The following is a 117,500-nucleotide window of genomic DNA, read 5'->3' on the forward strand; positions in this document are numbered from 1 at the left end:
CTACGAAGTTGGAAATCACACAATCCTTCCAACCTTTCTGTGTATCTTCTATATTAGCATTGTGAGTAGATCATTGGAGTTTCTCAATTGTTGATATTTGACACAACCTTAGGTTAAGAAAACCACTTTCTCTTTAATGTTTCAGTTGTAGAGTTTGTGTGTGTGTGTGTGTGTGTGTGTGTGTGCAGATGCCAGAGAAGGAGAGAAGGAGGTGTGTCCTGCTGTATCATATAGTTTCTGTCTATAGTTCCCTTGGAGCTATACTAGCAGTTAGTGTGTCCAAACAAAAGTTTCTGTCTTCACCCCTCAGAGTGCTGGGGTGACAGGTGTATGTGTACAGGTCCAGTACTTTAAGTGGGTGCTAGAGATTGAAATTTTAAATCTCATGCTCGTATAAGCATCTTCTCTACTGTGCTATCTATCTCCCTAGCTTCCTCTTTTATCATACGCATTGCATTGTTTTAAATTTATGTTAATTTGTACATCTCCCTGTTTCGACTGTGAGTTCTTTAGCACTTACTTTTGTAGACCTTGTGATTAGAATGTAGTTGGGGCCAAATACTTGTTATTTGTTTTGATAGCTAAACTGTGGAATGTGAGGAATTTTATTATTTACTAAAGGTTAGATAGTCTATTAGAGTTCACATTTTTTCTTGAACATCAGTCAATGTGTGATGTTCTCATGAGGAATCTGGATGAACTTGCCTAGAAAGAAGGGGAGGAGCCTTGTGGATTCCAGTGCTACGAATGTGCAGTGCAGAGTGAGAGCCACTCAGAACATACAGTCCTTGCTAAACTGCGGGGCAGTCTCTGCATATGGTCGTGGGAGATTGTGGTTTCTAAACTAAGGAAGAAACAGACACTCTTACAGGGTAATTTGCTATTTTCCTGTTAAAGGTTTTTCTTTTTTCTGCCTGCTTTCTGAAGTAAATATTCTGAGGTGATGATCCAGCCAAGTTTGCAGAAGCATTTCTCCCTACTTTGTGAATGCTTTATTTTTTCCTGTCTTGGTCTGATCAGGCTACTATGAGAACTGAAGATCTTTTGATCTTTTTTCAAAGAGAGGAAGGAAGGGAAAAGGGAGAGAGAGAGAGAGAGAGAGAGAGAGAGAGAGAGAGAGAGAGAGAGAGAGAGAGAGAGAGAGCTTTGCTTCTGGAGAAATAAGCAGAAACACAGAAAATGTTAAGCGGAGATTTGCATTGCTGCTTTGTTTTGTAGATTAGCAAACTGGAAATAAGCTAGATGCTACAAAAATGCTGAATTCATCCCATTACCATATATTGGAAGTACTTTACATCTTTTGAAAATTAATTTATAGATAGATTAGCAAGTTTCTATACTTCTTTATCTCTAGCACCAGGAACTGGATTGGAGAACAAAGTGAGGAGTGTTGTAACTTACACATTGTAACTATTTTGTGGCAAAGGAAGCTATGGAGGCAAGTAGGAAGCTCCTAAGAATCCCGTGATTCTAGAATTGTAGTCAGTTCTAAATAACTAGATTTAAATGGTTTTCCTTTCTCAGTTTCTGTTCATGTGCATGTTAATCGGAATAATTACTGCTTCCACAAATGTTGCCTCACACAGTCAATTAAATGAAAGAGGTCGGGCAAGAGCTTCATAATCTGTTCTGCTACCTGTACATGTAAAGAAAGACAGAATATGTGACAGCCTACATAGCAATGTTACTATAAAGGGAAACAAAAAGGATTAATTTCATATTCAAAGTTAAAAAATAATGGTAACAATGTTAATAAAATTAAAAAACAAAAAACAGGCTTTCTTGGTCCAAATGTTATCCAAAGCAAAACATCTTCTGACTTTTTTTTTAAGCTATGGGAAAAAAAAAAACTGTTAAGATGTTTCTCAAGTTTAAAAGTAGAGCATACACTACCAAGGTGGTCTCTCAAGTAACCAAGTAACAGATGATGTTTATATTATAAAAGATAGACAATACTTTTTTTCCCCCAAAGTACACTGATGTCTGGTACAAGCTGGCAGCTGTTTATAATTTATGACTAGTGGAAATATTTGTGACTTGTAATAACACTGTTGTGGGTAGAACAGAAAAATAATAGGCTCCAAGATATTCAGGAGAAAAAAGAAAGACACGAAGGGAAACTATTTCTCATCTTGGAGATTCTAGCTAGTGTAAAGAAAGGCAAGCCACTTCATGCTGAGGTCCATGTCTCCCACGTACATGCATAGGATGAGTCTGAGGCGCACTGTCTAAGACAAACCACCCCCTCTTTTCCTGAAATGGTTTGTTGATAATGATTTTATCTCAATCAGGGAAGTAAACAAAACCAAAATGAAAACTAAGACAAATCAACGAGGAGCCAAATGTAAAAGGATGAAAATATTCTAAAAAAAATTAATAATAATAATAAATAAGTAAAAAACTTGTCAGAAATAATATAAGCACATTTAAAAATAACTAAAAGTGATTTGTCATTTAGAAATGTGCTTTCCACTCCCAAGTTCAGTTTTTACAATCCTCAGCTAGAGGAAATTATTTCTTAGTTTTAAACAAAAGGAGCCCTCCTGGCCCAATGTGGCTGTATTCCAAAGTTGGCTGAAGAGCAGAAAGGGATTAGCTTTGGAATGCTGGATTCACTGTGGTTTTCAACCCTGGGTGCTGAGCTTCAGCAGGTGACAGGAAAAACAGAAAGTGAGCATTCAGAACAGGAATCCACAGGAAAGCAAACATCTGGATTCAGCAGCTCGGCAGTACATGGGTAAGTGCTTCTGTGCTTCCCTCTGCATTTTCTTTTTGCATTCCAACATAATGGAACCCTGACCTAGAATACTAAACAAGAAGAGGTTCCCAGATGGTCAAAATACAGTAATAGTTTGTATATGTCTTTTAACTGGAAGACATGCCATTCTCATGTGTTTGAACCCTCAATCCTCAGCTGAAGGGGATGTTTTGTGAGGCTGTGGCATCTGTAGGGGCAGGAGGCATGGCTGCCTGGTGGAGATCAATCACTGATGGATGTCTATCACTCAGTCCTGATTCTGGTCCTCTCTCTTTCTCTTACCTCTCCAGATGTAAACGAGCCATGTGATATACTACTCTCCTGTCTTGTGCTGCCTGTACCATCCTGTTTTCTACACTAAAGGGAATTTTTGTCGGCCTTTTGATGTTGTAGGCCAAAGTAAGCCCCTTCTCTATGGAATTGCTTCTGTATTTTATTACATCAATGGAGATACTTTCTAAAGTTAAATATAGATCTGCTCTCCGATCTAGTCACTGTACTCAAAATATCTATCCAAGCGAAGGGAATGTATGTGTGCATATGAACCTACTCACGAATGTTAGTTGTTAGTAAGAGCTCTAAACTAGAGCTAATACAAAAGTCATAAAAAAGTGGGTAAAGCCATGTTCATAGTATTCATATTGTTTATGACATGGAACCATATCAGTGATACATTCCACCAGAGAATCCAGGAAATCAAGAGTATAATTCCACTTTAATTATAGACAGTGCAAAAACTACAGGATACTACAAAAGGAAAATATTAGGAATTATGGATGTCTTCATTATCTTGATGGTGACCATATACAGTTTATAGAATAAGACAATGTAAATGTATATAGGCTAAAAGATATTATTTTATACTTTAAACACTTACTTATTGTGTGACAACTAAATGTCAACAAAGCAGCTAAAAAGTTATCACTCTTAAAGCAGTATCATAATATACTTATTCAGTGATTGTTTTTATGTTGCTGATTTTTGTCTCACTCTCTAGGGTAGATTAACCTCAGTGTTCTTGTGGGAGTAAATGTGGGCAAAGGGCATGATATACATATATTAAAATATCATGATTAGACTCATCATATTATACTCATTGGAATTTGAAAAAGAAGACCAGGTTTCTACTCTACCCTATAAAAGCGATACTTTCTCTTTTATGGGCTAGAAATGAGCCATGAGAGAGGCAGTCATGAACTGAGTTGTAATGGCTCTTATTCAGTAAGGTCGATCACCTTGATAGGACAGTGTTAGTTTCCCACCACAATATTCCATATGGTAAAAGAAGCATTGGGTGCTGAGTGAGAATCAGACATAGCAAGGACATGAGAAACTAGATCCAGAATTAGACTGAACATATGTCCAAGGATAATCATTTACTTCTTATGTGCTATGCTGACATGGAAAATTCCAAGGTTCTTCAGCCTGCAGACACCATCAAATACAATACACCTTTATGTTATATGTACTACTTCCAGATCTTGGAAGCCCATAGTATTTCTTTAAGGTGCTTATCTATTTTTCTGGGGTTCATTCAGATAAAAAGAAAAGTCTCAAGAATTTTCTCCTTTTAGATTTGAATTTACCCTGAATCATTTTCTTCTCCCCCTGTAGGGCTCTGTTCCCAGAGCAAAAGGGGAGAGGCTTACTAATGTTCTATTTAGTTATTTTACTTTCCTTGAAATGTTCCTCCTGTTCTCTCTTCAGACTGTAGAAGGTCCACATATGCTCTCTGTTTTAGGAAACTCCGGCTGCCTAAATATTTCTGCAACACTATTGTTTATACCTGGGTCTGAGCGGATGGAAACTTCAAAGTCACAGACAAGTGTTTAATTTTTATGTCTGTTTCTCCCACCATACTTGTGTTCCTGCCTTTAAAAATCAGTTGCAGGTGGTGTGATCTACTTTTTCTTAGGAAGACTGGAACGATGTCTATCTGTCTCAGATTGGTCACTTACACAGATGAAGGAAACAATTCCACACAAATTTGGATTGGGTGAGCCAATGAGTTTAATGGAGTTGGGCAGCTGAAAGAGGCTGAAAACCACGTGCAGCAGTAAAAGCTGTGTCACTGAAGTGGTCTCCATAACTGGCAGGTTGCTCCAACAAAGAGCTTACTCTTAGCAGTAATCATTTGTTGTTTATGAAACTTCAGGCAGGAAGTCCTGTGAACATTGTGATTTTGTGTGTGTGTGTTTATGTGTGTGTGTGTGTGTGTGTGTGTGTGTGTGAACTTCATTAGATCCCCTCTCTTTTGCATTGTTGCAAAGAATAGTAAGTCAACTATTACATATTCATATACTCCTTTTTGTGTGCTCTGCTAGCTCATGTTACAGCTTTTGTTTCAATTTGGAGCCATAACATAACCTTCTTAAATACACTTAAGTTACCAGTTACACTCAGCTCACATAGTCACCACTATGCGCAAATATCCACTAAAGTGACAATATTATAAACAACTACAAGCACAGAGAACTCGTCTGCCCATGTTACTACCAGGGTCACAGTGATTATAAGTTCTCCTGTTGAAAATGCATCCTGATTTATGAAACATAACGACCGAAACAAACAGTGATTTGTTTACAAAGATTATGTCTTAACTGCAAAGCAATGTAATATTGAGTATTTCTGATTGCCTAAGACTTAGCGCTTAACCACTAAGTGCTTTACATATTTCCTTTACTCAAATCTTACAGCAGCACTAGGGAATTTGAATTATTGTTTTCAATTGCTACATTGTAGATGTCAAAACTGAGGACTGTGGAGGTGAATAAACTTGCCTAAGGACATATAGCTTGCCAGTTGAAGAATGGAAAATTTAACATGAGTCAACTTGATCCTCTGAGGTTGAGTGCAGTGAATGAAGCTAAAGCTTCTAGGACTTCGTGCTGCTACACTGACACTTGTTAATCTTTGTTCTCAACTACATTTGTTCTCAATGGATTTGCTAGTGTATGATCAATGTACACTCAAAGAAAAAATAAATTTTTGTTTTTGTCTGCTCTGAATGTGGCCAAAATAGTACTTTAGGAAAACACAGATTTTTGACGGACTCCAGCAATGGAATCCTGCTTTCATAAGAATATATGCAAAAGTCCTGACAATGGCCAGGCAAAGAACGTAGGTTGAACAAAGATAAAACACATGCATTTCTGGAGGCCAAAGGCACATGTGGTGTAAGAGCCTCATCCTTTACTTCTTTGAGCATTAAAGGCAGTGAAGTGTCAACTCCTTTCAAATCATGAATACTGGTGTTCAGAAGAACATGAGATAATACTCAAATAATAAACAAATGTTTATTCCAGTCAGTTGTCTAGTCTAGCCAAGCTTCCACCAATCACTTGAACCTAAGGATATGACTATAAATAAACGACTCCTTACAGGGATACTGTGCTTACTGTTTGACTTTATCTTCTATTTCCTAAGAATTAAACAATGTCTTTTCTCAGCATGTGCTTCTCAGATCGCTTCAGGAGGCATACAATGAGACATGTAGTTACCTGCTCATCTGTGAAAAACACACTAAAACACTCACTTGTATATATCAATCAATTTGGCTCTTCTTATATTCTCCTGTAGAACCAAGGAATCATAACACATGGCTAGTCAGCTTCTTAAACCTGTTCCAGTGCTCAGTGCGGAATAAGGATATTCCCAATCACATCACCAGCAAGTAACTACTGATATCAGTTTAAATTTCTGCAGTGAAGCGACAAACACAGATTATTTCATCACAGGTAATGCTAATGAGCTAACCTTTACATACTGTGAGTATCTGCTGACTTTGCTACTCCTGTCTGAAGAGGCAAGACTGTGTTACATCTGCTTATTGTGACGTATTCATACTGGACACAGCAGTAAACTTTTCCTTCTGTTTTAACTTACTCTACCTACTGTTCCCCAAGCCATGGAATGAACGAACCAACAGTAAATGTCAGAATCAGGACATAATCTCTCTTGAAAACTTGAATTGCAAATTTAACTGGAATGTGACAAGTATGATGACCAGAAAAAAATTTTCAACTCACCCTTCTAAAACTTAGAACAAATTGTTGAGAGAAAACACAAAGCAGAAAAATTGATTGTCTTGAACCATTAGAAGAAATTGTTGATATAGTAAAAAGAGGTCTAACAGGATAAAATTGATTTTGTTGGTTGCTTTCAAGAGTTTTGCTTCAGTTATGATTTAATTAGGATATTAGCAAACTATGATATATTTGATAAAAGAAATTTGATGAACAACAAATAAATAATAATATACACATTCTTTTTTGGTTTTTGAATATATGTCCTTTCTTTTTTTGTTTTTTTATTGGATAATTTATTTACATTTCAGATGTTATCCTCTTTCCCCATTCCCCCACCCCCCACCCCACCCAGGAACCCCCTATCTCATACCTCCTCTTCCTGCTTCTTTGAGGATGTGTCCCCACCCACCTTACCACTCCCACCTCCCCACTCTCGAATTCTCCCACAATGGGGCATCCAGCCTTCATGGGACCAAGGACCTCCTCTCCCACCTATGCCCAGAAAGGCATTCCTCCTCTACATAAACAGCTGGAGCTATGGGGGCCCTCTCTATGTGCTTCCAGGCTGGTGGTTTAAACCCTGGGGAGATCTGGTTGATTGGTATTGTTGCTCTCCCCATGGGGCTGCAAACCCCCTTCAGCTCCTGTCTTCTCTCTCACTCCACCACTGGGAACCCCATGGTCAGTTCAATGGTTAGCTGTGAGCATCTGCCTTTGTATATGTCAGGCTCTGGCAGACCTCTAAAGAGAGAGCTAAATCAGGCTCCTGTCAGCATGTACTTCCTGACATCCACATCAGCTTCTGCCTTTGGTGACTGCACATGGGATGAATACCCAGGTGAAATGGTCTCCAGACGGCCCTTCCTTCAGTTTCTGTCCCACACTTTGTCTCCATATTTGCACTCATGAGTATTTTGTTACTCCTTCTAAGAAGGACAGAGGCATCCAAACTTTGATCTTCCTTCTTCATGAGCTTCATGTGGTCTGTGAGTTGTATCTTGGGTATTGTGAGCTTTAGGGCTAATATCCACTTATCAGTGAGTCATACCATGTGTGTTCTTTTGTGATTGGGTTACCTCACTCCGGATAATATTTTCTAGTTCCATCCATTTGCCTAAGAATTTCATGAATTCATTGTTGTTAATAGTTGAGTTTGTTTATGTAGTGGATTACATTGATGGATTTCCGAATATTGAACCATTCCTGCATTCCTGGGATAAAGCCTACTTGATCATGATGGATGATTGTTTTGATGTATTCTTGGATTCAGTTTGCGAGAATTTTATTGAGTATTTTTGCATCAATATTCATAAGGGAGATTGGTCTGAAGTTGGGTCTCTTTGTTGGGTCTTTGTGTGGCTTAGGTATGAGTGTAATTGTAGCTTCATATAACAAATTGGGTAGTGTTCCTTCTGTTTCTATTTTGTGGAATAGTTTGAAGAGAATTGGTAGTAGTGTAGAGTGAAAAATTATAAAGACCATTTTATGAAATATGTAGACTTTTTCTTTGCCCTTAGACCTGGGCAGAAAAATGCAAGTTCCAGAAAGCAGAACTGAATGTAAGATTTTCACTACCCCAGGACACATTCCAGGTGAAGGACATTGCCCCTGAATCAGAGGACACTTGCTGGATTATATTCCTCAAGCCTCAGGCAGCAGGCCCATCTGTGGGTGTGGGGGGGCCCCGAAGCAGGAAGACACATTCCTGACTATAAAAAATACAAGCCATCTAGGTAGGGCTGTGACTGGAGGAAGTGAGAAATATTTTGTAATGACGGTATAGGGGACAGTGACTTGGTAAGACAACATTTTTGAGAAAAATTATTGTACTGAGTAATTTCCATGGCTATTAACCTTTCAGGGTGGGTTTCTCTGGAATGTTTCGCTATTCTTATGTTATGTATCCTTGGCAACCCCTCACCCCCTCCCCACTCCCCTGGTTTGTGGTTTTGCTCTTTAAAAGACCCCTTACCCATCACTCTGGGCCAAACCTTGCTCTTCAGAGAGAGAGCTTGTGGTTTGACTGCCAGCCAATTTCCCTAATAAAGCCTCTGCTGATTGCATCCAGGTATGGTTTCTTGTGATCTTTGGGTGGTCATGATCTCCTGAGACTTGAGGAAGGGTCTCCCGAGTATGGGGGTCTTCAGTAGGTCTTCCTTGAAGGTATAGAATTCTGCACTAAAAATAAACCCATCTTGTCTTAGACTTTTTTTTTTTTTTTTTTGGTGGTAAGAGTTTTAATGACTGCTGCTATTTCTGTAGGGGTTATGGGACTGTTTAGATGGTTTATCTGCTCCTGATTTAACTTTGGTACCTGGTACCTGTCTAGAAAATTGTCCATTTCATTCAGATTTTCCAGTTTTGTTGAATATAGGTTTTTGTAGTAGGATCTGATGATTTTTTTTAAATTTCTTCAGTTTCTGTTGTTATGTCTCCCTTTTCAGTTCTGATTTTACTAATTTGGATACTGTCTCTGCGCCCTCTGGTTAGTCTGGCTAAGGGTTTAGGTATCTTGCTGATTTTCTCAAAGAATCAGCTCCTGGTTTTGTTGATTCTTTGTATAGTTCTTTCTGTTTCTACTTGGTTAATTCCAGCCCTGAGTTTGATTATTTCCTCAGTCTACTCCTCTTGGGTATATTTGCTTCTTTTTGTTCTAGAGCTTTCAGGTGTGTTGTCAAATTGCTAGTGTATGCTCTCTCCAGTTTCTTTTTTGTAGGTATTTAGAGTTATGAGTGTTCCTCTTAGCATTGCAGTCATTGTGTCCCATACATTTTGGTATGACAAGCCTTCATTTCCATTAAATTCTAAAAAGTCTTTCATTTCTTTATTTCTTCCTTGATCAAGTCATCATTGAGTGGAACATTGTTCAGTTTCCAAGTGTATGTGGGCTTTCCATTGTTTTTGTTATTATTGAAGATCAACCTTATTCTGTGGTGATCTGATAGGATGCAGGGGATTATTTCAATCTTTTTGTATTTGTTGACCAATTATATGGTCTATTTTAAAGACGGTACCATGAGGTGCTGAGAAAAAGGTATATTCTTTTGTTTTAGGATGAAATGTTCTATACATATATGTTAAATCCATTTGGTTCATAACTTCTGTCAGTTTCACTGTGTCTCAGTTTAGTTTCTGTTTTCATGATTTGTCTATTGCTGAGAGTGGGGTGTTGAAGTCCCCCACTATTATTTTGTGAGATGCAATGTATGCTTTGAGCTTTAGTAAAGTTTCTTTTATATATGTGGGTGCCCTTTCATTTGGGGCATAGATGTTCAGAATTGAGAGTTCATCTTGGTACATTTTTCCTTTGATAAGTATGAAGTTATCGTCTTTATTTTTTTTTATTACTTTTGGTTGAAAATCGATTTTATTTGATATTAGAATGGCTACTCCAGCTTGTTTTGGGGGACCATTTGCTTGGAAAACTGTTTTCCAGCCTTTTACTATGAGTAGTGTCTGTCTTTTTCACAGAGGTGCATTTCCTGTATGCAGCAAAATTCTGGGTCCTTTTTCTAGATCCAGTCTGTTAGTCTACCTCTTTTGGGGGGTGGGGGATTGAGTCCACTGATGTTAGGAGATATTGAGGAAAAATGATTGTTGCTTCCTGTTACTTTTGTTATTAGAGGTTGAATTATATTTGTGTGGCTATCTTCTTTTGGTTTTGTTGGAAGATTACTTTCTTGCTCTTTCTAGGTTGTAGTTCCCCTCCTTGTGTTGGAGTTTTCCATCTATTATCCTTTATAGGACTGGATTTGTTTAAAGATATTGTGCAAACTTGGTTTTTATCACGGAATATCTTGGTTTCTCCATCTACAGTTTTTGAAAGTTTTGCTGGGTATAGTAGTCTGGCCTGGCACTTGTGTTCTCTTAGGGTCTGTATGATATCAGTCTAGGATCTTCTGGCTTTTATAGTCTCTGGTGAGAAGTCTGGTGTAATTCTTATAGGTCTGTCTTTGTTACTTTACCTTTTTCCCTTACTGCTTTTAGTATTTTTTCTTTGTTTTGTGCATTAGATGTTTTGATTATTATGTGATGGGAGGAATTTCTTTTCTGTTCTAGTCTATTTGGAGTTCTGAAGGCTTCTTGTATGTTCACGGGCATCTCTTGCTTTAGGTTTGGGAAGTTTTACTCTATAATTTTGTTGAAGATATTTACTGGCCCTTTAAGTTGGGAATCTTCACTGTCATCTATACCTATTATCCCTGGTTTGGTCTTTTCATTGTATCCTTAATTTTCTGGATGTTTTGGGTTAGGAGCTTTTTGCATTTTGCATTTTCTCTGACAATGTTTTTTGTCAATGTTTTCCATGGTTCTCTCTGCACATGAGATTCTTCTATCTCTTGTATTCTCTTGGTGATGCTTGCATCTATGACTTCTGATTTCTTTCCTAGGTTTTCAATCTCCAGGGTAATCTTCTTTTGGAATTTTAAAAAATTGTTTCTACTTCCATTTTTAGATCCTGGATGGTTTTGTTTAATTCCTTCACCTGTTTGGTTGTGTTTTCTTGCAATTCTTTAAGTGATTTTTGTGTTTCCTCTTTAAGAGCTTCTACCTGTTTATCCGTGTTCTCCTGTTTTTCTTTAAGGGAGTTATTTGTGTCTTAAAGTCCTCTATCATCATCATGAGAAGTGATTTTAAATCAGAATCCTGCTTTTCTGTTGTGATGGAGTGTCCAAGGCTTGCTATGGTGGGAGAACTGGGTTCTGATGATGCCAGGTAACCTTGGTTTCTGTTGCTTATGTTCTTGTGCTTGCCTTTCACCATCTGGTTATCTTTAGTGCTACCTGCACTCACTGTCTCTGACTGGAGCCTGTTTTTCCAGTTATCTTGCTTGTGTCAGAAATCCTCAGGGTCCAGTTGTCTCTGTGGTCCTCTGATCCTGAGCTCCTGGGCGAAAGAGTTCCTGGGACTCAGGCTTTCTCAGAAATGGAGATCCTAAAATCCTATGATCCTGGGTATGCTAGAGCTCCTGAGAATCCAGCTTTCTAAACTGCTCTGAGTGCAGTGGATTGTCTGCTGCTTTGAGTGTAATGGTTCCTCTACTGCTCTGAGTGCAGTGGTTCTTCTGGGATGGGTCAGGATATGGTGTCTTCAGGGGAGCAGACCAGCTAGGAGTCTGCCCCATCAGAAAAGCAATATATACATTTTTTATCCCATCCTTTCAGTGTATGAAATGCTGAAGTAGCATAGTCACTAGTATTATCTATAGGTTTTGCATCACAGAGCACTGACTCCTGAAGAACTTCAGTACTGTTTTTTCGAGTGAGCGAATTCCTAGTGAACTCTGAAAAGTTAATATAAAGATCATCATTTCATCTACTGAAGTGACTATTGGGAAGGTGTATTGGGAAAATAAAGCCTCCATTTTCCTGACATTTTTTGCATTTTCCTTAGATTCAAGGCATGTGTCATGAGGCCAGACTGCATCTTTGCATTGTTATGTTGAGTATAAATCTATTGTCAAGCCTCTTGGACACAACATGAGACTTGTGAATTGTGAACATCCCTTATACTAGTCTCTCCTGACTTGCATACATATGATGACTCATATCAGCCAGTCCATCTTTATCCAAGGAAGCATAGGAGCATATTAAATTATATTAACTCTTGGAGGTCATACTCTTGGGAACTTGAGATAATCTATTTTACATATAACCTTAGTTAGTTTCAATATTTTGCATATTTAAGTCTACTAAGCTAACCTGAGCTGATGCATTCACTTCTACACACAGATTTACCTACCATAAGAATACTGGAGAATGATACTCTTTACCCTCAACATGGTGTTCACCAAACTGCATGTGGCTAGTATTGTTGCTCTGACTCTCATGCGGTGTGTGTGTCTCTGTGTGTGTGTGTGTGTGTGTGTGTGTGTGTGTACCAACTTTCAATTGTATAATATCTAATTCTAGACTGATGGGCACATTCAGGTTAATGCCTAGGAAGTTAGTTTCTATGTCTAATTTATCTGTGAGCCATATCTGTCATATTTCAATATCTAGTGTCCTGCTATGCCTTTAAGATTAAACTCTCAGAAGCCAGTCTATTATGTCAATTCCTTTGTTTTAACTGAATATTCTTCTATATTATATGCATAGGAATAAGTCAGAATATTTAAGAATAAATGAATCATTAAGACATATGCTCCAGCATAAGGATATCCAGAATATGACATGTACATATTATAGTTACAGCATATGTCAGAATTTTTTTTCTTTCTTTTTCAATAAAAGATCCAGGCACTTGCTCCCAATGAATGTATCCATCAATTCACCTAACCATACATCCATTCATGTATATATATTTTTTCAAGTACATATAAAATTCTTTCCTGTGTCAGCATTAATTTAAGCATTGGATAAAGAGGTACTGAATTTGAGTTTCAAAAATGAAACAAGACAGTCAGTGTATATAATTCATTGTTGTCTGTAAGTCTCTAATCAAAAAAAAAAAAAAAAAAAAGAAAAAGAAAAGAAAATGTCTTCCTTCATCTTTAATTTCAAATTTTCCCTGTTAGTAGCATTACATTGGTAAAAGTATTGTACCTAAAGTAGAACAAATTAATTGACATTCCTATACATCATTCATCTTTTTGAGTATTATAAAATTGCTATAACATTTGACTTTCATAGTTAGTGTCTGGAAAAATAAAAAATGCTCAAACATAAAAAGAGTAATAGAATCTGGAAGGAGCTGTTAAATTTTTATGCATACGACTCAGAGTTGAATTGCAATTATGTAGTAAGTACATGTGTACTACAGCAGACTATTCAGCAAACCTAGCAGTTATGCAAGGTCATAACATAGGAAATGAGCTTCACATTAAAGGAAATGACAAATGTCTAAAAGAGCACAGGGTCAAAAGGTAGAATAGCTGAGTTTGAATGGAGGCTTGTTTCTGACTGAGTTATAAGATTCGCTTTCCAGTTCACCAGTGTGTCATTACCTTAGTTGCGTGCCCTTTTTGCTCTGCAAGTAATTAATCAGAGAACTAAGTTTTCCTCCTGCTTACAGACTGGAAATGCCCAGCTCCATCTGTCTTCAACTATTTACCATGCTATATTACTGACTCCCTGTTTTTTTTTTTTTTTTTTTTATTGAGTCTTAAAATGCTACATATTTTGCAACTGCGAATGATGGCGCCAACATATGGTTTTAATTGAACGATTCTAGTATATCCATATGAACAAAGAAGAAAAATAAAATCTTAAACAACTTCTTTACTTTTGTAAATGTTTTTAAATAAAAAAAATTTATGGTGTGAAATGTCGATGTTAAATCAAGAAAAATTTATAGTTGTTTATTTTTACCTTTACTGTTGACTATGCCTAAAAGCCAGAAATAATCAGACACAGCTTCCATTCAGATGCATTTATGAGTTCTGAAGTTTGAGGGACTATTACAGAAGTCAGACTATAGCTTACCTTGTCTGTCTATGGCCTTATGGTGGCTCAGGAGCTGCCAGCTTGATTTAGCTCTTTATTCTAGAAAGACTGTAAGGATTTAACACACTACTTCTTGTTTTCACCGATTTTTATGTCTGTGAAATCTTGCCTATGAAATCCTTTTCTTGGGAGTGAAGGAATTTCAATTAGTTTGTGGTTCTCCTCACCCAAACCAGTTTGGTAAAACCTGGTGTGGTATGTCAGAAGTAATGACTGAGGTAGGTTGTGGGAGAATTCTAACTCTTCAAGAAAGTTTGGCTCAGAGTAAAGGAGCCTCTGCTATAACATTTGCTGTTAAATAAAGCATTCATAATTCTTTTGTATATACTTATTGTGTTGGTGTTCTCATAGTGGATTGTTTGAGTTGGACACTATTGGCAGCTTTCAATATACAGGTGTGGAATTCTTAGTCCTAATAGTTAATGTAGACAGAACAGTTAAGTGTCCTCTGTTTGAGATTGGCTTCTATGGCATCAGTCTTTTAGTTTTTTTTTTTTTTTCTGTCACTCTCAACAGCATGTTTATAGCCATTTTTCCCTCTTTTTGGCAAGGAATTTATATATTAAGAAAAACTATTATTAAGCAAGTGGGTTTTCTTTTGACCTATATGTTTTATAGATTATCTTGGTCTCACATTATTTAGTATCATGAATGCTGAATTCATTATGCCACATTTGATCTTTCACCTTTATTCCAATGAAAATAAGACAATTCTGAATTGTGCATTTTCTCACTTTCTTGTGTACAAGTTTGAAAACAAGATAGAAGTTCAAGATTATGGAGCTGCAAGAGGAAGAACCTGGGAAACTAATGAACCACTGGAGGAAAGCAAGGAGGAAAAACCAGATCCTCTTGAGACTAAGCCATAAATAGTATGAAAATTTGTCAGTGTCAAGATATTGAGGTATCAGGGCTTACTGTTACTATTTTTATGGCTTGTAATATTGAAAAAATTATTATAGTAGATTAATGGTACATGATAAGCATCATTATGATATTTTTATATGTGTGTATATTATAGTTTGATCATTGACAAAATTTTTTGTGAAGAGTCAAATAGACTTTTGGAGAGTCAAGAGATAAAACTAATGGTATTATAGGTAGTTTTGACAACAGGGAAGATGAACGTTCCTAAATCTTAGGGATTAAAATAAATATGTATTAATGATATGTAATTATATAAAACTTATCAGTACAAAGAGTAATAATGTACACTTTATAATATAGATCTACTAAAGAGAAAAATGAAATGAGGAGATTAATACTTTTTAATTTTAACTTAAAAGTAGGGTTCTCAGTCAACAAAATTAGTTATAAAGTTTCTCCTGTCAGTGTTTGTCTGGATAAATTTTGATGTTATGTATAAAAATATTTCACCATTTACAGTGTCTTCTCATATAGATTTTTGCTGAATGCTGGTATTAATCCAAGTCTACATGATTTTATGGGATATGTCTACTGCTTAGAAGGAGTTGTAGAATTTGATTAGATTCATCTCTTTTAACTTAAATAAAAAACACAATTCTTTCTCTCTCTCTGTATCTCTGTATCTCTCTGTATCTTTCTCTGTATCTCTCTCTCTCTTGCTTTCTCTCCCTCTCTCTCTATCTCTCTCTATCTCTCTCTTTCTCTGAACTTCTGTCAGAGGACAACCTATGGTTGGTTCTTTCTTTCTGTTGTATTATTGTATTGGTCCCACAATTTATTGTGTGTTGACAGGCATGGTGGTAAGTGTCTACCCACCAAACCATCTGGTTATCACTCCCAGAATTGCGAGAGCCAAACCCAGGAAATTACCTGCTGTTCTAAGAGAACCTCAGGAAATGACCTGCTGTTCTAGAAAGCCTGGTCAGTACAAGATTATGAAAGAACTTTTGAGGATTTCAGGTCCCAGGAACTTACAGAATGCCTGGCATTTCCTGGGAGCTGGATATGACAGTGGGATGGTCTTAGACAATGATGATTTAATAGTGGGATAGCCCTAAGCAAAGACCCTTGCCTAAACTTCCCGTTTTACTGTGTCTTTATAACCTGCCCCCAAAACTAAAGTTTCAGAGCTTGATCAGAACTCCAGACTAGCTCTCATTCTTTGTCTCTTTTCCCTTCATTCTTTCACCCCCTTCCCTAAGGTCTCATCGAATCCCTGCGGGGCGGGGCACAGAATTACCCCCAAATTACCACTTTTTAATATACTATTACTTTGAATTGGATATTACATAGACTTTATTACCACAGTTAAATAGATTTTGAAAATGTGTATCTTTTTATATGCTTATATTGCAGGTAAACAAAATGCCTGGAAGTTCAGTGAATTCAATCTTCTGTGTGAATGAAGATCTGAAACTGTATTTTAATGGTACCAAAATGTATAAAATAGCTTAATGTTATTCTAATTCAAATGTTGTCATTGGAAAGCCTTAATTTTACTATAAAATTTCCACGTGGACATTTTTGCCTTTATAATTTTAGCTAAATTCATTAATAGTCATTACCACCAGTTTTGTGGCTGTAGAGTGAAAAATTATAAAGACTATTTTATAAAATATATACAAGCTTTTTCTTTACCCCTAGACCTGAGCAAAAGAATACAGGTTCCAGAAATCGGAACTGAATGTAAGATTTTAGGCCTTCACTGCCCCGGAATACACTCCCGGAAGAGTACATTATCCTTGAGTCAGAGGACACTTGCTAGATTAACATTCCTCAAGCCTCAGGGAAGAAAACCCACCTGTGGGTGGGGAAGGCCCAAAGCAAGAAGACACATTCCTGACCACAAAGAGAAATGCAAGTCATCTAGGTGAGACTGAGAAATAGTTGAGCTAGTGACAGGGCAAGACTACATTTTGAGAATAGAGTGCTTTCCACATAACCCTGATTCACTTAGGTTGTTCCTCTGGAATGCTCCGCTATTTTTATATAATGTTTCCTTGGTTACCCCTTCCCCCCACTTGAGGTCTTCCCAGTGTTCCAGAAGGCTGTAATTTAAGTCTAACTAGATGCTCTGCTATCCTAGATAAGCTTCTGCCTACAGGAACTGCCACCCCCCACCCCCACAATCTGGTACAGACTGCTGATGTTTAAAATTTGTAAAGCAACCAATCATGTGTAACCACGCGAAAATTCCTCCCTTTCCCTACCCCATGCTATAAAAAGCCCCTCAGCTTTCTGGTCTTGTGTCAAAATTCTGCTCCTGTGTGGGCAAGCAGTTTGACCTTGGCCCGCCAACTATCCTAGTACACCTCTGCTGATTGCATCCAGGTATGGTATCCTTCGATTTTTGAGTGGCCGTGATTTCCCAAGACTTGAGTAAGGGTCTCCCGAGTTTGGGGATCTTCAGTGGCAAGTGCTAATTCTCAAAGCCATATTTTGTTATTACTGATTAGGGTTAATTCTTTTCATTCAAAAAAGATTCCAAAATAGGCTGTATGCTCCAAGAAAAAGAAAAAAAAAAATCAAGTAGCTTACTGCCACCACCAGTTAAGATACTTAGGGCAAATTCACAGATTCAATTTGTTAACATTATAAAATTGGCAATGATTAAGTCCACAGGAAGAAATAAACTCTATTGATTCTACTGGGACAGTGGCACATTTGGATTATAGATAGTCTGCAAAGTGTCTCCTGATGAATAATGCTATAAATAATGACAAGGTAGAAAGCAGATCTTGTACTGTAGAATCAACCCTATGCATTTGTTCAGCTGACTCTTTTTTCTGATCCATCTGGCATATATTGAGCTATTTAACCTCAACTTTGGACCTATTGCTGCCTTACACACAAACACTCAAAGGCTAGTCTTCAGTCACTTCACACCCCCTCAAGAAAGACAGACAATCTTTTGACTGGTGGCTCACTAGGAACTTAAGGAAATACTTACCTGATTGTAAGTTGGTCATTAATATTATTCTCAATGTCTTCAGTGATCTGAGCAGTGTTGGAGGGACTCATGCATTCAGCACATAATTAACTCATCATTGACAATTTTGTTTGTTTGCTCAGGTAACTAAAGAAGAACCACTCTGAAATTTATTTTATCTTGAAATTTACCATTTTGAAGTTAATTTTAGCTTGATCTCTGTTTTTCAATAATTTTGTGAAGAAATTAACATATAACGAGAAATATAGTTTTATGCTTAATTTCTGAACGTTTCACTGTGAGTTTGGAGTATTGTCATACATGCTTAATTGGGCACTTTTATTACAAATTGTATTTCACACCTCCGGTGTCACTATACAGCAAACATAATACTTTGCTGTGTAATTTGATAACATGATATATATCCTGGTATACTTTAAAATAGAAAATTGAAAATATATTTTTATTTTGTCGTTATAGTGGTTAAATAGTGGTGGTAAAGAGTCACTAAATGACAAGATGAGTGATACCTAAAGTGCTTTTAAACTACATTACATTTATTTTTAAATTAAAAATATAAAAAATTGAGAATTTCATACATGACTACAATACTTATATGATTTCTCCCACATTTAGTACTGGCTAATCTTCCAGGAAAGTCATCCTTGACGCATGATAGTGAGTTAACCAGTACTATTGCAGTTTTTACTTTAAGATGATTTTTCAAAATAATTTTCTAAGTTCTCTTCCAATAACATATTCCTTGCTTCAGTCAAACCTCTAACCATGTGTATTCAATCTAGAGAGAGTTTATTTCTATAACTTTACCTGTTGTTTGAGATTCTCTAAATGGTAGTGAGCTGACACTTATAATGTGGACTGAATATTTGTGCTCCCCCAAATTCATATGCTCAAAGTTTATTATTTGTATGATAGTTCTAGGCTCTTTGGGGGTCGAGTAGCTAAATTTCTAAAGCAGATTCCTCACAGATGACTTTTAGTGTCTCATTAAAGAGGCTTTACGAGGAAGATTTTGTGTCTCTTACCATTTAAGGACTTATGCAGATGGCTGTTGAGAGAGATATTTAAATCAGTGCCACCCAATCTTTTTTGTTCTTAATCAGTTGCCATCTTCCCAAATAGACAAGGCCTGGCCAAGAGCAGCAGCTGTGTATTCTCCTGCTGCTCGGCTCAGGCTCCCACCCACAAGTGTGGGAGATGGCTCTGCCAATCTTTCACACTGTCTCCACAAGGTTGGGCTGAGCCCAGACCATCCCACCATCCACCAGGTAGAAATGAGACTCTAATGTTTAAAGATTATCCAATAGCTTTATATATTTGGTAATGCTCAAATAACAAGATGCCCACATAATTAGAAGTGTTAACCAATTAACTAACCTAGATATAAGTTGTTCTCCATCATTCCTACATCTCTCCTCTTTAGCTCCTCCTTCTCCTCTTCCTCTCCTTACTCCTCCTACCTTAGCTCCTCCCAACTTGAGGGGAAAATTTCCTGCTACAGATGATATCATCTATGATCACAAAGCAGCTCCCACTAAATATCAAATTTTATTACCTTACTCTTGGAATTCTCAGTTTCTAGTCCCAAGGCCTATAAAAAACAATTTTACATTTTTTATAAGCTACTTAGTTTATAACATTTAACTATGGCATTCCCAACAGCCAAAATCCTAACATCTGAAATTTTTGAATTTAATAAATCAATATGATGAAATAGAAATTTTAGCTTCATGCCATTCCCATCTATACTTTAACTTAAAAAAAAAAAACAAAAAACAACAAAAAAAAAACAACAACAACAAAAAAACCTTTGATCTTGACCAAGGTCTAGAAAACTAAAAGAACAAAAGATTGTTACAATCAATATATTGCTGTAGATGGTGCAGAATATAGAAGCACTTTTTAAAATATAGTTGTGCATTAAGAAAAAAAAAAAAAAACCTCAATATTCAACAGGGGAGAGAGAGAAAGGTACAGGTACTTTTTTCCTCATAGTTATTTACTGCTATTGCTTTTGAATATCAGACTACAAACAGTAAGTAAGTTGTTTTCATAGATCATCCTGTGCTCTATGATGGTAAAACTGTTTAGTGTTGCTGTGGTGTGCATGTGGTTAAGGTTGATCATGTGAGATTGAACAGCCTATCAAAAGGCTCATTTCTGGAAGTGAATAATTCTGCTGCCATTAATTGCCTGTAGCTCTTCACCTATGGATGAGCCTTGTGAGATTTCCCACACTGCATTTATAGATCAACTAACACTGTCATTATGAAGATCTTGTTTAGGTGATGATGTTCTGGGGATTTCATGAGTGCAGCTTCCCTGTTACATATAGAAGAGAATATCTTCTAATAAATGTTCTCATCCTCTGGCTTTTGCAATCTTACTGGTCTCTCTTCTAGAATATTCTCTGGTCCTTAGGTGCAGTGATTTTCTTGTAGATGCGTTAACTGTGATTGTTGTTCTCTGCTTTGACTAGTTGTTGATTGCTGTAATTATCTCCATCGGATGCAGGAAGAAACTTCTTTGATGAGTTAGGGTTAGGGTTTGGGTTAGCATTAGGGAGGGGTGAAAATAACATTTATCTGTGGGTATAAGCATTTGGTTTTAGAATGGAATTAGATTCATACTAATTTAGGAAGGTGGTATTTGTAGTTTCTCCTGTAGAGTTCCTGGTAACACCAGCCATGGATTGTTGGTTTGTAGCACCAGGCATGAGTAACTTCCTAGTGAGTGAACCTTACTTAAGTCCAAAAAGACAGCTGTTGACTACTCCTAAAGTAGAAATGTTACTACTGCAGCATTTACTGAGGTGATTATTGTTGTGATCCAAAGTTTTACAGTGGAATAGAGCTATTGATTGCTTTTATCTCTATGCAGCTTACATAGAACCTTTGGATATTATGATGAAAGAAAGTCATTCCAGCTCAAATTTTTAAGTTCACTTTTTTAAAGTGTGTGTTATCCTCAGGAATAGGGCCTTACTTTCTAGTTTTGAGAGAAAAACAAGAACAATGGTAATAAACTCAAATATTGTCTAGTTCCAATTTTTCCTCTGAATATATACATATGCATACACATAGACATTTAGGGTCTATATACATATATCCATATAAATACATTTTTAATTTATGATTTTTGTGCATGACCCAAATATTGGCTTATGTTTTAATTATTTTTGTTATTGTGATAAAATAACCTGACAGAAGGAAATTCAGAAAGAACAAGTTTACTGTAGCTTATAGTTCTAGAGAAATACAGTTTGTTATGATAGGAGAAGACAGGGCAGGAGTATAGAAGCCATGATATCAAGAGGAAGAGGCAGTATGATCATATTACATCCACACCCAGGAGGCACAGAATGACAAATTCATGGTGCTGCTCAGCCCCTTTTTTCCAATTATAGTCCAGGAGCCCAGCTAAGGAATGGTGTTGCCCAGAGTGGACAGATACCACCTCAATTCTTGCAACACAGTCATGCCAAAAGTCAGATCTCTCAGGTCATTCTGGATTCTGTCAAGTGCCAATTAATATTAGCTTGCATAGCATATGTTTGGAAAAGCTCCATTTATCCAAAGAATGAGTTGAGGAGAATCTAAGGCTTATTAAAATCTGAATTCAAAACTTATCCCCATCCCTTCAGTGCAAAGCTAATTTTAAATCTTGGGCCGATTGATGTAGCACTTTCCTGGCTTGAGCTCAGGTCTGGGATGACCTCTTTGATATGTTTTCACTAGCCATTGAATCTTTCCCAGGGAGAGCAGGATGTCTGGCACTATTTTTGATGACACACAAAATGATGTGATGTCTGGTTTCTACTAAAAGTAAAAAAGCAAAGGATGCAATGCCAGAATAAAAATATAGACAGTACTATATATAAACATCAAACCATTGCTAAGTATTTGAAGCAAGTATCCCTGAGGGCTGCAGTGGTCTTTTTCACAGTGGACAGTCCTACAATGCTTAAGCAAGTGTGGTGTAGAAACTGGAGAAGTTGTAGGCTTTTCCCATCATAATTCTTTTGATTTTCTGTTAAACAATCCCAGAAATGTACTGAATTACACAGTAATTTATTATCAGGTATAGGGCATTTCTTGAGTTCAGAGTTTTGAAGTGAAGGCTATCCAACTTCTTAAATAGTGGAAATGTCTTCAAATTTGTCACACATTGGAATGTGGCACATTACTATATAAACTTAAGAGATCAGTGTCTTTGTCTTGTCATTTGAATGAAGTTTCAGGGGGCTTCTTTGTTTAAAAAGTATATTTACCTATTTATGCTATATATAAATAGTTAAGCACTCTATGTTAGCTTTTGTAAGACATTTTGGAGAACCAAAAAGTTCTGATTTGTGTGTGTGTGTGTGTGTGTGTGTGTGTGTGCTAAGTGAGTACACAGTCTAAATGTGGCTGCATGGTTCACAAAAATGATCCGTTGTGAAAAGCTATGGTAATAGACACACAGCATTGGATTACCTGCAGACACATATGATGCTTGGTAGATTCCAATTACATTCTTTCTTTTGTTTCCCAAACAGTGGTTATAGTTCAAATGATATATTCTATATGGGCAGGACACAGAGAATGGAAGGGATTATCAGGATACACAGATTTATATTAATTTTATGTCAAGAGGAAAAGAGCAATATCAATATTTATGCATCAATTTAGGACATATGTCCATTCCACCAGCCAACTTCTAACAATTTTTTATGTATCATCTCATTTACTTTCAGACAGTCCTACCAGTTTGGTGTTATCCTGACACTGAGAACCTTCTGTAGAAACAAGAAAAACCTTGTAGACTGAGGGAAAGTATTCTTTTGTGGAGAGAAGTAGTCGGTGTTGGATGAAAGATCGGGAAAGCATCTAAGGCATGCCCTACTAAGGAGTGTGTTTCTAGAATCTGAGGCAGCAAGGGGTAGTAAACATTTTATAAGAAGTAGCAGGAAGAGAGGATGGCATGTGGGTAGAAAAGCTAGATAAATTTTACTGAAGATGACTAGCATGACTTTATTTTAAAATGTGCCCCACAGAGTTTTGATAAGTACCCTATTCTAGATTATTTTTAATAAGAAAATTCTTCCACAAGAAAAGTGCAATGATAGCAAATATTAATTTTAGAATGCTTGCTAAATGCTGGAAACTATTTTAAGTCCTTAGCATTCATTATTTTACTTTACCTGTCCAAAAACTATAATGCTGTATAAATGCTATAATTCATAGATTAGAAAGCTGATGCATAGAGGCTTTGGGTTATGTTTTTTGCCCTTACCATTTCTAAAGCAGTTGTCTGAGCCAAAGATTTGAGAAAAAGCAAAAGTAGTTAGAGTTTTGAGCCTACAACCCTAACCACATACTGAGGAAAGTGTTAGATTCTAAGTCAAAACAAATAATTTCAGTTATAGAGAAAAAAGTCAGAGAAGAAAATTGTAGCAAGATGTGCCCTTTCAAAAATTAAAATATGGCTTAAGTATTTAAAGATTTTTCTCTCCCTTTACTGTAAGGCCTTGCTGACAACTGATAAATGTGTGGTGTCTCAGACACAAATTGGAAGCCATGAGGTGGAAGCTTTTAGCTGTTGCTCTATGATTTTCTGCAGCTGTGGTTTTCCATTGATGGAGTTTGGGGCTATCTTGTCTTTTAGCTTTTTGGTGCCAGAGCCCATTGAACATTAAATTTGTGAGTTAAAATTTTTATTTCATGTACACTTGACTATGCCTGAATCATCTAAAATCATTACCAGTTCTGAGCCTTTCCTGGCACTAAAATCTTGCTCCTAAGATACTTTCTGGTTTTTTTTTTATTCCAATTGCTTCATTCTCCAGTGTCATTTTTATATCAAGAAAGAAATTACAGACCTGTATTTTGATAATTTTGTTGAGTGTTCATTGGAAGAGACTTTCAGGAATGTTATTCAAAACTTTTAAAATGCTATCAAACAGTTGTAAAGGTATGTAAATGCAACAGACCAATAAGGGGTCTTTGCAGAAAGGATCTTCAGGAAACTTGGACAGAAAAGTGTTAAAGCCATTAAAATGTATCTTTGACTGTTGAGTGACCCTATATCTGTCTTAATGTATGACACCGCTTCTTTAGTAGCTCAGGCTTCTGTCATTTTGGCAATAGACAAATACAAAATAATTGAGGTAAAGAATAAGGCAGGCAGGGCCACTGAACTTAGCAGCTAGACATCCCTCACCTCTAACACTCTCAGTCTTCCCTTCTGAGCATGGGGAATAGTGATCATAACCCACAGTGGTTAGAAAGATAAAATATTTCTATAAAGCTGTTTGTAAAGTAGCTGAAACATTTTACACATTAAACACTGGTGAATTATTCTATAAACATTTTTCTTCCACATCGTATTAAAACAAAAAACTGAATCATCCACGTGTTAGATATTGTTTTTCTTGACTAAAATGCACCTTACTTGGAAAATGGAAGGAAGCTATGGGGAGAAGATCCATGGTTGGAGACAAGATAGAGGGAGGGAGGGGAAGAAGGAAGGAAGGGAAAAAAGGAGAGAAAGAGAAGTAAATATGATCAAAATAGATTTTATCATATATTAAAATGTATAATTAAACTCATTTTTAAAAATATTTTACACCAGTGAAGAAGATTAGAAAATAAAAACCTCAAGTTAGAAACAGAAAGGAATTCTGGCAAATGTTAGCCTTCATTTACTGGAGTTTTCATCAGACCTAAGCTCCCACTCTCAGAGAATCATTGACTACTATAAGAGAAACATACTAACTTCCCAGTACAGATGTTGGTGAACACCTCACTGTCTCAATCAGAGATTATAGTATCCTGGGAAAACTAACTTTGATTCATAGAAAGTCCCTTTTCTGAACACTTATTTTTCCTCTATAAATTTCTACCTATTGGTCTCAGTTCAATTCCTTTGGGCCACCCAAGAGGACCCACTTTGTTTTCCATACACACCAAATATGTGGAGATATTATGGGCAAGTTACCTGGCCACTCATTCTGGGCTATTTCTGATCATAAACAGGATGGGAATTAGTGGTCTGTCCTTATGGCAGTTTCCTTAGGATTAAAAACTGGTGGCATTTGACTGGAAAGAGTTACAGACAGGGTCTCACTAAGCCACAGTGTACCAGACATGACATAAGTGCCTCTGCAGATTTTGCAGATTCCTAAATCTGCTCCTCTTTACTGTGATTCAGTGTCACCTGCTTTCCTGTAGGCTGCAAAGGGGAAGCTTGATCTTTAATGAGAATGGCAGCCCTTTCTGGTGGGGGCATTTCTTTATGGTATTATCTTACTTTTTAACCAGGCCCATTTTCAGGGCTTCCCAGTCCATTGCCACAAGCATTTATCATCCAGCAGTGCCTTGCTTCACTTGTTTTGAAATCTCCTAGGGCTTCCATCTTACCTCTAGACTCAGAAGGCACTGAGAGGTATCTCCACTTGTCCTTGTTTTGCCCATCCAGGTCAAAAGGGCACAGCAGATACAGATCACAGTTACAGCCCTGCTCTCCCCTTTGCCATTGCTTGTGACACAAATATTCCAACAGTGTACAAGTCAAGGCTTTCTCTGTTGGTATCACATAATTCTGAGCTGAGGTGGAGTTAGTACTGTGGTGATCACTGTGACTAACAAGATTTTAGTTGTCCTTTTACTCTCTGCTGGACAGTTTTTAAAAAGCACTAGCTTCAGGAAGCTCTCTGAAGGTGGCCTATGAGTCTGGGTCCTTGGGAGCATTTTTGACACATAGCCTCTATTTTTCTTTCACCCCTCTTTTCTAGAACTGCATCTGAATATTCTGGGGAGCTGGTTTGTATGGTTTTGTTTCAGACTCTACTATTATGCACATTAGTGAAGACTATAGGAGTAGTCTTAAGCCCCTGGTGTGTAGCTGGTATCACCGGTAGTCTTTTCTTGCTCAGATTTCACTTTTCCAGGTTTGCTAACATCATATACATGGTTAAGTAGTTAGGAATTTTTCTGGGTATGCCTAGACTACCAAACTCTGTAAATGTGGTGTGAGAGAAGATATAAAAATGTGTAAGGGACAGAATTAGTGTTAAATATATATAACATATATATATATATATATATATATATATATATATAACACTAATATATATATATGATATATGATATATGATATATATATATATATTATATATATAATATTTTGGCTCATGGGCTTTAGTTGGAGATAGTTACTCTAACTAAAATAATGGTGCCATTCACCAACTGGGACCTGGTTCTTTGCTTATTCACAGGAAACTAAACATTGAAAGGAATGCTTGTAGTATGACTTCAGGGAAGACATTAGCATGAACACTGACAGTGATCTTTAAAATAGATTTTAGCAGTGTTTATTGATGCTTAATACCTACCCAGTATCCCAAGGAACAGTGAATACTTTTCAACATTCTCATTGAGATTATAAGTAAATAAGTAATATATTTTTGGAAAATGTGGATTAATTAGTTTTTTCAATCTCATTTTCTTTATTTTAAGTTTATCTTACCTTAATCAAAGCATACAAGATTTTTTTTTTTTAAAGGGAGAATTCTTCTTTAAGAATTTAGTGAATTTTCCTGATGAGTCAGACTCTGGGCTAAATTTTATTTTTCTTAGTAATACTAAAAACTAAGATTCTCAATCTTGGCTGAATTTCATTGATGCTATACAAAAAAAGTAAAAACAAAATAGGGTTGACAGTCTGTCTCATTCAAGCAAACTGCTAGGTTGCAGCAAGACCTCTCTTAATTGCCTGTTCTTGTTGTGTTAATTGATTTAAAGATCTTATAGTCCTTGTGAAGCATGAACTCTTTTACCTTTTGATATAGCCAACTTTTTTTTTCATAATTACAAATGAACTTGATAAAGTAGTCAATGAAGGAGGCAATGCCAACTCCAGAGTCAAAGGTACAATGAAATATTTGGTCTTCAGTATAGCTCAGGATGGCTTTTAGGGGCTTCTCTAAGGCTTGCTTTACCACCTTCTCAATGCCATATTTGGCTGCTTTTTTAGGTGGTGGGTCAGATCCATGATGAACACACAGGTGTAGAAACTTAGAAGACCATACCAATAAGATAACCATTAAGCTCTGCCATGAAATTTCTAACAACTTTGGCAATGCCAGTTGATACAGAGATGCTGTCAGCCCAGTGGTCATCATGCTGCAGTTTCCCAAAGGTGTCTTCCATGATATTTTGGGTGGGAATGATGTCATGCATTGTGGTCATGTATCTCTTTGTAGTACTGATGTTGTCATGGATGACGTTGGCCAGAGGCAGTGCAGGGAGCACTTATGACAGTATCAAGTGAGTTGCCATTCTTCTCATTCATACCCATAAAAAACACTGGACATGAAGAGATGAGGTAGAGGGGATGATTCTTTCAGCTTCACACCATTTCAGTGGCTTCCAGTTTTCTTCTTGGTAGTTTAAACACTACTATAGTCCACAGAATACTTAGACACAAGCTTCACCTTGTTTGATGTTGGTGAGATCTAACTACTGCAAGGTCTTGACTGTATTGTTGAAGTTGAGGTTGATGGATATAGCACTGATAGCAACAGTATCACTGTGAATGAGTTGAAGGCAACCCTGCTGACCATGGGTAATACTAAGTCTGTTTATTTTGACTTTCATCATCTTGTCTCAGTTATATATTTGTCACTGTACAAGACAGGGATTATCTTTTTACTTATTATGCAGCAATACTTTTGGAACTCAATTATTTCCAACTTGAAATGAGTTTCATTTAGGCCCAGGAAGCTCCAAAGGAGACAGTTCATCTCAGAAAGAAACTGTTGAAGACTCAGGAAGTCAACAACTCACAAGTCTCAGGAAGCCTCCTAAAACTTTTTCACAGAGTCTCCCTGTAAGATTATACAAGTAATAGAGACTTTTGGGTAAAGAGGTAATTCTCTGCCCTCTCTAGCTATTTTGATCACTCAGGTTGTTCAATGCCTTTCAGTGAGGCAGCTGCTTTTGAGTTAACTATCTTCTGTATATCAGTCATCACTCATATTTTGTCAGTTGCTCCAATAAACTCATTGATCCACCAAGGTGGATTTTGGTAGAATCATTACTTTGACCTGTTGTTGGATTACTGCGTGTGGTGAGCAGGTATTTGTTCACGTGTCTCTAGGAAAAGCCACAGAATTATTTGTCCAAAGGTTTTATTAAGCTTTTTGCTGTAGCAAAACCAAAAGCAAGCAAAACACCAGGTTAGCCTAGTTCAGGATTTGATATGCCATTTATTAAATGATGCCATTTTAATTGAATCTTTTCTTGAAAGTGTATCCACTGAGTACTGAATATGAAGAAGTAGAAGTATACTACATTATAAACAAGGATCAGCACTGGAGCTAATGAGCTAGAACCTAAAAGGGTACTGCAAGAAGGGCATGGAGAAAACTGTTATCTAATGTTATCTAAGTTGATGGTGTTAAGAATAAATAGACAGTTGTGGGGAGCCGACAGAAGGTGGCTATCATCCTTGCAGCCATCTTGAGCCATATACCCTGACAAGAGACTTGTTTACAATAGCCTACAACAGCTGAGCACACTCTGATAACATGTTGTTTTAGATACCCAAGGTTTTCCCTTGGGTGTGTGAGACTTAACTGTGTGATTTAGAGCCGAGACTTAAAGGTGTGACTTAAAGGTGTAATTTAGAGATAAGACTTAAAGGCGTGACTTAAAGACGTGGCTTAGAAGTGAGACATATAAAGACAGAAGAAATTATTAGACACTTGTACTTGGAAGAGTACTTGAGACTTGAGACTTGAGGCAGGTAACTTGGAACTGGGAAAGAGACTAGCAACTTAGAACTAGGATTAGGACTTGAGAATTGGTGCTGAAGCCCAGGACCTGAGACTTGGTACTAGGAACTAGGGACTTGGAGAGAAGAGAGACTGAAGAATAAACTGGATTGAATCACACTCTGTCTGGTCTCCATTCCTCGTGTCTGTCGTCCTTACTCTATCTTTTGCTAAGGGCAGTGCAGGCTCTAACAATTTAGCCCCCAAGGCTTTTGGCAATGTGGGTTCCAACATTGATAGTGTGTTCCAAAACAGACAGTTCAAAGCTCATTGATACAGATACAGATGCTGTATTAATCAGACTTGACTAACACTATTGTACAGAGCAGTCAAAGGTGGTAAAAATTGTGAACTCTCAGAATTTGTTTCATAGTTGACTTTTGCAAGATATTTATAGTTTAAATAATTAGTTCAGTAATTCTTTTTAACACTTTTAATCTTCCATGGATTATAAAGATAATAAGGGTATAAAATCATGTATATTCATTTCCTTGTATTTAGTACCTGGCCTTGAATGTAGTATATACTCAGTAAGTATATTGATTGATTTACTTGAATAAATGAATTAATTCATCCAGGTGTATTTTCCTGGCACATAGCCAGAGCTCAATTCTTGTAATAACTCTCCCAACTTTCTCCGTAAAACAACCTCATCCAAGGAAGGATTCCTGTAATATACTTGTGTTTTTCTTATACTCCTCCTGGTCTGTGGCCATTGCCAGCAAGATGTGCTCAAAACACCTATTATGACTGACAATCTTGCATCATTCCCCGGGAGGAGAGTTTTCAAGCTGTGGAGAGATGAGGTTCAAACTCCAAGAGGTCATCAGTGCTCTTACACTGCCTTTGTGTTGTTTTCATATAAATATTTTTACTGGAACAATTTTTGGCAGATGAAGCCCACTCCCAGGACTGTGGAAAGAGGAGAGTTTTGTTCACCACATGCCAATGGTATGCACTTGAGTCAACTTGGGGCCAATGTGATTTCAATTCATGTTCTTTTCACTTCTGTCTTGATGCTTTCCCACTGAGTCAGTGTCTATGCTTTATCCTTTCTTCAAATGGAAAACAGCTGGGCTAAAGTGAAGTTCATGCCCAAATCCCCCACTTTACTCTCTTATCAAGGAAGCAGCTGCTTTTTCTGACACATTGATCCCAGTACAGATGTTTTGCTAATTACCACAATGTAATATTTGGCAGCTTATTAGTAAATCAGCCAAAACAGATTCACACATGTAAGCACTGTCTGCCACTCAGTTATGGTGATTTCCTTTAAGGGCTCTCATGTTCTTTACTACTAGAAAGTGCAAGAAGATGTCTTTGTCATGAGGTAAGAAAGTTTCTTTAAGAAATCACAAGAAGTGACTGGCCAGAGGTGAGATGGAAGTGAGGATGGAGCTATGTGGTTTTCCCAGAGCTTTTAAGGAGGGGAATGGAACTCTTTAGGTTGCCCTGACTACCGAGAGTCAGAGGAGAGAGAGAGAGAGAGAGAGAGAGAGAGAGAGAGAGAGAGAGAGAGAGAGAGAACAGACTTCAGGGATGAAGCATTTGTGACACACAGGCCCAGAGAGATGGAGTATAACATGTGGCAGTAAGACCAAAGTGGAAAACTGAGAGTGTGAGAACAGGCAATTAGAAGCAAGTCTCCAAGGGTACCAACAGATGTGATAGAGGTTTGATCAAAAGGATTCCTAGTACATTAAAAATCTCTGTGAACTGCATACTCAGAAACTCAAGTGAGCTTGGGTAGCATATGAGGAGATAGTACTCCTGTTTTTCTGTTTCTATATCTCATAGTTGATACAAGTGTTTTGCATAGTGTCATCTACTGAAATCATCAATTTTTCTTCAAAGCCATCATGATTATTGTGGAAGTTAAATTTTCTCTAATCAGAAATCCAAGAGAAGACAACCTTGAGTAGAAGAACTCACAAAAAACAAAATCATGTGTTAAAAGGACAAAAACTCAGAAGATATCTACACTTTTGCAGATGTGTAAAACACAACAAAGAACAACAACAGCAACAACAACAACAACAACAACAACAACAACAACAACAACAACAACGGAGCTTGTGTTCTACCATGGCAACTTCATAACGAGTAAACAGAAAATAAAGATGATCAGTTAGTGGACATGGCATAAAAGGACTTCAAAACCTAGTCATTTCTTTCTTTTTTTTTTTTATGTATGGGAATGTTTTCTCTGAATGCATGTATGTCTGATCGCCTGGAACTGTTGTTATAAGACACCAAGTGGGTGTTGGGAACTGAACCCAGTTCTCTGCAAGAATAACAGACTCTTAATGGCCAAACTATCTTTCAAGACCCGGAATACTGTTTTTGTTTGTGTGGTTTGAGTTTTTGAGATAGGGTCTTTCTGTGTAACAGTCCTAGCTGGTCTGGAATTTGATTTGTAGACCATGCTGGCCTTAAACTCACAGAGATATGCCTGGCTCTGCCAGATGAGTGCTGGGATTAAAAACATGTGCCACTATGTCTGCCTGGAATACTATTCTTAACATCTGCAAAGAGCAAGCAAAGGACTCAGGTAGACAAAGTATTGAGTCCAAGGTATGGGAAAAGCTTACAAATTCAATTCAAGAAATAGACAAGAAGATTAATAAAATTCATGAAATAACTAGAACTAAAGAGAAAAAACTTTAATGGGTGAAAAGTTGAGAAAGGAACGAGATATAAAAAAGGTTCTGAAGAGAAATTTTTGAATGAGAGAATCTATCAAGTGCATCATACAGTAAAAACATCAATGGAAAAAACTGTTTTAGAAGTTTTATTGCTCAGGACAGCCAGGGTTACAAAGAGAAACCCTGTCTTGAAAAACCAAAAAAAAGAAGAAGAAGAAGTTTTATTGCTGTGAAAAGACACCTTGACCAAGGCAATTTGCATAAAGGTAAATATTCGATTGGGGATGGCTTAAAGTTTCAGAGGTTTAGTCCATTATTATCATGGCAGGAAGCATGGTAGCATACAGGTAGACATGGCGTTGGAGAAGCTGAGAGACCTACATCGTGATCCATAGGCAACTGAAGGGGACAATCTTACCTATGCAGCCAGGATGAGGGTCTCTTCCCCAGGTAGCCAGGAGGGGAGGAAACTCTCTTTCCACACTGGGTAGAGCTTGAGCATAGAAACCTGAAAGTCTACTCCACAGTGGGCTTCCTCTAAAAAGGCTACACCTCCTCCTAATAATGTCAAACCTCCTAATAATGCCACATCTAGTGGTCTTATGGGCCAATCATGTTCACATAAGACCAAGGAGAAAATTGAATGTCATGAATATCGAATAAGATTGAATTAATAACACACACACACACACACACACACACACACACACACTCACGCACTCACTCACACATCAATGAAAGTGACAAGTACCTCCAAGAAATATGGGATATATTCAAGAAACGAAACCTAAGAATTCATTGTATATGAGAAGAAGCTGAGATTAAAACTAATGCCCTAGACAAGATTATCACTGAAAATATAGTTGAGAAATTTGGAAACCTGTAGGAAAAAATGGACACCCAAACACAAGAAACTTTTAGAGGTCCAACTAGGCTACAAGAGAAATGGATTCATGACATGGCATAGTCAAGATGTCAAAATTTCAAAGAAAAAGACAGTATGAAAAGCTATACAGGGAAACTAGAACCTAGGAAAGAATGGAATAATATAGATCCCAAGAGTTTAAGTTAAGTAATTGTCATTCAAGATTTTTTGTTTTTGTTATTGTTGCTGTTTTTTTTTGTTTTGTTTTTTTTTGTTGTTGTTGTTGTTGTTTTTGAGACAGGGTTTTGAAGTGGAAACTTAAGGGTTCTTTGGAAAGTTAGTTGTGTTGGATGGTGCTTTGCTGGGGCAAACACATGAAAAAACATTTCACTGAAGCAGACAAAGTGAAAGGATAGTCTTCTAAAGCAAGTACATGAAAGGATACATATGTGGTAGAAATTTCCCTGCCCAATCTGTTTGCAGCGGGAGGCCTATGATTAGACAGGAAAAAGAGAGGCAAAGCTAAGGGTGGCAGAGAGAAAGAGAAGAAGAGAGATGCAGAGAGAGTGAGGTAGGTGAAATGGCTGCAGATGTGGACCTGTGTGGCATCAAGTAACTAGGTAGATATGAAATGTAAAGGTTAGGGTAATTGGGATAACCTTCTAAATCGTGTAGACATCTTGTGTATTGAGATTTTATTGATATATATCAATCCATTGGTTAACTTTAAGCATCAAGAGTATTGATTTACTGGGTGACTAGAAGATTGGGTCTGCTGACAAGTGGGTGGTTATGGCTGTGAAGGAACTAGTGACTCCAGGGATGAACAAACCAGAGCTGGAAGCACAGTGACTGGTTGTAGTAATGGAGGCTAGAGAAAGTAGACTGGAGGACACCCAGCTGGGATCAGGTGGCCCACCAGTAGCCAGCATTATCAGGAACATGGTGGCTGAGATATCTAGACACTTCCTTTCTAATACCTCCCACAACACATATGATGAAGGATCCTTTACTAACGACAAGCATGACCCATGGAGGACACGTGATGTTTAGAAGGAGGATAAGTAGGACTCAGTGGACTGGGAGAAAACTGGATTTGGCTTTTTGGTAGAGATAGCTTTGCAATGCTTGTTGGTCTTACATCATTGCTGACCTTCAAATTTCTGAGAAAGGGACAGTGGGAAACTTCTGCTGACATTTCTGTTGGCCCTGGTTCCTCCTGCTGACTCATGCTGACTCTGCTGATGTCTGACCGTTCCTGCTAGGTTGTGTGACTGTTACTGCTATCCTGATACTTCTAAACTGGACTGCTGGTGTATCTGTGTTTGTGAGTGGATTGAGCTGCTACTACTGACCTGTGTACTGAACTGCTGGTTTCCTGACAGCACTGATGGGAGCTGCTCCAAAGAACCATTTCTAAACATGTCCACTCCTCTGTATCATTGCTTTTCCACTACCTCTGGTGAGTAGTGGGCTAGAAGGGAGGCTGAAGCACTTAAGAGACTTTAAAAGTAGGCTTTGAAAAAATTAAAGTTACAGGGTTTCTCTGTCTAACAAGCCCTGGTTGTCCTGGACTCACTTTATAGAACAGGCTGGCCTCAATTTCTATACCCAATTTTGTAGTTAAAAATAAGATGACAAACACAAGTATTTAAAAACAAATACAACTTAAGGCAATTCACAACTTGTACAGAATTCTTAAAGCAATAATGTATGTAGAGGAAGAAGAATGTTTACACAAGAACACGTGGCAGAATACAGTCCATGAAAGCAACAAAAGAACATAATGGAACAGGAAAGATAATAATCATCTCCAACATAAGCCATCAGCATCCAAGAATATCAGGAAAAAGACAATAACTAAATTAATCAACTAACAAGAACAGTAAATATTGAAACTATAAATAATTTACACAAACACTTCTCATTTATAACCTTAAATGCAAATTACCTTGACTTATCAATTAAAAGACACAGACCAATGAACTATCTTTCATCTTCACAAAATACTCATAGGTAGGAAAGGTATCTATAACCTGAGAGTCAAAGGTTGGGCTTCAACCAAAACTAATCAGAAGAAATGCAAATGGTCACTACATGTTTATAAAAGAAATTCATGAAGGTGATATAGTAACTGTAGTAGGTAGTTATTCACCAAATCTTGGCAGTTTAAATGCATAAAATAAACACCAACTGACATAAAAGACCACATTCGTACATAGGGGAATAATAATGATACTTCAGTAAACAACTCTCGCACCTAGATAAATCTGCCAAATAAAAAACTCTATAGTAAAGAACTATTTTATTTACAAATTACAAATTTATAAACAACAAATTTGTAACCTAACAAATATATATAGAACAGTCTTATCTATTGGCTAATAGATAAGAAATACACATTCTTCTAACTAGGGAATGAATCTTCTATAAAATTGATCACATTGTAAGTCACAAAGAAAGCCATAATAAATAAAAATTGAAGTAATTACTTGTACCAGACCATAGTGGTATTTGACTAGAAAACAAGAATAGAGTCTGATGACACAGTGAATCTACTCAGAATAATTACAGTAGAAATGTCTCCAAATTTACAGAGCAAATAGAGATCCAGACCCATCATAAATTTATTTAAAACTACAAGTAGGCATGACCAGAGAAGAGTAACTCCATGGCATAGAGTCAAAATACCAGACATTCAAAGCAAAAAACAGAAATTGTAGCAGAAACACACACATCTTCAAAGTCAAAATACACCAGAATTATGAGATCAGTCGTTAGCAACTCTGAAAGCCAGAACAGAATGGAAGACATATTTCAAAACCTGAAATTAAATGACTACCAGTAAAGATGGCTAAGTTCAACAATGCCATCTTTTAAAATTGACTAAGGAATAAGGAATAAGAAATAGGGAATAAGGAAGGAACTTTTGAGACAAATAAATGAAGGCAATTCATGGCCATCAAGTCAGCACTGCAGAATTCTGCAGATACGATTACTAAACACATATTAGTTCATTGCCACCACCAAGAGTAAGAAACATAATTATGTTTATTTCTTGAATTTTCCTCAATGTGTATGGATAATACAATGTTTCTTGTTCTGTAATTGTCCCTGATTTACTCCCTAGTACTCTATAGTGCTATCAGTTTAACCCAGCCAGCTGTCTATCTCCTACAAGTCCTCCAAGCTGTCTTCTGTCTGCCCTCCCGCATCTGTAATTATTGTATTTCCATTAGTTTAATTATCACCCCAAAACTGGGAGCTAATCTTGTGCCTTGACTCCTCAATGGATTTGTTATGTCTTGGAAAGACAGCTGCCCACTCTCCTCTCTTTCTTAGAAGTCAACATAACCTTTTTTTGGGTGCTCAGCCAACAAAGCAGTTCCTCTATTGAGCCACTGACTTTTCTTCATATCTACTGCCTACAACCCAATGCTTGTCATATAACGGGCACTAAGAAAATGTTTATTTTATAAGTGATTATGACAACAAATATTATTTCTTACATATTATTTATTTACATAATTTGATTTTTAGAAAGATTTGTTATTTTTACCTATGTGTATATGTGTGTATATATGTGTGTACAGGGGACAGTGTCAGTATATTTTCATAAATGTAGGTACCCTCAGAGGCCAGAAGAGAGTATTGGTTCCTAGAGGGAACTAGTTACAGATGCTTGTGAACTGCTCAGTGTGGGTACAGACGTCATATGAAGTCCGCTACAATAGCAGCATATATTTTTACATGCTGATCTGATATGTCTTTCTGCCTGCTAATAAAAAGACTTTATAAATGAGGAATGTCACTGTTGGGAATAACAGGAAACAGAATAAATACAGGAGACAACTTAAGTCTAGCTCCTGTATTTATTCATTGAAACCTTTCCCTAGACCTGTTTTCTCACCAATGGAATGAATGTATTTGATGGAGCTGCTGTATGTTAGTTCATATTTTCTAGTTAACAAAGCCAGACTCAAACCAAAGAGTTCCTGACTTGGAGTCTAGGTATACTTAAGATGCTTAAATTTGCCAAGGCTGACATTAAATATAAAGAGAAACAGCAATTGAACGGGCATCATGTATTATAAAGTCAGCTCACGTTAAACCACTTATGTGACCTTTAGTTCAGCCTGTAATCTCTGGCTCCAGTATTTCCATTTGATTTGTACATGGAGAATTTCAGCCTAGTTTGTGAACCCACAGCACTCCTCTAAGTGCTACTTGCCCCTTCTGTGCAGAAAGCAGGCATTTCTAATCAGTTACTGAACAAATCCATCAATTTGTCCAACAAATCCATCAATAAGATTACAGGTATCTTGCTGTCCTACAACAAGCTACTTCTAGTCTATTGGAGTCTTTTAAATGCCAAGAATATACCTGGGATTTTAAAGTAAATATAACTTTTGTCCTTCTGTGCACTAGATATTTTCTGGTGTCTAAGTTTTGTTATACTTTAACAGAGCCACAGTGAACTTCAGGTTATTTGGATTTATAGTTCCAGTCTTTGAGGGTAGTGATGAAGCAAGGATACTAATGGATCCTTCATCATGAGCCAATGCATAATAGCCAGCCTGTAAGCAGCTTATAGTTTTTTATTTTTGTTCCAGCCTAATGCCAATGACTCAGTTGTATAAGCCAACAAGGGTATCTATGTTCAATGCATCCCAGCAGAGTGGAAATCAATGATAATTGGCAACAGATGTGGATACACGGCTCTTGTGTGTCCTTTCTCTTCCCAGTGGACTTCTACAAAGGAAGTGTTAACTGACCTTGGCATCTTCTCTGCTTTCTGAATGTCTGTCTGTTTAGCAAAGCATTTGAGCAGTTGGGAAATCCCTGATGCTTTTGGAGGCTAGGTTACATCAGAGGAGTCTTTTAATTAAATTCATGTTATTCCATTTGATTCTGGCATGCTATAAGTGTAAAAATAAATATTTGCAGGGCAAATGAAGTTTTCTTAGAAGACAATTCAAATCAAAAGTGCCATAATCCTTTATCATCTTAGCACACATAGAACCTCCCTGTTGGTTGCCTTAGTGCCTTTGAGTTTGGACACAGCTGATGTGGTATAATTAAATAATTCTTGATACTGAAGACTAGCTTTCAAGTCTCTCAGGAGAGAGAGCACCAAGTCTTCTGTATACTTAGTCTTCAATAAAACTTAACAATATATTGTTAGTTGCAGTGCTAAAAATATAGCTTTTATAATAAGTATGAAGGCAACAAAGGTGCTTTTTTATTATATAAAAAAGGACAGGCTTAAGCCATGTAATTAGAATTACAGTATCAAGACCTTAGTATGGGCTGGTCTCATGGGTCTCATGGTTGGTGAAGACAGTCTTTCTATTCTTCCTCTGCAGCTTACTTGAGGCAAATTGACATAACTGAAATACATTAAAGGGGGAAGTGGTTGGCAGCAGTGGTAGTCAGTTTGAGGATACTACAAAGCAATATTATTAAATTGATGACTTAAATCACAAAGTTAATTTCTCAGAGGCACAGAAACAAGAAGAACAAAGTCAGGGTTCCAATGTAACTGGGTTTTTGACTGGGAGTTTTGGCTAAGTCCTCATTCAGGCTTTCATAGATGTAAGCACACAGAACACAAGCTCTGGTTTCTTTATTATGAAGGGCAATAATCTCATCATAGAGATTGTATCTTCATGACTGAATCTGAACTTGAATACCTACTAAATGGTTTATCTCAGAATAGTACTATTAAGGGGACTTGGGATTCATCATATGGATTCTGGAAAAACAGAAACTAAATTCATAGCAATGAATGACTTGGAAAGCCTGTTCTGCGAATCTGTTATTAATGTCCGAAAGATACTTATTTACAGATAAGAAGGCTTTAGTACAGACATAAATGCTATCTCTATCATCTGAGGGCCTATTGTGGCAGTGAGATTCTCATGTATATTTTCTTAGGTTAGAATGGAAGTCAGCAAGTAGGAAATATTGGAGAGAAGTAATGGAAACTCATAAATGCATTCTGCAGCACAACTCACAGTCACCTTCTGTATTTCTGAAGCCATAAATCTCCAAACTATAATATGGTGATCAGGTTTATGGCTTTGTATTTAATCACATAATTTTTTTTTTTTTTTTGGATAAGGTATGTGGGAATAAGTATTTGGCATCTATCTTTTACTTGGAAATACTCAGGCATAAAAAGTAACATTGACAAAACAAGCTTGTCATATGGCAAACAAACCTAAATAGTTATTTAAATCTAGTTAGTACTTAAAATGTAAACCCAAACCATGACATAGATTATAAATTTTGAGATCTGGGCTATAAAAGCCAGCGGATCCTTGGCACGCTATAATAATTTTTGAAATATTTTAATAATTAGAGCTTCAAAACTATGTCATGTTTGATGGCAACTTTGGGGATCTTGAATCTCACTCAATTCTACAGAGGCAGAAGGTTCTTCAGATCCCAGAAAAAGTTTCTCTGATTGCTGGTAGACATACGGTTGATGGTAGCTCCCAGAAGGCAGATTTCAGCTTAGTAAAAGAGATGAATTTTTATGAGCTGGAGTTGTCCAAAGATAAATATACTACCTTGGCACATGATAAGCCCTCCAGTGCACTTCAAGAATGAAATATAGAAGTAGTCTTCTGGCACGCACTAGAATAGGATAGCAAAGCCTTTCCTTTAGAGATGGTCCCCACACAATCCCCATTAGACACTCCATGGTTTACTGTGTTGGTGAGGCATGTCGTTTGGTAAATTAGATATTTAAAATGCATTTGAGAATTAAAATACTTCTAGCTTAAAATGGGCTTACTGGCATGTATCCTTGCCATAAGTTCAAGCTTATCTGTATTTCAATTTTGCCAGTGTAACTCAACCACTTCTAAGTCTTACATACAGTCACAAGGGAAGCCACAACACACAGTTTTGCCATTTTCCATCTTTGGTTTGGATGCATGTTCTTTCCATGTCATATTATTCATCTGGCTTTTCTATCTGCAGCATCAAATTTTATGGTTAATCCTCCTAATAATATCCCCTTTCTCCTCTAGCTCCCATGTATTGATCCTTGGTCCTATGGTTGTCACTCATTGCTGTGCTATTTTTAAGTGCCACACAAAAGCACAGCCATTTGTTCCCAGATCCTGTATGGTAGTTTGAATTAGAATGGCCTCCATAGGCCCATATATTTGAATACTTGGTTCTCAGTTGATGGACCTGTTTGGGAAGGATTAGAAGGTGTGACCTTGTTGGAAGAGGTGTGCTACTGGAGGTGGGCTTTGAACTTTCAAAAGCCCATGCTATTTCCAGTTAGTTTTCTCTGCCTCATGGTTGTGTCTCAAGATGTGAGAGCTCTTCTACTGCTCCAGAACCATGCCTGCCTGCTGCTACCATGTTCCCTTCCATGAGGCTCATAAACTCCAACCTTCAAAAACTGTAGTCCACAAACAAATGCTTTCTTTTGCATGCTGCCTTAATCACTGTATCCTGTTCTAGCAATAGAAAAGTAACTAAGACAGCCAGGGAGGCTTCTATCCTGATATGGTCCACTTCTTCCTCCAACTCTCATAAACAAACAAGGGTATCAGTGACCTAAACATTCCTTGGTCTGACTTGACTATCTCTTTTGCAAAGTTCATTGGTTCTCAAGGTGTAGGCATGCAAACACCCAAGAAGGAGACATCCTCTTTTCTTACCCAACAACTTGAGATCCTGAGTTCTTACAACTGTGCCCAATTCTAGGCTTTTAAAATGTATAACAGAGCAACTGCTAAAAGTGAAATAGAACCATGTGCCCTGCTCTACCTTGACAGATATTTCTCTAAAAAAATCATACTTTGTATGATATAGCCTAGTTAAATGATACTTATCATGGTGGTTATTTTGCTTTTACATTGTAACAAGCACAAAATAAACTAAAGAACTAAAGAGAAAATGAATCACGTCTAGTTATTTTGTAACTATTCTATTTAGGTTTCTTTCTTAGTAAAACAGTATATTCTTAAATTTTCTGCACTAATTTGCCTTTTAAGCCTATGTTAATTGCATAGAGTAACAACAAATAAAAAAATACTGCCTGTTTACTTTATATAACATGACTGATTTCATTTTCATCTTCTAAAGTTTTTTTTAACTTTTATTGATTCTTTGTGAGTTTCACATCATGCACCCCAGTCACACTCATCTTCCCATTCCCTGTATCATCAGTCCTCCACCCTTGCAACTCCCCTCATAGTAATCACACACACACACACACACACACACACACACACACACACACACCCCAAAACAAAGCATAGAAAACATCTCATTGCAGAAGCTGTAATGTGTCACAGTGTGTCCAACAATATGCACCTGTGTCCATATACCTTTACTTGCTAATGTTCATTGCAATGAGTCATAGATCTGGACCAGTGTTTCTGGCTTCTGTGACACCATCAGTACTGGAGCTTCAGTGGGATTCCTTCCAGTTATTCTATTGTTGCCCTGTGTGAGGGAGCTTCTGCAGTTTTGGATTTGCAGGACTGGCCCTTTCACACACCCCAACAGTTCACAGATAATGTAGGTTTGGGGTGGGCTAACTCAAATCCCTAAATCTGGGCCTAGGTGACAATGAGATAGTCATCTTGGTGGCTCTCCCTTATCCTCACAGTTAGGGCAAGCTCTCTAACACTGCTCTGACTAGGCCACCCAATGGTGTCATCAGCAGGACACAGAGCCAGCTCTCCTGTTCTCACACCTTCAGTGCTGGCTCACTTGAAGGCCTTCACCATTAGGCCCAGCTCAACTGTGCTGCCCAGGGAAGTTGCAGGGCCTGTTCTCTTGAGTGCTGCAGCCACTGAGAGGAATAGCCATCTTCTCTGCTTTCATGATACTGGGGGTTAGCTCTCTTGACTGCCTCAGATGGTGAGGCGCAAGGGTGCATAGCTTTTATTTTCATTGTTAAATTTCTTCTTCTTCTTCTTCTTCTTCTTCTTCTTCTTCTTCTTCTTCTTCTACTTCTTCTTCTTCTTCTTCTTCTTCTTCTGTATATGTGTACATTCAGGTACATGTCTGCTATAGCATACAAGAAGAGGTCAAAAAGCAAATGAATCAGTGTTTTCTTTCACTATAGACTCTTGGGATCTAAGGATTGAACTGACCTCATCAGGATTTCACCTGCTGAACCATCTCACCAGCAAGACATACTAAACTTAGTACACATTTATTCTCCAGAAAACCTAGACTTAGTTATGTTTATGCAATTAACAGACATGTCTCATTGAAACTCTTTTGAGGATAATTTTTTGTCATTGAATATGAACTAGAAGAACATTTTAAAAATGTGTTTTACTTTGGATGGGAATCATAACAACCATGGCCAAATATTCTGGAACCAGCATCAGAACACTGACTCTGAAATGGAAAGATGGAACTGGAAAATGATTCAGGCATCAAGGATGGGATCAAACCTGTCTCTGAATTCGTTTGAGCTGTTCTTGGATAGAAGGATGAGAAGTTAAAAAGAAACCTCTGGTTCCTTTCCTTCAACTGACATTGCTCAGAGCAGTGGTTCTTAACCTATTTTGAGGTCAAAGACTTTTTGAGAATTTGAAGGAAGTTTCAGATAATTGTCCAGAATAAGACTCTTTCTCAGATGAGCAATTATAACAATATACAGATCAAACAAACACTTCAGGCGAGGTTATAAAGGGTTAGGTACATTGTATACAAATGGCTCCAAAATTTGAATGTTATATTTAATACTTGCTAAATGTGCTTACAGAATAGATATTTGTACTTACTATCAGTAATAAGAATTTATTTTACTCAGTGCCTCAAGCTGCAAATTGGAGTCATTTGGACTGTTTCTGCAGTACCCCAGGAATTAGTAAAACCTTTTTCAGTCATTGAGGCCCCTTCGCCTGTCTTTACTGGTTCACTCTTATTCTTCCTTGAGGATCTCTGCCCTGACCAGCCCCTCATTAATTCTAATGGGATATGCTTGTAGTTTTCTAGATGGTTTTCTCATTTACACCAATATTACACAACTACAGCACTGTATCATCGACTCAGTGCCTCTTAAATTTCTCCACTAGTCTCAGAGGTTGTATCTAAAACTTTTAACACAATAATCAAGATATGCCACCCAAAACTTATATTTCTGTGCTTTGGAAAAATTGCTTCCCTTTACTTGGTGACTTCATGTTTACTTCCAGAAATCAAATTCTTTCTTAACAATCTCTTGACTCCTTTCTTATCTGCCTATGTTTGTCTTGTCCTTTTCTTTTTGTAAGGAACATTACCTTTTTCTTTCTAAACTTTTATAACATTATAATCTACATCTGATTTCAAGCCTCTGTTGAGGTATAACCAATACATTATGAATCAATGTATCTAAATGTACAGTTTAATGATTTCTTAATAAAATTACATAATCACACAACAATCTTTCACAATCCAGTTCTACACCAATTTTTAACTTTTTTTTTTTAATCTACAGTGTGTGACTGATGTGATTCAGTGGTAGCGGCCTTTCCTAGCATGTGAAACATTCAGTGCCAGACAGCATGTTAACTTTCATAATTATAACCAGTCTAAAGGCATCAGCTCCTTTATCAAGTATAAACTAAAGTCTTAAAGATATTAAGTAACCACCCAGGTTCCATAAATAACTGTTATGAGGCTAAGTCAGATTTGAAGTATAAATTATCCTCATTGCAGAGGACATATTTTGAGGCAAGATGAGATAATGATTCTTTAAAAATAATCCCTCTCTAAAATTTTAATCCACTAAAGAAGATTAATTTTATGCAATGCTTTATTTGAAATTCCAGCACATACAAAATGGTTAGTAAACATCTGTTTAGTGATTTCATGAGTGCATATCCATGTTACACAATTGGTTTATTTTAGAACTATCCCACCATTGTTAATTTTCTCCAAATGAAGCACAATAGTTGTCTTAGCTATGGCATAATTTATGTAATTTATCTTGGTGTGGGGTGGAGATGAAAAAGTTTCTTAATCTCATTGCCACAGAAAGAAAATGATTAAAGTCACTAACTTATACCACCCTTGAGTGATCAATTATCTCTCCATTACATTTCTGAATCTGTTACATAAGGCAGTGTTCTGTGTATGTGGTTAAAGATTGGTTGATTAGAGTGTGAAATGAGACTAAGAAGAGGAGAAAATAAAAGAGACAGGAAAGAAGAAAGTGAAGAAGGACAAAAGACAGGGAAAATTAAGAAGACACGGAAAGAGAAAGCAGTACTTATTTTAGAGTCTGGTTGAACACTCTCTCCAGATGAACAAAAAGAACTTCAGCAGTCAAAATAAATTCTTTAAAGGCTGCCTGTGTTGTGATATCCCTTATGTAGAGGTATTTGTAATAAAAACCATGCTGAAGGTTTAACTGCCATATGACCTTTTAAAATGGCAATTTTATTTTCCCAGGTATAAACCTGGAATTTTCTGGATATCCCCCCAAACTCTCTTTATATCAAAAGATGTGTCTTAACCCCTTTGAAGGTAATTCTTAGTTGTCAATTTGATCACACCTAGAATTAGCTAAAGGCCAAGAGGCCAGGAACATCCGAGAGGGATTTTTTCTTGATTAAATCATTTGAAGTGGGAAGGCCCACTTTTAATCTGGACCCTTTGAGTTGGGAAGATATACTTTTAATCTAGTTCTTCTGATGCAGGTATATCCTCCTTTAATCTGGGCCACACCTGCTGTCAGCCTATAGAAAAAATATGGAAGAAGGGTGATCTCTCTCTTTGCCTGCTTGCTCTTATACTGCTGGTAAGTCCATTTCATCATTAGGATTACTGCTTGGTTCTTTGATGTTATATGATTATATGATTCCAGTATATACTAAAGACCAGCTAAGACAGCCAGCCTCATGGATTGAACAACCATTGCATTCTTGGACTTTTTATTGGTTGACATTCATTGTTGTACTACCTAGATCATACCCTGAAAACCATTGTAATAAATTCATTTTATATATCAATTCAGTCTATTAGTTCTGTTCCTCTAGAGAACCCCTGACTAATACAATCCAGTTGTGTGACCTTTCAGATCTGTGGTTTTCTTTTATCAGTAATCCTGCCTGACATACCTGAAAAAGCATGCTATGATTTCATTTATTGTTAGTTCCCCAGATTTGAGGTGAAAAACCACTGATCCAAATTATCATAGATATGTAGCGTAAATTTCCCCTAATTTATTAAATAATAAAGACGGCAAGAAGCCAAATACTGGGCAAGAAGGAGGCAGGCAGGCCTTCCAGGTCTGAGAGAGGAAGAGGGAAGGCACAAGGAGGGGAATTTTTTTTTTTTTTTTTTTTTTTTTTTTGGATAGTGGGAGCAAGGCAACCATGATGTAGTCCTGAGGCTGTTAATTTGGGTGGCAAAATACACCATCGGAAGATTTCTAACATAGAATAGTTGGTGAATTTAGGATGCTAGATTTCGCACCTAGAGAGTGTGTTATCTGTTGATTCTAAACTAAGATTGTCTGGTGTTTTTCATTTCATGGTGATTCAACTGGGCTCCAGGGAAAGGTAACTGCAGCCGAGAGTGGGTTTGCAAGAGTGAGCCCCAGATAGCTGTGGAAATTGGGGAGTGCTGAGCGCATTTGGCAGCAGCCAGCTGAGGGAAGAGAGAGCTATCTTGGAGATCTGGAGAGGCCTTGGCAAGGGAAAACATTCGGTCTCAGACTTGGTACCAGGCTGGGAATAGACCGAGACCGCTGGCCGATGCCTAGCCAGCGATAGTATGATTTTTTTTTTTTTTTAAATATTACACACTACATAGACAGATGAATTAAAGAAAGCAATTAAACAAGCTTTTAAAAAATTCATGTACACAGGCTACTTCCTTTAGGGTAGGGTTCAAGAGGTTAGCATTTGGACACGAGAAAGATAAAGGCTCTTATATTTAAGAGTAGGTAGTTTCCAAATGGGGTATTTTGCAGGCAAATAGGCAAAGTTACAGAAGCAGAACATAAGCATACCAAGTTGGCCATGACAACCTGAAGCAGACATGCTTGCAAGGTGTCATAACAAGGTGATCATAACAGCAGATGAATTAGAAGTCACCAAATTGGACTGAGGATGAGACTTGCTGAACCACCAATGCGTGTGTATGAACTACCTTCCCACGGAGCCTCTCTCTTGTAATAGCCCCATGTTTAAATCCATGTCCATATATTCTTAGTAAAACTCTGCTTCATGCTAGTCCATCCTGAGATTGGTTTTTGTGGCATTGTTTTTTTTGTTTTGTTGTTGTTGTTGTTGTTTTTAATCAGAATGAGAGTCTCTGAAAGGGTTATCTAGCCTGCTGTACGTGGTAGTATGGTGGCATTTTTGGTTCATGCACACTGCTGCCACCACAGAGAATGTATCACATTTCTTCTTACAAGTGTTGAGAAGTGAATACTATGTAAGAACACTGTTGCTGAGCTACGTTCCCCTCCTCTTTTATTGTTTTGAAATTGTAGAATATTTTACATTGAGCGAACTTAGAAAACTATAAGTAAATGATAGTTTTTTTTTTTTTTTATTGTTGGTGATGGATGGTAAGGTTGTCTGTTTGTTTGTTTGCTTCTTGTTGTTTGCTTTTTTGACAATTAAACTTTCCAAATATGATGAACACAATAAATTCATGAAAGAGAAAGAAGAAAGGAATGAAAAACACAGAGGTTGGAACACAACAATGAAGAGAATAAAAGGAGGGGAAGAAAAATGAAAAAAATAAGGGAGACCAGATGGAGAAATTTAGAGAGCAGGAAAAATAGAAAAAGAATGTCATGTAGGAAAATTTTGGAGGGAAAAAAGAAAAACAGTTTCATTTCAGCCAAGCCTGTGTATTGTATACGAAAAGAAAGCTTTTTTTTTTTTTTTTTTGAGTTCATGCTTTAACCACAGGCTTTGAACCACAGTTTGAGCTGGAATGTATTTTATTGCTGAAAAGCTCGCCTTTTGCATAGGATCTTCTGAGTCTCACGGCAATGCCCAAAGGTGAATCTGAAAGCCCTGGTTTCCATTTCCATAGGGAAAGGACTCTTGCCTTATGTGAGCCAGACATAGAAGAGCTGAGTTCACAAATGCTCGGTGCCAAGTGTATGTGAGTCCTGCATTGCTGTTGGGAGTCCAGCTTGTTTATGTCTTTCTTGATCTTAGTCCAATGTGATCTCACTCATTGTGACAGGGATTCTATACTGGGCAGTTAAAAGCAGTCCTTGTTAAATGAACCTTAGACCACTCTGCAAGGCAGGATGAAGGAGGCTGTGGTCTAGGCTGGGGAGTCTGGAAAGGGAAAGAATGTTGGATTCTCTTAGCCAAAGTTTAAGTCAAGCTCTCAGGATAATTCATGGATTATGCAAGCCTTCTTTGAATTTTGTTTGCACATGGACAATAGGTTTTGTGTATCTGGAAAAATTTGCCTAGCCATTTTCCCTCAACTCTTTCATTCTTCAAGATGACTTACTATCTGTTTTATATTAACCCCCTGTAGATAGTAGTGGACACCGTTCATTCTGTTATATTTGATACTATTTGGTAAGATGGTTTAGCAGACAAAAGTACTTTTCGTGAAAGCCTTGTGACCTGAGTTCTATCCCTGGAAGTCAGCCCCAAAGAGTTCTCTGATAGACACATACATACATGACACACTCTCCCCAACATTATGAAAACACACATACATAGTACTGGTGAATACAAATGAAATAAACAAGTGCTTTAAGTGTCTTTTTTATATAAAAGGTGGCACAGATAATAGTCACTTTTTATATTATTTGAGATTTTTTGAAATTGGCTTCTGTAGGATGTTTCTAAGTGCTCATATCTTTCGGCAGCTAGTGAGCGGTCCCTGCCCCTCACTAGCAGGACACTGAGGAGAGCAGGCCCTACACCTCACCTGGGAAGCACAGCAGGGCTGGCCCTGGTTGAGGGGTCATGAGTGAGCCTGCCCCCAAGAGTAAGAGTCCAACAGAGCTAGCCTCATGAGTTCAGGAGAGTTAGCCTTACCACTTGCCTGTCATGAGGTGGCATGGGGTATAGGCGTGATGCCTTTCTACCTGTGCCTGTAGAGAGAACTGCCCCTGGGGTCATGAGAGGGGGTGACCTCTCTCTGTCCCTTACAGGCTGCAGCACTTGGGAGAGTGGGCCCTGCACCTTGTGAGGACAACACAGTGGAGCCCCTGATGAGGAAGGCACAGATGATCCTAGGACATGAGAGCAGGAGAACTGATGCTGCCTCCTGACAATGGTGGCATTGGGTCGTCTAGTCTTAGCAGTGTTGGAGAGTTTTTCCTGGTGGTGTGGATAAAGGAGGGCCAGGAGGCTAACTGTGTCATCTAGCACCCAGGCCCAGATCCAGGGCAGAGTTGGCACACACCAAAATCTATATTGTCTGTGAGTAGTAGGGACTAGTGAAAGGGCCAGCCCTGCTGATACGAAGCTACAGGATCTCCGTGATGCCAGGCAACAACAGAATAACTGGGAGGAGTCCCAGTGAGGATCCAATATTGATGGTTTCACAGAGCCAGAGATCTTGAACCAATGCCTCCCTGCAATGAGCATTTGCTAGTGAAGATGTGTGGGCAGAGGGATATACTGACACACTGTGACACACTACAGCTTCCACCTGGAGATATTTTCTATGCTTTGTTTTGTTTATTTTGTTTGTGTGTGTTTTTATTTGGGGGAGTTTGCAAGGGCAAAGGGCTGATATGAAGGGATGGGGAGATGAATGGGGAGTGGGGCTGGAGTACATGATCTGAAACTCACAAAGAATCAACAAAAAGTTAAAAGTGCATCTTTAAAAGGACAGATGCAGTTGGGACTGACATGGAAAGGTAATTCACCTGGAGGAAGAAAGCAGTTCTATGGCATCAGATAGGAAGAACCTGCCATTTTCACTCCTAGGATGGCAGCAGAGAACCTCAAGTTCCTAGAGATAATGGGTGGCGTGATGACTAGATGGAGCTGCAAAGTCTCCCTGGACATAGGTATTCTCTTGTTTTATCCCCAAATACTGGCTCCACTCCAGAAGTAAAGAAGGTTGCCCTACATGCCACAGGAAACTGAATGGCACAATCACTGGCTTACCTGTGAGGTTCTGCTGGGAAACCAGCACTCAAACCACAGCATCACAGAAATATTTTTGGCTTCAGTACTAATTGCTTGTTTTATTTTGAATACAATGATACCATTTTGTGGTTTCTTGCTAATGATATTTTTCTGTGTAGCTTATTAACCTGTAATCAAAATTAAAATGCTTTCTTTCTCGTGGAGAGAGAGGGAAGGCAGACTCCCCCATGTTTCAAGTTACTGAGAAGTCTGTTTCTACCTTGGTACTAGCTTCCGTGATGTGTTCAGTTTTCATTTCCATGTCCCATCTTCCACTTTGTAATACCTATCTCATCTTCTTCTCCGTTTTTTATTTCCTTTGTTTTTCCTTTCTCTAATTAATATAGACCCACAGACACATTCTCTCACATGCATTAAGCATTCACATGAATACTATGCATTGAATATGTAGTTGTACAAATATCACCAAAGTGAGGTTTTAACCTCATGGAATTAAAAAAAAAAAAACCTGGATCATCAAGGTGATACCAAAAATTTCAACCTTGAAACAGTCCACATCTTTCAAAAGAATGTTTCCACATTGGAAGCCAAGTTCCCAAATGCTGAAGGAATTGGTCTCTAAAATCATCTTCTGTTTGGATCATCTGAGAGGGAATCAAATCCATCACATGGCTCCATGCCAGACATACGAATACTGCTGAATGATTTTCCTTGTCTTTTGCTAATCACCATCATGTTGTTGCTGATGAGATGAATTCCCTAAGCAAGATGAGGCAATATTTTCCAAGAGAAAGTGAGTTTTGTTTTGTATTTTCTTCTCACCATTGCAAACCGTGCTCATATCCCAGGCTCGGTCTGCCCACAGAAACCATCTGGCCCACAGCTGCTGTGTTCAAGTGGAAACTCCAGCAGGAACAGTCCAAGGGCTCTTTTTGCTTCTTGTAAATATCAATGTCTGTGTTATAGGTTGCTCCTACCCTAGTACTGGAAAGTCAACAAGTGTCCTTTTCTTTTATCCTTCTTTCTATAAATGGTTGTTTATACCAGAGATGCTGATATCTGGCATATGGCAATACAAGTAGGCTTAAACTATGAGCATGGCCAGTTGACTTTCATCAACTTTGAGAGTACAGCTCTTGAGGAAAAACAGACAATGAAGCATCAACATCAGAACTGTAGAATATAGCCACATGCATATTCACATGGCCAGGAGAGTCTCCTGAATGACTGCAGTTTCAATCATGAAAAATAACCTGCTCCTTCATTTTCTAGTCTCTTGCTCTGACCAAGCCTGGTGACACTTGGTCTCATATTCTTCATAAATAGAATGTCCCTCTTTTCTCTTTATGTTTTTATTATGACAATTCAAATTATGACTGTTTTATAGTAGACAGATCACACAGAGTTTTATAGTAGAAGGATTTCTATTGAGATGTTTACTAGTATAGATATCTAAGTGAGACAGGTACTTTAACTATATCATATGAGACTTAGAATCAAAGAGAAGGCCCAGCCTGAACAGAAACTACACTAATGTGTTCAATTGAGATTTTAGGGGGCTCATGCAAGTCTTATGTGGGCTTTCTTCTGGAATTTGCTTTCTCTGTCTTTTGCTGATTCCTACAGTTCTACTCATGGAATTTCATTTTATCTTAGCTGGTCTTAAACACAGCCAAACATTTATGGCTTTGATGACCATAATATTTGGTCTTGAAGAGCTTTCCCTCAAGCATTTCCAAAGACTCTTGCCATCAGACTGGCTGTGATGCTTTCTTACTTTATGCTTGTGTTTCAGAACTACTGTCAGAATAACCTCATAGCTGATATTTGACCTGATATCCATGGTCCACACAGTATGTCCATTGGCTTTCTCCTAAGACTTGCACTTTCCTACCAAGGATAAAAAGACTTACAGCCTTACTTTGCACATGAAGAAAACAAGACATAGTAGCCAAACTTTTGGCCCCAAATCACATTGCTAGATATTGCTAGATATATCACATTGATAGAGACCTGATGTGCTCTTAAGTGCATAGCTTTCCCATCATACATTTCCCATTCTTAACATTCTCTCTGACAGTATGACTTACATTAGAATTATCTAGGATGCTCATAGCAAAGGCTAGTGCCAAAGCATTCCCCATGAGATCTTAATTTCAGTAGTATGAGAAGGCCATTAGAATTTGCATGTGTTCCTCAATTTTAATGTGGGAACCATTGATCTGTAGTGTTTATTTCCGTGGCACTTGGTGAGCCACGAAGAACTCTATAAAGCAAAAGCAGTATAAATATCAGTGATTTCTTCTTTGCAGCACTTGTTGAAAGCCAGGCTATTAAACTAATGAATCTCTGGAAAAGTAAAATTTCTGTGGCTACAGAGGCTTTAGCATCCAACTCTTTTGTCATTGCAGCAGATGGTTTTCTACTCAAGACTGCATGCTGCCCCAAGCAAAACACCAAGAGAAGGTAATCATTTCAGCTGTAAAGATCTTGGTACTTATTGTGTTGTTCATGCTGCTGTGGATATAATATTTACAGGCCTTAAAACTCTCAATTTTATATATGTCCATCTGTCTAGAAAAAAATTAGCTAGCCTGACTTTCTTAGAAAATTCTATGATGAAAACATATTTTCTAATGAATAAATTTTTGTTTCTTGGTTTGAAGCAATAACACTTTAGATATGATCAGTGGCTCAGACCCAAAAGCAGAGTCTGGTAACTTCTATCCAGTAAGGCCAGTTTGTCAAGCACTAGCAGAAAAATGGCAGGCACCTTAAGGGGCCAGTCCTCTAAAGTCACCTGTACTCAAAGCAATTTGTGTGATGATGTGATGCATTCTCCTTTCTGGTTCCCTGGTGGACCATAGGTTTTATATATGCTAGAGAAGCTATGGGGCAAATACTTTTTTCTGAATAATGAAAGTATGATTCATCAGAAGGTTCAAATGCCAATCTGTTTTGACCAAAAGATATGAGTCCTAATTAGCTGAATCATAAAGGCAATTTGAAATATAAGAGAAAAAACCCCTCCCTGTTATGACCCAGATTTTATGAGATGATGAGAACAGAAAGTTAGAGATGCTTTGTATCCATCATTCTCAGCTAATATGTTCATGCCACAATTTGGCAGATAAACTCACCTTGCCCTACAAATAGTTTATTGAGGAACTATGTACACAGTGTACTATAATTATATTTTCCTAGAATTGAATGAAAATAAAAACACACCATACTAAGATTCATGGGTCTCAAATTAGGCAATTCCAAGTAGAAAGTGAATAGTGTTAAGTGTCTGCCTCAAAATACATATAACACAGGGAAGCCACTCACATGAAATTACAATAATATGGTTACCTAAATAAAAACAGAACAATGACAATGCCAGTTGCCATGCCAACAGAGATGGGGTAGTTTTATAAGGCCCTAACCTTAGATGATATAGACAGTTAATAACTTCTGGGAAAGTTATTAAAGTAAAGACTGAAAAACCAGTCTTTCCCAGGGTAGGCCTCCTAATTGGTTATCTAACACCAAATTGTCAGCCCTAAAAGCATATACATATGAGTAAGCCTAAATGTACTTAGGCTTGTATGCATGCTACTTATATATTTATATACACACACATATATGAATATGTAGTAGCATTAAGTAAAGATTGATCAGGACTTTGTGAATCAGAGGTAGTTGGATATAGAAGGAATTAAATGAATGAGAGGGAGAAACTATGTAAATACAGAACACATATATGAAATTTTAAAAATAAACAAGGAAAAGATTGAGAAGTCACAGATTAATACTTTAATAGTGTACCTTAAGGCCTTGGACAAACAAGCATGAACCATAGTCAAAAAGAGTAAACAAGAGATAGTCAAAATCAGGGGTGAAATTAAAGAAATAAAAACAAAGAAAAAGGGACTGCTAGCTGGTCTGCTCCCATGAAGACACCATATCCTGAGAAATCCTAGAGAATCCACTTCATTCAATTGTTAATAACCCTCCCCCCCTCCCCCCAAGTCCCAGGGCTGCCTCTGGGAGCTCAGGACCTATCATCCACCAAAACCCCTGCTCCCCCCACTCCTCGCTCCCCGAATACCACTCCCCTTCCACCTGGCTTTTCTGCTAGGGCAGACTACTACCCCATCTGTTCCCCTGAAGACACCATATTCTGAGCCACCTCAGAAGATCTGCTGCACTCAGAGCATTCTGATACCACAGCCTCAGGCATCTCAGGAGATCGGCTGCACACAGGGCAACTGAGCAACTGATTACCAGCTTGTTTGCTTCCCTGAAGACACCACAGCTTGAAGAAATCCTAGGAGCTCCTTTGTACACAGGGAAACTGGGCAACAGATACCACAGTATGAAGACCTCCTGGGGGCTCTGTAGCTTGCAGGCAAGTGACCCAACAGACTGAAAGCTTCCCTGGAGTTCTGCTGCACACAGAGAAACAGAAGCTACAGTCATAGGTCCCCCTGGAGAACATATTCATGCAGGACAATAGCTTGACTGCTCCACTGAAGACCCAACTGTCCGAAGGCCTCCTAGGAGATGTACTGTAGCCATGGCAACAGACCAGCAGCTTCTCTGTCCTTCTGTAGAGGCCCCAGCTGGAAGGCCTCACAGGTGGTCTGCTATAGCCAGGGCCTCAGGCCTACCAGGAGACCTAAAGCAACCCTGGGACAAAAAAGGCAGACTCCAGACAGGGTCACCCAGACTAACAAACACCATTGATATCTAGATGGCAAGAGGCAAGTGCAAGATGATAAGTAACAGAGCCAATATACATGGTCATCATTACAACCTAGTTCTCCTATCATAGCAAGCCCTGAATACACCAACACTCCTGAAAATCAGGAATCTCCCCTAAAATCCTATCTCATGAAGATAACAAAGTTCTTTATTGAGGATATCAGTAACTCAGTGAAAGAAATACAGAAAACACAGACTGGATATGCAAACAAGATCCAGCATTTTGCTGCATATATGAAACATACCTCAATAACAAAAGACAAACACTATCTCAGAGTAAAAGGATGAAAAAGCTCTTCCAAACAAATGGTCTCAGAAACAAGCTAGTGTTGCCATTCTAATATCCAATAAAATAGACTTTCAACCCAAAGTTATCAAAGACAAAGGAAAAAAAAAACAATTCAAAAATTAAATGAATAAAGAAGTGGTTCTTTGCAAACATTAACTTAAAAATCCTTACCTAAATTAGCTAAAAGAAATAGAGAGATCTAAATTAATAAAATTATAAAAGAGAAAGAGGACATTACAGTTGACATCAATAATTGAAAAATTATAAGGGCATATTTTAAAAACTTCTGGTCCACTAAACTTGGAAGCCTAGCTGACATGGAAGTGTCCCTAGATAGAAAGTAGGAAAATAAAAGTAAGGTTAAATAACTTAAACAGATCTATTAAATAGCAATGAGTTTAAAATAGTAATAAAACCTTTCCCAATAACAACAAAGTCAGGAACAAATGGGTTCCTTGCATAGTTCTATCAGAACTTGTAAGAAGAACTAATATCAATGCTGCATAAACTGTTCCATAAAACAAAGAAGATGAGCTCTTAAACTCTTCCTAATGAAATCATATGATCCAGACATCCAAACCAGATAAAGATGTAAGAATGACAATATCAAGATTATAGAATCATATCCCTGTGTCTCAGTAAGATAATAGCCAACACAATCCAAATCCTCTTTTTCTTTTCTTTTTTTTTATTGGATATTTTATTTATTTACATTTCAGATGTCATATCCTTTCCCCATTTCCCCTCCCTAGAACTCCCTATCCTATCCCCCCTCCTCCTTTTTGCTTTTATACCATTTTAATTATACTCATGTATTAAGGTCAGTTCTAGGTTGAGGATCTAGCAATACAATAGATGCAAACAGTCAAGGAACAAGCAAGACAATAAACACAAATAGCCAAAGAACAAGGAAGGCATTAAACACGCTTCCATGAATACTCCCTGATTACTGTTTCTAAGGGCTTATCAGGATGACCAAAATATCTGAGCCAGCTTTCCAGTCCTAGCCCAAAGTCATTTTCATGTCTGAAGCCTACTTCCTTGTTCTAGCCTAAAATTTAGATTCCTGCCTAAAATTACTTCTTTGTTCTAGCCTAATGTCAGATTCCTGCCTGAAGCCTACTTGCTTGTCCTTGGCCAATATCATATTCCTGCCAAGCAGCCCATTTTCTTGTCCTTGGCCCATGTTAGATTCTTGCCAAGCAGCCCCAAAGGCTCTCTGCCTCTTCCCCACCCCACCCCCCTTTTTTTATTTCATTAATAAGACTAGTCTGTCTTAGGTTGTTCTGGCAAAAATGCTTTTCTTACCTGTCATGGAATATGCATTATCCAAAGCAATGCACTTATGTCTTAAGTTGATAAGGCTCTGTGTAGAATCTTACCTGTCCTTGACTTGCCAGCCTATTAATTTAATAACTCTGTCTGGGGGTCCACTTTCAGTTTCAAGCCATGTACTTTGGCTGCCAACATGTTGGTGTTGTTAAAGACAAGCTTTCACACGATGGGCAGGAATAAAATATTCCCAGGACAAAATGGGCTAGCATGATCAAACTATGTATGCCATTCTTGAAGCTTGACCAAGATAGAAATATTGACCTCAGGCCATGAATAAATTTATCATCATTATCCATCACATCAGAGCTCAGCAGAGCAGCATTCTTGAAATTCATAAGCTCACTATTCAAAGTTAAAATATCCAGAGAGGTGTTAGAATTATGCCAAATACACTTCAAGTGTCTTTAAACTTTTTCCTAATTATAATGACTATCTCTGTAAATTTTAGAGCTAACATGAATTCAATAGTATTTGGCACAACACTGGAGATGGCTCCTTACCCTTAAATTCTGAACCTTTTCCCCATAATTTGAATAGGATAAAGAACATCAATCTGTTGTTCCAAATGCCTATCTAAATCCTCTGGTATATTCAATATATTAGTAACATTTTTTTTTTTTTTTTTTTTTTTTTTTTTTTTGCTAAATGATTAACGAAAGTAGCTGTCTTAACTTCTTGTGTCAAAGCAATTACAGAAGTACTGGTGCTAGCAATTAATATAATTAAACTGTTATATCAGCAATAATCAAGCCCACTACCCTCTTGCTTCTGCTTAAAGCCTGACTCATTTCTTCCAGTACTTGCAAGCTATTTTTAGATTACCAAGTTTCTGTGATACTCAGGGCACTAAAACAAAAGCTGGTTGATAGACCTCTGTAACTTACATGCTGGATTTTAAAACACAAACACAATTAGAAGGTATACAATCAATGCAACTTACATTAAATACTGTAGAAGAAACAAAAGTAATTTTAGCTTGACAATTAAAAGAGCCTTAACACATGTGCTAACACCTATTTGAAATTCAACTTTATCTCTCGCTAACCTAACATCATATAGAACTGCAGCTAACTTCCATATATGTCTCTGAAAATGTCCAGAACCAGGCTTCCAAATGAAGACTGTTATTTCCAATATTGGATTGATTTCTAGACCAGTGCATGATTGAGTCTGAATAACTGGTCACATTTAAGAACAATACAAGAGTCATTATAACTTCTCTTTTTGATTCTCTGTTCCACAAGGTCTAAAAACTTGAGGCAAGGAGGCTTGTCCTATCAGGGGTATAGGTAAGCAATGGTGGGTTGGGAACATATGTCCAATACAGCTTCCAGGTCACCATTGTCAGGGCACTCAGCAAGCTCACAGGTCAGCATCATTCTTTGTCCTGGCATCAGCATGTCTCACTGGTTCCTCTGGCAGCCACCATGCTCCTTCAGCATCCTACACTCCAGGGTGTGTTGGAGCTCCTGGGAGTCCAGCCTCCTCTCTCCAAATCCTCTTTAAAAGATTATTCATCGTGGCCAAGTTGGCTTCATTTCAGAGACACAGAGATGGTTTGGTGTATGTAAGTCAATAAGTAAATAAATCTCATTAGATAAAGAAATGGCCTTTGATAAAATCTGACATCTCTTTATAATAAATGGAGAGGCTAGGGATGGAGGGAGCATACCTCCACATAATGGTCATATACAACCAACCTGTAGCCAGCATCATGATAACTAAAAAGCAACTCAAAGTGTTTTCACTAAGACCAGGAATAAGACAAAGGTGTTCACTCTCTTTACTCCTAATCAATATAATGCTTGGAGTTTTAGCTAAAGTAATAAGAAAAAAGAGGAAGTAGGAGTGAAAGTATAAATAGGGAAAGAAAAAGTCAAAATATTCCTATTTACAGATGATCTGATATACACACATATATACACATATATACACATATATATACATACACACATACACACACACACATATATATATATGTATATATGTATATATGTATATATACATATATGTATATATACATATATACATATATACATATATACATATATACATATATACATATATATATATATATATATATATATCCTACCACAACACTCTTGGGGCTGATATATACTATCAGCAAAGAGGCAGGATTCAAAACCAACATGCAAATCAGTAGCCTTCATAGAAATCAATGACAACTTACTGACGCAGATTAGTTTTTGGTGTTGCTGTTGGAAAAGATAACTTTAATTCATATTGTTTTTCTTTTTTGAGAGTGGACTATGTTTTTTCTGTCCTCAGACAGTATTGTGCCCTAGTGTAGCTTATTAGTTGTCTTTCCAGTGCACCAGACAATGGCTTGGCATTCTGCTAGTACACACAAATGCAATATAGAAGTCGATTTTCATTCTGATCAGGTTGTGCTTGCAATAGATATTATAATCCAGACTCCCCTTCATCAAAAACAAAAACAATAAAGGCCAAACCAAATCGAATTAAAATAACTTTGATTCATCCAGCTTCAGGTAGGAAGTCCAGTGACGTTCTTAGCTGAGGTCCTTATTGTTTTGGCTTGAGATAACTGTTCATTTGTCAGTATGCCCCCTTTAGAAGAAGCCTGCTAACAACGACTAGAGGAAAGACATAAAGGCCAAGTTTTCTTCTTCAGTACTACTCCCAAAGTGTTGGTCATTGAGGCTTTATAGCAAATAAACATGACCACCTCACTGCTACCTGCCTACTTTCTATTGCACAGATACCAGTTGAGGAACCCTTCCTAATGAACACCCTGCATGATGACATTCTTTATACAGTAGCTTCCCTGCCACAACTTACAATGGACCTGGGCTATTCAGACATTCAATGTTTTCAGTAGCAGGCTTGGCTGAGTGCTCTTGAGCCCTAGTTTTTATCAGAATGGGATCACATGGGCTGCAGTTTGTGGATAGTTCCTTAAAGAATTTTCATTGTAATTTCCTTCCTCTTGCTTCCTTTGCTCTTCTGGATATCTTTAGTAAAGAGTTAGACTTTATTTGTTGACCTTTGTATTTATCACATTTTTACATCTTGTACTTATTTCTTAATGACCTTCTTGACTTTTCTGGAATGTTTAATTAATTAGATTATCATAAGTTCATTTCAAAATGGCCTTTATTATTTTTTCTTTCTCAGTCTTTCATGCTTCTCCACATTTCTCTTTCTCCCATTTCCTTCTTTCAATTCCATGGATTTAGTATTTCCTATTAAGAGCATTATAATAGGTAAAACATAATATTGAAAATAAAGCCTGTTTCATTAGTTTTTAGACTTAGAAGAATTTTTACTAAGCAGGTTTTAGTGACAGAATTCTATCTATCTATCTATCTATCTATCTATCTATCTATCTATCTAAAATTGGACTGATAAATTCTTCACAAACTTACGTGTTGTATGTTCTCTGTCTCTGCTCTATCCTCCTTTCATTCTCCTTGAGTAGGAACCCTTGGCAGGAAAGCATGCCATTTTTGTATTTCATTTGTGTATATTTCATTTGTGTATATTTCTCTGATGTTCCATTCTTTAGCTTAAGACCCTTCTCCTTGCCAAGAACATTATTCATGTCATTGTAGAAAGATCATAAAATTATATAAATGATTATTTTAAACAAACAAAACATGTCCCTGGAGAAAGCCAGAGAATGTGCCTTGGGAATTCAAACAGAATATTTCAAAAAGTAACAGGGTGGTACAAAAATCAACAAATTTGATGAAATGAAATAAGATTAAAGAATCTGTTCTATCTGAGTATAGTGAAGAAATAACTACCCCTCTCTGAGCTTGTGCCTTGCTTAGAGAAAAATACATGTAGTAGCTTTTTATATTCAATGGAAAATAGCAGAAAAAAAAAAACAAAAAAAAAAAAACCCTGGATACCATGTGAGTGAGCAGTCTGAAATACAGGGAAATCAAGAGTGACAAACTTAAGACAAGTTGTTGGCATTTTATTCTAAAATTTGGAATTTAAAATAGTAGCCTAAATAACATTGTTAGAAGTTTAAGGGAGTAACATACTTCATTGTGAGTTATTTTAATTGTAGGAACCTAAAGACATGTAATTATCTGTTTAGTAGAGCAGTAAACATGGGATCAGTTAGCCTTTTATTTTAGGGAGTGTTTTGATTTTATTAGTCAGGGCTTTGATGTTACAAGTCAGGGCTGGCAAAGCTAAGACAGAGCTCCAGACTTTGAGTGACCCGACACTTCATATTATCTCTAATGCAAAATCTTGTGGATGAGCAAGTGACTGTTTAGGGCAATTCCCAGAGCAGTGACACAGCAAGGCTACTCCCTGGGTAAGTCTTGTGGCTCTACCACCTCAGCAGGGGACTTTTACCAACCATTACAGGGAAGGAAGGAAGGAAGGAAGGAAGGAAGGAAGGAAGGAAGGGAGGGAGGGAGGGAGGGAGGAAGGAAGGAAGGAAGGAAGGAAGGGCAGATTAGAGGATCCTATGAATTTCTTCTAATCTCAGCAGGTTATTTTGTTCCATTATTCATGAGCCACAGAGTTTAAGAATGAGACCCATCTTGCCCCTCCCCACTTCACTTACTTCAGAAATTCTGGGAAGGACCCAGAAGGTAAAGGAGAACTGGAGAGTTAGGGGAGGGTGTGGAATAATAATGCCTACATGTAAGCACTGTTGAAGCATACTTCCACTTTCATGGATCATACACTAATAGAAATGACTGGAAACGCAGTGCTAGTGTCTTCTTCGAGAAAAGAAAGCTCTGGCTTTGCATCCAGGAGTTGTGGTGCTGAGACAAGAGACTTTAACTCTTGAATTTCCAAATTGAACTCCAAAATTTTAACTCTTGAATTTCCCAAAGTGCAAACAGTTAGCACTTATACACAGTTCACTAGAGACAGAGCTAAACCTTGGGGTCAACAAGCTAAATGGTTATTTGTAGAATAATTTTATTTATTTATTTATTTATTTATTCAGTATTATTTTACGTTTCTTCCTGGTCTCCCTCCATGAATTCCTTATCATATCCCCCTCCCCTCTACCTCTAAGATGGTACTCCCCCATCCACCCATCTACTCCCACCTCACCCCTTTAGCATCCCTCTTCTCTGGGGCATCAAGCCCCAACAAGACCAGGCACATCAACTCCTACAGAGGCCAGACAAGGCAGTCCTCTGCTATATATGTAGCAGGGTCCATGGACCAATCCATGTATGTTCTTTGGTTGGTAGCTTAGTCCCTGGTAGCTCTGTGAGGGGTCTGGTTAGTTGATATCATTGTTCCTCCTATGGGGTTGCAATTCCCTTCAGCTCCTTTAGTCACTTCTCTTGCCCTTCCAAATGGGTCACCAACCTCAATCCAATTGTTGTCTGTAACTATCTGTATCTATCTCAGTCAGGTGCTGGCAGAGCCTCTCAGAAGATAGCCATGCCAGGCTACTGTCTGCATGTACATCTTGGCATCAACAATAGTGTCAGAGTTTGGTGTCTGCGCATGGGATGGATCCCAAGGTGGGGTGGTCTCTGGATGGCTTTTCTTCAGTCTCTGCTGCATTTTTTTGTCCCTGCATTTCCTTTAGAAAGGAACAATTCTGGGTTAAAAATTCTCACCTAGGGGCCATGTCTGTCTACTGGATTTAATCTCTTCAGGTTGCATCTCCTCACTGTTGGGTATTTTGGGTAATGTCATCCCATTAGGAGGCTCCCACATCCCTGGTGTCTGAGAGGTTTTGTTAGTGGTTACCTTTGTTCTCCACCCCACACTGCTGCATCTTTCATTATTATTATTATAATTAATTATTTTTTAATTTTTTTACAGCCCAGTTGTTATTCTCCTTCCGGTCCACCTTGGGACAGTCTCTCATCCCATTTCTCCTCCCCTGTCCCCAAGAGGATCCTCATCCAATCAGACCTCCCCACTCCTTGAAGCCTCAACTCTCTCAAGGGTTAGGTACATCTCTCAGTGAGGCCAGATCAGGCAATCCTTTGCTGTATATGTGTGTGGTCCTCATATCAGCTACTGTAAGCTTCATGGTTGGTGGCTCAGTGTCTGAGAGATCTCCAGTTTAGTTGAGACTACTGGTCTTCCTATGGGGTTGCCCTCCTCCTCATTCTCTTCCATCTTTCCCTAATTCAACCACAGGGGTCCCCAGCTTCTGTCCATTGGTTGGGTGTAAGTATCTGCATTTGACTCTTTCAGCTGCTTGTTGAGCCTCTCACAGGACAACCATGCTAGGCTCCTGTCTGTAAGCACACCATAAGTTCTAGCTAGAGCATTAAGACAACAAAAGGAGATCAAGAAGATTCAAATTGGCAAAGAAGTCAATGTATCACTATTTGCAGATGATATGATAGTATACAGAAGTAACCCCCAAAATTCTACCACAGAACTATAGCTAATAAACAATTTCAGCAAAGTGGCTGGATATAAAATTAACTCAAACAAATCAGTAGCCTTCCTTTATACAAATGATAAATGGGCTGTGAAAGAAATTAGGAAAAAACACCATTTACAATAGTCACAAATAATACAAAATATCTTGTGGGTATCTCTAACCAAACATGCCTAATTTTAACATAATTTAACACACCAAAGCTTAATGTTCTTAAAGCTTAAGAAATTACAAAGGAATTTGAACATAAGAATACCTTTTATCTGCAATATCTTTTTTTTGTCAGTATCTGGCAATTGAGAATCACACTTACAGAAGTGCTATATTATCATAAGTACTTGCAAACTTATGAGGCAGGCTCAGTTAATATTGGGAAGTCAAGCTCAGTGCTACAATTTTTAAAGGCATCCATATCTTGTGTGCATCTATGTGGGGTGCACAACACACATGTGTGTAGTGGCCAGAGGACAACATTGGGCACTGGCTCTCAGAAGTGCTGTCTGCCTTATTTAGAGACAAGGCAACCAGCCTACAACTTGTTAAGGAGGCTATAGTTACTGGCCATTTAGCCCCAGAGACTTATTCTGTAAGTTTTGTTACCATTGTTTTGTTTGTTTTCTTTTCTTTTCTTTCATTTCATTTCATTTCTTTTTTTTTCTTCAGTTTTTTTTTGTCAGATTCTCCTAGATAGATTCTTCAACAAGCTAGGCACTGGAGCCTGAACTTTGAGAGAGATTCTGTGTTGTCCAGGTTAGCATTGATTCGAAGTTCTTTATCAGTTTCTTAGACAGATGAACTCATATGTATGCCCCACTGCTCCTGGCACAATTTGATTTTTATAACATGTGAAAACTAAAGTAGAGATAGATTCTATACAAATAATGTAGCAAGGTGTCACAAGAGGTATTATAGATACAGCACTGATGTGGGGACACAGAATAGATATTAAAAAGTTTGTTCATGTGAATTGAAATGATTAAGTCTCTCACATCCTTTGCTTGAAAGTAATAGTATCCTGGAGCTTACTGCTAGCTCTTTCTCATTCCAGTAAGGCTGGAACTGATCCCCTTGTGCCTGTGTTACACAATGCTTTCATAATCTTATTAAAGAAATCATGCAGTAGCTCTCACTCTCCACTCTTGTCATTTGCAGATTTGATCCACCTCCCTTGTATGTTTCCATCCAAGTCTGTAATAACAATTTTGCTCAATCCAGTGCCATTGACCTACACATTGAACTACTCCAGTATGAAAAAAAGCCTTAAACCACTAGAGAGTCACTTTGTTCTCAAACTGATTCCAGCCATGAAAGCTCTGAAAGAAACAAAACTTTTCATTTCTCCAGGGGAATAGCTGCCTTCCAAAAATCCTTCAGTAAAACTTGCTTCAGACAAGAAAGCATTGTAATGGATGCAGAGCTCTATTTTCTACAGCTCCTTCTTCAAATGCTAATTATCATACTCCAGTGCTAGACAGGGTGACAGGTACGCCTGGACATTCAGTTTAATCCCTACAGAATCTGCCATATAAATTGACTTTTCTTGCTTAGACTTTATAGATGTAGACAGTGAGATAATAAGAATTTATATAGTTTATACACTAACGTAAGACAATAACTAGATAAACTGAAATAGAAAATGTTCATCTCTCCCAGTTTCATTGGCAACAGTAAACAGTTTCATTGGCAACCTGTTGTGCCTTGTCCCTGAATGCAAAAACATTATTTTATTGACATGTGAATCTTCTTGCTTTTTTGCCTGACAGTTTCCTAAGGATTATCTCTATACATTTTGCCAATAAACTATTAGAATGGGAGATTTTTTTAAAGTAGATTTTTAGATTCAACCTTTAGAGAATTCTGATGTGTGAGAGTTTGAATAGGGACTTATACTCTAAGTCCCTCTTAGCCTCTGTTTCTCTATGCAAGTGGTTTTCAATCAGTGGGTCATGACCTATCTGGAAGTTGAATAAATTTTTCACAGGTGTTGAATATCAGACATTCTTTATATCAGATATTTACATTTTAATTCAAAACAGTATCAAAATTACAGTTGTAAAATAGTAACAAAATAATTTTATGCTTGGGGGTCACCACAGCATGAAGAACTGTATTAAAGGGTTGTAGTAGTGGGAAGGTTGAGAATCACTGCTCTAGGTGATCTGATGACCAAGAAGGTTTTTGGAACAACGGGTTATCACTTAGTGTTAACTGTAAATAATTGAAGACATAGTTGATAATTTTCCCTTTCTAGAAATAGGAGAGTCAGTTCTTTCATCTCCTAGGAAATTTATCTTTCTTCTCTATACATAATTGATTTTCCTATTTCTGAAGCAAAAGTCCAAACAATTGTCTTGTTTACATTTGGCTCTTCATGTTCATCATGCATACCATCATGAACTTTTACCAAATTGAATTTTCGAGGATGTTTGTGTGTGACATTGGCTATCTCCAGACTAATGCACAAAACATAGGCAGGAACTGGTTTACATCTGCTTAGTAAATGCACTATGAAAAAAGGAGAACATATAGGTTTTTATTTGGATAGAAATTACCAATAGTTTCTTGTAGGAGAAATATATAACTCTTTTACATATTTATAATTTTTATATATTTCATATGTCAGAGTTCTAGAGTCTTAGTCTGTTTTGTTAGAGAGATGCGACTGTGCTGTTTTAAGGTCTATTTTCAAAAGTCACTCTTCTATATTAATGAATTTTTCTCATAATTGATGCAATGTCTTTTAAGACTAAGGCTGGAAAATGTCAGCAGGTGTTAGAGCCTAACAGTATTCTCCACACATTTACATTATGAAAAATAGAATATTGAACATGCATAACCACTGTTTTCTGAAAGATCAGTACCAATTTTAAGGACTTCTATAGTTGTACTGACAATAAGGCAAGTTTGTGTTGATTTACAATTAGACAGTAGACTGTGAATTTCAGATCTCTTCCATCTCCTCTCACTTTAGCCCGTCTATCAATGCGTTGAGGTCTGACATTGAGTTTCTGTTGTAATAGTTGATGAAGTTTTATTTTTTTTTAATTTGACAGCATATTAGAAAGCTTCACTTGCACAAATATCCAGTGTTGTTTTATCTAAATTCAGACATCATTTCTTAACCTCTGCAAGGAATCCTCTCAATAGTAATTTTCAGTTATTATTTTTAATCACAGTGGATTTTAAGAAATAGTTCAAACCACATATTAGATGATTTTTTTCTACTCTTCTATTAAACATGTGCCAGTGTTGAAAATGGAAAGTCTGTTCCTAAACCTAGAGGACACTGGTTTGATTTCAAGAACCTATATGGTGGCTCAAAACTATTTGTAACTGTAGTTCTAGGGGGATCTGACATCTTCTTGTGGCCTCCACTGCCATCTGGTGTGAATGTAACAACAGACAGACACGTATGCAAAAATATGTTCATATAAAAATTTTGTACATAAAAATAAAACTAAACAAATCTTTAAATAAAAAATGTCTAATGCAATCAAGTTTGTCCTTGTATTAGGAAAGTCATGAACTGTGGGTACACACTCACTACAGACATTCATGTAGCACTATTCATGAGTAGTCCCAGAGGCTAAGATTACATATTTAGCAAGGAGATTGCTGTATCATCATTAAATTCACATTTGGTTGTGTCTTGAAGATACATGTAATCATTATACAGTTCACAGGGTTATCATATTAAACGTCTCTTAGTGTCAGCTTTTCCTGAGTGTTGACTGCAACTAAGTAGTAGTTTTAAAAATGTACCTTCTTTTATGCCAAATGTCTCAGATAATTTTCCTCCACTTCACCATGTTGCGGCATAACATGATACTAGCTGCTGTGAGCATCCAGGATAAGGCCCTTGTACCTTGGCTCCAACTTGTCCCAATTCAGCTTCTTCCAAAACAACACTATACTAAACTGTAGAGGGTACATAATCAGCAGAGGATTTTTGTGGCTTGAAAATATACCCCAAATTGCCAATAATGAATATTCCATAAGCAAGAAAGCTTTTTTAGTGCCAAATGCTATTAGGGAAGCATAAATGTTGTCAAAAATACTTATTTTGCTAAATACTTTTGAACTGAGCAAATGACTTTAGAGATTCTGCAGGAAGAATCCAAGTTTAAGTTCCATTTACATCCAAAGTGGGATTTTGCTGTGTGGGCCGACTTCAGGTGAAAAGTCTCCACAAGCAGTCTCATAGTCCAAAGGAGAGGAGAGATTTGTTCAAATTTTCCAAGAGCTCATTCTCTAGGTTCAATCAATTTTGCTTGTATTCCTGGAATAATTCTATTTATAAAAGATTGGAAGTATTCCTGCCAATTATTAGGGAATAATTTGGTCAGAGTTTGGAAGACAATTGACTTTCTCATGTAGCCAAAGGACACTGCATGTTTTGGGACTTGCTTAAACTGTAGGACTGCATTAATATAACTTGATTCCATACAGATATTTTTGGAATGTCCCTAAAGATCTTTGAGAGAATTTAGTTAATTTATATGGCTTTAAAACAAAGGCTTGAGAGCCTAAAAGCATCTCCAAATGTCTGCAGTATGATCGGTTAGATTCTTCTATATTCATTTCTTCAGGCATTCCATCACATTAATATGCAGTTATTTTCCATCCCTCAACAGTTAGTTATTTATAGCACACTGTATGCCAATCATTGTGATCGATTCTACAAATACACAGCTATATGAGTTTCTATACTCAAGAATCTAAGTAAAGCAAAGGAGGAGAACATGAGCAGCAAGATCAGAAGCACACATTAAACAATGCTATATTTTAGGGTTGGAGAGATTGTCCAAGCAGTTGAGAGCTTTTTATTAATCTTGCAGAGGACCTGACTCAGTTCCCAGAATCCACAGGGGTCATCTTACAACCACCTGCAACTATAGCTCTAGAAGATCCAAATCTGTCTTCTGAACTTGGAGGGCACCTGCAGTTTTGTGCACTCACACTACTCTTCTACACACATAATTAAAACAAAAACAAATCTTTAAAAAGTTGCTATATTTGGAACAATGTTTTCCAAACATTGCCTGCACAGCAAGTAAAACAAAAGCACAGGCATGACTTACAAAATGAGGTAGGGTATTTATAAGTTGGATAAGGGTTGACATCCAGAGTAGTTTTTAGAATACTGAAAACTCAATGGGAAAACAGCAACTTGATCTGTAGAACAGGCAGTAGACAGGGACTCACATTTTTCATAAGAAGACACACAAATGGTAAACAAATACATTTAAAACAGTGTTCAACATCACAAACTAACAGGAAAATTAAAATAATCCAAAATTAGCTGTCACATCTAACTAATGAGAGTGGATTGAGTGAAAAAAGAAAAAGAAAGAAAAAGAAAACAAGAAGGAAAGAAAGTAAGAAAGGGGGAAATGTTAAGTTAACAAGTGCTGTGAGATTCTGGAAAGAAAAGAGCACAGTTGTGTCAAAATTATAAATTAGAACATTAATTTTGGAAAATAACACAAGGATGTTTGAACATGTGAAGTTAGAACTACATAAAAGTCTGGAAAGTCAGCTACTGGGTATAGATTAAAAAAAGAAATAAAATAAACAAGTTGAAGATAACACCTGAGGTTTCTATGCTTGTTATAGGCATATTCACAATAATGGTCAAGAAATGGAAGCAACCTAGTTGTCCATTGACTTTTAAAAGTATTTTTGACAGAATATCATTAAGCCATATCAAAGTAATACAATTCTGTTACTTATGAAAGTATAAGCCAGTATATCTGTGTGCTTTCATGTGAATTTTAAGATTTCTTTTTCAATTTCTATGAAAAGTGATGCTGGTATTTTTTTCTTTTTTGGATTGCATTGAATCTGTAGTATGCTTTTGGTACAATGACCATTTTTACAATATTGATTCTTTTGATTAATGACTTGGTATGTCCCTCTATTTCTAATATTTTCTTCAATATCTCTCTTTAGTGCTATAGAGTTTCTATTCTAGAAGTTTTTTTTAATTCTTTGATTAAATTAATTCTGACATGGGTTTTCTGTTTGTTTTATCTTATTTGTTGTTTTGATAAGGTGCATGGGATTATTTTCCTAATTTATATTTTGTGTTTGTCATTGATGTACAAGAATGATACTGACTTTTGTATATTTTTTTTATTAGATATTTTATTTACACTTCAGATGCCATCCCCTTTCTCCATTCCCCCCCTTAGAAAACCCCTATCCCATGCCCCCTTTTCCTTTTTGCATTTATACATTTTTTTTAAATAATGTTAATCATAAGCGTTATAAGTTTGGAATTGTTCAATCAGAGGTGTAACCCACTGACCGACCTAGATATAACAACTATCTTTGACTGGTGGAGATACATGAATATCTACCTCCCTGTCTCCCCCCTCTTTCTCTCTTTCATCACCTAGCTTCTCCTATCCTTCTCCTCCTCTTCTTACTCCTTTTCTTCCTCTCAGTACTCCTCCTACCTTAGCTCCTCCTACACATCACCCTTCCTGTTAAAATAAAACGTTTCTCTCAAAATACAATTAGAGCATAATTATGCCAATTTGTACCAGTGAGGTACAAGATAGTCTTAATACCCAGTCCATCATTTTGTTGACTAACCAGCACCTCTGTCATCTATCCTAACTAAAACATTTAGTTCTGAACCTGGCTTTAGGATGAATGTCAGCTGCCGACCATCCACTCAAATCTTTTCTCTTACAGTAAATAGCTACAAGTTTTCAACCCCGTCAGAAATCCAGAATGACTGAGTTAACTATAATTGTGGGAAGCACAAATCATAGCTTCTAAAACTTAGCCAATTTATAGAGACCTCTGAACACCTGAAAAGCCCCTATACTACCGAACGTTGGAGCATCAAATCTTCAGCCTTCTGGCCCAGAATCATCTGACAGACCTTGGTGATGCAGGGTTATTAAGGACTGATTACTCTGTCTAGGCAGATATAATCAGTCGACTATTCTGCATGTGTGTCCTTTTCTGGACAGTAATTTGTCTGTAGATGGAGAGAGGCAATTCTTGCCTAGTGGCTGTTACCACACAACTGGAGTAACTCCAAGGATGCTTAATTTCTTCTTAGAATCCACGACAGGAAGCTGTCAGGAGCAGACAGGTCTCTAATCAATATGAACATTAATATATAAATATTTGTAGCATCAGTTCTATGGACTTCTGATGTTTTGAAAACCAACTATCCATGTAAGGTAACCTGGACTGTTTTCTGTTAACTCCTCTCAGCTATTTCTAAGTAAAATATGGAAAGCACCCTAACAATAAACTCAAAAATATGAATTTGCTATAGTCCCTTAACTCATAGGTTAACCGTCCCAAATAAGTTAAAAAAGTTAAAAAAGGGCTGGGTCTAGGCCCTGTATTCCTAAAGGTGTTATACAGGCACAATGCCCATGAGCATATCAATATTCATCTCACTTTTATATTAATAAGGAGCTCGTACCAATGAAAACCTTAAATTTGAGATCAAAGTAAATTTTGTACCATTTAAGAATTTATAACTTCATCTTGATAATAATTATACAGATTTCTACCAGTAGGTCATGGCTATGCAGTAAGTCCTAGCTAATCCCCCCTGTTCCAACAAAACCACTACTTGTCCCTAGAAAGACAGACCATTATTAACCACGTTAGTCCCCAAGCTCAGGGAATAGGGGCGCTGACTCTTCTTTAACTTCTTCAAGCTGATTAAGGGTGTTGATATTTTAGAAGAGGGGTGGGGGGGGAGAGTAAGTTGATAAGCCTCTGATGCTGTGTCTTCACTGAATCCAGATGGAATTCCAGGACATCAGAGGTTTGGGCAGGTCTGCTCAGTATGCTTGATGAGTAGATACACCAAGGCTGTGTATTCTGCAATATACAATTCTCAGAAAAGTTTTAGTATCAAGAAAAAAAAAAATTTCCCACCCCCAGGGGCCTGACATTTTTTTTAAAAGATGTTGGTTCTGAAGACTTTTTTTTTCCCTGCTTCTTAAAATTGGTTGTAGTATTTACATTTCAGATTTTATCCCCTTAGCCTACTTCCTCCCACCACCCAGAAACCTATCCCATCCCCCTCCTCATGCTTCTATGAGGCAGTGACCACACCTACCCCCCTCACTATCCCCTCCCCGCCCTCACATCCCCCCCCCCACTGTGTGTTCATTCATTCATTTTTCATTCATTTTTTTATAGGACCAAGAAACTCCTCTCCCACCTATGTCCGACGGGGCCATCCTCCCCTACATATACCTCTGGAGTCTTGGGTCCCTCCCTATGTGTTCCCAGGCTGGTGGTTTAGACCCTGGGGGGGGGGGGGCTCTGGTTGTTTGGTATTGTTGCTTTCCACCTGGGGTCAATAACCCTTTCTGCTCCTTCAGTCCTCTCACTAAGTTCTCCATTGGGAAACCCCTGATCATATCAGTGGTTAATTGTGAACATTGTCCTCTGAGTGTTTTAGTCTTTGGCTGACCTCTAAGGAGACAGCTATATCATGTTCCTCACATTATGCACTTCCAGCCATCCACAACAGTGTTTAGATTAGGTGGCTGTACATGGGGTGAATACCCAGGTGGAAAGGTCTCCTGATGGCCCCTCCTTCAGTTTCTGTTCCATGTTTTGTTTCCCTATTTACTCCCTTGAGCATTTTTATTTCTCATTCTAAGTAGAACTGAGGCATCCCCTCTTGGTCATCCTTCTTCATGAGCTTCATGTGGTCTGTGGGTTGAGTCTTCGCTAATCCAAGCTTTTGGACTAACATCCGTGGAGATATGTTTGTGTAACTATCTTCTTTTGGGGTTTTTGGAAGATTACTTTCTTGCTTTTTCTAGGTTGTAGTTTCCCTCCTTGTGTTGGAGTTTTCCACCAATTATTCTTTGAAGTGCTGGATTTGTGTTGAGATACTGTGTAAATTTGGATTTGTCATGGAATATTTTGGTTTCTCCATCAATAATGATTGACAGTTTTGCTGGGTATAGTAGTCTGGGCTGGCATTTGTGTTCTCTTAGGGTCTGTATGATATCGGTCCAGGATCTTCTGGCTTTTATGGTCTCTGGTGAGAAGTCTGGTGTAATTCTTATAGGTCTGCCTTTATATGTTACTTTGCCTTTTTCCCTTACTGCTTTTAGTATTTTTTCTTTGTTTTGTACATTTGATGTTTTGACTATTATATGGCGGGAAGTATTTCTTTTCTGGTCTAAACTATTTGGAGTTCTGTAAGCTTCTTGTATATTTATGTATATCTCTTTCTTTAGGTTAGGGAAGTTTTCCTCTATAATTTTGTTGAGGGTATTTACTGGTCCTTTTAGTTGGGAGTCTTCCCCCTCATCTATACCTATTATCCTTAGGTTTGGCCTTCTCATTGTGTCTTGGATTTCTTGTATATTTTGGGTTAGTAGCTTTTTGTATTTTGCATTTTCTTTGACAGTTGTGTCAATGTTTTCCATGGTATCTTCTGCACATGAGATTCTCTCTTCCATCTCTTGTATTCTGTTGGTGATACTTGTGTCTATGACTCCTGATCTTTTTTTTAGGTTTTCTATCTCCAGGATATTGTCCCTTTGTGATTTCTTTATTGTTTCTACTTCCATTTTTAGATCCTGCATGGTTCTGTTTAATTCCTTTTCCCGTTTGGTTGCACTTTCTTGAAATTCCTTAAGGGATTTTTGTGTTTCCTCTTTAAGGGTTTCTATCTGTCTACCAGTGCTCTCCTTAAGTTCTTTGAGAGTGTTATTTATGTCTTTCTTAAAGCCCTCTATCATCATCATGAGAAGTGATTTTAATTCTGATTCCTGCTTCTCTGGTGTGATGGGGTGTTCAGGGCTTGCTCTGATGGGGGAGCTGGGTTCTGATGATGCCATGTAACTTTGGTTTCTGTTGCTTACATTCTTGTTCTTGCCTTTTGCCATCTGGTTAACTCTAGTGCTGCCTGTACTTGCTGTCTCTGACTGAAGCCTGTCTTTCCAGTTATCTAGCTTGTGTCTGATCTCCTAGGGGTCCAGATGTCTCTGTGATCTTTTCCAGCTGCACTGATTACAGTGGTACCTCTAGGATGCCTCAGGATATGGTGCCTCCAAGGTAGTAGTCCAGCTAGGTGTCTGTTGTTCTGGGTGCAGTGTCTCCTCTAGAATATCTCAGGATATGTTGTCTGAAGCTCTGAGTTCATTTGTTCCTCTGTGGATCTGGATTGAGTGGACCTTCCAGTATGTCTCAGGTGGAATCCGGGGTCCACACAACAGCAGACCTGGCAGAGGTCTGATCTAGGCCTCAGATGTGAGAACTAGTTTCTAAGACACTGTCCAAGTTAGAGCACCTGGGATCCCTGCTTCCTCTGGGTTCTTGGAGGTTGGGGACAGAGCTGCCACACAAGATCTGCTTAGTGCTCTGGCCCAGATTGGAAGGAACCAGTGTTCCCGGCCAGGAGTAACTTCCTGGGTCCTATTGGTTCCCAGTTACTCCCTGTTTAGGGCGGGCCCTGCTGTCTGCTTACCTAGGACACTGCCTGAGTTCGAGTGCCTGGGATCCCTGCTTCCTCTGGGTTCTTGGATGTTGGGGGCAGAGCTGCCACCCAAGATCTGCTCAGTGCTCTGGCCCAGACCGGAGGGAACCCCTGACTTTTGTATATTAAGTTGTATCTTTTCACTTTTTTTTTTTTTTTTTGAAACAGGGTTTCTTGGTGTATGTCTAGCTCTCCTTGAACTCACTCTGTAGACCAGGCTGATCTTGAACTCAGAGATCCACTTGCCTCTGCCTCCCTGGGATAAAAAGCATGTGCTACCACCTCTGGGCAATGCAGCCTGTATTCTTCCACTTCGTTGTAAGTGTTTATCCACTCTAAGATTTTTTTCCTGGTGGAGTCTTTAGTGTATTTTATAATGTATGGAATAATATTATTTGCAAATTACTGTTGAGTCCTCATCCCTAAATGAGACAACCATACCATCCTTTCTAAGCCCCAGGGAACATCACCAAAAAAGGAGGTGAACAGATTGAAAGAGCTGTAGGATGGAAAGGCATCCTAAGGACACTGTCTTCTGAATATTTCATTGCCAATGTAACCCTAAACACATTGTACCTATGGCTTCCTATACAAAAGTATGAGTCATGAAAGTCTGAAGACTAATTTCAAAGAAAGTGGTCTGTGGGAGTGGGAGAGAGGTAAGAGCAAGTAATGGGGCAATTGTGTTTAGAATACATTGCATACATATGTAATATTTTGAAAGATTAAGTAAAAATAACAATAGTTGCTAAATTCAGTGGACTATGAAAGCACAAAATTTCACAATAACCAGAGGCTGGAATCATATTTGCCAACTAGGTCAAACTCCACTCTAAAAACTAGGTCAAACTCCACTGTAGTGACTAGACTACACTCTGCTGCATCAAATATCTTTAAGTTGAAGATGAAATTGTCCCTATCCTAAGGAATGTCCTTGGCTTCAGAACTCATAGATCTACTGAACTGAGGATACACATAATGTCTCAAACTCAACTTGTTAGAACTTCTACTACAAATTTGTTTTATTTTCCGACAACCCATTTTGATAAAAGATTCTAATCTATCAAGAGTCTGAGAAATAAATGTTGTAAATATGAAACTCTTTCTCCTTCAGTCTTCATATATAACTATGAACACTGTCAAATCTTCCCTTCTGTTTCTCTCCTAGTTGGCAAATATGATTCCAGCCTCTGGTTATTGTGAAATTTTCTTGAGTCTTCTCTTTCCATTTTCATATTTCCCTTATTTTTTATCTTTCCCTTTAATAATTAGGTTATGACTAGAGCTTTAAACTTCCATTTGAGCAAAATCTCTTTGATATATATTTTACTTTCATAATTTTGTCAAATTAAAAAAATACTTCCTATCTGTAAATTACCAATGATTTCTTACAATGCATATATTCTAAAATGCACAAATGAGTGTGAACAAGTTTTGATACAAAACATAGATATAAAATGTACTGTATTTTGTTAATAGTGATACAAAATGACTGTTGCTACTTTAATACACAGAAAATTGATAAAAAAATATGGTGGAGATGAAACAAACTTTCTATCTTCTCTGATGAGGAGTCAGATGTCCTTTCAGTGAGCAGTTACCTTAAGAAACAAGTCCCTCAATAATGGAAAAGAGACTGAAGGAAAGGTGGTCCAGTGATCAGCCCAACTTTGGATCTTTCTCATGGCAGGGTACCAAGGCCTGACACTATTACTGATGCTTACGATGTGCCTACAGACAGGAGTCTAGCAAGGCTGTCCTCTGAGCGGCCCAACAAGCAGCTGACTGAAACAGATGCAGATACTTATATCCAACCATTAGACTGAGGTCTCCTATGGAGAAATTAAGGGAAGATTGAAGGAGCTGAAGGCGTTGATAACCCATAGGAAGATCCACAGTCCCAACTAACCCGGACTCCTGGGAGCTTCCAGAGACTGAGCTACAAAACAGGGGTCATACACAGGCTGGTCTGGAGGATCCCTGAATATATATAACAAGGACTGCCTGGTCTGGCCTCAGTGGGAAAAAATTTACCTAATCTTGTAAAGACTTGAGGCACCAGGGAAGGGACATGCTCAGAATGTGTGTGTGTGTGTGTGTGTGTGTGTGTGTGTGTGTAGCACCCTCTTAGAGGACAGGGGGAAGAGGAATGGGATGAAAAACTGTGGAAGGCAGGACTGGGAGGGATGGCAATGTCTGGAATGTAAGTAAATAAAATAATTAATTAAAATAAAAGAGGAATAAGTCGTTGAAAACATACATACATACAGTTTTATAAAACTGGTCATGTTATATTTAGGAATATGTATGTATATACATATGAATGTATTAATGAAAAAATTAGTGAAAAAAGAAGTAATGGATTTGACAAAGAGTAGAAAGAGGGATAAGGGAGTATTTAGTGGGAAGAAAGGGAAGGAAGAAGTGTTGTAATTATATAATCTCAAAAAGAAATAAAAGGAGGAAACGCAAAGCATGAAGAAATAAAACAAATGGCAAGTAACACCTCTGCATAAGTTTAATTAGTTATGATCTTCAATATGGAACACAAAATCCTTACTGTGGCTTACAGTACTTAGTCTGATCCGTCCTTTGACTTCAACCTTAGTCATTCTCCATTTTTCGTTGTTGCAGGTTTTTCTGCATCCTTACCAAATGGTAATTTAATTTCCTTAGAATACCATACCACCATATCTTTGTTGGGTTTTGTGTTTAGAATTCACTTTCTTTGGCTTCATTCTCTCCCTGATCTTTCTTTTCTAAAATTGACCTTTAATTTGGTAGCAATATTCAGTAAGGTATTATCTGTGTCATCACCTCCTGAGGACACACCTCTCTGAAAGTTTCAATTGCCTATAACATCTACTGTTACTGCATAGTATACATTTGTTGCAAATTGCAATTGTACATCTTTTGTGATCCGTGTAATTTCCCAGAGGGAAAGGGCTGTATATTTCCTGAGCTATGTACCTTTTGTGTACAATAAACAGGCTCAAGAATGCACTCACACAGTGGATTCTCACTACATACATCTTCAATTAATTGTGTATGTGTTCAGCTCTATCTAAGGTGAATATTGTGAATGTTATTTATTTTTAGAAACCAATACTTTCCCATATAGTATGAAGCTTTATAATTACTAAGCCATAACCTGAGGTTTTTTTCTGACTTTTTGAAATAAAAATATGAAGGAGTAGCTTATTTCATTTTTGACATCTAATTCTGTCTATCAATGTCCACATGCAATATTTCACTCTCTATGTACAGGAGAAAATAAATTTACAAATTAAAGTTGAATGTTTGGCAAACTATGTAATAGAGATGATCTACTGTGACTATAAAAATAAATACTTGTAGTCTGATTTTGAATGACTCCAGATGTTTCAGTGTGGCATGTTGCAGTGAAAGTTTCTTCCACATTACCACTGTCACAAGTAATTTGCTGTATGTACAGCTTTAGGTTGCATTATACCTGAAACTTACAAAAGAAAATGGCATGGGCTTACAATGGCAAGGATGTAAGTCAAATAAAACATATGGATTGAGGAAATGAAAGAGTTTTAATCCAAATCTAAACATAATGGTAAAAGCCACATCTTTTCTTGAAGCATGTAAAAATGCCACAGTTTTTTGATCATTTTTATTATTTTATGGAATTTAAATATGTGAATATTTCTGTTCCATAACTATTTTACTTCAAATAACCTAACATCTGTTTGTAGTCTCTTCTTTGACTCGTTACGGGCTCATAAATTGAAATGGAACAAACCGAAGTAGTGTGATGCTATGCTGTATGATTCTTCAGGCCTTTTGTGTGAACAAACACAGAAGATTTTTTCAATCAGACTACGGTCTAAAAGTAAACCCTAGAGATTTGGTTGTCTTAATGATTGGCATTGCCTCTTCCAGATCCCCTCTTCTCACCACAGATGGAAAGCTGCTGGAAACTTATTTGTCTCATTAGTTGCCTTGAGATTTTGTTTAAATGTTGATTATGATTCAGTAGGCTTTTGGGGTAGCTAAACATCATGTCCTACGTTTCTAAAAAGGTCCAGAGAACTCTTTAGGTTTCTAGTCTGGGAATCTCATTTTGAGCACAATAAGCATAATAGCATTAAAAACTTAGGACTTCAGAATATGGGGGCAATGCATTTTCACTAGAGTATTAGCTGTTGAATAGACTAATCATCCTTAAAGTTGTGCATAGGAGAGGTGAGGTCACATTCTCTCATAGTCTCTGAAGGTGTTTTCTTTTCCCTTTCAAATATAAATTGCACTTGTTAATATCCCTGATTCTATAATATTTGAAAACATTAGGTTATCTTTGATTGCTTATTCTACTTATTCTGCTATTCTCAATGTTCAGTCATCAATATAACATATTGCAAATATATCCCTTTGCCTACTACTTTTGTCTTTGTAACTTCCTCATCATTAATGAACATCACTAACATTTATTAATTTATAATATGTTTAGATTTACAGTCACTATCTCATTTAAACTTTAAGTACACCAGAGCTGGAGAGATGACTTAGTGAACAACGATGCATGGGAACCTGAGTTCCCATTATTAAAACCTATAGAAAGCTAGACATAGCTACACATCTAGCTACAATTTCTATACTATGGGAAGCAGAAGGTCCATGGGACTTGTTGGTTGCTAGGCAGCTCCAGATTCAGTGAAAGATTGAGTCCAGGACACTGGGTTGGTATATTCAAATGTTATTTGAAAACTGTGAAATGAATTGACATAAATTTTATTTTATTTTATTTTATTTTATTTTATTTTGGTTTTTCGAGACAGGGTTTCTCTGTGTAGTCCTGGCTGTCCTGGAACTCACTCTGTAGACCAGGCTGGCTTCGAACTCAGAAATCCGCCTGTCTCTGCCTCCCAAGTGCTGGGATGAAAGGTGTGCACCACTACCGCCTGGCTAACATAAATTTTATATAAGTCATTTGTTGCCCTTTATGATAATGAAACAAGTCACAAGGGCATAGAAAAAGGACTTCTTTAAATTATGGAGACTTCTAATATAGTGCTAATGACAAACATTGGATTTTGTCAACTTGATGTAATGTTATCACTATGGTTACAAATTTATTGAACATGTAAGGAAGAATATGAACTCTGGTAAGTTCTATAGATTTTTCTTGTTAGGAGCCGCGTGAGCGTGACAACATTCACCATTACAAGATGGTGAGGGCATCCTGTGCTCCCACAAGTAAACAACTAACTACGCAGGTGCAAAAGGCAAAAAGCGCGCCAAAGTCACTGCCCATCCCGGGGCGTATTATGGGTAATGAGTGAACAGCCAATCAGAAGTGAACACGCCACTCTAGGGTACATATAGCAGTGCCTTTTCCGGGCTTGGGGTCTTTCCACTTCTGCTGATACAAGAATAAAGCATCGCTGTGGTAACCACCCGAACACTGCCTCACATGTCTCTTTCGCGGGCGAAGGGGACACGGAGGGGCTCGGAACATTTTCTAGTTCCAATATTTTTGGAAAATACAGGAAATGCCTTCATCTTGAATAACAGACTCTTGAATCAGGGACACATGTCTAGATCATGGTGTCAGGAATTAAAGGAGAGGTAGAGAGAAGTAGGTTATAAAATGAATGTTTTTCGTGGAATATGTTTCTGTATGACAAAATATGAAGACATTTTGTGACTAGTGAGGGTGAAACACCATGGTCTTCATGATCTTTTTACTTCTCATTAACCTATTAATGTTATGCCATCTGTCCATGAATGATTATAAGCAACCAGAGAACCATGGACCAATATTTGATGTGATGCTAGAGATACAAGGAAGGCTTTGTGGTGTCCTGGTATTTAAGAGGATAAAAGTATGCTAGAACATGATGCTCTATGATTTAACTGGGAAGTTAATGCAAGTTGAGATGTATCAAGGTGGAGTTGTAGCTCAGATGTACAACAAGGACAACAACAAGAACAACAAATCATCATGAATTTTTTGGCTGACAGAGCATAACAATACATTGTCCAATCTCATATCACAGAATGGACAAAGAAGTATTAGGATATTCATATACACCAACTTCATGAAAGATAACAAAGAAATCAGTTTCAGTATGAAGAATTTTTTGGCACTGTTTAGTTACTACTTAATGATGACTTGTACATAGTTTTTAATTTTGAGCTGTGTACTCACCTTAACAATCACAATTACATAACAAATAACTGTGGCATAGGCTGAAGAAGATGAGAATAATGAAGAAGAAAAGGAGGAAGAGGAAAAAGAAGAGGAAGAGGAAGGAAAAGGAAAAGGAGAAGAGGGATAATAATAATAATAATAATAATAATAATAATAATAATTAATAGTAATAATGAAGGCCTGTCTATTGGCTTTGACACTTGCCATTGAGTGGCACACATTTTTCATGAATACAAATAACTCCAGACAAGTTCTTATTAGACCTGACATCATATTGTAAAAAACAGCTTATATATAGTGCAATTAAGTATATTCCATCTTGATATCTCTCATCTGTTATAAGTTTTTACTGAATTTTTACATGTCAAAACTCCAATTTTATTTTATAAAAATAAATGTTTATAATTATATAATAAAAAGCAGAATAACAAAGAACCAATGGATGGGGATACTCATTTACTAAGCTGAATAAAAGGGTCTTTTTGAAAGTCTTGTAGATTTTTGGTTGAGATTGGAACTTTGACTCTTCAGTGGTGAGTTTCTCAGTTCAAGCAAAACTCTGTAAAACACATAAATGACTTGAAGGTTATACACTGTATTTTTGAAGACAAGAATTAATTGATTCTGAGCTCAATTTAAGTGTTTTCTAAATAATGACAAAAAGTACAAGTTGGCATCTCAAAAAATCTGTTCATTAAAAAATCAGTTCTAACTCATAAATTTTAGGATATTACAATTTGGAAGGTATTACTCTAAATTTTGAATCCTCAATCATCCGTGGAATATAGCAGTTCTATCATTTGAGGTTTCTGAAGCATACTGAAATTACTATGTTGTTTAACTAATTGTCATTTCTACCAAACAAAGCTAAAGTAATGCAATGTACCAAGACTGTGTTTATAGTCTAAGGCACAATACAACATATAGACCAGGAATCAATCTAATTTGATTGGCCCAAGTTTTCAAGCAAGTTGGGCATCACAGACATCCATCAATCTGTTTAGGACTTAACATTTTCATGTTAAATCACTGTTGCTAGTTCAAGACAATTCTTTGGATAGATAGTGATGTATATAGTCTTTGAACAGGTGATCTCACTTTCCCATCCTTCTGAAAGGGAAGAATCTAAATTCAAGTCTTGACAGAGAGTGGTAGAGTACAGACTTTTTTTCTTCCTTCCTTCCTTCCTTCCTTCCTTTCTTTCTTTCTTTCTTTCTTTCTTTCTTTCTTTCTTTCTTTCTTTCTTTCTTTCTTTCCCTATGCTCATGCCATAATGTGAAGGTCAAAGAACACCATGTTTGAGTCAATGTTCTCTTTCCATTATGCAAACACTTGGGACTGAACTCAGGTCATTTTTATTCACAGGAAAGCACCTTTAGTCAATAAGCAATTCTTTGAGACATAGACCTTGTTCTCTCTCTCTCTCTCTCTCTCTCTCTCTCTCTCTCTCTCTCTCCCTCCCTCTCTCTCTCTCCCTTCCTTTCTCTCTCTCTCTCTTTCTTCCCTCCCTCCCTCACTCCCTCCTTTCCTTCTTTTTTTCTTTCTTTCTTTTTATTTGTAGTATGTCTGGTAATCTCACTTTATCATTTTTCTACTTAGGGTATTTGTATATGAGTTCAAAGATATTTGAGAATTAAATCCATTAATCTCTCATGATGAAAATTTTTAAAAATTCTGATTTTATCATATTCTTCATTTTTCTCAATTTTAAGATAAATTTATACTTGCAAATACAAATAAAACTAGAGAAGCTACTTTGAAGACTGTCTTTATACACAAATTCCCATGGTGATGATGTTCACACCTTATGTAATTACAAAGCAATGGCAAAAAGTAAAGAGCTAAATTTTATTAAACAAGCATAAGAAATTATTTAAATTTTTGTACATTTAGATTATTCAAAACCAACTTTAATAAGGGTTCTTACATGCTTCAACCTTCCTTCTAGCCCACTGACTAAAGATAAGGGAGAAGAAAGGTTGATAGGAAACAAGGGATATGGACCTATTTAGAAGTCATTCTTGGTGTGATTCTAAACTTGAATCAGTAGGGACATTCCAGTCTAATTGGCAAACACCACACAAAAAAACAGTAGCAGCCGCTGGATCCAGAAGAAACTGTAAGGCTCTACCAAATTAACATTAGTCTAAAGAAGTGTCAAGAAGCAGCTGGAAAAACTTGAGTTTTTCTTTGGTGCATTTTTTCTGTACAAAGTCACAATGAGCAAAGATCATCGCAGACCAACAAAGTGTTGCAAGGCAAATCAATGCAAGAATGTCATTAACTATCTTTTGAGTTACAGTTATCCTTTTTTCAAACACCACACATACTTTTAAGTATCTGCCTCAGCAAAAATAGCCTCTTATAAGACAGCACCCAGAAAAACATCACATGACACATCTGAGTCTCCAAAGAAACCAGAAATTTACACTTTAATATTTCATTAATTTTCTTTTTTGTTTGTTTGGGGTTTTTTTTGTTTTTTGTTTTTTGTTTTGTTTTGTTTTGTTTTTTCGAGACAGGGTTTCTCTGTGTAGCCCTGGCTGTCCTGGAACTCACTCTGTAGACCAGGCTGGCCTCGAACTCAGAAATCCGCCTGCCTTTGCCTCCCAAGTGCTGGGATTAAAAGCATGCACCACCACTGCCCGGCCCATTAATTTTCTGTTAGTGTCTTTTTTTTTCTCCAGAACTTCATACTTCATTTAGAATCTTACCTGGCACTTGTGTTTCTTAGTTCCTCAGTCCTTGTCTTTCTTGACTTTTAATATTTGATGATATTCTTCACTTTTATATGTGTCTTTTAGAGATACTTAAGTCTTTCAATGTTTTGTGTCAAACACATCAAAATATTCCATTATGTTTTCTCTATTTGGTGTTTAGATACCTAATATTTAGAAAGTAATGCCCTGTTGCTGATAATAGTAATATTGGGTGTTATCTTATAGTGGCTTTTCTGTTTGTGGGACATAAGATCTCATGGAATGAATCTGACGTACCTTGAATTATTTTATTACACTATGTTTGCCTTGAATTTGCTATTATCTTCCTACCTCTGATTTCTGAATACTGGGATTACAGATTTATTTCATGCTTGGGTTACTTCATTTTCTGACACTGAATTTTACTTTTTCTGGAATTTACCTTGGCATGAGCCATAAGATAAAAATAAATTTATTAGTTTGTCTCCAAACATACAAAAAAAATTTGCCACTACCATTTGTTGAAAGCTCTGCTCTATAAAAATGTTTAACTGCATTTGTGACTAACTTTTACCATTCTTGCATACCTTTTGATAAATATTCTTGAGAAAGTCCAGAAGTTTAGAGATAATTTAATAAGCACAGTGATTTCCAAGACTGAACTACTTCTTTTTTCAAAGAACGAACCAAAGGAACCTCTCACATAAAATTCATTTTAAAAGAATTTTAATCTTCTGCAGTCGTCTGAACCATTGCACAACTCCTTTGTTAATTCTGAATTTTCCACTGTTCACTTGGAGGGAGGAAAGCACAAGTTGTTTTATAGTCAAATCCAAATTCCAAATTTAAAATATTTTGAGTTAATTAATTCTGAAATGATACAAAATTACATTGTTTTCAAAAGAATGATATAAATTTTAACATCAAATTCATAACCGAGCTATGGACTGAGAAGAAAATGTGAACATAATACACATACATATATTCACACACACACATTCACACACTAATAACACAAATATAAAAATGTTAAAGTTCAATGTGTGCTTTAAGCTTTAGTAACATTTCTTTTACAAATGTGTGTGCCCTTGCATTTGGGGCATAGATGTTCAGAATTGAGAGTTCGTCTTACTAATTTTTTTCTCTGTTGAGTATGAAGTATCCTTCCTCATCTTTGGTAATTTTGGTTAAAAGTCGATTTTATTCTATATTAGAATGGCTACTCCAGCTTGTTTCTTGGGATCATTTGCTTGGAATTTTTTTTCCAGCCTTTTACTCTGAGGTAGTGTCTGTCTTTGTCACTGAGATATATTTCCTGTATTCAGCCAAATGCTGGGTCCTGTTTATGCATCCAGTCTTTTAGTCTATGTCTTTTTATTGGGGGAATAGATTCCATTGATGCTAAGAGATATTGAGGAAAGTTATTGATGCTTCCTGTTATTTTTGTTGTTAGAGGTGGAATTATGTTTGTGTGGTTCTCTTCTTTTGGGTTTATTGTAAGAAAAATTAGTTTCTTGCTTTTTTTGGGGTGTAGTTTCCTCCTTGTGTTGGAGTTTTCCATCTATTATCCTTTGTAGGGCTAGATTTGTGGAAAGATATTCTTTAAATTAGGTTTTGTCATAGAATATCTTGGTTTCTTCATCTATGGTAATTGGGAATTTTGCTGGATGTTTTAGCCTGAATAGGCATTTTTTTTTTTCTCTTAGGGTTTGTATGACATCTGCCCAGAATCTCCTGGCTTTTATAGTCTCTGGTGAGAAGACTGGTATAATTCTGATAGGGCTGCCATTTTATGTTACTTGACTTTTTTCCCTTACCACTTATATTCTTTCTTTGTTCTGTGCACTTGGTATTTTAATTATATGATGGGAGGAATTTCTTTTCTGGTCCAATCTATTTGGAGTTTCATAGGATTCTTATATGTTGATGGGCATGTCTTTCTTAGGGAAGTTTTCTTCTCTAATTCTGTTGAAGATATTTACTGGCTTTTTGAGTTGGGAATCTTTGCTCTCATCTATACCTATTATTCTTAGGTTTGGTCTTTTCATTGTATCCTTGATTTCCTGGATGTTTTGGGTTAGGAGCTTTTTGCATTTTTCATTTTCTTTGACTGTTGTGTCAACACCAAACCCAGACACTATTGCTGATGCTTTGAAGAGCTTGCTGACAGGAGCCTGGTATAGCTGTCCCCTGAAAGATTTTTGCCAAAGCCTGACCAATACAGATGTGGATGTTCACAGCCAACCATTGCACTGAGCACAGGCACCCTAATAGAGGAGTTAGAGGAAGGACCAAAGGACTGAAGGGGTTTGCAACCCCATGGGAAGAACAACAACATCAACCAACCAGACCCCCCTCCCCCCAGAGCTCCTATGGACTAAACCACCAACCAAAGAGTACACAAGGGGGAACTCATTGGCTCCAGTTGCATATGTAGCAGAGGGCAGCCTTATCTGGCATCAGTGAGAGAGGAGCCCCTTGGTCCTGTGGAGGCTCTATGACCTGAGTAGGAGAATGCTAGGCAGTGAAGCATAAGGGGGGGGGGGCATGCTCAGAGAGGCAGGGTGTAGGGTGAGGGAATAGATAGGTTGTGGAGGGGAAACTGAGAAGGGGGATAACATTAAAATGCAAATGAATAAAATACCAATAAAAAAGTTAAAGTAAAGCAGAATGCAATAGTACTATTATAATTGCATGAAAACCAAGATTGAAATAAATACACCAGTCTTAAGGGTACTAGTAACTAACTGTTGAGATTGTGAGTGACCAGAAGTAAGTTCAGCATGGTCTCCATGTTCTTTGGGTTTCAAGTTCTCCTCATCAACTTTATCTCATTAAGCTCATCACATAAGCTTGAGGATATAATCATTATTCTCTTTCATATAGAACACAGGATGGGGACTGGAAAATGGCTCAGATGTTTACCATTCTTATTGGTTTTGCAGTGAATCTAGGTTCAATTGCAGCTACACCAGGTAGCTTACAATCACCCATAACTTTAGTTTTAGTGAATGTCACACTATCTTTTAGCCTCTATGGGCACTGTCATGGACATGATGCACTTACAGACAAGTAGACGCTCTCTCTCTCTCTCTCACACACACACACACACACACACACACACGTGAAATAGATTTAAAACAAGATAAATGACTGTACTTAACTTTTTTAAATGTTCACTGGTGATTTCAGGGACTTGAAAACAGAACTTTTATGAGAAAATCTTAAAATTATTACTAAACTGTCCTCTTGTGGATTTTGTTGAATAAGAACACCAGGTTACTGCTTTTTTAAGATCACTGAGAATAGGCAATAGTTAGAATGCAGGGTAGGAGAACTGTGATTACAAGTGTTGACAATTAAATACTCAAATGCTTTGGCAGAAGTAATTGATAATAATGGTGCACTTTCAAGAACAGACTCAGACTGCCTGCTTAGATTCTGATAATCATGAATGATATGTTGTATCAATAAGAAACATGGATTGGAAAGAAAGCCAGCTCTTCAATTGAATCTATGAAATGGACACATGGCCAGGTGAAGGGTGATAAATGAATGACAAGGTTACATGTGGTGAAGAATGAACTGGATTTGGTTAAACACTGAGCTAAAAAGCGGTAAATTTACATTTATCAAAAAAAGAGTGTTCCCTCCATTTCTAAAGAATGAAGGTAGAGGGTGTTCTAGGACATGCTTCTTATATCCAATATTGTATGGCATGCTCCTGGACATCATGTTAAAAATTCAAAAATCAGTGAACTTGGTGTGGGAACTTGACTGCTCTACCTCTTCTGTCTCCTTCTTGTTACATGCTGAGTAGCAAAATTCTAAGACCCAATATTCACAAAAGAGTGTGTCAAAAGAGGACATTCAAGAAATTCAAGGGAGGGAACAGGAATGGGTTGGATTAGAAAGTGGGCGGGAAAGGAGCACAGGTATGAGTGTTCTGTACAGGCATGAAGCATCTGTTGGATGGAGAGCAAGCCTTGGATTGGTTATGAGCCTGAGGGGTGTGGGAAACCCTTCAGGTATTTCGCTTGATAAGGCTGACAGTAAAATGTCTTTAATCACAGTTTCTTAAGGCTCTCTCTTTTCATGCTTGTTTCTGCTCTTTTAATAACTTCCTTGCTGTGATGCCATATTTAGTAGGGGGGTGTCAACTGTAATTATAATGTTTTCAGTGAAAGTTCATTGTGGCCTTCCAGTCTGGGCCAAAGCACTGAGCAGATCTTGGGTGGCAGCTCTGTCCCCAATCTCCAAGAACCCAGAGGAAGTGGGGATCCCAGGTGCTCTAACTTGGGCAGTATCCTGTCTAAGCTTAAGCACTGAGCAGATCTTGGGTGGCAGCTCTGCCCCCAATCTCCAAGAACCCAGAGGAAGAGGGGATCCCAGGCACTCTAACTCGGGCAGTATCTTAGGTAAGCAGACAGGCCCGCCCCAAACAGGGAGTAATTGGGACCTACAAGGACCCAGGAAGTCACTCCCGGCCCTGAACACTGGTTCCTTCCAGTCTGGGCCTGAGCACTGAGCAGATCTTGGGTGGCAGCTCTGCCCTCAATCTCTAAGAAGCCAGAGGAAGTGGGGATCCCAGGTGCTCTAAATCGGGCAGTATCCTGTCTGAGCTTGAGCACTGAGCAGATTTTGGGTCCGAGCACTTACCCCAGTAGTTACACCCACCCCACAAATTCTGATACAACCAAGAAAATAGGAAAGACGGGCTCCAGTCAGGGACAGGGCAGGTAGCACTAAGGAGATACAGATGGCAAAAGGCAAGCACAAGAACATAAGCATCAGTAACCCAGGGTACTTGGCATCATTAGAACCTAGTTCTCCCACACAAGGAAGTCCTGAATTACCCATATCACTAGGAAAGCAAAATTCAGATTTAAAATCACTTCTAATGATGAGGATAGAGGACTTCAAGAGGGACATAAATAACACTCTCAAAGAATTTGAGGAGAACACAGGTAAACAGGTAGAAACCCTAAAAGTGGAAACACAAAAATCCCTTAAAGACTTACAAGAGAACACAACCAAACAGGTGAAGGAATTGAACAAGACCATCCAGGACATAAAAATGGAAGTAGAAACAATCAAGAAATCACAAAGGGAGACTACCCTGGAGATAGAAAACCAAAGAAATCAGGTGTCATAGACACAAGCATCACCAACAGAATACAAGAGATAGAAGAGAGAATCTCAGGTGCAGAAGATATCATAGAAAATATTGACACAACTGTCAAAGAAAATGCAAAATGCAAGAAGTTCTTAACACAAAACATCCAGGAAATTCAGGACACAATGAGAAGACTAAACCTAAGGATAATAGGTATAGATGAGAGTGAAGATTCCCAACTTAAAGGGCCAATAAATATCTTCTACAAAATTATAGAAGAAAACTTCCCTAATCTAAAGAACGAGGTGCCCATAAACATACAAGAAGCCTATAGAACGCCAAATAGACTAGACCAGAAAAGAAATACCTCCCGTCACATAATAATCAAAACACCAAGTACACAAAACAAAGAAAGAATATTAAATGCAGTAAGGGAGAAAGGCCAAGTAACATAAAAAGGCAGACCTATCAGAATTACACCAGACTTCCCACCAGATACTATAAAAGCTAGAAGATGCTGGACAGATGCCATACAGACCCTAAGAGAACACAAATGCCAGCCCAGGCTACTATACCCAGCAAAACTCTCAATTACCATAGATGGAGAAACCAAGATATTCCACGACAAAACCAAATTTACACAATATCTTTCCACAAACCCAGCATTACAAAGAATAATAGCAGGAAAGCTCCAATACAAGGAGGGAAATTATACCCTAGAAAGAGCAAGACAGTAATCCTCTTCCAACAAATCCAAAAGAAGATAGCCACACAAAGATAACTTCACCTCTAATAACAAAAATAACAGGAGACAACAATCACTGTTCCTTGATATTTCTTAACATCAATGGACTCAATTCCCAAATTAAAAGACTTAGGCTAATAGACTGGATACATAAATGGGACCTAGCATTTTATTGCACACAAGAAACCTACCTCAGTACAAAGACAGCCTCTACCTTAGAGTAAAAGGCTGGAAAACAATTTTTCAAGCAAATGCTCCTAAGGAACAAGCTGGAGTAGCCCTTTTAAAATCTCCAGCCTGAGAACACAAAAGGAGGGACTCATGGCTCCACCTGTATAGGTAGTTGAGGGTGGCCTTGCCAGGCATCAGTGGAAGTGGACAGCCTTGGTACCTTAAAGTTTGGATTCCTTAGTGTTGGGGAATTTCAAGAGCAGGGAGGTGGGAATGAGAGGATGGTGGGAGCACACCCTCATAGCAATTGGAGGGGGGTAAGGGGTTAGGCATCAGTGGAAGTGGAGGGCCTTGGTGCCTGAAAGATTGGATTCCCTAGTGTTGAGGAATTTGAGAACAGGGAGGCAAAAATGGGAGGATAGTGGGAGCACACCTTCATAGAAACGCCAAGAATTATATGGATTAGACATGACAGAGGCAGGCAGCCAGAAGACTAGATCCCAGAATTCAAACAAACAATTATCTTGATACTAAAATTTGTTTTGAGAATTGTATATTGCAGAATACATAGCCTTGGTGTATCTATTCATCAGGCAAGCTGAGCACACCTGCTCGAACCTCTGATGTCCTGTAATTCCAGCTGGATGCAGTGAAGACACAGTATCAGAGGCTTATCAATTTACTCTTCCCCCAACTCCTCTTCTATTATCTCAACACCCATAATCAGCTTGAAGAAGTTAATGAAGAGTCAGTGCCCCTATTCCCTGGGCTTGGGGACTGAAGTGGTTAATATTGGTCTGCCTTTCTAGGGAAAAGTAGTGGTTTTGGTGGAACAGGGAGGATTAGCTAGGACTTATTGCATAGCCATAACTTACTGGTAGAAGTATGTATAATTGTTATTAAGATGAAGTTATAATTTCTTAAATGGTACAAAATTTACTTTGATTTCAAATTTAAGGTTTTTATTGGTACAAGCTTCTTATAAATATAAAAGTGAGATGAATATTGTTACTATCATAGGCATTGCACCTGTATAACACATTTAGAAATACAAGGCTTAGACCCAGTCCTTCTTTAACTTTTTAAAACTTATTTGAGATGGTTATACTGTGAGTTAAGGGCCTATAGCAAATTCATGGCTTCATGGCTTTGAGTTTATTGTTAGGGAGTTTTCTATATTTTCTTTAGAAATAGCTGAGAGGAGTTAACAGACAACAGCCCAGATAGCCTTACATGGATAGTTGGTTTTCAAAACATCAGAAATCCACAGAATTGATGTTACAAACATTTCTGTATTAATGTTCATTTTGATTAGAGACCTGTCTGCTCATGACAGCTTCCTGTCTTGGATTCCAAGAAGAAATTGAGCATCTTTGGAGTTACTCCAGTTGTGGTGAGACAGCCACTAGGCAAGAATTGCCTCTTTCCACCTACAGACAAAATATTGTCCAGAAAAGGACACACTTGCAGAATAGTCGACTGATTATATCTGCCAAGCAGAGTAATCAGCCCTTAATAATTCTGCAGCACTAAGGTCTGTCAGATGATCCTGGGCCAGAAGGCTAAAGATCAGATGCTCCAACATTCTGTAGTATAGGGACTGTCCAGGTGTCCAGCGGTCTCTATAAATTGGCTATGTTTTAGAAGCTATGCTTTGTGCTTCCCATAATCTCAGTTAACTCAGTCATTCTGGATTTCTGATGGGGTTGAAAACTTATAGTCTCATAGCCAATCCTTGCTATTTACTTTGAGAGAAAACATTTGAGAGGATGGTTTTCAGCTGACATTTATTCTAAAGCCAAGTGAAAAAAAAGCCAGTCTCAGAACTAAGTCTTTTATTTAGGAGAGATGACAGAGGTTCTGTTTAGTCAACAAAATGATGGACTGGGTATTAGGTCTATCTTGCACCTTACTGACATAAATTAGTATAGTTATGCTCTAACTGTATTTTGAGAGAAAAGTTTTATTTTAACAGGAAGGGTGATATGTAGGAGGAGCTAAGGTGGGAGAAGTACAGAGAGGAGGAGTAACGGGAGGAGAAGGAGAGGAGGAGCTAGGTGATGAGAGAGAAAGAGGGGGTGGGGCAGACATGGAGGTGGATATTCACATGTCTCTGCCAGTCAAAGATAGTTGATATATCTAGATTGGTTATTAGGTTACACTTCTGATTGATATTGAGCATTACCAAACTTATAAAGCCATTGGTTAACATTAAAAAAATTGTATAAAAGCAAAAAGGAGAAGGGGGTATGGGATAGGGGTTTTCTAGGGAGGGGAAATGGGGAAAGGGGATGGCATCTGAAATGTAAATAAAATATCCAATAAAAAATAAATTTTAAAAAAAGAAAGTTCATTGTGTGTACATTTACACTATCTATACATGCAGATAGTTTGGACTAGATTTAAGGTCATGCTTTCAACTCTGCCACTATGTAGGACTGAATTTGAGATGCGTCTAGTATGCTACCCACAAGCTGAATGTTATACCATGAACACTAATGGAATGTTTGCTTCTTGTGATGATATCTCATATAATAGTTTTTATACATTGTAGATCCTATTATGATTTCATAGATGCAATATTTGGGGACTTGTTTAACATCATAGGACAGTTACAAAGCAAAGGAGCTATGGATTGAGCTATATAAATTGATTCCAGAGAACATGCACTGTGTGTGCTTCAAAGGCCAGAATAACCGCTGCAGGCCAGTCTAAATGGCGGTGTGATAAAGAAATTGAGGCAACACAGCATTTAGATAAATTGCTAAGATGACCATAAAACATGTAAGAGAAAGAGAATTGAACAGTGTGTTTACTCTTATCATTTGTGAAACCAGATACCACAAATGAGAAGGAACAAGCCCTAACTTTAGGAAATAGTTTGAACTGTTAGGGAAAAAAAAAAAAACCAATTGAAACAGACCCAAGAAAGCCATTAAATTTTTCCTTTTCTGTTCTGAAATGGTTTGGTTCAAGTTATAAATTTTTTTGCCTCAGCTCTCAAGGGTGATAGTACTAGGTTATTGTGTGGGCAGGTTGAAAGGACATACAGCCATTTCTTCTCCAATGGGAAATCATTTAAAACTTACAGTAAAGTAATAGAAGAATTGGATACAGTAGTTGCCAAATCAAATTATAAGGAATGTTTTAGTATCAAAATTTACCTGTATTTTTTTCTGGCAGGAAGGCCAATATTAAGATCTATGAGCCTGTGTGCACCAAAAATGTTTTATTGGTTTTGCAGAAATTCTGACTCATGGTGATTCTATCCTCCTGAGATCTTGGCTGAATTCAAGCATTTCTTCACAACAGCTGTGAGATCTGCATGAGATGCCTCTGTGCACAGGCAAGGTCAATAAGAAAGCCAATGTGAATGAAAGCTCTGATTTGTTTACAGTGTAGCACACCTGAGAGTTCTGTACTTTGGATATCAAAGAAAATGTTTCGATCCTTCCATCCAGAACATTAACTGAATTTATTAGACAAGATAATCTTGATGTCTCAAATCATTGCTGAGTTTTGTCAAATCTTTGTCTCAAATGAGCTGAATATAATATTTGGTCTTCGTTGATTTTTAATTGTCTGAATTCATGCTATTATTGACATCATGCTATCTTTTGAGGGATGTGTGACTTGATTTTGAACCATATAACTGACTTCCTAGACTGGAATTTCATAATCTCCAAATTCATTAGGAATTAATAAGAGTATTCATGTTCATAGATCTTAAATCATAGATTTCTTTTTAAAAAAATTTACATATTAAAGTTCTAGCTATTCTTTTCTGTGCTGTCTTTTCTGACCTAGAGTAAGCACTAAAATAGTTAACAATTCAGTTTGTGAGGCAGAGATCAACAGAAGAGAGAAAAGAGCCACAGAGAAGTATCCGACTAGCTGGGACATTGCTCTACCTAAAACTTATAACAATTAAAATAAGACAATTGATGCTCAAAGAATTTGAACTATACTACTGACATAATCAGATTTCCTTAGCTAGATAGGAAATAATGCAAGATCCCATTCATTTAACTCACTAAGACAGAGATGCAGAGAGTGAAAGGGCTAAGTTTGGGCCAAAGTTTGCTTTTGAGATTCATCAATTTGCACAAAACATAAGAGTCTGCAAGGGCTTCACTAAATTTTATTAACCACCTACATGTACCCAACTTTCAGATATCTATTAAGTGACTTGGTTATGAAGGGACAACACTGCTTGTTTCATGGTGTGAGGGCAATTTAATTGAGGAAGCCATTTTAGTATCCATAATAATAGCTGCTAGTACAACCTTACACCAATGAATTACGTATTGAGAGTCTGGAAAAAAACACTCTACCTCTGTTCATATATGACAGAGGGCCTGCTGCAGATCAATATTACTTTTCTATAAATAGTGCTAAAACTATATTGAGTTCTGTGCCACAAAATTAGCAAATATCAGGTCCAGTTAAATTAAAGATAAATATAAAAAGCAAGAGTATAAACTTTTAGAAGACAATGTAGTAGTTAACATTTTTAGCTAGAAAAGTTATTTTCAAAACAGGTATAAAATGTTTGAGTGATAAAGGGAAATATTGGCTACACTAAAAATTAATGTTTTCTATGGATCAAAAAGCATTACAAGAAGTTTTTGTCTTGTTTTTAAAGAAAACAAAAGCCTAAACTGAGAGACAATTGCTGTAAAACACTCATATATCCAATCAGAAAATATACTTTAAATTTCTGCCAATCAGAGGGAGTGAAAATGAACTAGATAAAGAAATGTCTTTCAGCCTCCTGGCAAGTACTAGAAGTTAAAAATCATTGGCTGCTGTCACAAACCCATCAGACTTTATAAGCATAACAAGAACATTTCTGAAGTTTAGGTGCAATGAGATAGCTCACAATCTATGGAGACTCTACATTTGCACACTTTGGGTAAACAACTTCACTTTGCCCAGTGATATTAAATATGTGTATTAAATGTCACAGTAGTGTGATCAAGTGTTCCTTTTCCTAAGCATATAACCTAGAAAAAACACATGGTTGTGCAATGTGAGACACATAAAAGACAAGAAATATATCAGAGAAAACTGGAAAGGGAACTAATTATGTTAAGCAGTCTAATTCATAATTCATGTTATATTTTCACAATGGAATAATATAGAGCAATAAAATTAATAAACTATAGCTAACAATCATCTGCCTTAAGAAATATAAAAGAAATAAAATGTTTAATTATGGAAATCAAGTCACAAGCAAATACCTATAGTCTATTTTCATTTAAGTAAAATGTTAAAACAATCCTAACTAAACATTCTCATGGTTCAAGATACACAAATGAGTAATAATGACCATGAAGGAAAACAAAGGATTAACATGTTCAGAATCACAATTCTTGAAGAGAAAGAAAACAGGGCATGAAGGGATTTGGAGGGACCTTGTGATGTTATACTTCTTAGCCTGAGTGCTATATCCAAGAAAATTCATTTTATTTTTCTCTTTAAACTTATATGCATGTATTTTCAGCTATTTTGAATGCTGGCTATAGTTTATAATAATACAAGATTGATATGTGATTAGCATATGTTTATAAGCTCATTCAAATTATCTACTTTCCTTATTTTTTTTTTTGTATCTGCAGTGCATAAAACATGTATTTCTCTAGATTGTTAAAATTTTAAATAAACTTTTCTTTTTCGTTCAACAAACTGGTCTATTTCTAAAAAACTGTTATCAATATGTTTGGTCTCAGGGCTGGAAACATGGCTCAGAGATCAAGAGCACTGTTGCTCTTGTAGAGGACCCAGGCTCAGTCTCTTGCATCTACATGGTGGCTCATATTCATTTCTAATGGCAGGTCCAGTGGATCGATGTCTATTGATGTCCGCAGGCACAAGACATACAGGCAGTACACATGTACTCATGTAGTCAAACTCTCCCTCCCCAAACACACCATTTTTAAAAAAACCTGTTAAACTTTTGGTCTCTACTTCTAAATTTCTTGAATATTACCATTCAGTTGAAAAGTACTTATTAATTATTCATCATTTCTAGACTCTGAAGAAAATATCTATCTAAGGCATACTTACTGTGTTTGAATAGTCGTCAGTCCAGAGGTGAAGCGATGCTTGCATGTCTTAGTTTAGTGGTTTTGGAAAAAAAAAAGTACTGTATTTTTGTAAGTAACTTACCAGATTTTTTGTGTACAAATAGATGGAGAATGCATTGTTAAACATTGTGTTTTAGTGGCCCAGTTTCACTGCCCTTTGAATTATAACCATTGTGAAAGTCCAGTGACAGTGTATGCTGTTCCGTGACCTTGGAACACACGTTTTTTTTTTTTTTTAACCTGAATCCCTGCTTATATTTATATAGTATACTATTATTTCACAAAAATCACTTTGAAAATGGATAAAACTGCTGCAAATCAAAATTACTAGGGTAATCATCATTTCTTTGACTCAAAACAATTTTGTGATAGTGGGCAGCTCATTTTTCTGAACATCCATTTATTTGATCAGCTTTTTAACAGAAGTTAAGTGAAGACCTGCTATCATCTGTGTACTGCATTGGAAACAGGTAGTGAGATAAATTTGAAATTAGAATTCAAACTTATGTAGGCATCTAATTGCAATTCCCTTTTAAGGGTACTGGAAAAAATGACAGAAGGTGATTTCTAGAACTACTTTAATGTGCAATTTCTGCTGAAGCATTTCTGGGACGATCATGGAGAATCTTGAAGGCATTACACTTCGTAAAACATGAAAAGAATAGCTGTAAGTACTCAGGCGAGAATTATAATGCTAGCAAATTTATCAATGTCTGCATGAAATGATTCTGGTTTCTCCACTGTTTCTCTGGCAACTTGGTAGAAAAGCTTCAGAAGCAGATGGGCCATAGAGGCCAGATCATTTCACATGAAATTGCATTCATGTGATGGAAGAGGCAGCATGATGTAACTCTTGGCTTGACATCATAAAGCAGTAATGTGCTTCACTTAATTCCCAATGCATATCCAATTATAAGATACTTTCTGTATCAAAAGAGTCTGTAATTCCTTTACAAAACTTGAGATCTGAGCTCAAATTGCTCAACATCACTGAGAAAGAATAAAAGACCAATCTGCCAATTCTATGAAACATATATTCTGTGTGTATTAGAGAAATAGATGAGAGAGAAAGAGAGAGAGAGAGAGAGAGAGAGAGAGAGAGAGAGAGAGAGAGAGAGAGAGAGAGGAGGGGGAGAGGGAGGGGGAGAGGGAGAAAGGCAGAAAGGGAGAAAGGCAGAAAGGGAGAAAGGGAGAAAGGGAGAAAGGGAGAAAGGGAGAAAGGGAGAAAGGGAGAAAGGGAGAAAGGGAGAAAGGGAGAAAGGGAGAAAGGGAGAAAGGGAGAAAGGGAGAAAGGGAGAAAGGGAGAGGGAGAGGGAAGAGTTGGAAGACTGAAATACATCACTAATGTCTAAACTTGTTTTTACATCGCTACAACTAAGAAAATTACTACAGCGGTGGAATCCTGATCCCAACGAAGGAAGAGGAGAGTAAGTGGGTGAGAAGAATGATGGGAAGTCTCATGGGTGTTGTTTCAGATTTCTACTGCTCTGATGAAAACACTGTGGCCAAAATACGGTGGAAGGAAAGATTTATTTCCACCTAGAAGTCTCAGGTCACAGTCTAACACCGAGGGAAGTCAGGGAAGAAACTGAAGGCAGGAAGAAACCTGGATGCAGGAACTGGAAGCAGAAGCTCTAGAGGAATGCTATTACCAGGCTTGTTTCTCTTCTCTTACTCTGCTTGCTCCGTTTATTATTTTAATTAGTTAGTTTTATTTTTATCTTGTTTCGAATACCCAGAGTCACCTGCTTAGGGCTTGCAAGATGCACAAATGGGTTGGGCCCTCCCACTTCAGTAATTAATTACGAAAACGTCCCATAGGCTCCACTACATTGTGATCTCATGGGAGCATTTTTCTCACCCATGTTCCCTTCTCTCAGATGACTGTAGCTTGTGAAAAGTTGACAGAAAAACTATCCAACACAGATGCTCAGTTACAAGAAAAACCATAATGGGATCAGGTAGCTTTGTTTTTCCCTCTTGTGCTCTTGAGAGGAAATCAAAATGCTTCATAATGATTCAGAGTTAGTCAGTTATTTTAACTTACTTCCTTGATCCTTGGCTTTAGGGGCAAACCACTTCACTCATGAACCTCATTTTCGCTCTTGAATTAGGGAGAAACTACTCCAGAGGTTGAAACAAGCATTACATGTGAAACTATAAAAGTGGCTGGTAAATGGTGGACACTCAATAGATGTTCACAGAAGTTTAATGAAAAACAAAACAACAACAACAACAACAAAACCTTTGTTTTTAGCATTCAAGGCTTACAACATTCTTAATTATTTCTGCCATCCGTTACATAGTCATTGTTGATGAGAAACCAGGCCCTTTGAAATTCTTGGAAGCAAAGAACATGAACACAGAACAGCAGTGTTTATTGTGATTCTCCAAACAGTCACTTCCCTTGTACATATGGGACCTGATTGGAAGAGCTGCAGCTTTGTGTACTTCTACCTTTTGAGACCACCCAGGATCCAGCTGGAACAGTGCATTGGCTCATCTCTCTGGACAGGCAGACAAGAAAAATCTCTCCCACATTTTCTCTGTTGTTTGTCTTGAATACCTTGTGTTTTTCTATAGTGTAGCTCCAAGAAATGGGTCCAAAATGTGCATTTTGTGTCCTGAAGCTCATCTAGCCTCAGGGACTCCACCCCTCTCTGGCTAGGAATTCCTGCATTTTCTTAAAGGGGTAACAACTATTTTCTTAGAAATTTGCCTATAAACAACGACAATGTCTGTTTAACTATTTTTCATTAAATTGACCATTTATAAACTATTATATTTTTGATGCTAAAAATCCACCTCAAGTTTTATTGTTTAAAATATATTTTGGGGATAAAATTATATTTGGTGCAGTACTAGCCCATGGCTTTATTGAATAATTGTTTACCTGTTTATACACTCAGGTAAACATTAGAAGGCAGTGTCCCATATCACAGTGGATAGAAAGATCTGGATTTCTAGATAGCTGAGCTCAAGTTGCAGATATTGTGACATCCAGTGTTAGGTGCCTAATCAAGGATGTGATGATAACAGTAGCTTTCTTTTTTCTTTTTTGTTTTTGTTTGTTTGTTTGTTTGTTTTTCGAGACAGGGTTTCTCTGTATAGCCCTGGCTGTCCTGGAACTCACTCTGTAGACCAGGCTGGCCTCGAACTCAGAAATCTGCCTGCCTCTGCCTCCCAAGTGCTGGGATTAAAGGTGTGCTCCACCACCGCCCAGCAACAGTAGCTTTCATAAGGTTGCTGTGAAAAGCAAACTGCTAGGCATGCAAAACAAACTCTTTAGTTACTGTCAGGTATTATAATAATATGAATTGCTACTACATTTTCATTAGTAAGACAAATCTAAAATTGCCATTAGACAAGATAATTTAGTGGAGTGAAAAAAGATGCAAAATAAATGAGAAATTAAAAATATACTTAGATGTGAATACACCTATAATTCCAGCACGTGGGAGGCAGAGGAAAATTAGAGGTCATCATGGTCTACATGCTGAACTTGAAGCCAGCATTGGCTAAGTAGTCAGACTGTAGGAAAAAGAATAATGGGTCCCAAAGTACACTTTGTTTTGTAAAATAATTACAAAGAGCCTAGATGAGGCAGATTAGTACGACGTGAAAAATAACCTGATGTTTTCTCTCACACTACTTCAGCTTAATTTTATTTCCTGAATGTTTAAAAACATCTCAAGGCAGAGGTTCTTTTACCCAGTCTCTAAATATGGCTCTGCAATTGTCAAAGGACGTATGCATTTTGTTGTGTACTTAGTTATAGATAAGTTCAATGACTATCTTAGAAATGCATCCTTATATTTGTGTATGACATATGTTGCAAACTTCTTTGGGAATTTTTAAGGGTTAAAAAAGTTATGAAACTGAAAAGAGGAATTTAGCTTATTGTTTTCTAGTTTGATTGAATTGCTAATAATATAATTCAACAAGCATTTAACTTTAATTTCTTTACAGTGTGATTCTTTTAGAGTATGCTGATTCTGGTTGTTTTTTTGTTTTGTTTTGTTTTTGTTTTTGTTTTGTTTTTTGAAACAGGGTTTCTCTGTGTAGCCCTGGCTGTCCTGGAACTCACTCTGTGACCAGGCTGGCCTCGAACTCAGAAATCTGCCTGCCTCTGCTCCCAAGTGCTGGGATTAAAGGTGTGTGCCACCACTGCCCGGCCTCAGTATGCTGATTCTGAAGTCTTAGTTTTATTGCTGGATTGAATTTACATGCTAGTGTCTCTGAGATACCACTTTTATGTACTTTGTGCTTCACTGCCAGTGAGAATGACAACTTCAATACAACTTTAAATGTGTTATTATATAGTTTTCTTCTTATAGATCCATAACTATTTGGCTCTTAAGGTTGATATATTCCAATATAATATGTTCAAGATTTCCATGGCCAAGTTACACTGTAGACAAATTACCTCATAAACTCTACTGTTGAAAGTAATTATATAATGACTCTGGCTAGTCGAATGGAGGTCAAAATACTTTTTTATAATGTGCTTTAGAAAATGAGTGATATCATAGGCAGAGCTGCAGTATTTCCTAAGGCAAAAAAAGGTATATGACCTTCACTTTATTTTTTTGATTATCATTTATTTACTGATAATCAATTAATTTACTAATAATCAATATGGTTATATAACCATATTAAAAACTTATTATCAGTAAATAAATAAATCTTACATTCTCATCATATTCATATTTACTATGAAGAAACCTAAGTAATAGATTCTGACATATATGACCTACTCTGCTCTAATTTCTTTGGGAGGTGGGAGTATCATCAGTGTAGTCATAAATATGGCACCAACCCCACAATAAAATATGACTTTAATTATAACCTATGACATTCTGAAGGCTTTTAATAATGGTTCATATTATTTTCAGTTGGCATAACAGTATTGAGAAACAATTTAATCAACATATTAGAAACCACAAAACTACTCCTGAGTAAACCAATTTTGTTGTATTTTTAACTTTTTCCTCTAGGAAATTTATAAAAATACTAAGTCACATAACATCTGTTCAAGTATTTTTATTGTGATATTTATATTATAAAACTTGGAAAACACTAAAATTCCAAATGGTTGATAAATGGTTTTGTATGATGTGTTTTTCTTCAATTTGATGTTCATTAAAAAGACTAAAAATATTGGTCAAATTATTATAATACCTATATCTAAAGCAATGTGTATTGTATATTTATAAAAGAAAATTTGTATCTTATAATGTTTATAATCATGAAAATATACAGAGAAAGCATATAACAACAAAGATACATTTAAATATGAAAGTAATAATAGAATGACAAATAAGGTCTTCATATTTCTTTATTACTCTCCTTTTTCCTTCCTTCTTTTCTTTTCTTGTTAGTTATTCCCTATAACATTATTGGGTATTTTTTGCAAAGTAATAAAAATTGGAATAAAAAGGAATTTATTATACCTCTTCATTTGAATTGTATTATTAAAAATGCTGACTGTTATATATGCTATGAAATGGTAAATTATTAGTTTTATAACATGAAACAGTATTGATCTTATAGTTAATACAATGAATATTGAGATAAACTAATAAATATTATTTTAATATTTTATAATTTATATTCATTCTGTATGTCAGTATGTTTGGATTAAAACATGAAACAATCGGGCTGCAGAGATGTGCCCTGTCCCGTGGGGATTCGACAAGATCCTAGGGAAGGGGGCAAAAGAATGAAGGGACAAGAGACACAAAGGAGGAGAGCAAGTCTGGTGTTCTGATCAACTATAGTACTAAAGTTTCAAACATCCTCACACAGAAAAATATCTAGTTGTGACACAAATGCACATAAAATAAAAATAAGTTTAAAATATAAGAAACAATCAGGCAACTATCCATATGTTATGAACTAGCACTTGATGAGACAAACTGTTACTAAACAAATTACTTTAATGACTATATGACATTAAATTAAACTAGATAATACAGTAAATCTCATTAACAAAAAGCAGCTCAGACAATAATCATGTTTGCAATTGATACATATTTTCCAGGCAAGCTATAATGTTTTCACTTTAAGGACTATTGAAAAATATTTGAAGACTAGATTCCAAACATCTGTAACATGTCTTATGTCAAACTCTCCTAATTGCCTGTGGTTATTTTGAAATCTTGTTAGACATTCTCAATTTAACAGCAGGATGGCACAAAATGTTTCATTGGTAAAGGAGCCAACAAACTAGGTCTTAAATAACATCTGATATTGTCTCTTTCATTGACTTTGGAAAACTTAATACAGCTCTCTGTAACTTATATTTCTCTACCATGATATCGAAGAGAGAAAATGATCTATTAGACTTTCTTATTTCCAATATTATCCACTAGAACTCCCAAAATAAAGAGCTTGTTTTGCTCTAACTGTAAGGCTCGGGAAGCCCCCAAAGGGGACCCCACTCGAGTCACCGGATGGCGTGCACTCAAAGGACACAACTTGCTGCAAGAACACGAGGTAGTTTAATGGCGGAAAGTTCTGGGCCGACACGTGTCTCAATGTAGGAGACAGGGGCATCGACCTCGTGGCTCCGGGGTTTAGGGTTAATATAAGCTCGGGGTGGGGAAAAGGAGAAACTTTCTCGCGCGGGTGCACACGATTGGTTGTTTCCCAATTTTTGAACATCTGGCCAAACCGGTCCATGGGGGTGGGGAGCAGTTCCTGCAGGCAGATGTTTATCTCTTATCTTCATTCCTGGGATGACTCAGTAGCCCATTGTCCTGTAACTCTGTATTCTTTGTTTACGGATTAACTGGCTTCTGGTTGGCAAACCAGAGGGGCGACTTTAGCTACTCAGGCTAGGGAGAAAGAATCTATAAGGCCCTTTTATATATGTTTTTTCATGGGACCCATAAAATTTTCTTTTATAACCATTGCCAGTGAGGAAGTAAATGATTGCACAATAAGTTTGTAAAAGAGATTCTGGTTTCAAAAGTGATTATTTCTGGTCTTAGAAACAGAAAGTACCTCAAGACTTCAGTGAATCTTTCCTTCATATAGGACCTAACTGAATCCTGTCAGCTCTATGGTTTTTGGTTATGCTCGCAACTTATGACCTTAAGGTTCACAATACAAACCCAAAGGGAGTATCAGCAAACTAGTTAAAGCGCTTGTGATGTTTGGAGGACTAGATTGGGAAGAAATGCAAGCCACAGAGCAGTACTTTTTATTTGGTTTGTTTTGTTTTCAAGATGTTGTAGTTTGATAAGACTATTCTATCCAAAAACATTTTACAAAGTCAACAATAACGTGATGATTTTGAGGAGAAGCCTTTGAAAAGATCATTTATATTGATAATTTCAAAAATATTAAAGCTATTTTATGGACTTTTAAAGCAAAATAACTATATACTTTTAAATTTAATCTGGTAAATTAAATTCAATACTGACACCAAACCTCCTGATTACATCTTATTTCAAGTTCTGTTGTGATGACACTGCTATAGTTTGATTCTTTTCAAGGCTGATTTTGTTGTAAAGCAAACAGCATGTTTAAGATATATTTTCACCTTACATAACTGAGCCAGTAAGTGCCTGATAAGGAACAATCATTCAGTATGAGAATTGAGCAATTTTTCTCAACTGAAAAGTTTAGGAATAATTTTTCTACCTAAAATAAGTGTATGAAAGTTCTAAGGTTTAGTAGTTATTATCTAGATTTCTATGTCTACATAAAGCAGCTTAACTACTAAATTATGCAGCAGAAAATAAGCAGAAATGAATTATCGCAATTAATAATCAAAGCCAGCTGAAATGACCACATTTTATTTTTGAAAAATTTGGCAAAGTTTACAAAGTCAAAGACACCTTATAACAATGATCTCATCTTGCAAATGTATAGCCATAGAAAAAAAGCCGAATGACAATATGTAGTAATTTTAATGTGTAACATTTTAATACATTTACTTGTGTTTTCACATGTGTGCATGCACATGCCACTGCGTGTTATGGAGGTCAGAGGACCACTAGTGGGTGTCAGTTCTCCATGAGGGTCATAGGGATTGAAGTTAGGATATCAGGCTTGGCAAAAATAGTCTTTATTGTCTAGACCATTTTTTATGGCCCTGATATTTAATTTTATATTATAAAATTTATGCAAAATACAACATTTTAATAATAAAAAGCAACAATAAAATGATCTTTTTTATTCAATCATATCATGTTGGCTGGCTGTGAAGTTCTGCAGTTATAATGTATTTTCTGTATACTAGACTTGGATAAGCATAATGCTGTTCAAACTAAGCAATTAGAATAAAGACAGAATAGTAATTTTTCACTCTCAAGTCAAAATGATTATTTTTACTTCTATAATTTTCTACACAGAGTGCCAGCAGCTGCTGTTCAAATTTGTTCATTAGCCTATGGGGGAGATATCTCATTCAAGCCATCATGTTGTGAAGAAACCTCAGGCCAGAAGTAGGTGGCAATGCTGAAAGCAATACACAATGTTTTCTTTCTCTTAATCCCACAGCCATATTTATTTATTCTCTCTTTTCCTGCTTTCCAATATCTTTATCTATTCATTGTATTTTTTTGTTGTTTATTATTAACTTCCTTAATTCTTTCTAGATCAAAAGCCAAATATAAATAAATGGAGCAAAACCATGTATATGTGAGAAACTAAGGGCTATTTAATTTGACTTTGGGCAGAATTTCCACGCTCCAAGCACACATCTCTCGGGAAACTCATCCTATGTCTTCTCCTCTGTTAGCTGTTTAGTTTTCTAGGGAGAATCATGAGCTATAATCACATCTTTTCAAAAGAGTGTCTCTAGGATCCTCTTTCTCAGCTCAAGACTCCTAGCCATCCAATGAGAAGTGGGATCAGAGATGAGTATTTCTCAGTGTAAGAAGACACAGGGAGGTGCTGGTTGGGTCCACATGGCACATGCCACAGTTTGGTAGTGAAGAAGGCATCAGCTTTTCTGGTTTCCAACTGACCTTACCTTTCTCTTCCAGCCTCTTCTTGTGCCTGGTGTTATTGTCATTCATGAACTCAGCTATCTCATGATGTCTGAAGTATTCACGTATGAACCAGGTGCCGGAAATGGAGGTAATTGAAGCTTCCATAACTGTTGCCTTTGTTATTTTCTATTTTGAAACTTTTTGCTTAAGATCTTGAGCTTAAGATCTTCAGCAATTTTTAAAATATTCCAAATTTCCACGATTTATACTTAAAAATTAGAAATTCCTTTCTTCGGCCTTATTCTTTTAACAACTGAATTTCTTAGGGGTCAAGGCTTTGTTTGCTTAAATGAGGGGACATCATACTAATTAGAGTTGTCTCCAAGAAAAGAGGAGAGTTGAATAATTCATTTACTGAGTCAACTCCTTCATAAGTGGACTTGGAGATTTAGGAACTACAACCACATACATAACCTTGAACAATTTCACTGCAGCTCAAACTGAGAAACACAGCCTTGGCTGTGCTGTTATTTCTTAGATTAAGGAATTATGGTTTGAAGACACAGAACTGCCAAAAGTTGGAAAACGTTTGGCTCTACACGATTTTTTTCTTTTAATGTAAAACCAAAACCAAACTCATAAGTTACCCATGCTTCAAGTTGCACTGCTGCATATTGACTCTTCTATGAAAACACCAAGCCCTTTGGATTCATGTTGAACTCCTCCTTCTCTGGCATTAGCCATACTTTTTGGAAACATTAAGGCCTGTTGTCTCTGCCACCTGTTCCTTCCGTCTGCCACTTTATAAGCACCAGACTGCTATTGCCTTGTCTTGGGCCCTAGTTGGAGTAACATGGTCACCTTGCTGTGAACTTTATAAGATTTCAATAGGAATTTGCTGACAGCGGAGTCTCTCTAATATACATTGTCATGATCTCCCATGCTTTATGATCTACAATGATTTTACTGTATGCAGAAAGCTCAAATATCTGGGGCAAGAGAGATGGCTTAGAAGTTAAGAGCACTTGCTGCTCTTCCAGAGGTCCTGAGTTTAATTCCAAGCAACCACATGGTGGCTCACATCCATCTGAAATGGGATCTGATGTCCTCTTCTGGTGTGTCTGAAGACAGTGACAATGTACTCACATACATAAAATAAATAAGTCTAAAAAAGAAAAAATAAAACCTCAAATTTCTTATCTTGTGAACATGACTTTCAATTACCGTTTAATATAACAGTTTCTTTTACACTGTATATTTCCACACTATTATTATATCACAAATACAACATTATACTTGCCATTAAAAAAGCATTATGTAGTGTGTAGCTGCTGGGTTAAAATACTCAAACCATTTCTAAACTCCATTCTTAAAATTTTTAGTTCAAATATGCTTTAAGTAAGAAAAGCTCATATTTTCTTCCAATTGAACTAGAATTTCCATTTCTCCCATGACTTTTGGTAGGGTTTCCATTTTGATGCTTATTGGACTCTGTGTCCATCTTCCCTACTAGGCTACAGGTTCTGGAAGGTTTTGTTCATGCTTTTCATTCTTTATCTACATTTCAGTGCTCTACAAATTTGTGCTTATATAATCGTTGTCAACTTTGTTTACTTGAGGACCTCAGGATTTTGAGTTAAATTTCATATTGTTTCCATTTTTATTAAAATAATCAATGTTATTTAAAAGGAACAATATGACCAAGTACATTTCCTCCTAATGACTAGAAGATATCAAGAAGAAATTTCTGTTTTACTTATAATTTTGCCCTCACTTCCCACCCCACAAGATAAGAGGCATCTTTACATAGAAATATGGCTCAAATCAGATTTCCAACACAGGACCCATTAGGACTTTACCATACAAAGCCTTCCTGTGTTCTCAGGTACATTCTGCAGCTTGACCTGGGCAGAAGCAGAAGAAGGGAGGTGGGCAAGGAGAGTTTTATACAATTACTTTATTTTATTGACTAAATTATGATATAAAAGTTAGTCTAGCATCTTTAAAACATAAATCTGAGTAGAACATGCTGTGTTGGAAAATAAACCACAGTAGCAATGTGCTAAATGTTTATTGACAAAAGAACTTCGTGACAGCGCTAATTACCAACAGCACTGTGATCAAGAATGGGAGGCAGTAGCCCAGGAGAGGGCATTGAGGCTGCAGATCAAACCCATTAGACACTCAGGTTCCTCCATCTGCTCTTTCTTTAAGCTCCAACTACCTTCTTTTAAAAGTTCAAGGTTTGTCTAGGGAGAAGAAGCCCCTTTGGAATCATGGGAAATTCAGAAGGAACTGATGATCAGGGCTGAGGCAGCTCACGATCTGCTTAAAAGTGAAGCCCAAAACATTTTTACACACTCGAGCCTTGTGAAGAGTGTTGGCTTCCCCAGTGCAGGTTCCTCAGGCTCCTTATTACTTAAAGAATTTTTCATCCAGTCATCTCCTGTGATTTCCACTGAACACATTTTATTAGGTGCAATAGCTGGATCCTGTTGTCTCTTTCTCTAGGTCTGGAGTCAGCTTATGAATGAGGGCAATTCAACCTCCACAGCATGGCTGGGAGAAAATAAATCTAATGAATTCAATCTGTGGGAGGAAAAGCTGTTCTGGGTCATTCGCATGGGGAACAGAGAAGAAAGGAGACAGTCAGCTGCTACCTGGCAGCAGCCTGGAGCCAGGGTGTCGTCTGGGCTTGGGTTTCCTGCTGGAGTCAAGTAGGCCCTCTGTTACATAAGGCCTTGGTGGCTGCTCCAAGGCAAAGCCACTGTCTGCGGGACACACCCAGGTCTGCTCTCAGGAGCCCTACTTTATTTCAGCAAACCACTCCTGTTAACAAGCCTTCTTTTAAAAAAACTGACATGCCCTTGCCCTGGGCACTCTTCTCCAAGACAAAGTGAGACAGACCTGCTCTGAGATTGAGCCTCAGCAGGGATTGTAGTGTTCTAGCAGGTGGACTGCCCAGATAAATCAGGAGGAACCTTTTCATTAATCAGCACCAAGACTTAATGCTGACCGAACGTCGAGGTCCAAAATTCCAGAAAAGCATCATTTACATTCTTCTCAAAACAACATGAATCTTACTCAATATTTATTGAGGCCATAAATAAGAGATGTTATTATTACATTGGACTGCTGCAGTGAGAGGCGAAATATTTAGTAATGGCATTCACAATGAAGCAACTCAAACGAATGCTCGCAATGAGTAAGGCCTTGCTCTACTTAGCGAGTCTTCAAGAACAATCCATCTTCACATTAGAGCTTAATGTACTCAGACTAAAAACGTTGTGCTGACGACATTTGCCAGATATTGACGTTGATTATATCACCTAAGTGAATCTTTGTGCAACATTATCAAATATAACAATGATTTGTATTTTGCAGAAGAAGGCATTACATGGCAAAACAATTTTCTTTTCACTTTTCTTTTTTCTTATTTTTTTTGATATTTTCTTTATTTACATTTCAAATGTTATCTCCTTTCTCTGTCTCCTCTCTGGAAACCTCCTATCCCATAACCCCTCCCCCTGCTTCTATGAGGATCCTCAAAGTAAAGGTCAAGAGAAACAGCTGGTCACCTAACATCAGCACCACCTACATTGTACTATTTATATTGACAGATGAGACTACTAAAATTTTAAGCTGGGAGAAGCAGACTATGGTTTAAAAAAATTCTTCCTTTGTTCTTTTCCATGTGGTGGATTTTCCTGGTTAATCTACAACACATAGCTAAGGATGTACAACTAAGAGAAGTCGAAATTTATTTGAACCAGAACTGTGGAAAGCCAGGAGTCTCTTGCAATGTTTATTCGTTTCATATATATTTGCACAATATGGACTATGTGTTACCATTTCAGAGACTTAACTGTGCTACCCATCACTGATCTCCTTGAAGCAGTGTTTGTACTGTAGCTTTTTATTTCCCTGCTTGACTGTGTTAAGCCCTTTCCCAACTATGGCCAAAAGCAACATGAAGACTTTGAAGCGGGGTTTACAACCTTGTTTTTCTTTTACTAATATAGCACTCTGTTCTCATCATCAGCCTGATTTGGCTATTGACATGGTGACAAACTGGAATGTTTGCTGAGAGATCCAACATTGAACGAAGGCAGCAAAAACAAAACAAAACAAAACAAAAAGGACAAAGTGTTCAGGACAAGTAGGTTTCTTCCAGAAACAATTTCTCAAAACGAAATTGAATTCCTTCAGTGCTCTAAGAGAGAAGTCTTTATTGCCATAAAATAAGTGCAGGTATTTTTTTTTTTTTTTTAAGTTAAGGAAACGTCGGATGCATATGACGTCTCTGTCATTCTTTCTTTAACCTTTCAATTGTCCTTTCTTGCTTTCTTTCAGGCAGAATTTTTTTTTTCAGAAAACACATGAGCATTTTGATTATTAAACTCTTTCATCAGCTGAATAGTCACCATCTCTCAGAGAGCTTTGGACTGTCTTGTCTCAATAAAATTAGCACATCTCCCTCTGTGGCCTTACTCTCATACCCTTTAGACTGACTTTGAGTACTGAGTCAGGATGAGAGTGCATAGTTTGAATGCCTGGGAATAGAACCTGACTTTACTGCTACACATAGTTATCTGACTTTCAGCCACGTACTTATCCTCAATGATCTCCTGTGCCATTAAAAAGATAATTGGAATTAGAATATTCACAACGATAATACTTTTTGAGGAAAAGGAAATTTTTTTTCTCAAAATTTTAATGAACTGTAGTGGTATAATAGATGTCACAAGAGATTTCACATTGATACCAGAAATTTCTGTTTTTGTAAAATTTTAGACGTACTTTAAGTATTTTCAACTGTAGACTTAAATGTCTTAATGGGTGCACAATTACTCACATTTATAGTATGATTCGTATACACAGCACATGATGCTGGAATTAGAGTCAGGTACTTCCCATTCCCGAATGCATTTGATCTTTTCTTTACATTGAGAAGCTTCAAATGTCTATCTCTAAGCTCTTTATACATTACTGTGAACAGGCTCAGTTTATTAGAGAATTTTTCTTTTGTGCAAACATATTTTATTCTATTTTTATATTGTTTTTAAAAGTATTCTTCATTGTAGGTAAAGCAATAAAATTTACATATTAGGTAACATAACTAGAATAAAATAATACATTCTAGTTTTAAACAGAAAAGGAAAAAAGAGAAAAGTTTTAGGTTACAGAACCCCTCCCCATAGAACAAATTTCTTTTTAATTCAATTTTTCTCCATGAGTAAAGGGTATGAATGCATTCAGTGATGATCCATGACAAATTCCTAGTATGTTAATGGTCAATAAAATGAAAAAGAAAGCTCAATTTTTATAGTCATGGCCTCAAAGGAAGAACACATGTTGGATTATTTTAGATGCAAAAAAACTGTTGCTACTTCAATACATGGAAAGTTGAATTCACAGATTTATCCCAAAGAAATGAAAAATTATGATAGAGTTGAAACTCAAATAAAAATAGGTTTATATTCTCTTTTGTGGCTTGTGTCCTTTGGCAATTAGTTACCTTAAAAATGAGTCCCTGAAAAAGACATATACAAGTAACATTATACAGATTGAACAGATTGTATTTATGTATTTAGGAAAATGCATGTATGTACACATACACTTGTATGCATGTAACAATGATTAATAGAAGAAGACACTTGAATTTAAAAGCCAGCAAGGAGGGATATGTGGGAGGATTTGAAGGAAGTTTGGAGAAGGAGGAAAGGATACAATTATAATGTCAAAAACTTAAGCAGGGCGGTGGTGGCGCACACCTTTAATCCCAGCACTTGGGAGGCAGAGGCAGGCGGATTTCTGAGTTCGAGGCCAGCCTGGTCTACAGAGTGAGTTCCAAGACTGCCAGGGCTACACAGAGAAACCCTGTCTCAAAAATAAATAAATAAATAAATAAAGTGATTTAAAAACAGCTCCTTTCTCATCTCTCTCTCTCTCTCTCTCTCTCTCTCTCTCTCTCTCTCTCTCTCTCACACACACACACACACACACACACACACAGTCTCATGAGAATTTGGTTTAAATTTATACTGGATAATTAGATTTAGTTATTCTATATATTATCTGGAATTTCTAATTTTAAGGGGAATTTCTTTTAGGTTGCAATTCTTTCTTCTTTAGGTAAAGGGATTTCCTCCTTTAAAGTGATACTTTTTCTTTTTAGTTCAGCACCTCCCTGAAGTTTATTTTGTGCCAACAGTCAGTCACTCTAGGTACCTCCAATGATAAAAAGGAGAGAGGTTAGGGGCCATCTTAGACAGTGTTAAGGACCATCAGCTTATCATGTGATAGGATTACCAGTAGGGAATGCAGATTCACTAACAGTTGTTTTCTATGCTTTAGGCCATGTCTGGAACTAAAACTAGTACCTAGTTACAGAACGTATTTACTACCTCCCCATATGACCATCTTAATATTGAGATCAAATCTAATTTTACTAAGAAGTTTCTAGTTTGTTAATAGACTAAACTTTACTTCCAATACAAGTCAGTTATAAATATATAATGATAATCATTACTACTATGGTTATAAATATATAATGATAAGCATTACTACTATGGTAAAAATTGTAGTAGTTGCTGATGTAATAACAGAATGTTTGTCGATTGTCCACTTTAGAACATTCCCTTTACAATTGTTTTGGAAGAGTCGTCTCTTCCAATAAAATGAACATTATGGCAAAGAATTAAGACACTTGCCCAAGTAGGAGCAAACAAATAAATGAGAAACTCAGTGCAACTGGATTAAGGGTTGATGTCAGTCACTCTATTATTTGGCTCTATTTATGAACACTATCTTCCCACGGGGCAGCGACTCAAAGCATCTACTTTTCCTTATTGAACCACAGTCCAGGAGCGAGTCACATAAATTCAGGTTCCAAATAGTACCATTTGCTTTTACTTAATGGTATTTTTGATAGATTGTTATCCTCCTTTCTGTTTCTTTACCTCTTAAGGATAATGACAGTACCATTTAATAGGTTATCATGAATAATGGACTACATTTTATGCAAAGAGCTGACATTTAGAAGCTGACATATTAGAGGTCCAATAAATAACAATTTATATTATTATTATTATTATTATTATTATTATTATTATTATTATTATGAATGTTTGCATCCCGGCAATCTGGTTTGTATGAGACTTATTTATTCTTTTAGAAATAGGGTGGCTTACATCTGTAATTTCAGCACTTAAGCAGTTTAGATGTATAGACAAAAATGGAAAAAATTCTATTCTCTATGATCATCACATTACTTTGACATTTTGCATGCATTCAACACAGACTTCACTGAAAACTACAAAATACTACGAATAGAAAGCTAAGCATTCCTTAATGCATTTCAGTTGGAAAACATTATGATATTTTAGGCTTGTTTTCTAATAAAATAGTTTTATTTATTTTTCTTTGGAGTATTTTAGGTAAATTTTTTTTTATTAAGCAAATTAAAACAAAAATTCTATTATTTTATGACCTAGTGCGACTGTTGTTTTGAAAGCCAAAGGCTGCTTTGGAAGGAGCACAGATTTCACACGTTTTACTCTTCAAATGAAGACCGTGTACAGTTTTCTGTGTCTTGTGTTGGGGTGAATCTCCAACCCAAGTAAGACTGGTCAAAAAAAAACCACAACTCATTAATTATGAATATGAGCTGCACGCCTAGATTGGGCAGATTTACCATTCTACTACTCTATTCCCCAGCTATGAGATCCCTTATAACTTATGGGTTTTCCAGGCCTTGAGCTTGTCCTTCCACCTCCTGCTTCTGTCCTCCTCCTCCACTGTCTTCTTCCTCCTCTGTAGTCCTCTATCTCTCCCTCTCCCTCTTCCCACCAACCTTTATTTCTCTACCTCCCCTTCTCTGCCCACTCTTTCTACCCTTTATTTTACAAATTAAGGTGGGCAGAAGGTTCAATAGAAGTCACCTGTGTACTGATTCACTCCTCCTCTGCAGCCCTCCCAGGAAAGTGGAATTAGCATCAAAATACAAGGCCAGTGCGGTCCACAACAGTCTTGCTTTCTCTTATGTTTCTGTAGATCTCCCTGTACTTGCCCAAGTAGGAGAAAACTGCTTGAAGTTCTGCCCTGCATACTCAGGAGAAGATGTTGACCAACCCTTAGTCTTTCATATCAAGCTCTTTTGCAAAGTCACACAGGACTTAGGGTTTTGCTTTAATTCTCTATTTTTGAGACAGTCTCCTTTACATATCCCACGCTGATTTCTAGCTTGTTGCACTTCTTTTGTGTCAGCTACTTCAGAAGCAAGTGCTACCATGTCCAAATAGAATGGAGAATTTTGCACCAGATTATTATGTAAAGCCCCTACAGCAGTTGACAGAGAGAACTCTGAGCTTACAATAAGTTGCCTAGCAACCCACTTCCAGGAAATAAAAAAAAAGAGTCTGTATTATAAGTTGTCCTTATACTAATCTCATAACTATTTCAGCCATTTAATAAATGCTTGCCCAATTAGTGTCATCTATAATTTAAATAACTAATATGTGGCAGTAGCTGACACAGTAGACATTCCAAATTATTACTTTCTAGTTTTAATATAACTGCGCTTCTTATTTATTAAATACCATGAGCTTTGACCTCAGAATTGTTACTAGTTAGATAGATGCAGTAATCCTAGAACATAACTTCTAATTTATCCGGTCCTAAGTGGAAAAAAAAAAAAGCCTTCCTACCATATATTAAGAATATGAATTTTTTTCAGAGATGTAGTTTAAAAGGAGGGACTGACAGGTAGTGTTGCAAAGATGGCTATTCTATATGCTGTTCTTGTCTTTACAATTAAGTACTTTTGAGAATTTTATATATGAGTGCTATATTCCCACTCCCACCACAGCCTCTCCTTCACCAGCTCTCTATTATTTCCTTTACTTTCTTTCAAATAAATGACCTCTTTTTTAGTGTTTGTGTACACACACACACACACACACACACACATACCACCATCACCACCACCACCACAACCCCTACCAGTACCACCACCACCATATATAGACATACATATATGTGTGTAGTGTCTTAAGTGATAGAATTTTTCCTTTAAGTTCGGAAAAGCAACCAAGGGCAATAGCTTATATTGTTTTGAGAGTATCTTCCATCTCCCTCACTAACAATTGAAGGGAAGTTTCCTATGAGGGATACTTGGGTTTTTGTTAGATAGTCTATGGTTTGTATGGGAAGCAGTATCAGCCTAAATGACATAAATTCATTCAAATATGCACATACATATATGTGCATGCACACACACATATACATATACACACAGACATATATATATATATATATATATATATATATATATATATATACACACATACATATGAGTGTATTTTTAAGTAAGTACAAAATAATACATTTTATCCTATGGCTTTTTCAAACATCCTTGATGTTATTTATCCTTCTGTACCACTTTACCTCCCTGCTTCCCATTTAAATGATCTCCCTTGTCATTTCTTTCTTCCTTCATAGAACTTGCCTAGAATTCCTTTCCATGCTCTCTGCATAGATCATTTTAACTACCTCAATCAAATGCTCACCAGAGGTTACACTATGTTTTACCCCAGCCCATTTTACTTTGTCCTTTTTGTAACATACACTTTCAAAATATTATGTTAGCATGAAAAACAATCCAGTTATACTCCTTGCTATACTGGAGAAAATCTGTAGAGAGGCCCCATAGACATAGAACTGCTTATGAATATTCAACTTTGCCAGATCCGGTATCAAAGGTTGGGCATAGAGAAGACTCCCATACAGTCTCAGGCATAAACACCTTGATACAGTCTCATGATAAACCCGAAGTAAGAGTTCCCACACTGGGTGCATTCTCATTGATTCTTGATATATCAAATTATACAATGATACATTACTTTACTGTTTGGAGCGATTTGTTGCATAGCTATACTAACTGGAACAGGGTAGTTGGCAAATAATGTTAGTCTAGTTTGGTTCAAATGGTGAAATAGATGAAACATGTATTAGAATGTTCCATTTTTTTTTTCATTTAGATGACCACTATGATGGTAAGGAAATGACACTGTAATTTGTGAGCTTTCCATTAACTTGTGGAGTTGTGGCAATAAAGAGGCTTATGAGGTTGTCCCAAAAATCTTGTGGCTTTGGAAGAATAAAATATACTTTCCTCCTAATAACTTTTCCAGTAATTAATGGTTATTTCTACATCCTTTTCAGTACGTGTGAAAAATGCACCCAAGTAACTCTCCAAAAGCCATCAAAGGAAGGAGGAAACCAGAGCACATATGTGTCCACAGAAGTCTAATCACTGCCTCTCTTTGTCCAAGATAATGCACCTAATACGTGGTACAGATAGTAGAGTGAAGGGGAGCTTTAAATCTGGAGTGCATCAGAACATGTTCATTGTAATTTGAAGACTGCAATTGTCCCACTAACTTTCTTCTTATTAACCTTTTAGTAACATAAAAGAAATAAAAAGATTTGAAGTATATCAAATTGGAATTAGGTAATAGTTATGATGGAAAATAGCCAACTCAGACTTGGTAACTTCAAAAAGTTCAGCACTCAGTGGCCACTAAAGTGTGGTAAATGTGAGGTTAACACAGGAGTTAAAAAGTGAAGATGGTAGTTTTGTTTCTGCCTATGAGGGTTGCGAACAAAAGCAAATTACAAATCCATTGGTGGAGCTGTCTGCCAGTTGTGCAGAAACTCCAGGCAACAGCATTTATGAGTTGTCGTCTATGCTGGGTGAGAACCCTGAGAGACACATCTACATTTGAGTCATTCCAGAAAAAAATCACATGGCACAGTTGGCACCTAATTAGGGACTAAGAGGTCAAAAGGTGAGTCATGAAATTATGTGCTCTTGTGGTAAATCGTAAGACATGAAATTGAAGTTGTCCATCTGAGGATACAGCATCTATAGGGGGAACTCAGTCTCTACTTTCCCCTCATGTGATATAAAATTTTGTGCCTCTTCATTGTAGTGACAGTTGCATGCTTTCTGCATTGTGTGATGAGGTATGCCCAAGACCAAGTCATCTGAGAGTGGGACATCCTTTGAGGGAATCCTAGAGTGCCAGTCTTCCTTTATGTGGTATGGGGTGGCATGTTTCCTTATGATTATGGAATTTTCCCCAAATGGCTGATAGAGTAAATAATATACTACAGATGGGGAAGGTAGCACATATAGGAAAAGATCATAAGCCATGTGTGGTAGCAGTTTTGTGGCTTTTGCTGTGAGCAGTAAAACATGAAGCAAGTGCTACATCTGTCCAGAAAGAACTTGCCTGTGGGAGGGAGAAATTACAATTGGAAAGAGCCATGCAGATACTTTCTTCTATATAAGAATCCATGCTGGAGCAGGCTTTTCAATGGGGCAGCTGTCTTTGAATCACCAATGGTCTTCTAAGTAACCCCAGGAAACTAACTGGTTCAACAAATTAGTCTTGGGTAGAATTGTTTCAGCTAGTTCTCATCTTTCTCTATAGATACATGATATTTGTCTTGTGCTCTAATACTTCTATTGGAGAACTGTTCTGTCTTGAAACTCAATTGTCCGGCAGTAAAATCTCTTTGTATTTGCTGTGTCTGAAAAATTAGTTTTCTGCTTTATTTTTTTTTTAAGATAGTCTTAAGTCATAAACTTTGTACTTGATAAACTTTTTGTACTCTAGACATTACTTTAGGAAATCCTAACTAGTGAGATGGCCAGAGGAAATTATATCTTTTTTCAAAATGTTATATATATTTTTCCCTGACAGAATTCAAGATTATTTTAGTCTTTAAAATTTTTAGTAGAGATACTATTATTTTCATTTTGTGAAAATGCTTTTCAAACAATTTAATTTGGATACTCTCAAAATGAGCAATTAAAACAACAGTTGCATTATTACCACACACAGTGAGGATTCTTTTTAGTAAATCTTCCTAGCTTTACTTAATATGCACTGTAGCCAAATAGATTCTCTTCTGTCTTTCTAGGCTAGCTGAAATTGTTTCTGTATTGCAATAACTTGGTCTTTGAGCATATTCAGTTAGCTTTGTGGATTTTCAAGGTCTGCTCATTGATTAATGGAATAATTCCCGAACTTCCAATGCTTGTTTAAACTGGCACAGAATTCTAAAATAAATAAAAATAAATTTAAAAAAATAAAAAAAAATCAAGGATTCTTGCGATCATCATCCAGAAACAAAGCTCAGATTCACTGCTGGCCCATTGCCTGAACCCTTAACTGCTAAACGGAGTAGTAGGGTTGATGGAAACTCAGAAATGAGTGTCTGGTTTTTTGAAGTAATTGGACTTTTCTGGTCTTTGGTTTATCACTGATAGTCCAGTTTAACTTAAAGTGTCAAACAGGTTGACTATGTAAGATAAGTGTGAGTCAAGGCAGACTTGAGTTGGCTTTTACTGTGCCATCAAGTGCTGCATGACTTAATTAACTAGGATCTACGAATCTTGATTTGATGTCTTCATCAAATAAATGTTTTGCAGTTATTGTGAGAATTCATTGAATGACTTTATAAAAAAGACAATGCAATTTTGAATATGTTGGTATTGACCTTCTAACTGGTGCCATAACTGGTCTCTACAGTATTTGTGAATAAATACTATTTGTCATCTAGAAGTGTAATTCTGGACATACAGCTAAGAGTGTATATTGAAGCCTATTCATGTTTTCCATAGCTATAATTCATTTGCACAATCTTCCCTCAGTCTGTTGCCCAGAATACTAAATGCTTTTTGCAAAACGGAAATCAAACAACACAGATTCTGATTTGTCCCAGGACATCTCATTATTTTTAGATAGGCCGTATGGAAATAGCATCTTTGCATGAACTATGTGTTTCAGAGCAGGCAAAAGCTCCTAGCAGAGTTGTTCGTTTTTGTGTGCTGCCCTACCTCCTTTCATGCATAGCATGTGGTGTTTTTCTCCTTGACACTATTTAAGAGAGGAGACTCTCCAGTGAGAATACCTGAATTAAAACTGTGTGATCTAGATCTTATTAGGTTTCTTTTGTTTTTAGAATACTAAAAGTGATTTTATTATCACAATAAAAATGAAGCTATAATGATAAGGTCATGAACATTGTTGAATGCTTATATCATGATACACACATTTCTTATACATTTCAATATTTACCTTGATAGATATCAATACTAGATGCACTTCATAGACAATATGGCCAAGGTTAATAAGGGTTGAATGATATGACAGAGACTATCAAATAGGAAGCATCAGAGTTTGGATTCCTGGCCTATGTATCTATTTACTGTTCTCTGTTTTCTGTTTTTATCCACAAGTGAATATAATACTTTATATTTGGTTATTGAAGTTGTTATTGGGGACCTAATATAGTGAGAACTTTCTACACTAAAAAGCTATATAAATGCTATTTATTTTTTCTGCAATTACAGGATCCAGCTTATGAACCAAAATATAAAGTCTATTCTAACATTAAGAAAAAAGTTGGAAATGTTTAATGAACTTAACTATATAAAATTTTAAATTATTGCGAATGTCATACATGGTGATTTCCTAGCTGAGGGCTATTTCCCAAACTCTTCACTATTTACTGAGCACATTTCTTCTACTGAGAGCAAACGCTAGGAACATATCTCTATTATTTGATCTATACACACACGTAAGCACATGGGCGAAGAGTATTGTGCTATTTTTTCTAGGATTTCTGCAGTAATTTTCCTAGTTGTATCGGAAACTATAAACAACAGATGCCCAAACAGGAGCTGAACAAGTATGACACCAATGGATATGCCAAATTGAGTAGGAAAATCTCCATGAGGTCTCAACTGCACAAAAGAAACTATAGGAAACTGAGGAATGGTGGGAAAGAAAGATGTTATCTTTTCCAGGGATGAGCACAATTAGTTGTCTAGTGCCAAACAGCCTAAATATGTTTATATAAGTATTATTATGCAGACTGAGAAAGTTATATTTGAATATATATATGTATATACATGTGTATGTACACACACACACACACACACACACACACACACACACACACACACATATATATATATATATATATATATATATATATATATATATATATATATTAATTAGTGGGAAAAAAAGCCATGCATTTGAAGGAGATCAAGGAGAAGAGCATATGAGAGGGTTTAAAAAGATAAAAGGGAAGGGAAAATGTAATTATATGATTATTTAAAAAAAAATAGAACATTTTACTAATCCAAACATACTCTTAACATATAATGTACCAGGCACATTCTTTGGTATTTAACCAACTTAATTGAAAATATTAGCCTATATAAAAGGTAAAAGTGGGCATGCGCGGCAGCCGCAGCCATGAGCAGCAAAGTCTCACGCGATACCCTGTACGAGGCGGTACAGGAAGTCGTGCATGTGAACCAGCGTAAGCGCAGCAAGTTTCTGGAGACTGTGAAACTGCAGATCAGCCTGAGGAACTACGACCCTCAGAAGGACAAATGCTTCTTGGGCACTGTCAGGCTTAAGTCCACCCCTCTCCCCAAGTTCTCGGTGTGTGTCCTGGGCGACCAGAAGCACTGTGATGAAGCTAAGGCCGTGGATATTCCCCACATGGACATCAAGGCACTTAAGAAGCTTAATAAAAACCAGAAGTTGGTCAAAAAGCTGGCCAAGAAGTATGATGCCTTTTGGCCTTCGAGTCTCTGATCAAGCAGATCCCACATATCCTGGGCCCAGGCCTAAACAAGGCTGGCAAGTTCCCCTCCCTGCTGACACATAATGAAAACATTGTGGCCACAGTGGATGAGGTGAAATCTACAATCAAGTTCCAGACGAAGAAGGTGCTGTGTCTGGCTGTTGCTGTTGGCCACGTAAAGATGACCGATGATGAACTGGTCTACAACATCCACCTCACTATCAATTTCTTGGTGTCCTTGCTCAAGAAAAACTGGCAAAACGTCCGGACTTTGTACAAGAGTACCGTGGGCAAGCCAGAGCATCTGTATTAGGATGCTCCAATAAACCTCAGTGCTGCCATCCAAAACCAAATAAACAGACAAGCAAACATGGTACTACTGATGGTGTTTGCAGTTGTATTCATTGTGACCAAAACCTGGAAGCAAACGTTCTATGTTCAGTAGGTGAAGGTTAAATGTCATGTGTAAAAGCAATGGAATATTGTTCAGAATAAACCTGTAAAAAGACAGAGAAGAAATTCAAATGCATATTTCTAAGTAAACAAAATAAATCTGAAAGGAATACACTTTGGGGATGGTTAAAAATGTTTGTGTATATTGACAGTAAATAGCTATTAAGCTTTATAATGATAAAACATGTGCTGGAACCATATTCACCCTTCCAGTTACCTGGTTTTATCTTCCCATGCTCCTTCTACTAGCTCTTTTCTCTTCGCAAATAGTTCCTTTTCTACTTCCATATCATAAGTTGTATATGTGATACATAAGAGGTGTGTGTGTGTGTGTACCATTTTTATATATAAGAGATAAAGTATTATATTCTTTTATTTTGAGTTTGACTGAGGTTTCAGATTCCCAGAAACTCAAACTGTCATGGGTGTATTTTATGTATGTTTTGGGTAAGTATGTTATATAGCTTGGTATATGAATAAAATAGCTTGCCCTTCATGATATAGGTCTTATCCAATAAGCTGAAGTTATGAATAAGAAAAAGGAGTATTTCTTTCCCTAAGAAAAACCTTTTTCCTTTGGAGATATCAGATCCTTTATCACTCTATAGCTTTATGTTCTATATGTTCAATTCTTTTTAGAGATCCTTACGGTGATAGCATATATAGCGCACACACACACACAC

General features: G+C 37.1%; 1 protein-coding gene, 2 long non-coding RNA genes and 1 pseudogene across 3 annotated transcripts in view; all 4 read left to right on the forward strand.

Moving 5' to 3' along the window:
* The window catches only part of LOC143441178 (uncharacterized), a 19,913-nt gene extending 3,238 nt beyond the window's left edge, over positions 1–16,675 (forward strand). Inside the window, exons 2-3 of the long non-coding RNA XR_013108406.1 lie at positions 14,981–15,135; positions 16,515–16,675. This is a non-coding gene — a long non-coding RNA (uncharacterized LOC143441178). The remainder of the gene's footprint in view (positions 1–14,980; positions 15,136–16,514) is intronic.
* A 17,008-nt stretch (positions 16,676–33,683) lies between these two features.
* On the forward strand, positions 33,684–92,305 carry LOC143441179 (uncharacterized). Its single transcript, XR_013108407.1, has 3 exons — positions 33,684–33,896; positions 44,110–44,210; positions 89,899–92,305. It is a non-coding gene; the product is annotated as an uncharacterized LOC143441179 (long non-coding RNA).
* An 8,847-nt stretch (positions 92,306–101,152) lies between these two features.
* Slc5a12 (solute carrier family 5 member 12) overlaps positions 101,153–117,500 on the forward strand; it is a 134,921-nt gene continuing 118,573 nt past the window's right edge. The window contains exons 1-2 of the mRNA XM_076929412.1: positions 101,153–101,199; positions 101,743–101,836. Of these exons, the coding sequence (XP_076785527.1) occupies positions 101,813–101,836 (24 nt within the window). The 5' untranslated portion in view covers positions 101,153–101,199; positions 101,743–101,812. The remainder of the gene's footprint in view (positions 101,200–101,742; positions 101,837–117,500) is intronic.
* LOC117704153 (large ribosomal subunit protein uL1 pseudogene) lies at positions 116,018–116,677 on the forward strand (annotated as a pseudogene).

Source organism: Arvicanthis niloticus, chromosome 2 (assembly GCF_011762505.2).
Source record: "Arvicanthis niloticus isolate mArvNil1 chromosome 2, mArvNil1.pat.X, whole genome shotgun sequence".
NCBI classification, from domain to species: Eukaryota; Metazoa; Chordata; class Mammalia; order Rodentia; family Muridae; genus Arvicanthis; species Arvicanthis niloticus.